Raw genomic sequence first — 144,179 nt, forward strand, 5'->3', positions numbered from 1 at the left:
CCCCACATTTCCCTCTTCGGTGATGCGAGGGTTGTGGATGGAAGCTCTACCGTGCAGATCACGCGCTCTCACGCGCTAAGTTCCGGGCTTTTATTGCTGGACAAGCCCTTCAAGTCCACATTAGCATGGAATGTGGGTCGACCGACGTCTTTTTCAACCGAGTTTTCCTTTTCCATAGCTCCTGGTAATTCCGACGGTTTAGCTTTTGTTCTCATCCCTAATGGTTTTCACACAAGATTTCAGGGACAAGGGATTTTTGGTCTTTCCGGTGAAAATACGTTTCTGGGTGTTGAATTTGACACGAAGAGAGATGATAAAGCTGGGAGCTTTAATGCTAACCATGTACGAATCGATATTCATGGTCTTGAATCCGTCAAGGTTAGCAATTTGTCATCACTGAATTTAGTGTTAAACAATGGGGATGTGTTGAAATCTTGGGTTGACTATGACTCAAGCTCAAAACTTTTACAAGTTAGATTGAGTAAGCGTGATGGAAATAGGCCTTTGAACCCAGTTCTAGCATACCAAATTGATTTGATAGAAATGTGGGGAAATGAGGATATTTTTGCTGCCATAATATCAACGGCCGATGGTGAATCTTCACAGACTAGTAGCAATGTTAATGTTTATTCATGGAGATTTAGGGTAAGGGCTGTTCCCAGTTCGATGCATTCGTTGCGTGCTGATCCGAGAGGTTATATGGATAAGGATAGTGAGGAAACTAGAGAAGAAAAGGGGAAGTCTTGTTCTTTGACAATTCTAGCTAGGTTGATTTTCGCTACTGGATGTGGAGCCTTGTTTGCGTTTGTGATGCTGTTTATGTGGGCGATTTTTGTTAGCAGGCACACAGTGTTCCCCGTCAAGTGTGAACCGGGCCACGAAGATTTCAGGTACGAGAAGGTCAATGTGATTGTGGAGAAGAAAGATCAATGTAATAAAGTTTAGCGGATGGAGTTTATGAAGGTTATGATTTGAACTTTGTGTTGTTGCTGTTCTTGTTGTTACGATTGTAGGTATTCGGCTAAGCTTCGTATACTGTTTTTGTGCGTTGCTGTATGTATCCTGTAATGCAATGCAGTATTGTTTTTTTTAGGTGTAAGCACATTCTGAACATTTCTGAAATGTTGTATTCTTTGAAATGCATGATCCGTTGCTTAGACCCCAAGTTGAATCTTTTATATGCTTACAGGTTTTGAAAACTTTGGTCATGGCAATGTTCTCTAGACTCACTAATAACACCGTGATCTTTGTTATTTGTACAAAGTTCAACGCTATATTTATGGTCTTGGGTTTTCTGCATACCCTGTCTCTCCGTCTTCTCCTCTCCGATATTTGAATTCCGGTAACGGTTAAATGGAGGATTGTTTCTCTTAATCCTACATTCAGACCTTCATCGACCGTATAACTCGAAATTGCTCTCTTCTTTCTCCTCTCTGATCTTGAAGTTGCCAGAAACAATCAAAAGGAGGATGGTTTATCTTTCTAATCCTCATACGAACCCTCGCCCACCGTGTAGATCCACTTTGTTATATGTCTGAATAATGATCAAATTAAATTGGAACTGATTCCTAGACTGCCAAATGATTAAAGAAATGTATATGCTTGTTGATCTTTTCCTTTTCCTTTTTTATATTTTATACATGCTTCTCATACACCCTTAGCATTTCTTTTTGTTTGCTCCATCAGATAACAAGAGAATCCATTTGTTCCCCTCAACTTTCACTTTCATGTATTCTTTGAATTTCTTTAGACAAGCAAGTAGTGTTGAGCAGAATGTCATTTGATTTGTGGGAACAAATATTGGATACAAGTTTCATTTGTATAATACAAAGAGTGCAACCCTTTCTTTAAAACAATGGTATTCCCCCTCCGCACACATGGAATTTTTCTTCTTTTCTTTTCTTCAAAGTGTTACATTTGACCTAAATGCTCAGCCCTTGTATTGATTGCTTCAAGCTCAAACCTACTTGGACTCAGCTTGAGGTTGGACAGAGAGAGAAAAAAATTTCTTTAGCACGAAAGGCTCAGACCTTCCATTGCTGGAAACGTGAGAGAAACCCTAATTTCCATTCTAGGAAACACACTATATCACTTCTCGCAGATGCACCCCGGATATGGATTCGCATAAAAGCTCTCCTCCTTTTTCGCTGCTTTTCCAGGCTTTCTTAAAACCGCTCCCCCTGTTCTATTTGCATGCAGGGTCTTCACCTTCATCGAAAACTCCTCTCACGTTACCATTCCCTTATCCATTCGATCGATCAATCTCACAAAGCTTTTCCTGCAACATTTCCCAAATCTAATTCGATAAAACCATGTTTTAATCACTTTTTAACTTATGATTAAACCATTGTTTAATGGTTATACGTACTTGTCTGGTATTATAGTTTTTCGGAAACTTCGTATTTACGGTGTCCCTGTACTGCTTTAGCCATTTTCTGTCGTAAGTGAAAACGAAAACGTCACTCTCCAGTGCGACGGTGTAGTCGACTGCTGCCAGCTTGTTTTGGCGATCATTGAAAGGAGACAATTCATCATTCGACGCTAAATTTGAAGGAGTGTATAGATTTGGGTACTTGGCTTGGAGTGCCTTAACACCATCCTGGCCATAGATATTCCCAGCCTATATGTAGATTTTGGTATCAGAAGGGAACCCGATTGCCTCGAGGAACACGGCTACCTCCCGTGGTGTCATCGGACATACGCCTTGTCACGTTCTTTCTTCACCATCGATGTGCTTTTCCTTCCAGTGTCGGATGCTACGTCGCAGTTGCAGTAGCTCGTCGTCTTCGGCTTTGCTTAGATTGTGACTGCAACCAGTGAAGGCAAGCATGTCCTTTTCATATCTGCACACAAGTTATCGGTTAACAAATTCAAGCCATCACTAAATGTTTGAAGTTGAGGGTTTAGGGGGTTTTATTTTACCTTAAATGAAGAGCAATGCAAGGCTTATTATCGGCCCTGAGCCTAGTAATCAACTTATAGGCAAGTCCTTCGATCTCGTCAGTGAATTTAAGCGCTTCGTACATCACACGGCAACGGAGACTCTGAATAGGGTTTGGAAGGCCATTGTTAGCCAATCGGCTGTTGGTTTGGGTGAAGTTAATCACCTTATGTTTCTTCAGCAAGGAAGACATTTGATCTCTGTAATAGTTTGCCTACGAAAATTTAATCATTTTAACACCAAATCTTAAATTCTAAACTGATATTTTTCCAAGAAAAAACTATACCTTAGAGTAAGAAACTGGGGCTCGTTCAAGAGCTTTGATCGATGCATAGGCTGGTGGGAGACGATCAACATTACTTATATCCTCTTGCAGATATTCAACGAAGCGTTTCCAATCAAATATGTCCTTAAAATCACTGCACAAATTACTTGAATGAGATATACTTTTTCATTGTTTCAAATAAATAAACCCATTTAATATTTTGAACCAAAAGTTTTGTAAAGATTGAAATTAACCTTGGGTCAGTCCAGAAAGAATTGTGGTCTAAAGATGGGAGAATCAAAGTGGCATTCATCACTTCTGCAATGGCAACCATGTCACTTATCTGCAGATAAATTTATATTAATTAATAAATTAAGATAAAATATATCCAAAAAAATAAAATAAAAAAAAACTTACCCCTGTTTTCATTTGATTCAATCCGCCGTTGGAATGAACAAGAAGATAACCATTTGTAGGGTATGCTGAAAATAAGTAAACTAGTAGTATTACAAAAACAGCCCAAGCAAAAGAAATTATTAAAATAAAGCAGAGATGAGAGTAATTAATTTAACCTACTTTTTTCATTAGCTGTTTTTTTATTTGAAAAATGCCTAAACATCATGGTTTTCAGAACCGGATCGGTTAGCGGATCGATTAGCGAACCGGTCATGCTATCGATTTACTGGTTCAATCGGTCGAATCAGTCCGACCGATTGGAAGAATCGGACGACATCATAATTATTTAAAAATTAAATAAAAATACCAAAAATATTTAATAAAAAATAATTTTTTATATCACAAGTTATATTCAAAGCAAGTCATAACATATATAAGTTAAAAACCATAAAATCAAGTGATATAAAAGTATTCAAATTAACTACAACATAATATTTAAGGTAAAACATATTAAATAATTAATATAATTATATAAGTATAATTAAAAAAATAAATTTGGGGCTAAAAAAATCATAACAAAATGATATTGTTTGGTTTAATTTTTTTTAAAAAAACAATCTCATATGGCTAAGAAACATAGAAAAACATTCCAAAAGTCTAAAGAGTAAAAATATGAGAACAAAACAATCTCACATGGCTAAGAAACATAGAAGAGCATCACAACTAACTTCTATAAATAATAGAGGTAATTTGGCATTCACTTCAATCGAGCTCAAATTTTAGGCTTCAATCGAGCTTCTAATTTTTTTTTGAGTTCAAGTCTTTTTTAGTTCAAATTTCAATATTATATTTCGAGTTTGAGTTGAACTTGATAATTTTTAGCTCGTGAGTTTGAGTTGAGTTGAGCTTACTTTTAAAGTTTTCAAGTTCGAGTCGAGCTCAGAAATACTCGAGTTCAACTTGGCTCGTTTAACAAACGACGTCGTTTGGTTTAATTTAAAAAAAAACAAAATTGGCGGTTTTTTTTCCAGTTTTTTTCGGTTTTCAGCCGGTCCGGTTCGAACGGTTCAACGGTTTTGACCGGTTCACTATAACGTTCAACCGGTATATATTGAACCGAACTAGATAACGATTTCCGATTGAACCGACCGATTCGATGGTTTTCAAAACACTGCTAAACACAGTAGGCTAGATAAGACAAGGGTCTTCTTGCATAGCAACACCTGCTTCCAGAGCTAAGAGGGCAGTGAGCTCATCAGGGGGTGAGTTGACACGGACCGGATCATGGCGAGGAGTCGGGGCGAGCTTAGCCGGTCTATCAGCGATCATATTCCCTGTTCTTGGAATCCATACAAAGGTAGTCTCCCAAGCGATCATTAGCTGATCTTTGAACACATTTATAGTACGAATCGGAAGACGGCTTGGTCCAAATATCAGGTATCTGACCATGCAAAAAAAAAAAATCGACATTAAATATAAGGTTATTAAAAATGAGATAATCAGTGGAAATGATTCGATTTCCAGCGCATAAGGTTAAACTACGCATCTTAGCCACTTATTTATTCTTATGATTATGTTTTAGTCACTCAACTATTCTATTTCAAAATCATATCTGATGTGACATTTTGGTCACATGTTACAAAATTAACGGTAAAATTGACATGTCACCATAAGGTAATGCGATATTATCATTGAAATCATATCAACAATTTTGTTTATTTTTTAATTGTGAATAGGTTGATGACTAAATACGTAGTTTACCATAAATAATATGCTAAATGTTTTGGTTAGTAAGATTTCTAACTGTGGGCAGGGATGGCTGATTCTGCTGGATTTCGGAAATAATAATATCATTGTCTCCGTCATTAATAATCTTATTGGTCCTAATAGAAATTTCGAACGACCTTTCTACAATGATTTTATCATGATTGATCTTCAAGTCACGAAGGGTGTTCAACAAAGCAAACTTAGCGACCACCGTCATGAAAGCTAGCGTCATCAACCCCCTAAACATGAATATAAACGAGTACCTCCTGGGGCTCGAAACCTCCGGCAAAAACCGAACTCTCCGGCGGAAAAACATCGAGCTTCTCATTGGACACGCATTGCCGTCGACCGACTCGAAGACTCGTCTCCTGGCCATGAACCTTAGGATCTCCGAAGACACGTAAGTAATGCTCGAGGAATCGTCTGCTATACTCGTTACCGAAATGGTTAACATATTTATAGGAACGCAGCCGTAAAAACAGAACATCAATGAACAAGAGATTCCCTGAACTAAATCCGTTTGAGAAACGAAATGGGTTTTATGGTTCGTTGTTTTTTTGTTGTCAAATGATTTGGCATTGTTGTCGAAATTTTGTTTTTCAGGAAGAAATGCGAAATGAGAGGCGAAGCCACCTCTTTGCTTCTTATGTATGATTATTTTTCGGCTGTTTTTAGACGTTAGTTTGTTTAGTGAAAAAAAAAATATATTGGTTTGTTAATTTTAATTTTTATAATTATATCTTAGGCTTTTGTTATTTTATTTCCAGGTAATCGAAGCTCTATTGTCGATTAAAAAAGTTAAAATAGATGAATTTTAACCTTCTTTTAAGTGTTGAGAGCAGTAGTTTCACGTTTTTAGTTGATTAACACGTTTAATCAGCCATGTTTTTCTCAATATATTTCCTATATTTGCTCTTGATTATTTTCTTTATTGCCTATTTGGGCTTTCATTATTTGGGTAAAACCAAATTAAATTGAATATATATATAGTTTTATTAATGGACTCATGATAAAAATAAGAGAAAATAACCTCAGTGACTGAAAATTCCTTATAATATACGATTTTAGCCAACTTTTTTACGATTTGCCAAAATGATCAACAAAATCGCAATGCGATCTCTAAATCGCAACGCGATCTCCATTATCGCAATTCAGTTTCCAGATTCGCAACGCGATTTTGACCATCGCATTGCGATTTTCGAAATCCGCATTACGATTTTAGATAATCGCAATTCGAATATGTAAATCGCAATGCGAATATGTAAATCGCAACGCGATAACACTTGATCGCAACGCGATAATACGTGATCGCAACGCGATTCTGACTATCGCAACGAGATTCTGACTATCGCGTTGCGATAATATAAAATCGCAATGCGATTTTCAAAGCGCCATTAGTATCGCAACGCTTATTTTATTTTCAAATTCCAAACACGAATATTTACCCGTAATCGCAACTCTTAACCTAAAACCTTAAATCACAACTCAGTCCCATCTCCATCTCTCACTCTCTACGACGATATCCGTCCCCATCTCCGACGAAATCTATCCCCATTTCTGACGAAATCCGTCCCCATCTCTAGCGAAATCCGTCTATCTCCATCTCTCAGAGCCACCCTCACAATTATTCACGATCAGAAATGGAAAATCAACCAAATCAACCACCGAGGGTTAGTTTTTTTAATTAATTTTATTTTGAAATTTTTGCATTATTATTAGGTTTTTCATATTGAAATTAATGATAAGTTTACTGGTAATTTCAATAATAGATTAACCATTTCACTTAGATTGCTTATTAAATTTATTCGATTGCTGCCAATACTGTTACTGTTTAGTCTTTAACCCTGTGAAGTTAGTATTTGTCTTTGTTTTGTCTTTTAGTTGAAGTAATGCAATTCATTCAAGTTTCAATTTTAGACAATGACCATTTGAAACCGAGAATCGCAACGCGAAATGAAAATCGCAACGATAAAATTCGCGTTGCGATTATCTCGTTGCGATAGCCATTTCGCGTTGCGATAGTCAAATTCGCGTTGCGATAATCATTTTTGCGTTGCGATAATCATTTTCGTGTTGCGATTTTCATTTTCGTGTTGCGATTTTAAGTTTCAGAAACTATTCTTCTTCTGCAAATTGAAACTTGAATGAATTGCATCACTTCAACCAAAAAACAAAGACACATACGAAATTCACAGTGTTGCAAAATTAAGTCTGAAGAATAAACTACTACGCTTTATGTTTATTATTGTTTTTGGTATATCTTCACAGTGTAGTTTTTGGTATATCTAACTTGGTATGTTTATTGTTTTTGTAGAACTTTTTTTTGGCTCAATTGACCTTAAGGAATAAAATAAGCCTAGTCACTACAATTGCGTCGAAGCTTTCACCTATACAAAGACAATTGTTTGAGGATACTTGCTTCGGGCCATGGCTGAAAGTACAACATCTTGGTGGAGATGCTATGTTGACCCATTTGTGGCTTCAGACCATGACACGCGATCTACGAGAGTATAGAAACGTGGTAATGAAGAGATATGGTTTCATTTTCCACCGGCGTATACGTGTTTTGGGCGGGAGGAGTTTTGCTTAATCACTGGTCTACGCTTTGGACACGATGATGTAGGTCGATACACTAGTCATATTACCCGCCCATCATGGTTATCCCGGGTTTTTCCTGAGCTGTCAATGGAGAAGCCGAATTTACACGTCGACGACTTGACGAAATTATTTAATAAGAAAGATGGTTTTACTCGGATGGATGACGTCGATGTTGTCCGAGTATGCCTTTTAGTACTTTTGCATACCGGCTTTTTAGGCAGAGAGGGCAGACAACCTATTCCTAAGGACCTAATATTATTGGTAGATGACCTAAATGCATGGAACCTATTTCTGTGGGGTTCGTATCTATGGAAAGCTACCTGGAATAAGTTGTCGCCTGCCTTTGATGACCGCAAAAGTTTGCGTGGCGATGGTTCCAAATACACTTTGTCAGGTTTTATTTGGGCCTTTAAGGTAAGAATTTCTATATAATGTTTCCAAAATTATAATTAATTATTTTAATAATTACTAATGTTTGTGTATTATATTGTTTGTAGATTTGGATATTTGAGGCTTTTCCCGACATGCAGACATATGCATTTAAAACTTCAAATGATATTCCTAGGGCTATTTCCTGGAAGAGGAAACGACGACTGTTGATTTGGGAAGAGTTACTACGGTATACGACAATAAATGATGTAAGTTAACACAAATACTACCATATATAAACAAGTTATTACTAGTATACATTTAACTTTATTTGAGCTTTTATATTGTTAGGAGGCCAACACTCTATTACAGAGGCTGACACCCACAGAGGCTGAGCTTCCCACTGATTGGTGGCAAGCTAGTAAGCGTTTTTTTGATGGCACGGATGATGAGCAGCCTCCACTTCGAGAGCCATCACCTCACCCAGAGCCATCACCTGATCGACCACACTATACACCTCTACAACGAGAGCCATCACCTATTCTGTCACATCATCGAGCCTCTTCTCCACCATCACCTCATTATAGGTGACCGGCAAAGATGCCACGACATTTATCTCCCTGTTCTCCACCTCCACCTCCACGGGATGAGTTAGAGGAGTTACATGATGAGGTCAATGCCTTGCGTGAGGAGGTCAATACTTTACGCGATGACAATAGTGAATGGCGTGAGGAGGTATCTACTTTACGTGGTGAGGTAGCGGCTCTACGTGAGATGGTAGCATCGTTGCAGAATGAGATTCATACTCTACGCAACGAGGTAAGTTTAAGATTTTTCATTTAACTTGATTTACTCGTAATTTCACTTAGATTAACCATTTCACTTGGATTGCTTAGTAAATTCATTCGGTTGCTGTCAATACTGCTAAACAGTTCTAAAATAACTTAGTATTTGTCTTTGTTTTGTCTTTTGGTTGAAGTTAGTAAATTCATATTTGTCTTTTGGATTGCTTAGTAAATTCATTCGGTAGTAGTTTATTCTTCACATTTAAATTTGCAACACTGTGAAGTTAGTATTTGTCTTTGTCTTTTGGTTGAAGTAATGCAATCCATTCAAGTTTCAATTTGCAGAAGAAGAATAGTCGCAACACAAAAATGATTATCGCAATGCAAATTTGACTATCGCAACGCGAATTTGACTATCGCAACGGGATAATCGCAATGCGAAAACGACTATCGCAACGCGAATTTGACTATCGCAACAGGATAATCGCAATACGAAAATGACTATCGCAACGCGAATTTAGTTTCGTGTTGCGATTTTGGTTTCGCGTTGCTATTTTCTCGTTGCGATAGTCATTTCGTGTTACGATTATCTCGTTGCGATAGTCAAATTCGCGTTGCGATAATCAAATTCGCGTTGCGATAATCATTTTCGTGTTGCAATTTTAAGTTTCAGAAACTATTATTCTTCTGCAAATTGAAACTTGAATGGATTGCATTACTTCAACCAAAAGACAAAGACAAATACTAACTTCACAGTGTTGCAAATTTAAGTTTGAAGAATAAACTACTACCCTTTATGTTGTCCTTGAACATGCACTAAACCTATATGTTGTCCTTTTAAATGTTTATATAAGTGCTTACTTCCGGAATGTTATATGATGCATTTTGTGAACTATGATAGAATAATGACTTTGGTGAATACCGTGCAAGTTTGAAACATATTTGTCTTTGTTTTCACTGTTTAATATCATGTCTGTTTATTTACTGATTTTATGTATTAATTTATTTTTAGCTGCCCGATAAGGTGGATACTTTACGTCGGGTTTTTCTTGCACGACGGGGTTCACGCATCAGACGGCGTGCACGTGCCATTAAGTCTCTGTTCACCCCAATAGTGCAAAGACTCCGTAAGAAGAAGCCCGACTCACCTGTCATCATTCAAGAGGCCCCTCCTATCGTTCAAGAGGCCCCTATCATCCCTCAAGAGTCCCCTCCCACCATTCAAGAGGCCCCTGTCATCGTTGAAGAGGTCCCTCCCAACATTCTAGAGTCCGATTCACACAGCATATTATATCGAATTATTGAGAAACCCCCTCCCATGCCAGACATGATGGATGACTATTGGCTTTCGTATAAGTTACTGGCTAGTACCATTCCGGCAGATGAAGTGGAGAGGAAAAAACTACCGGAAACAATTCTGGATAATACCCTTTGGGCTAAGACCGTAGTTGATTTTTATCTACATAAGCGGAACCATGGGTGTTACGCTGACATATACAAACTCAATGAAGATATGCATTTGTTGATTGATCGGTCTTGGTGGGGTGTGTTATTAGGGGTTGAAGACAAAGGCTATTTTGATGGGGGGTAAGTCTTATATTTTTCTTCTTATATTTCATTTTGATTAATTTTTTTTTAAATTTATGTAATTCACTAATATATGTCTTTTTTTTATAAACATCATATTGATGCATGGGTGTCACGTCTTCTAATAATAAGGAAAATCAAGAAAAATAAAAAAAATACGTGATATACAATTATGCCGACGTCTTTTCACGTAGTTCACATGAAGAATCAACGACAGGAATCATATGTATTGGCTAATGGACAAGCTAAACTTTATCCTGCATGGTGGGAGGTCGATAAGGTTAGTATTTATTTTTTAAATATTTTAAAGGTGTTATAAATAAGTGCGCAATTGAATTATTACTTATGATTGTATGTGTTTATCCCTGTTTTGGAACGTACTCATTGGCTTCCATCGAGCTTCAGCTTCCATCCCTGAAGACAATAGTATATGACAGCATGATAAATTACATATCATTGTCTGATTTGAGAGATATTATTAAGGGATGGAGCTCTCATTTGGCTAAATTCTTGGATGCGATTAATTATTGGACTTATTCTGGAAACAAAAAGCCAAAGAAGTTCAATATTACAGTTATCAGAGACGAGACCGCGCCACAAAAAACGCAAGAAGCCAGAGGGGATTGTGGTCCTCTCGTATGCATGTGCTTGGAGCGTTTGATGACAGGAAGTACACAGTTTCTACCTCCCACCTATAGAGATAGAGGTGCAGTAGGCTTGTGGTTTCGGTATTTTATGGCTAGAACGATATGTGCGAGACGCTGCCTACCTGCATCCGCATTATGAAAATGTCCATAAACAATTGGTAAGTCAATTGCAAGTATTGTTAAGTACCTAGAATTCAATATAATTTGTTGTTTGTTGGTTTTAGATGTGTAGAAAGTGTTGTTTGAGCAAATGTTTGGTTTCTGCAGGTTAATCCTGAAGTGAGCTGTGTGAAATTGATGTGCATAAACAACTGTCTGGGGTACACTTTTTTTTATTGTAATTGATTCTTAAAAGTCTGACTTGTTTAATTGATGAGAAAAAATAATATAATAAGAGTTGTTTTGTTTAATTGATGTGTAAATAATTCTTATTTGTTTAATTGATGTGTAAATAATTCTTATTTGTGCTTGTTTAATTGATTAAAAGTTGATTATTGATGTGTAAATAATTCTTATTTGTTCTTGTTTAATTAATTGAAATGTAAAAGTTGATTTGTTGATTTCAATCTGCATCATATTCGTGTTGCGATAGTCTAATACACTTTGCGATTTTCTCGTTGCGATAGTCAAATTCCCGTTGCGATTATCTCGTTGCGGTAGTCAAATTCGCGTTGCGATAGTTAAATTTGCGTTGTGATAGTCATATTCGCGTTGCGATAGTCATTTTCGCGTTGCGATAGTCATTTTTGCATTGCGATTATCCCGTTGCGATATTCAAATTCACGTTGCGATAGTCATATTCGCGTTGCGATAGTCAAATAAATGTGTAATAAGTGATAACAACTGAACAAATCATAGCAATGTTCAAACTCAAGTTACTAATATACATGGGCCTAACTGAAAATGTTAAAAGTTTACACATAAAATACACATAATACAACGTTTGCATTTAAAAATCACGTAAGTTAATAGTCCCAAAAGGTGAAGCCGGTTGTGATTGGGATTTTGATTTTGATTGCGATTTTGATTGCCTTTTGCTTGACACCATATGAGCTTTGGATTTTGATGATGAACCATATTTTGGTAGAGGAAAAGATGATTGTGATGGCACTGGTGATCCACATGTCAACCTTGTATGACCACTTTCCTTGCACCGACTACATGTCGATCTCTTCTTCTCTTCACCCTTAGACGGTATACGATCGTGACTTTTTGGTCGGCCAGGTAGCCTTCTGTCCATGGCTGGTGGCAAAACTGTTTGTAAGTCATCTGGTTTGTCCCACTCAGAAGGATGTGGAATAGGGTAGATAATCTCGGCATAAGTCTGTCGATATACTTCTGTAGTGTAGCAATCCATAGCATATGCGCTTGAATCATCTTGGTTTAGATGAAGAGAAACTTTTATAACATGGCCACATGGATAACCAGATGTTTGCCATTTCATACAACTACACGTCTTTTCATTTAGATCGACAAGCCTACTTAAGTTATTATCCAGTACTTCAAACAAAGTGTTTGAACATGGTTCAACTCTCCATGACGTTGACTTCACAACACGTTTCGTTATCTTTTTTTCAGTCCATGGTGTAACACGATGTTCCAATGTTCCTGTAAATTTAAATAAATAATACTTAGTAAATTATATGATAAGTTACGAATTTAAAGAAATAATACCTGCATGGTTTCTTTTCTTGTAGTACCACTGTTGAATAGAGGCTCGAAAAAACTCCATTAACATAGTAATGGGTAATTTCTGGGAATGACGACTTAGAGTGTTAATTGATTCTGCACTATTAGACGTCATGAAACCATATCTTGCTCCAAGTTGATGTACTCTTGACCATCTTTCAATCCCGACATCTTCTAGTGTTTGAGCACACTGAGGCAAAACACGTCTTAAACAATTTATATGCTTATTAAAATCCATTTCCCGATAAACTTTTACAGCCTTCCAGTATGTCTATTTGTGATTTTTTATACCAGCAGACCTTTATTTTAGATTTCTATACAAATGAACACCACAAAGTCCATGAAAAGCATCTGGGAAACACCTTCTAACAACGTTGTCAATTGAGTTTGCCCTATCGGATATGATTTTTAGATTGCTAATAGGACCTATGTAATCCCTAAGATGCCCCATAAACCATGTCCATGAATCAGAGGTTTCAGATTTGCCAACCCCGTAAGCTATTGGCAATATCTCATTGTTAGCATCCATGACTACTGCTAATAAGTTTACTCCAAGGTATCGACCTTTCAAATGTGCTCCGTCATCTATAATAACTGGGCGTATGCAAGTAATAAAAGAACGAATGTACAAAATAATATACACAAAAAATATAATCATCTAAATGTGAAATGCATGTAACTAACAAAAATGAGTCAACAAAATTATATTGATTTACTAACCGCAGCACTAATGGCGATAAACAACAACTCAAAGCGTCCATCTCTATATGTTTTGATATGAGTTACCGACTCAGGATTTTTCAGCTTTAAATTGTGACAATAAGCCGGCAGTTGGGCAAACGATGCTTCTGGACCCCCTCAACAATTCCAAGGCATAACATTTGGCTCTCCAAGCTTGAGAATATGAGATACTAATCTTGAACCGAGCATTCATGTCAGTCATAATTTCATGTCCCCGATATACCCTGCCATTCAAAAACATTAACTCAGCCAGAAAACCACCCAACACCTTTTTGTTTGTTTGTCTATGGTGAGGAAAAACTTGGATTCTTGAGCATGTATGTTTATCAATAAAAGTCCTAACTTGAAACATTTCGTAATCTTTTATCCTCTTTGCAATCATACGCAACGTACAGTTTTTGTCAATCATACACCTTGTTTCGAAATGATCTTTGCTTGATTTGTTAACTTTTAGTTGATAGCCATCTTCTACACATTTCGTATACAAAGCTATCTTCAAGTCTTCCTTTGTATCAAAACAATCATCTTTCTTGATACGAATAATTTTTGTGTAAGAATCAACTGCTATCTTTACCAACTCTTCTTCCTGTATCTGAAGTAATTCTGGCATATTCCAGTTATACTCCCATGGAATTTTTCTTCGGGGATTTCTTCTTCTTTTTTTTTCTTCTTCAGGGTTATATGAATTACAAAATGGATGTTCAACATGTTCATTCACAGTCGTAACTTCCTCCTCATTATCATCAACAACATCTTCCTCGGCAGCGACTGTTTCAACATCAAAATCCGAGTATTGACCAAGATCAAAGTCCGGGTATTGACCAAGATCAAATTTCGAATACCGACTAGTACTCATAATTTTTTCTGTTGGCTCATCATCGTCTAACTGGTTAATACGAAAATCGGAATTTGGTGCTGAAAGTTGATTGGGATTTGGATTAGGGAAAGGTTGTGGGTTTTGAGATTGTGTTTGGTATTGGAAATGTGGTGAAACAAAATTTTCTTGGTGATGAAATTGTGGTGGAACCATTAAATTTTTGAGCACCATAAACTGGGGTTGAAAAACTTAGATGATTACTACCCGCTACTGACCCAACTTCACTACTTCTAGGTTCAACAACATACAATGTAACATCATCTTGCGAAACACTAATGTAAGCAATGAATCGTTCAACATCTTCATTGTCGGTTAACAAATAAACTTTACCTTTTCTCTGATAAGATAGCCTAAATCCACTTAAGGGCTCTAAATTCAATTTATTTGCAACACGTAACATTAGAGTTTCATAAGTTAACTTTTTTAATGACAGTTTTAGTTGAAGATTCATGGGTAAAGGCATATATTGTAAAACACCATGAACATTCTCCCATGACCCTCCAAAACACAAATATATCCAAACATGATCAACATTAGATGATTTCATTATTGTAAATTAATTTACTAAACAAACAAGTTGCGAAACTAAAACCTGTTGCTGGATGGGGAAGGATGTCGTTGGATATAGGAACAGATGTCGCCGGAGAGAGTGATAGATGGAGATGAAATGAGTTGCGATTTAGGGATTTAGGTTATGAGTTGATATTGTTGCGTAGTAGTTATATACCCATTTGTGTTGCGAAACTAAAACCTGTTACAAATTTGAAATTTAGTGATGCGTTAGTCAGAATCGCGTTGCGATAGTCAGAATCGTGTTGCGATCACGTATTATCGCGTTGCGATAGTCAGAATCTCGTTACGATAGTTAGAATCGCGTTGCGATCACGTATTATCGTGTTGCGATCACGTGTTATCGCGTTGCGATTTACATATTCGCATTGCGATTTACATATTTGCATTGCGATTATCTAAAATTGCAACGCGGATTTCGAAAATCGCAATGCGATGGTCAAAATCGCGTTGCGAATCTGGAAACTGAATTGCGATAATGGAGATTGCGTTGCGATTTAGAGATCGCATTGCGATTTTGTTGGTCATTTTGGCAAATCGTAAAAAGTTTGTTAAAATCGTATATTATAAGGAATTTTCGGTCACTGAGGTTATTTTCTCTAAAAATAAAGGTAAACTACATGGGAGACCACTAAATTATGGTCAAAAATCAATTTGACCACCGAAATTTCAATTGAATCAATCAAACCACCCAACTATTTAAATGTTTCAATCAAACTATATGGTGACATGTCCATTAATAAAATTGACATAATTATATATTTGGTCCTACAAACCTAAATTAACAAGATTTTCTTTTTTCCAAACACAATCAGTTTTACATGATTCAGGAAGCCAACTTTATTTTTTCCCCACCTAACACTAAATATTCTCAGCAACCAAACAAAAAATTCTGACTCTTTCCCCCTCCTTCAACAAACATCACATGTCTCCAAAAAAGCAGACCCACAATTTACCCTTTTCTTTCCATTCAATTTTGCAACAACCAAACAGAGAATCAACAAGGAAAAGAAAAAAGAAAATTACCGGATACAACTTGCTTCCTCCATTAATCAATAGAAGAAACTCTTTAGTATAATCCAAAGCAACCTTAAGTAGCTCAAACCCTTTGATCTCTTCAATTTTCATCACCGACTCCTCATTTTCGTCTCGCAATTCTTAAAACAAATGCTCAACAACTTGATTCTACGAACCAAATTCCCATGCATTTTTTACACGAGCTTCTACACTATGGTAAACCATATATCTCCTTCACTAACTCAGCTACTTGACTCAGCAATTGCCCCTTGGAATCACCTGTTGTTGAAAACATTTTGATGTTTCGATATAACAAATTAAGTTTAAATGAATTTTAAGATTTTACAAATGATTTTCTAAGAATATTTGATTTAATTAATCGAATATCAAATTATTACTCCAAGTCTTTCAAGATCATTTTCAAACCTTACTAAAAGTGTAAAATTGTGTTTTATACTTAAACTATTTTTGAAACAATTTTCACAAAGTATTTTGAACCAAAATCAAGCCAAAAATCAAATTTTCAAAGTGATGCACCGATGCACCAATCCATGCATCGATGCACCATGAATTAAAATGAACATTGAATGTATTTTATGCATCGATGCACATACCATGCATCGATGCACTCAGTGATGCCCATACCACGCATCGATGCACTCAGTGCATTTGATGCATCGATGCACAAGCCATGCATCGATGCACTCTGGCTATTTTGAAACATCAAATGCATTTTATGATAGAGTTTAAATGCATTTTATGTCAAAATCGAATGGAATTATTTACCAAACGGTTCAGAAAAATGATGAGACCTTATCGATGAAGAAAATTCAAACGAAATGAAGGCCTCAAAAATGAACCAAAAGAGAAGGAACCTATCATTTGCTATGAATGCAAAAAGCCAGGGCATGTCAAATATGATTGCCCACAATTAAAGAAGAATGGTCAATCAAAGAGTAAGCACAAGGCTCACGTGGCTACATGGAGCGATGAAGAAGGTTCCGATGAAGAGGAACAAGAAGTAGCAAACTTGTGCTTAATGGCATTCGAGGAAGATTCTAAGGTAACCTCTAACTCATCTGAATTAGATGATTTATCTTATGATGAGTTATTAGAGGAATATAATGGGTTGGCTTCGGATTATGAGAAATTGTTTTTAAAATATAAAAATGATGTCTCAAAATTGAAAAATAAAAATAAGCTCATATCCAAGACCAACAATGATTTTGAAAGTAAAATTAAAGATTTGCAAATCAAACTAGAAGAGTTTGAAAAGAAAATTTTGGGTTTGCAAAATTTACTTTCAAAGGTCAATGATGATCATCAAAAGAAAATTGATGATCTTAAAGCTTCTTTTGATAAAGTTAGAACAAAACGTTTTGAAAAAGGAGAAAATTCAAAATCCAACTTTGTTAGAAAAAGTTTTAAAAACTACAATCATAGAGGTCCCCGAAGAATCTCTAATGGAAAAATCGTTAGAAGTATATGGGTTCCTAAAGGACTCATTACTACTAAAGATAAAGATATCCTACACAAATGGATACCTAAGGGGACTAGGATTTTGAAAACTAATGAATATGGACCTAAAAGAATTTGGGTACCAAAAATTAGAAATTAATCTATGTTTGTAGGAAAAGGAGCATTGCTACAAGGCACGGGAATCAAATTCAAACTCATGGTACCTTGATAGTGGATGCTCAAGACACATGACCGGGGACAAAAGCCGGTTCATAGAGCTTAACGCCAAAAATAGAGGAGAAGTGACTTTTGGTGATAATTCAAAAGGTCACATTGAAGGTATAGGTATAATAGGTAATACCTCTTCCATACAAATTAAGAATGTTTTATATATGAATGGATTAAAGCATAATCTCTTGAGTATTAGTCAATTATGTGATAAGGGATTCAATGTCATGTTTGAAAATAATGGTTGTAAAGTTATTGATATTGCATCTAATCAGATTTTACTTGTTAGTCATAGAATAAGAAACATTTACATGGTGCATTTAGACTCTATTGATATGACTAATTTATGCCTTGTTGCTAAGGATGAGCATGATAGTTGGTTATGGCATAGGAGACTATGACATGCTAGTATGAATGTTTTGCAACGACTAATTCAAGGAAATTTAGTTCGAGGCTTACCTAAGCTTAAATTTGATAATGATAAAATCTGTGATGCTTATGCTAAAGGAAAACAGAAGCGATTTTCTTTTAAATCCATATAGATCTTTTTGGGCCAACTAGGACTACTAGCTTGGGTGGAAAACAATATGCATTTGTCTTGGTAGATGACTATTCTAGATATACTTGGGTTCTATTCTTAAGTACTAAAGATGAAGCATTAGAAAAATTCATCACGTTTTCAAAAGTAATCTAAAATGAAAAAGGTTACTCTATAACTAGTATTAGGAGTGATCATGGAGCTGAATTTGAAAATCTTGGATTTACTGATTTTTGTAATTCTAATGGTATTAGCCATAATTTTTTAGCACCTAGAACCCCTCAACAAAATGGAGTTGTTGAGAGGAAAAATCGAACTTTAGAAGAAATGGCTAGAACCATGCTTTATGAAAACAATTTGTCAAAATATTTTGGGCGGAAGCCACAAATACCGCTTGTTATGTTATTAATCGAGTAATGATTAAGCCTATTTTAAAGAAAACTCCATATGAACTTTTCAAAAATAAAAAGCCTAACATTAGCTATTTTCATCCTTTTGGATGTAAGTGTTTTGTTTTAAACAACGGTAAAGACAATCTTGGCAAATTTGATGCTAAAAGTGATGAAGGAATTTTTCTGGGTTATTTCTTAAATTCTAAAGCTTATCGAGTATTTAATAAAAGGACTTTAGTTGTAGAAGAGTCTATACATGTTGTTTTCGATGATAATCTCCTTCCGAGGAAGGATTCTTGTGTTAATGATGATGTAGGCATTATAAATGACGTTAGACATGACGTTGGAGAACCATCATCAAAGGAAGAAACAAAAGATGAGGAAACTCATGATCCTCTTGAGAATCCAACCATTGAAGAAAGGGAAGTATCTTATCCAAGAGAGTACAACTATGTCAAGGATGGTGAGATTATAGGTGATCCATCCAAAGGGGTAACAACTCGATCTTCTCTTAGAAATATTTGTAATTATGTTGCATTTATGTCATGCATAGAGCCTAAGAATATTAAAGAATCATTAAATGATTAACATTGGATTATGGCTATGGAAGAAGAGTTAAATCAATTTGAGAGAAGTAAAGTATGGACATTAGTTGAAAGGCCTAGTGATAAATCTACTGTAAGTACTAGATGGGTATTTAGGAATAAGCTTGATGAAAATGGCAATATAGTGAGAAACAAGGCTAGACTTGTTGCTCAAGGGTATACTCATGAAGAAAGCATAGACTATGATGAAACATATGCTCCCTTAGCTAGGATGAAAGCAATTAGAATGTTATTAGCATTTGCATGTTTTCATGAATTTAAATTATATCAAATGGATGTTAAAAGTGCGTTTTTAAATGGTTTTATAAAGGAAGCAGTGTATGTGGAACAACCTCCTGGTTTTGAAGAATTAAAATTTCTAAATCATGTTCTTAAATTGACAAAAACGCTTTATGGTTTAAAACAAGCTCCTAGAGCTTGGTATGAAAGATTGTCAAACTTTTTAATTGAAAAATGTTTTTCAAAAGGGAAGGTTGACACTACATTTTTTTAAAACATAAAGGTAAAGATTTATTAGTAGTTCAAATTTATATTGATGATATAATATTTGGTTCTACTAATGATGTTCTTTGCCAAGAATTTTCTAAGCTAATGGAAAGTGAATTCGAGATGAGCATGATGGGGAAGCTCTCATTTTTCTTGGGACTCCAAATCAAGCAAAGAAAAGATGACATCTTCATCAATCAAGCTAAGTACATCAAAGATATGCTCAAGAAGTTTGGACTATAAAATGGGAAACCTCATGACACTCCAATGAGCTCATCAACAAAGCTTGACATAGATGAATGAGGTAAATGTGTGGATGTTAAATTATATAGGTCAATGATTGGTTCTTTACTTTATCTAACTGCAAGTAGATCAGACATTATGTTTAGTGTTTGCTTATGTGCTATATTTCAATCATGCCCTAAGGAATCACATATACTAGCTATTAAGAGAATCTTTAGATACCTTAAGGACACTCATCTTCATCAATCAAGCTAAGTACATCAAATATATGCTCAAGAAGTTTGGACTATAAAATGGGAAACCTCATGACACTCCAATGAGCTCATCAACAAAGCTTGACATAGATGAAGGAGGTAAATGTGTGGATGTTAAATTATATAGGTCAATGATTGGTTCTTTACTTTATCTAACTGCAAGTAGATCAGACATTATGTTTAGTGTTTGCTTATGTGCTATATTTCAATCATGCCCTAAGGAATCACATTTACTAGCTATTAAGAGAATCTTTAGATACCTTAAGGACACTCCTAGTTTAGGACTTTGGTATCCTAGAGACTCTACCTTTAGCTTGCATGCCTTTTCTGATGTGGATTATGGAGGATGCAAATTAGATAGGAAAAGCACCTCCGATACTTGCCAATTCCTTGGAAATATGTTGATTTCTTGGTTTTCAAAGAAACAAAATTGTGTAGCATTATCTACCACTGAAGCAGAATACATTTCAGCTGGTAGTTGTTGTGCACAAGTTTTATGGATGAAACAACAACTTTTTGACTATGGAATTGAAGTAGGTACCATTCCTATCAAGCGTGGCAATACTAGTTCTATTTGTCTCACTAAAAATCCCATCCAATACTCTAGAACTAAGCATATTGAAATTAAACATCACTTCATTAGAGACCATGTCGCTAAGGAAGATGTAGTTCTAGAATTTGCTGATACTTTGCACCAATTAGCGGATATCTTTATAAAACCTTTAGACAAGGAAAGGCTTTGGAAACTTAGGAGAGAATTAGGTTTAACTGACCTATCTTCACTTAGTGTTTAAAATAATTTTAGCACTTTTAAGAATAAATGAAAAATGCTTATAATGATAATTTTTTATTGCATTCTTTGCTAATAGTTAGGGGAGTTATGTTGGTTGATGAAAAAATTTTATGTTCAAAAGTAGTTTAAGGATTAATTTGATTGATTGAACATGATTAATTTTTAATATATGAGTTGCCAATACCACTAGAGCTAATTAATTTAGCATTTTGAGTGTTTAAAACAGATTTTTTGCTTCATGCATCGATACACCTAACAGTGCATCGATGCATCCTTGAATGTGCATCGATACACCATGAAGGTGCACCGATGCACGCCTTGAATATGCATCGATGCACAAGGCCATGCATCGATGCATCCGTCGGGTTTTTGGTTAAAAAACCTAATTTTTCTTCATTCTCTCAAAACCCTTCTCTCTCTTCATACAACCGCTCGTCCCCTTCTCTCTCTAAACTCTCCATTTGTCTCAAATCAACAAAAATTTATCGAAATCTTCAAGATTTTCAACTTTTTATCTTGCTACTATCATTAAAACATGCAAAACAACATCTCATTCTCATCAAATCCGAAATTTTCAAGGTAATATTTCAAAAACCTCTATTTTATTGATTTTTGATCTTAGAACTAGTTTTAATTAGTTCTAGGATGAACATTATATCGGGCATTGATTGTTTGATGATTAGAAACTAGATTTTACAACTAATTTCATCAAAAACTCACAAATTTTCAAAGAATTTTTGAATTTTCGAAATAAAAAAATTTGAAAATCTGAATTTAATTTTTAAATTTGTTGTTTTTGATTTAATTATGTTGTTTTCATGAAAACTATACATATTATAATTTTACAAAAATTATTTTCAAATAGTTTTTCAAAACTTTGCCCATTAGGATTCGGTTTAAAGAACTTTGAATTATTGCGGACTCAATTGAGTTTTGGGATTGATTAAGTTACATACATGTGTTTCAATTTGCAGGTTATTTCTTATCTGATTCCTAAACTATGTCTAATCCCAAACACCCTAGAACTTCATCGAGTCGTTCTCGTTCAAACCAACCTCCTAATCCCATTCCTCCTCCACCTTCATCTCTATTAGGATCTTGTTTTAACATGCCTGAGCGTTGTAGAGACGAATTGTACTCTAGGTACAGAAATTCTTTTCAAACTTATAGAATCCGGGAAGAGTGTATTCCTTCTCTTCAAGCTATGATAGATATTGACTTTGAATACCTTTCGATTCTTAAAGCTTGGAAGTTTGATAAAATGTTTTAGCTCAAACCTATCGTTTATCAACAGTTAGTCTGTATTTTCTATTCTAATGCAGTATGTATTCAAAACAAAACTCAATGTGGGACTATAGCCATTAGATCATATCTTTTAGGTCAATATATTAATATTGACCCCACGATTATAGTTAGATGATGATGGGTTATAATGAGAATGAAACTGTAGATTATCCCAATGTTCCAAACGCTAGTGTTAGTTCTCTACGATCTCATCACGATCGTTTTTAGACCATCCGGAGGTAGGTACTCCACTCTTCGTATTAGGGATTTATGGTGGATGCACTGTCTCAAGAATAAGATCAAAATCAATCTACCCCACATTATCTTCAGTCAACTAGTTGATGTCATAAACATTGTTCCTTCAAAACATGTCGAAACATTAGTTTATGAATGTTTTCTTAGTAACCTCTTTATCAAACTTGGTCTAGACGTCTCTCTCGACAATCCTATCCCACTCCAAAATCAAATCAATCTTACTTCCTTGAAGAAAGTGGATTGGAAACAAGACGAGGAAACCAGTCTTTGGGTCTATAGACTCGGTAAGCAAACTCCGGGAGCTAGTTCTTCACGAGCTGCTCCTAGCTCTTCTCGTGCTCCTCCTCCTCCTCCGGCATCGGCTGCTGACAATGATCCTGAGTTTCAACAGCTTATGCAAGATATCGACGATCACGTACCAGACGATGAGCTTGCTCCGGAACCAGCACGACAAGAAGATCAAAGTCAACATATTTTTGATCTTTCTTGGAGTCGTTTGATCTGAGGTTTGCTTCCATGGAGTCTCAGATTACTGAGTTTCAACGGGAGATGTGTGAACGTATGGACACGCTCACTCTTGAAGTTCGAGCTCATTATCCTCCTCCTCCCGACCCTCCGATGGATTAGACCTTTTTCTCCTTGCCTTCTTTGTTATTTCAAACTTAGATTGTTTTGATGTTTCTCGATTGTTTGTTTTGGATTGTTAGATGCTTGAATTTGTTATAATTTGGATGATTAAATTTTGAACTTTATATATATTTGGTTTGGGTAGAATTTTCATTATGAGCTTAATGTTTATTTTTTGCATCATTTACATATTAGACATATATGACCAATTGTGTCATTTCACATTTGATTATGAATATTGATTATGGAACTAATGGCTAATCTCTCTTTTGATTGTGATCTTAGCAGCTTAAGCTATATTTACTTATAGTCAATTAGCTGTTTTTCAAACCTTGTTTAAAAATGTTTTAAAGTCTTTTTGATTTAACAAAAAGGGGGAGAAATATTAAGTGTTAAAGGGGAGAAGTGTTATAGTACGGGGGAGTAATTTCTCAAAATTGATTTCAAAATTTTAGAAAATCTTAAAATAACACAAATGTTTTGTTATATCAAAAAGGGGGAGATTGTTCAAAACATTTTGATGTTTCGATATAACAAATTAAGTTTAAATGAATTTTAAGATTTTACAAATGATTTTCTAAGAATATTTGATTTAATTAATCGAATATCAAATTATTACTCCAAGTCTTTCAAGATCATTTTCAAACCTTACTAAAAGTGTAAAATTGTGTTTTATACTTAAACTATTTTTTGAAATAATTTTTACAAAGTATTTTGAACCAAAATCAAGCCAAAAATCAAATTTTCAAAGTGATGTATCGATGCACCAATCCATGCATCGATGCACCATGAATTAAAATGAACATCAAATGCATTTTATGCATCGATACACTCAGTGCATTTGATGCATCGATGCACTCTGGCTATTTTAAAACATCGAATGCATTTTATGCATCGATGCACTCTTAGTGCACCGATGCACTAAGGGTCCAACGGTCAAAATATTTGAATTTTACACTGATGCACTGATACACCATGGGTATGCATCGATGCACTGACGCTCCCAACTTCTATAATTAATTGTTTTCACACTTAAACGGCTCTATTGACTCCACTAAGCATCTCTAACGATCAGAATCATTTGAAGGAGTATTTAAACAAGTCTAAAAGCCATTGATCAACAATAAGAAAGAAGAAATCATAGAGAAACAAGAGAAAAAGCATCAAACATCAAGTTTGTGCAATTCAAGCCAAATTTCCTTTCAATATTCATTTTTCTTTCAAGAACACAATTTGTGCTCAATTGTATTTATCTTTGAGTGTTCTTATCTTGTTATATAATTGTGCAAACAATCTACCTTGTGCTCAATTTGTGTATTTCTCTTTGAAAAAGAGTGTGCTCAAGAATTGGGGTATAATTCTTGAGGGTGTTGTAAAGTTATCTCTTTGGCCTCAAAAGAAAGAACAAATTAGTGAATTTGTTGGAAAATCCTTAGTGTGGATAGCTAAGGTAGTGGACGTAGACTTTGATTGAGAAAGTCGAACCACTATAAATCGATGTGTAAATCTTTTCAATTTTCTGCAAAAGCTTCCACCAAAATTTTAATTGCCAATTCACCCCCCTCTTGGTCGATTCCATCGATCGATTAACTCAACACCTGTGAGTCTCATAATCATTCAAACACAACAACAACAACAACAAAAAGAATTCCAAAAAAATCTAAAATTAAAGGAAAGGTTTTGATTCTTTGTGGGAAATAACCCAAATTAGGGAATTCAGTTAAACGAAATGGGTAATTTTGGGTTTTTAAAAAGGGAAGCCATGGAAGCTGGGACATTTAGGTTGGTTGTTCTTGTTTAAAACAAAGGGAAATTTTGATTTTGAGAGTTTTGATAATGAGGGAGAAACTAGTGACTAAATTGATAGAATATGTAAATATTAAGAACCAAATATAGAATTATACTAATTTTATTAACGGATAAGTCACCACCTCCGTTAAAAATTAAAGGTCGGTGACTTGATTGAAACATTTAAATAGTTGGGTGGTCTTATTGATTCAATTGAAACTTCAGTGGTCAAATTGATTTTTGACCATAATTTAGTGGTCTCCCGTGTAGTTTACTCTAAAAATAAATTGGTTTAATACCAAAATAAGTGCCCAAACTATACCCAAAATCTCGAATAGGTGTCTAAACTATTGTTGAACCAATCCAAGTGTCTAACGTTACAAATGTTACCCATTTAGGTGCATGGGCTGTCAATGGCGTTAATTTATCCCTTAAGTGATACATGTCACAATCTAGTGGATTTGAAATGTATTTTTTTTTAAATTTATTATTATATTTATAAAAATTCTAATTTCTATTAAATTATAAAAAATCCCTCAAATACCTAAAATCTCCAATCCAATCCTTAACCCGTCGTCGCCGCCCTTTCTGGCCACGACCACCACCGTTGACATAGTCCCTGCCATCCTACTAGTCATACGACGTCATAGTTGTTGTCGATTGGTTGTCGAGATCGTGTGGGATCGTGATTTTTATCTAGGGTTCGCGAGGTATAAAACGTCGATTCATCTTCGATCGGTCACGATTTCATGGGAGTTTTGGTCGTCAGGGGAGATGAGGTTGGGTGGAGCTTCGTCGACGGTAAAGGGAAATGGTCGATGAGGGTTTAGGGGTTGAAATGAAGTTTTCAAAGTTTTTGGGGTTATTTCAAGATGTTTATGTTTTTCTTTATATAATTTTAATTTTTTTAATTTTAAATAAAATTTTTAAAATACCAAATTGTGACACGTGCCACTTAACGGGGGAATTAATGTCGTTGACGGCCAGAGCACCTAAGTGGGTAACGTTTGTAACATTAGGCACCTGGATGGGTCAAAAAATAGTTTAGGCACCTATTCGAGATTTTGGGTATAGTTTGGGCACTTATCTTGATATTAAACCAATAAATTTAACCAATTATTTCAAAAGAAAATTTAAGAGGTTTTTTATAGAAAAAATAATGAGTTCGATTAATTCAAATTTATAAGAATATTATTTGGTTTAAATATACATTTAATATTGTTTTTCATTCTTATATTGATATTTGAATTTGTTTTCTCTTTATTTTTGTACCTACTTTAAGTAGAAATTTTCTCCAACATGCTTCAATAAATGTACATATTTATCACTGAAAGAAGTATATCAATTAATGCGACATCGTTGATGATTTCACTTTATTATAATAATCTTCTATAAGAAATTTTCAATTTTCAACTAAAGTCTTATTTTTAATGTAAAAAGACTAGTTTTAATGAAAAAGAAAAATCCAAAATAACAATGATAATTTATAACTATAAGTATAAATTAAACACATAATTAGGATATTTTTTTATAAACATTAACATGAAATATAAGAAAACAATTTAAAAAGTCATCAAAAAAATTCGAACAAAATAAAGATGTTACTAGATCTTACTATATTGATAAACGAACCATAACAGGGAATCAAGTAATTGAAAGACCAACGACAATCGCAAATCAGGGACGATTGTCGTGAAAAAACTATCTTTGAACACAAACCGTATATTCAAATTCATCCGATGGTCTAAGTTAGGGTAGATCGGTAGGATATTAAATAAGCACCATACTGATCAGTCCAGTCGATACTAAATCCAACCTAAAAAAGAATAACCGAACTACCAACAGAGAAGATATAAAACATACCAAAAAGTAGAGGAAATCATACCATAAAGACAGAGAAAATCTTGCCATGAAAACAAAGTTATTAAAAATTTTAAAACAAAAGAAAAATAAATATGTGACATAAAAATAGATGAAAAACAAAGAATATCGACAGTGGACAATTAACACTAAAGTTAGTGCCGCTGCTAGCCAACAAAACCGAAAAAAATAAGAACTTACTCTAGTCCTATTTTAGATATTAAAGGTTGATATGAATATAATTTTAAGTGTTTTAAGCATTAATTTATGGGATTTGAGGGTTTTTAACTTATTTTTATTTAAAAATTGTATTTTTAATTCTCTTTTTTTGTTTTTAGTATGTTTTTTATATAAATTTTAAAGTTTTTTTTAAGAAAAAAACACATAACATCATCATTCATATGTAATAAAATCTTATATTATCACATCACTAAAAATTAACATCGTTAATAAAAATAGTAAAACGTGAATCAAATTATCTCAATGGTTAAAAGAATAGTTGTTTTTCCTAAAGATCTCATATTCGAGCACTAATTACTATAGCATGAGTGATTGAGCGTTCATTGTCAAATGATTCAAAGTATTTAAAACAAATATTATTTTATAATCATCTTAATTAATTAAAAAATGACAAACAATTAATGGAATTAAAGTTCGTGTATTAATATTAGAAAGAATTCTTAAAGTATCAATTTGAAATAAAATGTCTATTTTAATGTTGGTTTTTTAGAAGTCATAACAGTAGCATCTGAATAGTGTGTGTTACAAATGAATAAATAAAATTCTGAACATATATTACTATAAAATCACCTCATACGAATGCTCTTGACCTTTCACAATAGATGTTCATCTGACTGAGGTAAGAAGAATCCTAGATGTGCATCCAAGTATTAAAATTGCCTTTACTCGTAGAGAAGCGAGCATCATATTATGCCCGTGTTCATTGGGCTTTTCAATTGTACTTCTCTCATATGGTTTATTTATGATGTTTCCAGTTGTATCAAAAACCTTGTTACTTTGGATATACTAAATAATATGTGGTGTTTATTTTCAAAAAAATATACAACTTCATGATGCTTAAAAACTAAAAGACAAAATGCAATAAAATAACCATAATGTTTGACAGTAGTGTCAAATTTATCCGTATTATTTTTTTCGGAACATTTGTGCACTGAACGTTTAATTTTGAGTCAAAAATAACCCATGGTGGATGAAAACCGTCAGTCAACTGACGGTCAATGCCAGGTGCTGACGAAACGGGCACGCGTGAAGGGGAAAGTTGATGTGGACGTCCAGGTCACGTGGCACTGCCACGTCATTTTTTAAAAATTATTATTTATATTTTTATGTTATTAATTTGTATCAATCAAAGAGTTACATGTGTCACTTTGGTTTTGGGAAAACAATGAAAATGGTGAAATGCATGAAAGAGGACTCGAACCTAGGTCCAAGGGGTGAAATGCAAGTCATTTTACCACTAAACTAGGCTACTCGCTCGAGTAATGAATGAAACAAAGCATATTTAATAGATGCTTCATCTGAATTTCATAAAAAAAATTAAAACCCGTGTTACTATTCCCCTTATATTTGCTCACATTCTGATTTTCCCATACTCGATTCTTCCCAAAATATTAGGGTTTAGGGTTTCGTTTACCCTGCGAATTTTTTTCAAATTCATTGAAGCAACAACTTCAAGTTGATAACAAAGGTGAGTTTTCTTATTTTCCAATCTATTATTCTCACTACATCAATGATTTTGAATGTGAGTTTATTTTGTTGAACGAAATAATGTACTATTTCCTTATTTTTGAATGGGTTTTTAAATTAGTTTTTTATAATCTTTGGGGTTGATTTTCGAATGAGTTTTGAATGGGTTTTATAGATTTTTATTAATGGGTTGTTCATAACCCTTGAACATTGTTATATAGCTTAGTTCAAGTTGAATTCATTTGGGATATTCTATTAGAGTAATTTTTTTGTTTTTATTTAGGTTTCTAGTAAGAAACAGTGTTGACAATTTCTCTTTGAAGCCCATATTTGGATGTATGCAGGATAAGATACTCTCTAATGGATAGGTTCGATTCTCCAAGCATCTTTAGTTGTTCTCGACGAGATTTCGTGTAAGATGGAGAACCGATAAAATGTTATTGCAATAGATTGGCTCCTAGAGAAACTTCATGGAGTAATTTATACCCTGGAAGAATGTATTATGGTTGCTTAAATTTTCCAGTAATAAAATTTGATACTTTATTATGTTAGTTGGCTTCTAATAAGAAATGTGTATATGAATTGAAAATGGATTTTTTTTTTATTTCTCTTATTGCAGCATGATTGTAGGTATTTTGAATGGTATGATGGTAGAAAGCCTGAAAGAGAAAATCAATTAAAACGACAGTTACGTGACAGTGAATGAAATTTAACAAATGAAAATAAAAGACTTATAAGACAGATTAGAAGTTGTGGAAGTACTTCAATTAGTGACATGAATAGTATGCCATTGGATGAGAATGAAAGTGTGCAAAGTGAAGTGAACGAGAATAAATGTATGCAAAGTGAAGTCAATGCCAATGAAATAAAATGAATAAAGCATTAAAGAAAGAAAAAGAATTTTACAAGACCCTGTGCATTTGCTCTATATTGTGTGTCATATATATCTTTGTGATAATTGTACTTATAATAATAGTTTAGTGTTTACTGAAGAATTAATAGGTTGAATTGTGTTTATGTTTGTCTATTATTCACTATTCAGATTTTATTATTTAGTGTGTAAGTCAAACAAAATGTTTACCAGTATTTGTCATATCCAAAATGTTAAGTGTTGACGATTATATCAAATATTAAATGCAATCCACATAACATTAAAACACAAAATATTAACTACAATCCACATAAACAACTAGTTAAAAAATTATCTCATATCAAGTTATACAAATATTAGGGGGGAAATATTGGGGTTTAGGAACAAAAAGAAACAACACCCATATCCCCAAGAACTACTACAATCCACAATTCATACTTGATATTCTCTAATGGATAGGTTCGATTCTCCAAGCAGTGTTGACCTTATTTTTTTCTTCTCTATCCTTGATACTTGTGTAGAGTTTGTACTTGTCGATCTTGTTGAAGAATTACCATCCCTATTGCTTCCCTACAACAAAACCAGTGAAACAAATTAATGGAACATATAAATGGAACATGCAACACATAAATACAGCTTACCTGGTTTGTAGTTTTAGACTGAGTACATGATCTTTTATTATGTCCTTTTCCACCACAATTTCTACAAGTCATAATAAGACTCAGTCCTACTAATATGTCTCGGTTTGACTTTTTTTTGGTTCATCTTTTGACTTCCTTTGATTTTTCTTAGGCCTTCGAGGCATATCTCTATTAACCGGTGGAAGAACAGGCTCAAGTCCATATTTCTTCCAATCTTGAGGCCCGTTAATAGTTTGTATAACATAATTTTATTCTTTAATGTGATAACAAGAGTGCAAATTCTTATCTGGGTCCCCACCACTATGTCATATCGCACAACAAGCATGAGGACAAAGAATCCCACAAAGTTGCCACCTTTTACGAGTACATGTTCTTTCATTGAAGTCCACGATGAACTGGTTCTTCCCTTTCTTAACCTCACATTCATTTTCTCCATTCCAAATCATTCTCCATTCAATGTTGTCCTTCTTTATCTTGTCAACTTGATTATTGACCCATAATTGTACTTCCATGTAGCCAAGAATCTTCTCTTCTCAACTATTATTGTAATAATCTTCACTATAATCTCCTCAAGCATTGTAATAATGCTATTGTACCTTTACTCACAATGCTCGAATTAAATGCCTCGCACAAATTATTATCGACTATATTCGACTTGGCATGCAGATTTTGAAAAGCCTTGGTCCACATTTTCTTTTTTTTTTTACTGAACAATTCAGTAGCAACTGTTCCATCAATCTTGGATAGTGCATCTTTGTTTTTTCTGTCATTCTATCTCAGTGGTGGACTTAACAATTTGCCAAAAGGAAAATTAATATGCTTTTGTTCTCTTCCTTCCAGTCTAATTTACAAACACGTGTCTAGCACAATTTCTATATTCTACTTGTGGTAGGATATCATTTACAACAATCTCTATACCCTGTCAAAAAAAATATAAACAAACTGAGATTCAGTTCCAAAAACCAACAGTATGTATATTAACTACAAGGTCATAATTTACCTTTTGTTGGTCACTGATGATGGTGTAGCCAAATCCATCATCCAATCCTAAGTCTGTTGTGACTAGACTAAGAAACCAAGACTAAGAATATGTGTTTTCACCCTCTATAACAGCCCATGCGTTGGGATTTTTGAAGCTCAATTTGATCAACCAAAAAATGCACAAGGGGGTGAATTGGCAAAAATTTGTTTAGGGAGTAAGTAGAGTAAAAGATAGAAAATTTGGAACATCGATTTATAGTGGTTCGACTTCTCAACTAAGTCTACCTCCACTACCTTAGCTCCTCACTAAGGATTTTCCAACAAATTCACTAATTTGTTCTTTCTTTTTCAAGGAAAAAGAGATAACATTTACACAACTCCCTAGCTTTTAATAGGCTCAGTTAGAACCAAAACCCTTTATAAGGAAAACAAATGTAAACAAAGAAAACCTCTAAAAAAGAAGGTGTTTACAAAATTTAGCTCACAAGAACAAAATATTTACATGAGAAAGTAAAATAGGAATGAAAAACTCTTCTCTTGTGTTTGAATCCTTGGATAGGTGTTCTAACCCTTCTTCAAGTGTCTTGAACTTGTATTTATATGTTGGAATGAGTTTGTGGTCGTTTCTAGTCGTTGGAAGTAATTTAAAGCCATTGGGGATGTTTTTCTCTACAAAATAAAACTGCTCGGTACAAAGGGTATCGGTACTCCTACAGAGAGTATTGGTACTACCTTTGTTATTTTTAAATAAAACTAGTTGTTACTAGCCATTTGTCCTGAAAGTATCGATACTAAGACAATGGTTTCGATACTACTATGTAAAGTAGTATCGGTACCCCATTGGGTATCGATACCTTTTTTGCATTCTGGAATTTGAGCAATGCTGGTAGTATCGATACTTAGCTTACTTTTGGTATCGGTACCATATGAACAGTATTGGTATTGTTCATGAGGTATCGATACTGTAAGAACAGTATCGGTGCTACATACGTTGAAAAACAATTTTGTGCTTAAATTCACTTTTAATGGACTTTGAATAAATCCAATTCAAGTCCAAAAACATTTTTCCTTAATTTATTGTATCAAAATATAGTTCAACAATGCGATAAGGTACATCTGATCATTTCTATCTCTTCCAACAACAGACAAAAGTATACCTTTGAATGGGCCCTTAAGGAAACAACCATCTAGACCAAGTATGGGAATACACCCTTCTTTTCAACTGCTCTTCATAGCATTAAGCATACATAAAATCTATTGAAATGAGGTGGAGAATTATCTGGCACCTTATTCACTATCATCATTATTGTAGTCCCGGGATTTTTTGCCCTTAACTCGTCTGCATAGTCTCATAACTGAGTAAATTCTTCTTTGTAATTTCCAGCCAACCTTGATGTCACCAAATTCTTTGCCCTTCAACATTTACTCAGCTTAACATTAGCATGTATCTCAGACTAAACCCTTCTTTGCATCTTTTTATGCTTCATTTTTGGGTGGTCTCTAATAGTATCCTCAAAATGTTCTGCAATAACTTTAGCAGTAACCATCATGTTACTAAAACTAACAGGGCAGTTGTGTTCATCTATGAAAGTCTTCACATGTAGATTACCTATCTTCTTGTTTGTACTCACATAGATTCTCCATGGACCATTTTTAGATGCAATGCATTTGTAACTAATCTTATTCATTTCACAATGTATAATTCTCAACTCTCTTCTATTGCATCTCGAATATTTATGGATGGCATCTTTGAATTGTTTGTCATCTATAAATAACAACCTTAAATAGAATTCGAGACTCTCGGCATATGGGTTATAAATAATATATCTTCCTCTTCTCCTAGCAGCCTCTTCATATTCATCATCATTTGACCCAATCAAGCTCCAGTGGTCATCACTGTTATAGTAATCAGTGTCAGTCCCACCTACACCTTTTGTAACTCTAATATTTCCTCCCCCATCTACTACCTCCTCATGGATCTCAATTTCAGTTGCAGTTTCATTCTCAGAATCTATGTCAACCTCTACTTGTTCCTTATCTTTCATCTTTTCCCTGACAGATTATAGTTCATCATCATCCTGACCATCAAATAAATATGGAACATTTATGCAGTATGTATTGTCGTCCTCACTATCACTCTCTCCATGTTCACTTGCAGCGACAACATCCTTTCTTGCAATAACATCATCATCAGCACATTCTCCTACATCTTCAACAACCCTTTCAACAGCAAAATCAGCAACACCCTCACTCATATCATCAACCTCACCAAAAGCAGCATCAACACCCTCAACACCATCTGTATCAACCTCAACACCACCCTCTCCTTCAGCAACCATTTTAACAGTACAATCACCTTTATCATTACCCTCATCAGCATTTATGAGTAAGATGTAATCTATAATATCAGGGATGTCTATTTCATGCTCAACATATATGTCTATAAACTTATATTTCACCCAGTAGTTCAACATGGCAATTGTAATTGTATTATCAAAAAGCACCCTCAGATTATCTTGTAAACCACCAGTAAAGGGTTCATGAAAGTATATTATTTGTATAGTATTGAAACGTAAAGCATCCTGAATAAGTTTATGAACCTTAAAGTATAAAATTGTATATTGATCCTCTCTCAACCTAATCAACTTACCACCTTCATATCTCATATATGGATCTCGTACAAATTTTCCACCAACATGTAAGTTCATATAGTACTCCTTATCCTCGTTCATTTGAATTGGTAAGAACAATAAATAATTATTATGTTGGTTGCTAGCATGCACATGGAGGGACCAAAAGCAGAAAAGAACAAAGTGTTTTTCTACTGCAAATAGAGAGACTACTTTTCCAGTTAAAAAATAAACAATGCAATCCCTACCACTCATATAATAATCAAATAGTATACTAACATTTCAGGAAACTACAACAATCATACATGCATCGAAAAGTAGAAAATTGGTCTCAAACCCTAAACCCAAATCATAAACCTAACATAAACCCTAACAGAAAACCCAACATTTAAGCAGAAAATTCGTTTCTGGAAACCCAACATAAACCCTAACAGAAAACTCAAACAAAAACCCAATTCGAAATATATTACAAAACACAAAATCGCATAAAGTTGTAGGCTTATGAACAACCCAACCCTAAACCCATACATTTAACAAAGAATTCCAAAAAAACCCCACAAAACCCATTACAAAATCGACATTTATCCTAACTAAGTAAAATAATCAAAAAATTTAAAAAAATAAACTCACCTTCAACGAATGTCAACCGCGTAATCGATTCAAGATGAAATGATTCATTTGATTTTGATGGAGATAGAATTAAAGAGGAAACGATTTGTTAAATTAGGGATATAAATCCTAATATTTGGGGAATAATCAGGGTAAAAGGGAAACTAAGATTATGAGAAGGTTGGGGGAAAATCGTGTTTATTATTAGAAAAGGGAATAGAAACACGAATTTTAATTTTTTTTTATGAAATTCAGACAGAAGCGTCTACTAAATACGTTTTGTTTCATTCATTACTCATGCGAGTAGCCTAGTCTGGTGGCAAAATGACTTGCATTTCACCCCTTGGACCCAGGTTTGAGTCCCCTTTCATGCATTTCACAATTTTCATTGTTCCCCAAAACTAGAGTGACACGTATCATTCTCTGATTGATACGGATTAATAACATAAAAATATAAATAATAATTTTTTAAAAAATGATGTGGCAGTGCCACATCAGCGATCTCGATGACCTGGACGTCCACGTCAACTTTCTCCTCCACGCGTGCATGTTTCGTCAACACCCAACGTTGGCCGTCAGTTGACTGACGGTTTTCATCCATCGTGTGTTATTTTTGACCCAAAATTGAACGTTCAGTGCATAAATGTTCCAAAAAAAATAATACGGATAAATTTGACACTACTGTCAATCGTTAGGGTTATTTTTATTGGTCAAACTAAAAATAAAATAACACAGTTAAGTCTTACTTCTACTGAGATCTTTTTCTTTTACTGATTGCAAAAAAATGGAAGGAATGGGAGTAGGTTTATAGGGATGAGATCTGCTTGGTGGGAAAGTTTCTGGGTGAGCTTGTGGTTAACGTTGCGGCCATGGATATGGAGACAACGTTGCTTTCATTATGGAGGCTAATCAACGGTACTATCTATACGTTATTTTCAGGGTTTCCATCTCACACGAATAATACGTAACCAAAATATTAAAACTTTTTTCTTAAAAATTCACCTAAAATCACATCATATCATAAAAATTGAAAAATGCATAATAAAATGTTACGTCTTATAGGTTGATTTGTTAATCTCCAGATATTATTTTGACTTGTTCTGAATCTTTAAAGGTGGTGTATTTCTGAAAGATAACCATTTACAAGTATCCTCTACAAGACCAGCAACATCACGAGGGCATCGAGCTTTGAAGACTTCTTGGAACTGGGACGTGCAAAAAATTATTTTATTGCATTAATGGTCTTGTTTCTCAAAAATCATTGTGATGATTACTTTTAAACTACTGAAAACTCATACAATGTCATTATTTACTTTGTGTAATTGGAGGTGCAAATTATGAGCATTGAAAGGAAATATCGTTCCTTATTTATTTAAAGGGAAAAATTAGAGTAAAAATTCCTAATATCATTTTTATCTCGCTTTTGATTTTCAATTCGTTGTAATTTTCTTGAAAAATCTCCATAATTTTTTTTTATTCAATCTTTTTTTAGCATGACGTGGAAGGAGTCACGAAGAAAGTAAAGATTTGTTGATGGTAAAATGTGAGTTACGACAATCATTGATGGTTCATCCATTCTGATTTGGGAGGAGAATTGTGACCGGTGTTATTAATAAGCTGTAGAAGACGATCCACTTAGTCTCGAGAGAGATCCTAAAAGAGGAAGAAGTTCACCCCTCTTTAGTCCTTGGTGCATTTGTCAAACCAACGTCATAATGGCTATTCGTAAATTGATAAAACTTGTAGATATTGTTGACAGATAACATATTTAGTCCTAATAGATCACGTAATTCAGTCATCGATCATGTCAAAAAAATCGTAATTGTATGAAAGACATTGACGTTCAAAACCTTTTTGAAACTTTAAAAGCCTCGATGGACTAACAACAAAAATAATCTGAAAGATATTTAACTTTGAACTTTTTAGAATTTCAAAAAAGATATAACAAATGTTAAAATTCATTTAGACTTTAATCGATATTTGATTCATATGTAATCCCGTTATGAGATGTGACCAAATTTTAAATCTATTTTCGGATTTACGTTGAACCACAAAATCAATAAATTTGACAGGATAACGTGGTGAAAAAGAAATCGACTCATATGAAGTGTTGGGGAAAAAAACACCTTCGCTTGCTGAACCGTTGGCGTTGAAGACTGGTTTAATCTCTTGCTCATGTCGAATCACGTTCCCTGGTAGACTGATAGCTGAATGCGATAGCAAATGTGTGGTGGAGTGGATTTTCAACCCCGGAATCTGCCCCTCGATATACTCTCCTCTGGTCTAGGAAACTGTGACTGTGGTGTCATCTTATTATGTCGCTGTTCGACAAATTTCAAGAGGTAGCAACACTGCTGCGGATCTGCTTGCTAAAAGAGGTATTGGCTGTTTGTTTTATTCTATTTTGTTGCTATTATGTAATCGATTTTCTGTTTTGGGACTGTAGAGTTATGTTTCCTAATTCTGCGTGCTGCCCCAGTGTGGTTTGATTGTACTTGGTTTTGTGTAATTCTCAACTAATTATATTTGGCTGAATTTCTACAATAATGTAGTGGGAAAAAAATTGTTCGAATAATGCATTCTAAAGATTATTTGCTCAAATGGAGTGAATGCTACAGAATAGAACAGATCATGCGACTCCCCCTCCCCTGGATCCCCAATTTTGCTTTGCCCCTTTTTGAATGCTTTTTGATTTTTCACTACATTGCAAAATTAAAGGCTTTGTAATTAGCATTCAAAAGACTAATATATTAGGGGAAAGTCACAAGGTGATCCGAGGAGGGGGAGTCGCATGGTGATCTGGGGAAGGAGGAGTCACATGGTGTTCCATGCGACCTTGGGGAGACGCGAAGAGCCCAATGCGACTCCGTTCTATATTGTAGCATTCACCTCATTCGAGCAAATAATTTCTTGGGAACACTATTCGAACATTTTTTTTCCGACTTCATTATTGCAAAAAAATCGACCTATAATGGCTGATGATGGAGGTAGCCGGGGTGGTAATGATGGAGGTTGGGATAGTTGGGACAATGACGATTCCTTTAGATCTTCGAGTGAGATAAGGAGGAATCAATCGGCGAGTGATTTTAGAGCAGGGAATTATCTCAGTGGTGGAGTGGGTGGTGCACCAGTGTAGTCGAGGTCAAGTGATGATATGTATACGAGATCCCAATTGGAGGCTTCCGCGACGAATAAGGAGGGCTTTTTCGCGAGGAAAATGGCAGAGAATGAATCGAGGCCTGAAGGGTTGCCCCCTTCACAAGGAGGGAAGTATGTTGGTTTTGGATCGAGTCCTATGCCTACCCAGAGGAATAATAATTATTCTCAAGGGGATGTGCTCTCTGTTGTGTCTCAGGTTCAGAAAATCTTTCATTCCTCTTCTACCCCTAATGGGGAGTGAAGTCGTTATGGTGATAATTGTCAGTTATTGATTAATTTGTGTGTTTGGTCCAGGGGATTGGGAGGCTATCTTTGGTAGCTCAATCTGCCGCAAATGTTGTCCAAGCAGGATCGAAGGAGTTCACCTCGAAGGTATTATTCGGGGAATTTCTATTATGATTTCTTCTTTGGTTGTTTTGCAAGTTCATATCTTACAATGGTTAATATTAATTGCTCATGTTTGCATTTTGATCTTCATTTAGATGCATTGGCATTGTTTATCAGTATAAGATTTTATAGATGATAATGCATTGTATGAATTGCACTGTGGTGTGAGTCCTTGAACCTTTTTTACATTTTTTTTTGTATAAAGAAACTTTCACCTAATCAATTTTTTTTTGTATTGGTTGATAAATTGTTTATCTTTTATGACTTTCACAAAACTGCATGATAAACTGTCAAAATTCCACACTTAGCTATTTGGTGGTACTTGAATAATACTCTATTTAAAATATATATAAGGTAATGGTTTAGAGGTGAGCAGAACGAGGAATTATAGGACCATATGTCTCTTCTAGGATAAATTTATCGACTTTAAAATATGCATATCAATAAATGAGTTGAAGTTGTTCGACATATATTCTCACTTCTTTTTTCTCTTGATTTCTTTGCTAATGTCCAACCTGAAGGGAAATTAGCGTTCACTCCAGTTCACCAGCTATTCTGTGCGCTCTACTGCTCTTCTAAATATTGAATGCATTTAACTTGTTGGAGTCTATATAAGTTCTAGTGAACATATATGAAGTACTGATTGTCGTAACCAGTTTTTGTCCGGGTACGAATTTTTACTTGGCGGAAAAAGTAAAAAGAATAAATAAATGATTTTAATTTTAAAAATGTTTTGGGAGTCGTCATTGACCTTTTTGAGTTAGGTAGGTCAAATACCTAAAAACAATCTTTTAAAATAGTTTTTAAGAAAACATAATTTAAAAGATAAACTGATCTGCATATAACTAAAAAAATTTAGTGAAAAAGGGATTTGTGGTCGGTTACGTTTAGGGAAGGATTAGCGCCTCTATAACTCCCAAAATTGGTACTCATTAATTATAAATTGTCTCTATTATTGGAAATTTAAGAATTCAAAAATATATTTAATTCATAATCATGTTATTTCAAATTTATTACTATAATTTTAAGAAAACCTATTAAATTTTATATATGTATTTTATAAATAAATAAGATATTTAATTACTTAGAAATATCAGAAAATGATTTCTAGTTGCTTTAAGACATCCCCTTTCTTAATATTAAAAAATAAATAAATATTAATAAATAATTTGTCTAAAAATAATTAAAATAAATTAAATTAATATATATAATTTATAAAAGTAGGATACTTATTTATTTAAAAATATCAGAAAATGACATCTAGTTATTTTAAGACTGCCCTTTCTTAATATTAAATAAATATATTAAAAACATGATTAAAATAATTTATATAATTTTTTAAAAAAAAACATAATATTTATTATTTGAGAAAATCGCCTCAGTGACCAAAAAAAAGTTATAATATACGATTTTAACCAACTTTTTTTGGATTTGCCAAAATGACCAACAAAATCGCAACGCGATCCCCAGAATCGCAAATCAGTTTCCAGAATCGCAACGCGATTCTTGAAAATCGCGATGCGATAGTACAAATTCGCATTGCGATTTTCCATAATCGCAACGCGAATATGAAAATCGCAACGCGAACACATAAATCGCAACGCGTATCCGTAAATCGCAACGTGTATCCGTAAATCGCAACGCGTATGGGTAAATCGCAATGCGTATCCGTATATCGCAACGCGTATCCGTAAATCGCAACGCGTATCCGTAAACCGCAACGTGTATCCGTAAATCGCAACGCGTATCCGTAAATCGCAATGCGTATCCGTAAATCGCAACGCGTATCCGTAAATCGCAACGATAATCCGTAAATCGCAACGCGTATCCGTAAATCGCAACGATAATCCGTAAATCGCAACGAGAATCTGTAAATCGCAACGATAATCCGTAAATCACAACGAGAATCTGTAAATCACAACACTGAAATTTTGGGTATATAACACTGAAATCATAAACTAAATCCCTAAATCGCAACTCATTCCATCTCCATCTATCACTCTCTCCGGCGACATCCGTTCCTATATCCAACGACATCCTTCCCCATCCGGCAACAGGTCTTAGTTTCGCATCTCGTTTGTTTAGTTACAACCATGAAATCATCTAATGTTGATCATGTTTGGATAGATTTGTGTTTTGGAGGGTCATGGGATAATGTTAATGGTGTTTTACAATATATGCCTTTACCCATAAATCTTCAACTAAAATTGTCTTTACAAAAGTTAACTTATGAAACTCTAATGCTACGTGTTTCAAATAAATTGAATTTAGAGCCCCTAAGTGGATTTAGGCTATCTTATCAGAGAAATGGTAAAGTTTATTTGTTAACCGACAATGAAGATGTTGAACGATTCATTGCTTACATTAGTGTTTCACAAGATGATGTTACATTGTATGTTGTTGAACCTAGAAGTAGTATTGTTGGGTCAGTAGCGGGTAGTAATCAACTAAGTTTTTCTCAAAACCCACAACCTTTCTCTAATCCAAATCCCAATCAACTTTCAGCACCAAATTCCGGTTTTCGTATTGACCAGTTAGACGATGATGAGCCAACAGAAAAAATTGTGAGTACTAGTCAGTATTCGAAATTTGGTCTTGGTCAATATCCGGACTTTGATATTGGTCAATACACGGATTTTGATGATGTTTCAGAAGAAGAAACAGACCATGCGTGTAATGATATTGATATTGGTCAATACCCGAATTTTGATGATGAAACAGCCGTTGCCGAAGAATGTAATGTTGATGATAATGAGGAGGAAGTTACGACTGTGAATGAACATGTTGAACATCCATTCTGTAATTCATATAATCCTGAAGAAGAAAAAGAAGAAGAAAAAGTCCCCGAAGAAAAGAAAATGCCACGGGCGTATAACTGGAATATGCCAGAATTACTTCAGATACCGGAAGAAGAGTTGATAAAGAAAGCAGTTGATTGTTACACAAAAGTTATTCGTATCAAGAAAGATGATTGTTTTGATACAAAGGAAGACTTGAAGATAGCTTTATATACGAAATGTGTGGAAGATGGCTATCAACTAAAAGTTAACAAATCAAGCAAAGATCGTTTCGAAACAAGGTGTATGATTGACAAAAACTGTACGTGGCGTATGATTGCAAAGAGAATAAAAGATTGCAAAATGTTTCAAGTTAGGACTTTTATTGATAAACATACATGTTCAAGAACCCAAGTTTTTCCTCACCATAGACAGGCAAACAAAAAGGTGTTGGGTGGTTTTCTGGCTGAGTTAATGTTTTGAATGGCAGGGTATATCGGGGACATGAAATTATGACTGACATGAATGCTCGGTTCAAGATTAGTATATCATATTCTCAAGCTTGGAGAGCCAAATGTTATGCCTTGGAATTGTTGAGGGGGTCGCCAGAAGCATCGTTTGCCCAACTGCCGGCTTATTGTCACAATTTAAAGCTGAAAAATCCTGGGTCGGTAACTCATATCAAAACAGATAGAGATGGACGCTTTGAGTTGCTGTTTATCGCCATTGGTGCTACGGTTAGTAAATCAATATAATTTTGTTGACTCATTTTTGTTAGTTACATGCATTTCACATTTAAATGATTATATTTCTTGTGTATATTATTTGTAGATTCGTTCGTTTATTACTTGCATGCGCCCAGTTATTATAGTTGACGGAGCACATTTGAAAGGTCGATACCTTGGAGTAAACTTATTAGCAGTAGCCATGGATGCTAACAATGGGATATTGCCAATAGCTTACGGGGTTGGCAAATCTGAAACCTCTGATTCATGGACATGGTTTATGGGGCATCTTAGGGATTGCATAGGTCCTATTAGCAATCTGACAATCATATCCGATAGGGCAAACTCAATTGACAACGCTGTTAGAAGGTGTTTCCCAGATGCTTTTCATGGACTTTGTGGTGTTCATTTGTATAGAAATCTAAAATCAAGGTCTGCTGGTATAAAAAAGCACAAATGGACATACTGGAAGGCTGTAAAAGCTTATCGGGAAGTGGATTTCAATAAGCATATAAATTGTTTAAGACGTGTTTTGCCTCAGTGTGCTCAAACACTAGAAGATGTCGGGTTTGAAAGATGGTCAAGAGTACATCAACTTGGAGCAAGATATGGTTTCATGACGTCTAATAGTGCAGAATCAATCAACGCTCTAAGTCGTCATTCCCGGAAATTACCCATTACTATGTTAATGGAGTTTTTTCGAGCCTCTATTCAACAGTGGTACTACAAGAAAAGAAACCATGCAGGTATTATTTCTTTGAATTCGTAACTTATCATATTTATATATTTTACTAAGTATTGTTTATTTAAATTTACAGGAACATTGGAACATCGTGTTACACCATGGACTGAAAAAAAGATAACGAAACGTGTTGTGAAGTCAACGTCATGGAGAGTTGAACCATGTTCAAACACTTTGTTTCAAGTACTGGATAATAACTTAAATGGGCTAGTCGATCTAAATGCAAAGACGTGTAGTTGTATGAAATGGCAAACATCTGGTTATCCGTGTGGCCATGTTATAAAAGTTGCTCTTCATTTAAACCAAGATGATTCAAGCGCATACGCTATGGATTGCTACACTACAGAAGTTTATCGACAGACTTATGCCGAGATTGTCTACCCTATTCCACATCCTTCTGAGTGGGACATACCAGATGACTTACAAACAGTTTTGCCACCAGCCATGGACAGAAGGCTACCTGGCCGACCAAAAAGTCACGATCGTATACCGTCTAAGGGTGAAGAGAAGAAGAGATCGACATGTAGTCGGTGCAAGGAAAGTGGTCATACAAGGTTGACATGTGGATCACCAGTGCCATCAAAATCATCTTTTCCTCTACCAAAATATGGATCCTCATCAAAATCCAAAGCTCATATGGTGTGAACTTTGTATTATGTAAACGTTGTTATTCAGTTGTATTATGTAAACGTTTTAACATTTAACATTTTATGTGTATTATGTAAACGTTGCCATCAAAAGCTCATATGCAAACGTTGTATTATGTGGATTTTATGTGTGAACTTTTAACATTTTCAGTTGAATTAATGACTCAGGCCAACCATTTTGACTTAACCAACTCTTGTTATTCAGTTGTTATCACTATTAGGCATGCATTTGACTATCGCAACACGGAAAATACAATCGCAACGCGAAATGAAAATCCCAACATGAAATCGCAATGCGGAAATGAAAATCGCAACGAGAGAATCGCAATGCGAAATGAAAATCGCAATGCGAAATGAAAATCGCAACGAGAGAATCGCAATGCGAAATGAAATCGCAATGCGAAATGAAAATCGAACAGACATAATCGCAATGCGAAATTAAAATCGCAATACGAAATGAAAATCGCAATGCGAAATGAAAATCGCAACGAAAGAATCGCAATGCGAAATGAAAATCGCAATGCGAAATGAAAATCGCAACGAGATAATCGCAATGCGAAATTATAAACGCATTGCGATTTTCATTTCCGCATTGCGATTTTCATTTCGCATTGCGATTCTCTCGTTGCGATTTTCATTTCGCATTGCGATTTTCATTTCGCATTGCGATAGTCATTTTTGCCTTCAACATAATGCAGATTGAAATCAACAAAATCAACCATTACATTTCAATCAATTAAACAAGCACAAATAAGAATAAGAATTATGTTCGCATCAATTACACAAATCAACTTTTACAAATCATCTTTTACAAATCAATTAAACAATCAAAAATTGAATCAACTTTTACAAATCAATTAAACAATCAAAAAACAATCAATTAAACTATTGAATCAACTTTTGCAGCTCGACATCATTTTCACGCAGTTCACTTCTGAGATTAACCTGCAGAAACCAAACATTTGTTCAAACAACACTTTCTACGCAAATTATTGAATTCTAATTACTTAACCAAACATTTTCATTTATAAGTATATAAACTTACCAATTGTTTATGGACATTTTTATAACGCGGATGCAGGTAGGCAGCGTCTCGTATATATCGATTTAGCCATATAATGCCGAAACCACAAGCCTACTGCAGCTTTATCTCTATCGGTGGGAGGTAGATACTTGATGCTTCCCGTCGTCAAACGCTCCAACGCCAAGCATACGAGAGGACCACAATCTCCTCTGGCTCCGCTCGTTTGTTGTGGCGCGGTCTCGTCTCTAATAACTGTAATATTGAGCTTCTTTGGCTTCTTGTTTCCAGAACGAGTCCAATAATTGATCGCATCCAAGAATTTAGCCAAATGAGAGCTCCATCCCTTAATAACATCTCTTAAATCAGCCAATGATATGTAATTTATCATGCTGTCATACACTATTGTCTTAAGGGATGGGAGCTGAAGCTCGACGAGAATCCAATGTTTACGTTCCAAAACAGGGATAAACACCTGCAATCATAAGTAATAATTCATTCATTTGCGCACTTATTTCATAAAACCTTTAAACTCAATCTAAAATAAATACTAACCTTATCGACCTCCCACCATGCAGGATAAAGTTTAGCTTGTCCATTGCCCAAATCAAATGATTCATCTCGTGCATTCTTCAAGTGAACGGCGTGAAAAGACGTCGGCATTATTGTATATCGTATATTTTTATTTTTCTTAAGTTTTCTTATTATTAGAAGACGTGTCACCCACGCATCGATATGCTGTTTTACAAAAAAAGACATATATTAGTGACTTACATAAATTTAAAAAAAAAATTAATCAAATTGAAATATAAGAAAAATATAAGACTTACCCCCCCATCGAAATAGCCATTGTCTTCGACCCCTAATAATACGCCCCACCAAGGCCGTTCAAGCAACAAAAAGATATCATCGGTGAGCTTGCATATGTCAGTGAAACACCCCTTGCTCCGCTCATGTAGATAAAAATCAACTGCGGTCTTAGCCCAAAGGGTGTTATCCAAAATTGTGTCCGGTAGTTGTTCCCTCTCCTCTTCAGATACCGGTATGGTACTGGCCGGTAACTCATACGAGAGCCAACTCTCATCCATCATGTCCGGAACCGGTGGGGGTTTCTCAATACTTCGATATATTACCCCATGTGAATCGGGCTCTGGAATGGTGGGAGGGACCTCTTCAACGATGACAGTTGCCTCTTGAACGGTGGGAGGGGACTCTCGAGGAATGATATGGGGGGCCTCTTCAACGATAGGAGTGGACTCTTGAGGGATGACAGGCGAGTCGGGCTTCTTCTTGCGGTGTCTTCGCACTATTGGGGTGTACGGAGACTTAATAGCACGTGCACGCTGTCTGATGCGTGAACTCCGTCGTGCAAGCATAACCCGACGTAAAGCATCCACTCTATCGGGCCGCTAAATAATTAAATACAAAAATCAGTAAATAAACAGACATGATATTTAAACAGTGAAAACAAAGACAAATATGTTTCAAACTTGCATTGTATTCACCCAAGTCATTATTCTATCATAGTTCACAAAATGCATCAGATAACAAAGAAAAATATGTTTCAAACTAATACCCTGAAGTTAGTATTTGTCTTTGATTTGTCTATTGGTTGAAGTAATGCAATCCATTCAAGTTTCAATTTGCAGAAGAAGAAATAGTTTACTTTCGCAACACGAAACTTAAAATCGCAACGCGAAACCAAAATCGCAACGCGAAATGAAAATCGCAACGACAGAATCGCAATACGAAATGAAAATCGCAACGAAAGAATCGCAACGCGAAATGAAAATCGCAATGCGATTTTGGTTTCGCGTTGCGATCTTGTCGTTGCGATTTTCATTTCGCATTGCGATTCTGTCGTTGCGATTTTCATTTCGCGTTGCGATTTTGGTTTCGCGTTGCGATTTTAAGTTTCGTGTTGCGAAAGTAAACTATTTCTTCTTCTGCAAATTGAAACTTGAATGGATAAATTTACTTTCAACCAAAAGACAAAACAAAGACAAATACTATTTCACAGTGTTAAAGAATACACAGTTTAGCAGAATTGGCAGCAACCGAACAAATTTACTTTCAACCAAAAGACAAAACAAAGACAAATACTATTTCACAGTGTTAAAGAATACACAGTTTAGCAGAATTGGCAGCAACCGAACAAATTTACTTTCAACCAAAAGACAAAACAAAGACAAATACTATTTCACAGTGTTAAAGAATACACAGTTTAGCAGAATTGGCAGCAACCGAACAAATTTACTTTCAACCAAAAGACAAAACAAAGACAAATATATTTCACAGTGTTAAAGAATACACAGTTTAGCAGAATTGGCAGCAACCGAACAAATTTACTTTCAACCAAAAGACAAAACAAAGACAAATACTATTTCACAGTGTTAAAAATACACAGTTTAGCAGAATTGGCAGCAACCGAACAAATTTACTAAGCAATCTAAGTGAAATGGCTAATCTAAGTGAAATTACGAGTAAATTTATCATTAAGTTAAATATGGAAAATCTTAAACTTACCTCGTTGCGTAGAGTATGAACCTCATTCTGCAACGATACTATCATCTCACGTAGAGCGGCAACCTCACCACGTAAAGTTGACACCTCCACACGCCATGCACCATCGTTATCGCGTAGAGTACCGATCTCCTCACGCAAGGCATTGACCTCATCACGTAACTCCCTTGACTCATCCCGTTGAGGTGGAGGTGGAGAACAGGGAGATAGGAGTCGTGGCATCTTTGCCGGTCGCCTATCATGAGGTGATGGTGGAGAAGAGGCTCGATGATGTGACGGGATAGGTGATGGCTCTCGTTCTAGAGATGTATAGTCGGGTCGATCGGGTGATGGCTCTAGGTGAGGTGATGGCTCTCGAATTGGAGGAAGTGGATGCTGCTCATCATCCGTGCCATCAAAAAAATTCTGACTAGCTTGCCACCAATCAGTGGCAAGCTCTTCCTCCGTGGGTGTCAGTCTTTGTAATGGAATGTTGGCCTCCTAAAATATAAAAACTCAAACAAAGTTAAACGTCTACTATTAATAACTTGTTTATATTATATGAAAGTATTTGTGTTAACTTACATTATTTATTGTGGCATATGGTATTAAGTCTTCCCAATCCAACAGAGTTTTCCTCTTCCAGGAAATAGCCCTGGGAATATCATTTGACGTTTTTATTGCATATGTACGCATGCTGGGGAAAGCCTCGAATATCCAAATCTACAAACAATATAATAACAAAATTAGTAATTGTTAAATAATTAATTATAATTTTAGAAACATTATATAGAAATTCTTACCTTAAAGGCCCAAACAAAGCCTGACAAAGTGTATTTGGACCCATCGCCCCGCAAACTTTTGCGGTCATCAAAGGCAGACGACAACTTAGTCCAGGTAGCTTTCCATATATATGAACCCCACGGAAACAGATTCCATGCATTCAGGTCCTCTACCAATATTATTAGCTCCCGATGAATAGGTTGTCTGGCCTCTCTGCCTAAAAAGCCGGCATACACAAGTAGTAGAAGGCATACTCGGACAACATCGACGTCTTCCATCCGAGTGAAACCAGCTTTCTTATTAAATAATTTCTTCAGGTCGTCGACATGTAGGTTCGGCTTCTCCATTGACTCATCCGGAAAAACCCGGGATAACCATGATGGGCGGGCGATATGACGAGTGTACCGGCCTACATCATCGTGTCCGAATCGTAGACCAGTGATTAAGCAGAACTCCTTCCGCCCAAAGCAAGTATACGCTGGTGGAAAATGAAACCATATCTCTTCCTCACCACGTTGTATACTGTCGGGTAGATTTGATGTCATGGTCTGAAGCCACAAATGGGTCAAATTAGCATCTCCACCCGGATGCTGTACTCTCAGCCATGGCCCGAAGCAGGTTTCCTCAAACAATTGTCTTTGAGCAGGTGAAAGCTTCTTTGCAATTGTAGTGGCCAGGCTGACTTTATTTCTCAAGGTCAATTGAGCCGAAAAAAATTTCTACAAAAACAATAAACATACCAAGTTAGATATACCAAAACTACACTGTGAAGATATACCAAAAACAATAAACATAAAAAGTAGTAGTTTATTCTTTAAACTAAAATTTGCAACACTGTTTTGTCTTTTGGTTGAAATGAAAATCGCAACGAGAGAATCGCAACGCGAGATGACAATCGCAACGAGAGAATCGCAACGCGAAATGAAAATCGCAACGAGAGAATCGCAACGCGAAATGAAAATCGCAATGCGATTTTGGTTTCGCGTTGCGATTCTCTCGTTGCGATTTCCATTTCGCGTTGCGATTCTCTCGTTGCGACAGTCATTCTCTCGTTGCGATTTTCATTTATCTCGTTGCGACTCTTCTGCAAATTGAAACTTGAATGGATTGCATTACTTCAACCAAAAGACAGAACAAAGACAAAGACAAATACTAACTTGAAAATCGCAACGAGAGAATAGCAACGCGAAATGAAAATCGCAACGACAGAATCGTAACGCGAAATGAAATCTAAGTGAAATGGTTAATCTATTATTGAAATGACCAGTAAACTTATCATCAGTTTCAATATGAAAAACCTACAATAATGCAAACATTTCAAAATAAAAATAATTAAAAAAACTAACCCTCGGAGGTTGATTTTCCATTTCTGAATATTGTGAGGGATTTCTGACCGTGAATGGTTGTGAGGGATTTCGCCGGAGATGGGGACGGAAATCTTCGGAGATGGGGACGGATTTCTTCGCCGTAGAGAGTGAGAGATGGAGATGGGACTGAGTTGTGATTTTAGGTTTTAGGTTATGAGTTGCGATTACGGGATTTTGTCTTAATATTCTTTTTGTAATTTGAAAATAAAATACGCGTAGCGATTATAATGGCGCTTTAAATATCGCGTTGCGATTTACGGATACGCGTTGCGATTTTATGTATTATCGTTGCGATTTACGGATACGCGTTGCGATATACGGATACGCATTGCGATTTACCCATACGCGTTGCGATTTACGGATACACGTTGCGATTTACGGATACGCGTTGCGATTTATGTGTTCGCGTTGCGATTTTCATATTCGCGTTGCGATTTTGGAAAATCGCAATGCGAATTTGTACTATCGCATCGCGATTTTCAAGAATCGCGTTGCGATTTTGGAAACTGATTTGCGATTCTGGAAACTGATTTGCGATTCTGGGGATCGCGTTGCGATTTTTATTTCGCGTTGCGATTTTGTTGGTCATTTTGGCAAATCCAAAAAAAGTTGGTTAAAATCGTATATTATAACTTTTTTTTGGTCACTGAGGCGATTTTCTCTTATTATTTTTAAAATACCAGAATAGGACATCTAGTTATTTTAAGACTGCTCTTTCTTAATATTTTAAAAATAAATATTATTAACTTATAAAATTAATTAAATAATACATAATAATAATAATTAAACATATTAAATTAAACATATTGAAATTTAAAGAATAAAATTACATTAAAATATAACTAAGTAATAAATAAAATTAAAACTATAGTATTAAAATATAAAACTATAGAACTTGTAGTTAAAAATAAATGAAAGTATTAAAATTAGTGATTAAATTATAACATATTAAAATTAAATGCCCTAATTTGTAATTAATTATTTAAAAATATAAGGGCTAAACATGCTATTTTACCTTATTATTAATTTAGTGACTAAAATAAACATTTATCAAATTTGAACATTAAATTAAAATAAATTAAAATATACATTTTGGTATTAAAATATTAATTAATAAAATTGTAATGGCTAAATCGGTTATTTTACCTAAAATATATATAATTATGTTAAGGATTAAATTATAAAGAAATAAAATTAAGAGACCGAATTAAAATGATCATAAATTTGATTTAGTGACTAAAATATAAAGTTACAGAATTGTGGGTACTACGGAAAGGATTTATCCATGTGTGAAATTACATAGAGGTCCCTCCCTTAAACGACGTCGTTCAAGGGAGGGTATTTATACCCTAAACTAAATGGCCTTAAGGCCATTTTTTATTTCTCTTCTTCCTCGTTCTCTATCTAAAACCGAGAGAAGCATTTCTCTCTCGCTTCTCTCTAGATCTAAACCCGATTTCGACCTCCTTTTATCCTAAAAAGCCACAAATTTTCCTAGATCTAAAGAAATACCTTTGGTATTTCGACTGCTATTGTGGCATGTAGAGACGCGTGGTGACTCCGGTGATGGCGTGGCTTCCTTGGTAAGTATCTCTCTTAATTTTTGTTTCAATATTTGGGTGGTATTTGGTTGATGGGTTGCTCGTTGCTCCTCTTTTTTCTTTCTGTTTGCAGGTAGTTGATGGCTTCTTATAGCTATCGACAGTGTTCTCCTCGTACCGGTTATAAGAATGGCCCTCGGTGAGTCACCAAACCTCTAGTGGTGACTCATAATAGGGTCTCAACGTGGGTGGTGACACGGCACTTCTGGAGGCTTCATCGAGGTGGCGACGTCGTGGCTGCAGTGGGTTCGAGCATCTAGCAGCAAAGGCGTCAACAGTGTGATTGTTCTGGAGGCGACGACGACTGTAGTCCAGGGTTTCCTGCTGGGACCTATGTGGCCGTTGGATCAAGGCCAGATCCAATGGCTGTAAGTTGAGGCGGCTAGAGCTGGAAAAGATGAAAACCCTAGAAGCATTGGGCCTTCTCGAGTTTGGGCCTATATCAAGTCTAGACCGGTTCTGGGTTGTAATCGGGCCTCTGGGCTTATTGGGCTCCAAGATTTGTAAAATTGATCTGTTTGTAATAATAATAATATTAATAATAAATAATAATAATAAATAATAATAATACAAATAAACAAATAAATAATAAAAAAATAAAAAACAAAATGAAATGAAAAAACTAGTGTCTTCAACTGACCCTCTTTGCTCATTCTTGTGTTAACGAGAATAAGGGAAAGACGAAAAGACAATAAGTTTTTTTTTATTTGACTTCACTTGATTAGGATGGAAATGTTGAACAAGTTCTTCTCTTTTGGGATTAGTTCTTCTTATTATGAACTTTTCCACTATGGATGACAATTTATCTCCTTTTGTGATGTAATCTAGCAAAAAGTTGAACAAAATTTTCTCATTATGAACTTCTTCTTCTTTTTCAGATGAGTTCTTCTCATTATGAACTCCTTCTGGAAATGTTGATCTTCGAAAGAGGTGTTGTTGATTCAACTTCATATATGATGAATTAAGGCAAGGTTGAACAAGTTCTTCTCATTATGAACTTCTTCTTCCTCTTCAGATGAGTTCTTCTCATTATGAACTCCTTCTGGAAATGTTGATGTTGATCTATCTCCTTCTGTGATAGAGTCGAGCAAAATGTTGAACAAGTTCTTCTCAATATGAACTTCTTCTTCCTCTTCAAATGAGTTCTTCTCATTATGAACTTCCTCTGGAAACGTTGATGTTGATCTATCTCCTTCTGTGATAAAGTCGAGCAAAAGGTTGAACAAGTTCTTCTCATTATGAACTTCTTTTTCCTCTTCAGATGAGTTCTTTTAATTATGAACTTCCTCTGGAAACGTTGATGTTGATGTATCTCCTTCTATGATAGAGTCACGCAAAAGGTTGAACAAGTTCTTCTCATTATGAACTTGTTCTTTCTCTTCAGATGAGTTCTTCTCATTATGAACTTCCTCTGGAAACGTTGATGTTGATCTATCTCCTTCTGTGATAGAGTCGAGCAAAAGGTTGAACAAGTTCTTCTCATTATGAACTTCTTCTTCCTCTTCAGATGAGTTCTTCTCATTATGAACTCTACCTGGAAACGTTGATCCATCGAGTGATGGAAACTTATGTTTCTAGTGAAATTGTCTCAAGCGAGACGAATCTTGTTTTAAGAAAAACAATCTCAAGTGAGATAAATTATTGTTTCGAGTGAAATTGTATCAAACGAGACAAATTTTGTTTAAAGAAAAACAATCTCAAGTGAGATAAATTGATGTTTCGAGTGAAACTGTCTCAAGCGAGACGCAGATTGTTTTAAGAAAAACAATCTCAAGTAAGATAAATTACTATTTGAAAACATCCTGCACTGAAGGTCTTATGGATGACCCGTAGGACTTATAAATTTGGGAAATAGTTTACTAAATAAGAAACTTTGGAAATCATTTTCTTACTATTCAACAATTTCATTTTCAGAAAAGATTGAATGAGAAACTTTGGAAATTGTTTTCTCATTTTTCAAAATAACTTGTTAATTGGGTAACATTCCCCATTTCAAAATAATGCTTCTTCTCTGAATTGCGTCCATCTATTCTTCATATGTTTGTGTGATTCTTGCATTTGAGGTTTTGAATTCTACATTCTTCTTGTAAGGTATTTTCCATCATGAATCTTCTTTTTCATACGAATATCTGGAAAAAAACTTATGCTTGAATGCAATCAAATGTATCAATGTAATGCATTTTCTTTTATGCAAATGATGTTCTTATGAATGCATAAATGTTAATACAATCTTTATGTGACTTCAAAGTGGAGAACTCGGTCTTCCTTCACTTAATCAATCCTTTACAAGGTTTTCTGTATATATCAGTGTAGCAACTTATGCTATCAAGCTTGCGTTTCTGAAGAACCATCTGATCAACTTGTATATTTGTGTCTTCTTCGTTTGCATTAAAGTCCCAGAAGAAATGTTTCATTTATGGAACTCTTGCCGTAATCAGAATTATGACCTTGATGTCCCCATTTTTGTCTTGATAATGTCGGTTTTCTTAGTATGGACTTGTGTAGAACTCCAATAAAGTTTTGATCTTTGAAAAGAGAATCTATCATCTTTGAAGAGAGAATCTATCATCTTTGAAGAATGTAGATGTAGATATGATAAACTCAGCATAGATTAATTAGGAGAGTAGAGTCTGTTCTGATTTGACTCTTGAAATACATCATAAGGAGGATTTATCCTAATTCCTTTCATGTCTCCACATCTAATCGAATCTCGAACTAGGCAACTTGAACCATGTCATGTTGAAATGTTTAACAACAACCTATTGTTCAATCTTAGTTGGCTCCACTAGTTTCTTGTTGTTAAAATTCTAATGCTTCTTTTGTGGAAAGAAATCTTCATCATATATCACTTCTAACCTTGGGGTCGAAGAAGACAGACTTTATCTTGCATCAATAAATGGAAACCATATGATCACAACATTGGTTCAGCACCATAATCACTGGTTCATAAAACATTTGACAACACATTCATCCTTTCATGTGGCTTCTGCACATATTTTTCGTCAGTGAAGCTCTTTGCATATTGTTCAGAATTTTTGTATGATGTTACAAAAACACCAAGAGCAAAAGTCAATGGGAATACAAGTTAGATACTGGTATGACCAAAAGGTTGGTCAAATTCACGAAATATGCTAGTGACTAATTGAATAAGAGATACCAACTGATCTTGTTATCATCTCGGGCAAGGGCCAGTGTGATATCGATCACGTTTTCTTCCATAATGAGTGTTGTAGGAAGTAAAAACACATCCACTATAGGAGCCATGTATAGAAAGAGGTCCATGGAATTCTTGTTGTAATAGATGAAACGCACATGATAAACCAAATAGATGAAAACTCAGTTTAGCCTGGCTGGAAATGATAACCCCAATAACAATGGGAATAAGGTAATATACGTAAGTTGAGCCTCTTTATTCAATGTCATCAAGTAAACAAAAACTGGTGTGAAAAACAACTTCGTAACCTCAACAGTATGGTTGAAACTAACTGCTAGAAACCTCAAAGAAATATGTCCAATCATTAATATCACACAAAAGACCAAATTCAAAGCTGAGATCTTGAGGAACTGAACCCTGGATCGAATGGTCTTCCTGGGGACCATCCAACCATGATGTAGCTTAACAAAGAACATGTTGTCATGTGACACGTGGTTAAGAAGACTGGGTATTTGAAACCATACTTGCTGAGTAGATATTTGTTTAACAACAGGACCCTAATGTAACTGTCTGATGAACGAAGCAATTATGTATAGTCAGCTCGACTGCCACTGTTTCACCATTTTCATTCTTCATACCTTTCTGTCTTATTGGAAATATTTACTCAAAGCAATGATCTTGACACAGGATGATATGGGTCTTCAGCATGCCCCAACATTTGCTGATACAAGCGTTCAAAATGCGCCAATATTCCTGATTATAATTGAAATGGGCTTTCAGCATGCCCCATCATTTGCTTCTTGTTGATGTGAGCTTTCAAAATTTCTCAACATTTTGTTTCATATTGATGTGAGTCTCCAGAATGCCCCACATGGATTTGTCTGAAGTGGCCTTAAAAATGCCCCAACATTTACTGATACAGATGTTAAAAATGCGTTCAACATTACTTCTTGTTGAGATGAGCTTCCAAGAATGCCCAAATATTCATATTGCTATGAGCCTTCAAAATGCCCCATTATTCTATTTCTGGTTGAAATGGGCTTTCAAGATGTCCCACATAGATCTGTCTGAATTGGGCCTTCAAAATGCTCCCAATATTCTAAACTGTAAGGCTTACTCTCAATGTTTGTTTGATTTGAATCTCATGATCCCCACGAGGTCCAATTTTACCAATGCATTGTTATGGGTACTTGTGGCTTTATTCGTGCCCCAATATGTTAATCTTGAATGCTCTCATTCTGGTGTCACAAAATAACAATGTTGTCAAGTAATTTTGAGGAATTCTCTTCATGTTGTCACAAACTTAAGAAGTATTCAATCATTCTGACGGAAATATCTAAGATATGTGCATCTTCTGAATGAGGTGATCATCTTCTGGATCTGGAGGGATCTAATCGGACAGATTGGTATAAATCGCTTGGTAATTCATTCCAAGCTGACATAGTGGCTTATTATCTTTCGGTAATAAGAGACATGTTCCCCAGGTATATCAATGTCCTGTCTCTTTTCTCTGGGATCGGTGGTGCAGAGGTTGCCCTATACCGGCTTGGCATACCTTTAAAAGCAAATGTGCAAGAATTTAATGATGATAGGTTGGAGTAATTGATAAGTAGATTTGGCATATTCGACCTTGTTGTCAGTGGCATCCAGTGTAACAACCTTACTGGAAGAAATAAACATCATCGGGATGAACTAGAAGATTTTTGTTGGTGTCTTTTCTTACAATGACTGCTACATCGACTGTCTTTTCTGCTGCTCCAAGATATATCACTCTTCTCGAACCATGAAAAGGTTTAGTTGACGATAAAACTGGTTATCTCTACTTTTGGAATCCTGTAACCAATGTTACCCAATATGAAAGGTATATAAGTGTTATAATCTGTTCCAACGTCAAATTTAAGTTCAGCAATCTTCTGAAGGACATAATGGATATAATCTTATCAAGGAAAATGATCAGCATGGAAAAAGTAGCAATGATGTATCAATACTTGAGCCAACATCACGGTATAACAAGAGTGCAGGTGGTAGACTGGTTCATTCCCATAATACACCTAATGAGACTTATGGCTATGTGATTAGAGGATCTGCTAGAGGACATGGATTGGCGGATGAGGGAAAGTAATTTGTCTAGTGATACTTATCATCATCATTATGAGATAAGTATCTCTTTTAAATAGGGTAATCATTCTTGATGAGTTGCTAATAATGTCACAGGAGATCGTTACAAGTTCAATTCTCCAGACTTTCTGGCTTCTTGGACCACTTACTTTCAAGAATGCTTCCTCATTTTGGCCTAGCTCATTCTTTTTCTTCAATAGAGGTAGAATAGGCAATAATTTGCTTTAAAGACCTTCCTCATTTGAGACTGTCCTGTTTGAAAATGTTTTCTTCCTTTCCTTATCGAAGAATGAAAGAATTTTGTAAAGTAATGCTTCTTATAGGTTCACAATAGAATCAAATCATAAACAATGAGTTTAATGAATATCAAATAAAAAAACTACACTTTTAAATAAAAAAATCATAATCCTATGGCAAGTGTCAAAATTATTGACTGATTTAAGGTGTTGGTTGATTCTGGTAAAGTAAGGTCTCTTCAGGTTGATCCAGCATATATGCCACTTTAAGCGTCCATTAACTTGAAGAAATGGTTGCTATTTCATCTCATAGAGATACGTCTTGGTCCCAGACTCTCAGGAACGTCTTTGGGATGTGTGGTGCTTCATCAAGAGCTTAAGATCGTCTCTTATGTCATTGTTGCACCATTCGATATTTGAGCCACCTTTTTAGGTTTTTAACTCTAATCCTTCTTTGGTTCCAAGATGTTATTTAAAAATTTACATTTTGAACCCCCTTTTTTCATTTTTCATATCATGCATTAAATATTTTAAAAACCAATTTTTTCAAATAAAAATCAATCCTGAGAAGCCAAATGAAATATGAAGATAGTCACTTTCACGTAGAAATACATGTATGATGATTATAATGGACTTTTTAGGTACGTAACATAGGCCATGGTTTATGGTTATGAAAGAAAGGGATAAAAAGGCCCAAACAAGTGTTTAAGGGTAATTAAACCAAGGATCAATTCATTCCGACGCCTTCAATCTTGCATTGCTTGACTTGGATTTGCTTTACTATTTGTCATTCTTCTTTTGGATCCTTCTAGATTGTCAATTTTTTAGTTCATTTCCATTTTCTCATATCTTCATCATTTGTTTCTCTTCTTGTTGAATATGAATCTTTTAACTAATTGCACTTGATCAACCTTGTAGCTTGAGCCTCAATGAGTCACCCATCTTGATTCAAATTTTTTTCTTTTTTTCTGATGAATGAGTATAGGACTTCAATTGCTTTGAGAACCTCATTTTCCTCTTGTATTTCAGAAATTCTTTCATCTTGTCTGGATTTGATCTTCAAGCACTTTGTATTTGACCTTGTAGTTCAAAACTCTATTTATTTCATGAAGATTTGCCTTCGTAATAAAACTAGATTGACAATCTTTATTCCTGTGAGCAGATATCTTTCACCTTGCCCCCCAATGTGAAGGGTGATCCTTGGTTAGGGTTGAATTAGAAAACATATTTCAGGCTCAAATGGGGACAACAAATGATATATATACATATATTTAAAAAGATAAATGAAACAATGTCGTTCATCATCTCATACACAGAATTTTTAAAAAAAAAAGGTATCCTCAGGGGGATGAATATTCAAGATTAATCTTTATTTACATGAAAACAATGTAATTAATACATGATATATTTATCTAAATCAATCTTTTTTCTTCTTCTTTGATTATGCCCCAATCACTCGAAATTATCTTCGATAAGTTGATCCATGATACCTCATCTCGTCTTTTCTTACAGGAAGATTCACGGATAATTTGAAAGTTTGGTTCTTTTGATGTCTTTTGGTTTATGATGGTTTTGTATTTGGAAGGACAAATGTGTGACTTTTGAAGTCGTATATATGGTGGAATGTTATAAACCAATCAACTCTACCCAAAAAGGTAAACATCTGGATTCGGTGTCTCAAAAACAAGTAGAGACATTACTTCAGAATCTCAGATAATTGTAGTGTCAGGATTTGGTTTTGGTAACCGCCAAGTAATTGGCATTGGCATTGGATGGGATATGGAATGTATAATTTTACCACTTGCCAAAGATCTATAATTCTTGAAAAAGAATATTTAATTTACTTGATACTCAAAAACTTCAAGATTAAAATTTGATTCCTTGCTCATAACCATAAAAGCAACACAAATTTATTTATTGCACAAAAGGACGAAGAAGGGAACAAAAAACATGTTCAAACAAGATGCTAAAAATAGAAAGTATTACAGTGGTATATAACAAATTCCACTTGTTTATTTAGCTTGCTCTATCATTCCTCGAATGTTGGACGTGTACTTGGCCCAGGATTTTCATCCTTATTTACCCCCCTTTTCTTGATCATTTCTTGTGTCAAGACTCCCTTGTCAACGAGCGTCTCTATTTCTTTTAACAGTGACCAACAATTCCCTGTTGAATGCCCAGATACTCCCAAGTGAAAATTACAAAAGATATTTTAATCATAGCAATGGGCATAAGGCTTTGGTGACATTTTCACCAATCTTGGTGTAATATATTGACCTTTAACCAAATGAGGGTACATATTTGAGATAGATTCTTGAAACACCTTTAGAGTTTTTCTCGCTCGAGAGATTTTCACTTTCCTTGATCGTTCTGAACGACTAAATGCTCTCATGTGATCGTGGGGGTTCTGGATGCTCGTTTCAGCTATAATTGGGGTAGTATTCACCAGACTCCTTAAATTACCCCTTAGGACCAAATCTTGAAGTTGTCTTGAATTACCATGCTCCCTAATAGGTTCTTGATCATCAGACAATATCACTTCGAACTCATCATTATCGTTCAGAACCTCATTTACAACCTTCACAGCGGGCTCTCCAAGGATCATATCATTCATCATGTCCATTAACGTGGTCATTTGTTCTTTTAAATCAGCCTGAAACTTTTTTGCATGATCAGTCATTTCTTGTTGAGTCTTGATAAGTTGCTCTTGCAGTTTCTCGATTCTACTAACCCTTGCTAAAATTTCATTCATGGCTTTTATCATTCTTTAGGAAGATCAAGTTAGCTCCAATTTGATTTCAGAAATTCTTTCATGGAATCCTCCACGAATTATTCTCATGTTTTTATGATTAAATGCATGTAAAATAGTTTAAAACAAAATGCAATTATGCAAAGATGCAAAGATGCAAATGCAAAAATGAAAATATAAATACAAACGTAAAAATGCAAAGATGCAAAATGCAAATTAACATGCAAAGATGTAAAATGTAAATGCATGTATGAAAAAGGTGTTACTCAAGAGTGATCATCTTAAAAAAAATTTCATTGAACACAAAAGTTTCGGTGCATCAAACAAAACTTTTACATGTAGGGGACAGCTTTCAGTCCTAACTTCAATAAAACTTTACATATAGGGTATAACTTTCCCTCCTAACTTCTCTAAAGCCAAGTTAGTTTCCATTCATGCTCAAAAGTTGAGTTATCAATCTTCTTCAATTCCTTGTAAAGTCAGCTAAGTCTATCAGCTTATGGGTCATATTGCTTATCTGGACTGCAGCTTCTTCCATGACATTCTCTCTTTCCTTCATCTTTTGTGTCAACTCTCGGAGTTGTTGGCAATGTTGCTCATTCTCCCTTGTGATGGAATCTTTATGGTTATGGAGTTCTTTGACAAGATCGTCATGTATGTTGCAGCTCTTTTTCAGTTTGATGACCCCTGTTATCCACTCTTCTGGGGTGTTTCCTATGCCAGTATTTCGAAAAGCTTGACTGATCTTTTGGAAATCTTCATACATGGTGCTCATCTTTCTGCTCAATTTCTTGTTTTGATCATTCAAATAACATGCTTGAGCTTCATAAAAATCTTCTTTATTCTGAATGCCCTGACTGATACTCTTACCATAGAATGCTTTTGGTATCAATCTAACATGATCTTTGTGGAGTACTTTTGGTATTAATATAATAGGATCTTTGTGTGCATAGCTCTCCTCCATCCTTGGAGTTCCTTCAGGATGTCATTCCTTGGCTGCGTCATAGTTTGCTTGATCATAAAACTTTTTGTCTATTTATGAATTCTTTCCAATTTGATGCCACTCTCAAGAGTCAACACCTTCTAGTTATGTCATGATCATGCAATGCAAATGCAAAAGAAATTAATATAAACAAGTTAGATCAAAATAAAATGAATAAAAATAAAAATAAGAGAAAAAAATAAAAGGGTTAGTACCAATTAATGGAAAAGAAAGATCTTATCTATCATGGTGTAAAAATTCTAATCTCATGCTTTCTAGTTCCATGTTTTGTTGGGAAAAATTAACCTAACTGCATGATTACTAGTTCGCATGCATTTATTTAGAGAAAAAAATAAATTAAAAGCTAGAGTTTATTTCTCCTTTGTGTACATCTACGGATAGAGTTTCAGCATTGCTTTAGATCAGTTGAATTTCTAGGGTTTATTATATGCAAGGTTTTAGTTCTAGGAGTAATGGTACTCGAACTGTCCTTGTTGGTACCCCATTGGGCTGCCAAACCCTCAATCCTAGTCCATTACAGACTTAAACGGATCGAGTTCAATTTGAGGGGATACATTTCCCTATGCCTGACACGGAGAATAAATTCTCACGAAGACATAGAATATATGAACCCCGAAAGTTACTAGCTAGGTCTGACACGGAGAATAAATTATCACGAATACATCGCTTTCACTTCCACTTAAAAGGGAAAAAGAGCTCAAGTATAGAGCTTATGTTTATGTAATGCACGTGCTATGTGTGAGTAGAAATTCTCAAACCTTTGACAATCAAAATGAAATCAAATATCTAAAAAGAAAATAAAATAAAAATATTTAGTATATAAGGATATATAAAAATAATAAATAATAAAGATTTGAAAGAAAAGAAATACAAATTAAGTAAATATGAATTCTCAATTTCTAATTAATATAGGTAATTTATAATTGATTTTAAAGCTTGACCAACTCCCCAGCGGAGTCGCCAAGCTGTCGTAACCGGATTTTACCCGGGTACGAATTTTTACTTTGCGGAAAAAGTAAAATGAATAAATAAATGATTTTAATTTTAAAAATGTTTTGGGAGTCGCAAATGACCTTTTTTGAGTTAGGTAGTTCAAATACCTAAAAATAATCTTTTAAAATAGTTTTTAAGAAAACATAATTTAAAAGATAAACTAATCTCCATATAACCAAAAAAATTTAGTGAAAAAGGGATTCGTGATCAGTTACGTTTATGAAAGGATTAGCACCCCTATAACGCCCAAAATTGGTATCTATTAATTATAAATTGTCTCTATTATTGGAAATTTAAGAATTCAAAAATATATTTAATTCATAATCCTGTTATTTCAAATTTATTATTATAATTTTAAGAAAAACTATTAAATTTTATATATTTATTTTATAAATAAATAAGATATTTAATTACTTAGAAATATTAGAAAATGACTTCTAGTTGCTTTAAGACAGCCCATTTCTTAATATTAAAAAATAAATAAATATTAATAAAAAAATTCTCTAAAAATAACTAAAATAAATTAAATTAATATATATAATTTATAAAAGTAGGATACTTATTTATTTAAAAATATCAGAAAATGACATCTAGTTATTTAGAGACTGCTCTTTCTTAATATTAAATAAATATATTAAAAACATGATTAAAATCATTTATATAAAATTTTTAAAAAATAATATTTATTAATTTTAAAATACCAGAATAAGACATCTAGTTATTTTAAGACTGTCTTTTCTTAATATTTTAAAAATAAATATTATTAACTTATAAAATTAATTAAATAATACATAATAATAATAATAATTAAAATATCAAATTAAACATATTTAAATTTAAAGAATAAAATTAAATTAAAATATAACTAAGTAATAAATAAAATTAAAACTATAGTATTAAAATATAAAACTATAGAACTTGTAGTTAAAAATAAATGAAAGTATTAAAATTAGTGATTAAATTATAACATATTAAAATTAAATGCCCTAATTTATAATTAATTATTTAAAAATATAAGGGCTAAACATGCTATTTTACCTTATTATTAATTTAGTGACTAAAATAAACATTTATCAAATTCGAACATTAAATTAAAATAAATTAAAACATACATTTTGGTATTAAAATATTAATTAATAAAATTGTAATGGCTAAATCGATTATTTTACCTAAAATATATATAATTATTTTAAGGATTAAATTATAAAGAAATAAAATTAAGAGATCGAATTAAAATGATCATAAATTTGATTTAGTGACTAAAATATAAAGTTACAGAATTGTGGGTACTATGGAAAGGGTTTGCCCATTTGTGAAATTACACAGAGGTCCCTCCCTTAAACGACTTTGTTCAAGGGAGGGTATGTATACCCTAAACTAAACGGCCTTAAGGCCATTTTTTTATTTCTCTTCTTCCTCGTTCTCTCTCTAAAACCGAGAGAAGCATTTCTCTCTCGCTTCTCTCTAGGATTCCCTCACCGGAGGGAATCCGGTCACCGGTCGGTAGCTGTCTGTCGCCGCCAACTCCGCCGTCGGTGGCCGAAAAATGCCAAAGTTCCCCAAATAATATATTCGAGTGATCTAAACCCGATTCCGACCTCTTTTTATCCTAAAAAGCCACAAATTTTCCTAGATCTAAAGAAATACCTTCAGTATTTCGACTGCTATGGTAGCGCGTAGAGGCGCGTGGTGACTCCGGTGATGGCGTGGCTTCCTCGGTAAGTATCTCTTAATTTTTGTTTTAATATTTTGGTGGTATTTGGTTGCTGGCTTGCTCGTTGCTCCTCTTTTTTCTTTCTGTTTGCAGGTGGTCGATGGCTTCTTATAGCCATCGACAGTGTTCTCCTCGTGCCGGTCATAAGAATGGCCCTCGGTGAGTCACCAAACCTCTAGTGGTGACTCATAATAGGGTCTCAACGTAGGTGGTGACACGATGCTTCTGGAGGCTTCATCGAGGCGGCAACGGCGTGGCTGCAGCGGGTTCGAGCATCTGGCAGCAAAGGCGTCGACAGTGTGACTGTTCTGGAGGAGGCGGCGGCTATAGTCCCTAGGGTATCATAACCCTAGGGTTTCCTGCTGGGACCTCTGTGGCAGTTGGATCAAGGCCAGATCCAATGGCTGTGAGTTGAGGCGATTGGAGCTGGAAAAGATGGAAACCCTAGAAGCATTGGGCCTTCTCGGGTTTGGGCCTACATCAAGTCAAGACCGGGTCTGGGTTGTAATCGGGCCTCTGGGCTTATTGGGCTCCGAGATTTGTAAAATGGACCTGTTTGTAATAATAATAATATAATAAAAAATAAATAATAATAATGTAAAACAAATAAAATACAAAATGAAAAAAAAAACTAGTGTCTTCACTGATTTTGGGGTAATTTTGCTTTAGAAATAAAGCTGAGAAAATTTAATTCTTTGAATCATTAATCCTCCTGTTTTCTATTGTGCTAAACCCTAGTAATCAGCAACCATTTAATTATTGTTCTGCAAAGGAAACCGGTTTTCGACTTGAGGGTTCTTTTTTGTGGCCTTTAGATTCTACATTACATTCAAATCAAATTCACATGCCTGGGTTGATTCCTTGGGTGAAAGACATGCTGCTTTAGTTTTGGCATTTCGTTTTGGCTACAATTTTGACACTATAATTATAACTCGATGGGTTTCTTTTTACCTTGCATTGTGACTTTTAAGGATATGGGGGATTTGGAATTACATACACAAGGTCATGATTGTTTTCCTCTTCCGTTCTTGGCAGGTGGAGGAGGGTGGCTATGATGCCAGGGTTAATGAAACTGTCCCTGTTGTCACCGCAAACACAAGTGAGATTGGCCATGGGGCATCATGAAAGGGGTCATGGCAATGGCTTCACAGAAGGTTGAAGAGTACACTAAAGATGGCATGAACTGGAAAACAGATAACTGGCCACAAAACGATGGTGCAAAGAATGGATATTATAACGAGTTTAAACGAGAGAGTAATGGATGGAATTCTACTTCTGGAGGACAATCCTCTTCTGCTGGCAATAATACTTCTTATAACTCGAGTTCTTGGGATGACTGGGGCAAGAAAGACAACAGGAAGGGAGACAATACAAAAGTCACTGCCTCTTATAGCAATGATGGTTGGGCTGGCTGGGATGATGCCAAGTATGATGGATATGATCATTTCTATAACGGACGGTTCATCTGATAAAAAAAAGCTGTCAGTTACAACGGAAAATCAGATTCCACATGGACCGGTGGCGGCTTCCTTTAAGGTTAATTACATATATATCCTTAATTTTATATTATTCTAGGTTTTGTGATCATGTTTTTGCAATTACAATATTTTAAATGAACACTGCCTGATGTATGGCCCAATGTCCAGGTTGAACTTCAGAGATCAGAATTCTTATTTCTTACTTATCCGGAAATGTAACTAGAACACAATTAATTCCAGCTGGGGACAGCGGATGCGGGGGGTATATGGGATTTTATTCTATGGTACTAGAGCTGCTAAGAATCATTGTTTGCGAGTCAGATCACCGAGTGGAAGGTGGGATGCATTTGATGGAGTTGATAATTTCTTGTGTAAGTTCCGTGTTTGATGTAAGTTTGAATTTATAAAAGATGTGGACAGAAAAGGGTAATTTGTCCTATTTCAAAGAGAATCGCTTGTGGCCGTGACATTAAAAATCAAGATTGTCTTGGATCTATATGCCCAACTGTTGTTACTTTTGTGTTACCTGGTTTAATCCAATCCTATTCTTATGTGCTCTATAATTTATATCTGAGATTCATTTCTTCGTTCAGTTGAACTGTTTAATGTTGACCAAAATTCTAATAACAAAGGATGTGATATTATATTGTGTAAATTTCTTTTTGTTAGTTTTATCATATTACGGGATGACCTTTTTAAATATGATTAAAGACGACTTAATTAATTTACCAAAATTGAACTCAAAGTCTGAATTGAGTAAAGACTCTTGGACCGATTTGAGTGGACCGGATTGAACCGGTTGGCCAGTAGTAGCTCGAATTGGTTGGTTGGGAAAGCACTCACATGCCTTCCTAACAAACTTTTTTAAAAATGAAGGGTTGGGCACGCGCTTTTGACACCTTAGGGATAAGAACACCTTAGGAAGAAAAAGATTGAATAAGAAATAGAAGAAGAAAGGCAGAAGAACGACACAAGATTCTCTCCTTTTTAAAATCCCTTAACCTCAACAAATATTAACCCTAACACATATTCTATTAATCAACCCAAATTAATTGTTTAACTCTAATATTTTTTATTTATAACAAGCCCATTAGAGCTTTTTTTTTAACTCTTTACTTACTTTTAATCAAAAGTAAAATATATTTTTTTAATATTTTTATGTTTTTCTTAATTGTTTTATGTAATAATATATTTAATTAATTTTAAAATAATAAAGTACTAATTTAAATGATATTTACTAATAAAATTTATTAAATATAAAAGTTATTTTTTTCATAATAATTTAGAGTTATATAATATTTTAAATTGATAATAAAATTAATTTGTAATATTTAAAATAAATAAAATAATTAACTATAAATTATTGTTCCATGATGATCATATAATTTTCCTATACACATGTTTTCTTATCAAAACTTTAAGATAACTCTATGTTGAAATACTTTAGAAACTAGGGTAAATAACTTGACTCTTTGTGAGTTGGAAAGCAATGATGAAAGGAAAAAATAATGCAGAGAGGAGATTAAGGTGGCGTTTGGTTCGCATGAATCCCTTGGATTAGGGGAAATTGGAATTCAATTCCACCACTTTTCAATGTTTGGTTCAAGTTTTCCAAGGGAATTGGAATCTCTCATGGCTTCAACTTTCTATCAAATGAGGGAATTCAATTCCCTTGTTGGAGGGAATTGAAATTTGATCATACTACCCTCATCAATCTTTTGGTAACTTATTTATATATTGAATAAAAATATTTTTTTATTATTTCGGGTCGGGTCGGGTTTCTAATTCATATATTCGGGTGGGGTCGAGTGAAACTTTATTTTGGTCGGGTCAGGTCGGTTTTTTTAAGTGTGGTATTCGGGTCGGATCGAGTTCGGATTTAGGGTGAAAACTACCCGACCCGAAAATATATATAATTTTACGTTATATATTTAGGAATAATTACTATAATACCCCTCTATATATAATTTTTTTCAATTAAGTCACTATTTTTATTGAATAAAAATATTTTTATTTTGGGTCGGGTCGGTTCGGATTTCTAATTCATATATTCGGGTCGGGTCGGTGAAACTTTATTTTGGTCGGGTCGGGTCGGGTTTTTTTAAATGTGATATTCGGGTCGGATTTTGGTTTAGGGTGAAAAATACCTGACCCGACCCAAAAAATATATAATTTTACCTTATATATTTAGGAATAATTACAATAATACCCCTCCATATTTTTTTAAATTAAGTCATTTTTTTATTGAATAAAAATATTTTATTATTATTTAGGGTCAGGTCGGGTTTCTAATTCATATATTCGGGTCGGGTCAGGTGAAACTTTATTTTGGTCGGGTCGGGTCTCGGATGGATGTTCCCTTGTTCTCGGGTCGGGTCGGGTAGACCAAAAACCCAACCTAACCCGACCCATGGCCATCCCTAATTAGGATAATTTTAACTTATGATGTTTATTATCATGATTTTTATAAATTATTGAAATGAATAATCAATCAATAAAATTAAAATTTAATTTTTTTAAATTTTTATAATATATTGCTACATTTAATTTATTAAACAAACTAAAATTAAGCAAAAAAAAACAAGAAGGAAAATCCTATCATTTTACATTACTGAAATTAAATTCATCTGACATGTCTGCGAACCAAACAGAATATGGAATTGGATTCCAATTCCTGACAGATTCTAATTCCTTCACATATTCCAATTCCCTCAAAACATTTCAATAACAAACGTCATCTAAGTGTTTTAGGAGTGAAATAGTGGATAAAGGGTGTGAATATATTCTAAAATAAATTATTTTAACTTTTTAATAGGAGTGCACTTTCGCCTTGCGTTTAGGCCCCAAGGACTTTTCGTGTCTCGATGCGTATACGTCTTTAAAAACGAAGCTGAAGACCCCACTGTAAACGTCTAAAAACTAGTGTCTCAGACGTCAACATCGGCAAAATCATCGGTACGTACAAATCCATCTGTCGGAAAACGACTGACAAATCCAACAAAACTAATTTCGATTCAATAGACAATGGATTACTAATCACAATTCTTGTAACTGGGTCGATAAAACCCTCAACTGGAAAAACATTATCGGAACATACAGAAATGGTGATAGATACCACGCCTTTCACCGGTGCCAACAACCCATGAATCGGACCAACAGAAGCTTCGGTTATACTTGCTTCCAGAAGCAGTGACGGCGCAGGAAGTTTCGCCACTGATCGTTGAATCAATGATGGATACAAAACCTCCTCAACACCGTCTAAAAAAGTCCTATTTACACCCAACGAAGCCGTTATCACCTCTATAGTTTCCTTACGCATGTCATCTGCAATGACAGTCATTGATGCACAGATATCCTTGACATCGTTTCTAAGGTCGATTTTGAATCTGTCAAAAAATGGCGTCCATTTTGGACTCCAACAGTGTAAATCTCTCCCGAAAATAAGCAACCTTCTCCTCTAAGAGCATCGATCAACAATCCATTACAGTCATATCACACATTGGTGAGATTCGGTAGCAAATCAAGAGAGAGAAAATAGGAAAAACAAAAAACAAGAACAATGGTGTATTACAAACAAAATGACATCAAAATTCTAAAAATAATACCAAGAACAATGGCTTTGATACCTTTGTAATGGTTTAAACATAAAAGGAAGAAATATTATAGACGAAAATATTGCGGAAGACGGCTATCGGATAGAGAAAAATCGTAACTAATAATTTGAGAAAATAAAAATGAAGATAAAAGAGACACAAAATTTACGTGGAAAACCCCTAAATAATATAGGTTAAAAACCATGGGCAACGGTAGAAGAATTTCACTATGAGAAAATAGGAATTATAACTTCTCTCGATCTACCAAGGAGAAAACAATGATAATTCTCTCTTGATAAAAAGGAGAAAACAACTCTCAAGAAACTCTCTAAATTCTCTCTAGTATTAGAAGAAAGCTAGAATGCTTTGGGATGGTTTTGAAGCTAAATGAGTTAGGGTATTTATAGTTGAAGCTTAAGGACTAATCTTGTAAATACCCTAAAGTATAATGACTAATTTTAGCAATTTTACCATACAAAAAATCAACAAAAATGTGCTGCCACCGAATTCACGCACATTGGAGCTCCCAAATTTGAAAATCAAATTTGCAGCAAAGTATGACTTTTATTTTTTCAACAATCTCCCACTTGAAGATATGATTGAGATTTGATTTGAACAATCATATCTTCACACTATTTTTTCTACCTTGTACCTTCATGTTGCTTACGTCTCTGATAGACCACAAGAGGATCTACACCAGGTAAATTTATCAGCATTGATTGCCTTCGTCATGAAATCTGCTATGTTGTCTTTGGTATGGATCTTCTGCATATCTACAGTTTCTTCTTCCACCTTTTCACGAATGAAATGGTACTGAACTCGTATGTGCTTTGTCCTTGAATGCAATGCTGGATTCATTGCTAAATGCAATGCGCTTTGACTGTCACAAAACAGAGAGACATACTCTTGATTGTGCTCAAGCTCCTCCAATAGCATCTGCAACCAAATTGCTTCTTTACTGGCTTGTGTAGCTGCTACATATTCTGACTCTGTTGTGGATGTAGCCACAACTAACTGTAATTTTGAAACCCAACTTACAACTCCACCAGCAACTTTGAACACATACCCTGTAGTAGATTTACTTTTATCCAAATCCCCTGCATAGTCAGAATCTACATACCCATTGATTAGTAAATTTGATCCTCCATAACATAATGCAATATTTGAGGTCCATTTGATGTATCTCAGGATCCTCTTTACTGTATTCCAATGCTCTTTTCCTAGATTCGCCATGTACCGACTAACCACTCACACTGCTTGTGCAATGTCTGGTCTTGTGCATATCATAGCGAACATTAAACTTCCCATTGCTGATGCATACGGTACTCGAGACATCTCCATCCTCTCTTCTTCACTGCTAGGACTCATACTGGAGGATAATTTGAAGTTAATAGGAATAGGGTAGAAATTGACTTACAATCTTGCATGTTGAATCGTGACAAGATCTTCTTCAAGTAATTCTTTTGTGAAAGCCAAATCTTCCTATTAATTCTGTCTCGATGAATTTGCATCCCTAGAATCTTGTTTGCTGATCCCAAGTCCTTCATTTCAAATTCCCTAGCCAGTTGTGCCTTCAATTCTTCAATATGATCTTTGTTGGGTCCTGCAACCAACTTGTCATCCACATACAACAATAATATAACAAAATCATTATCACCAGACCTCTTGAAATAAGCACAAGGGTCTGCATTAAGTCTGTTGTATCCAAGGCACATAATGAAGGAATCAAATCTCTTATACCAACACCTTGGCACCTGCTTTAGATCGTACAGAGATTTGTTCAACCTGCAAACCAAGTTCTTCTTTTCTTTTCTTCAAAACCTTCAGGCTGGAGCATGTAAATCTCTTCTTCAAGATTTCAATGAAGAAAAGTTGTTTTAACATCTAGCTGCTCTAGATGTAAGTTCAATATAGCACACATTGCCCAAACTACTCGAACTGTTGTTAGTCAAACCACATGAGAAAATATTTCATTGAAATCAATACCTTCTTTTTGAGCATATCCTTTGACCACCAGTCTTGCACGATACATTTCCAGTTGATCGTCACCATTTCTCTTGATTTTGAAAACCCATTTGTTACCAATTAGCTTCCTTCCTTGTGGTAGTGGCGCAAGGTCTCATATATTATTTTTATGAAGTGCTTCAATTTCTTCTTACATCGCCATCATCCACAGTGAAACATCTGAGTTGTTTATTGCCTCATCATATGTTGATGGCTCACCATCTTCTGTTAAAAGGCAGTATGTAATATTTCCTTCTATAACATAATCTGAGTGCCAATTGTGACGTCTTTTCATACAATCTGATTGGCGAGTTGTTGGAGCTTCAGACTCTCTAGTTCTTGTTCATCATGTCGGTTCTGCTTCAGAAGAATCTCCTTGTTCAACCTCCTTTTCCACATGTATATTGTAGTCTCTGACTTTTCAGCGCTATCATCGTCTTCTTTTCTTTGTAGTTATCCTCTGCAAAGATAACATCCCTGCAAATGATCACTTTGCGGGCAGTGGGATCCCACAAGCGATACCCCTTTACACCATCAATACCCCAAGAATTTGTATTTCCTGAAATTTGGATCTAGCTTTGAAATTTCTTGGGAGTTGTACATCATGTACACAATACTTCCAAATACATGGAGGTTTGAATAATCATCTGGTTTACCAGTCCACATCTCCATTGGTGTCTTCAGTTCTATTGTAGTTGATGGAGCTCGATTCACCAAATAACAGGCGGTATTGACTACTTCTGCCCAAATGATTTTTCTAAGCCTGCATCCCTCAACATTGCTCTTGTTCTTTCTAACAAGGTTATGTTCATCCGCTCTGCCACTCTATTTTGTTGAGGAGTGTTCACCACTGTGAACTGTATTTTTAATGCCTTCTTTCCTACAAAAGTCATCAAATTCTTCGTTTGTGTATTCTCCTCCATTATCTGTTCTGAAACACTTGATCTTATTTCCAGAATCAAGTTCCACCCGCGCTTTGAAGTTTTTTAAAGTTGAAAACATATCTGACTTCTTCTTAATAGGGTACACCCAATATTTCCTGGAGTAAATCATCAATAAATGAGAAAAAGTATTTTGCTCCGCCTAGGGATGTAACTGGTTCTTGCCATACGTCAGAATGAACCAATTCTAGAACACTTTTGCCTCTAGAATTTGATGTGTTGAATTTCAACCGGTGCTGCTTACTTGTTATGCAATGCTCACACAAAGTAAGTGATACATTTGTTAAGCCTGGAAGTAGCTTTTGCTCCACAAGGACTTTCATTCCTTGTTCTGACATGTGTCCAAGTTTTTGATGCCATAGTATTGTAGAATCTGAACTACATGAAGCAACAGAGGCTTATGCTTCTAGCAAAGTTTCTCCCTTCAGCATGTACAAGTTTGCAGCTATCTTTTCGCCTTTCAGCACCACAAGCGCTCCACGGAACACCTTCATGATTCCTTTCTGTGTTTCAGTCTTGCTTGCATTATTATCCAACAATCCGTAGGATAATAAATTTTCTTCAGGCCTTTCACGTGCCGTATATCTCGAACAACTTTAATTGTTCCATCATACATCTTCAATTTGATGGTTCCCACGCCAATGATCTCTAAGGCATGATCATTGCAACTATACTTAGATCCTCCTAAGACAGGTTCATAATGATGGAACCATTCTCTTCTTGAGGTCATGTGATATGTTGCTCCCGAATCAATGAGCCATATATTTGTATATCTCTTTCTGCCTTCCACGGTAGTTGACGCTTCACAGCATAGAGCATCTTCATCATCTAAAGTGTTTGTGGTATTGCCTTGTAGATTGGAGTTTTATTTAGACTCCAACAATCCTTCTTCAAGTGACCCTTCTTTCCACAGTTGTAGCATTTTAAATTCTTCTTGCTTCTCGACTTCGATCTACTATGTTTGTGACTGCTACTTTGGCCACGTTCTGTTGATCTCCCTCTCATCGTTGTCAACGCTTCTGCTTGTTGCAGATTTACTTGTCAGTCTTCCTTATTCTTACGCCAATTTTTTTCTTGGAGAACAGCAGCTGCAACGTCATCGAAGACTAGATTGGTGACATTACTGTTTGTCAAGTTGATCATACGAATCAGGTAGACTTTGAAGTAGAAGTTCAGCACGTTCTTGTTCTCCTATTATACATCTTAAGGATGTAAGATGAGAAAACAACGTGTTCAGTGTGTTTAAGTGCTCCGTCACTGAAGTAAATTCTGACATACGGAGAGTGTACAATTTTCTCTTAAGAAAAATTTTATTGTGCAGCGATGTAGCCTTGTACAATTTGGTGAGATGATCTCATATCTCATTAGCTGTCTTCTTCTCCTCGATGCTTGACAATACTTCATCTGCTAATGCTAGATGAAAGTTTGTTATAGCATTCCTGTCCATTTCGATCCATTTGTTGTCATCTGTGAAATCCACCAGCCTTTCACTGATAGCTGCTAGACAACCGTCTTTCCTCAGGATGGCCTTCATCTTCAATTTCCACAATGAAAAATTTCTCTCATTGAATTTTTCAATATCAAATTTTGTTACCATAGCTTCTATTACGGATAGCTCCTACTATTTCACTATCGTGAATAGTTCTCTGGAACCTTCAAAGAATGGGTAATAACTTCTTACTTTCTTATGTTGGAGGATCCACCTTTTGGTGGCAACCACAAAGACAATAAGCAGATATTACACACTCAGATCTGGCTCTAATACCAATTGTTGCGGAAGACGGCTATCGGATAGAGCAAAATCGCAACTAATAATTTGAGAAAATAAAAAATGAAGATAAAAGAAACACAAAATTTACGTGGAAACTCTCTAAAATATAGGTAAAAACCACGGGCAACGGTAGAAGAATTTCACTATGAGAAAATAGGAATTACAACTTCTCTCGATCTACCAAGGATTCTCTCTTGATAAAAAGGAGAAAACAACTCTCAAGAAACTCTCTAAATTCTCTCTAGTATTGGAAGAAAGCTAGAATGTTTTAGGATGGTTTTGAAGCTAAATGAGCTAGGGTATTTATAGTTGAAGCTTAAGGACTAATCTTATAAATACCCTAAAGCACAATGACTAATTTTAGCAATTTTACCATACAAAAAATCAACAAAAATGTGATGCCACCGAATTCACTCACATTGGAGCTGCCAAATTTGAAAATCAAATTTGCAGCAAAGTATGACTTTTATTTTTTTTTCAACAGAAAACATATTCAAGTAGAGAAGAGACTAAACACAATAGAGAGCAGAAGAGAAATAGAAGGCAGCAAGAAAAGAAAACCAAACAATTTCATTCATAATATATATCTTATCCTTAAACCCTAAAACATACTACTAGAATTTATAACCTAAAGAGCAACCCAATACATAGCCCACTAACATTTTTATTTATTTACAAAAGGCTTGTTACAATTTTAAATAAAATATTAATTTAATCTTTCTTTTGAAAGTTTTAACTCTAAAACTCTCTCCAACTCTTTTTCAACTTACATTGTTGTTTGTCGAAACGATTTGTCACCAAAAAAAACAAATTTAAGACAAAATATTCGAGCGAAAACGAATGTCTACATTGTTATTTATTATGGATGTTGATCATATTGTAGGAGAGTCGGGTGACCTTCTCCGCCTCTCTCTCTCTACGTAAGTGTGATTGTATAAAATGTCCTTAACATGGAATCTAAAAGTTTCACTAATTTGATCGGTCTTGATCATCTTCATCTCTCTCTCTCTCGTTACCCTCAATGTGGTTGTACAAATCCTCTTGACATTGGATCTAAAAATTTCACTCAGTCTTGGAGAGGTATGGACAGGTCATGGCAAAACTTTGTTCTTATCAATAGAAGGTTAGAAGTAAGCAAAATTCGATTCAACCTAAAAAAAATTATTCGAATTGACTCTACTTAAAAAAATTCAAATTTGAGTCGAGTTATAAATATAGCTCGAATGACTCGAAATTATAATAATTACAAGATTGATTTTCACTTTGAGTCGAGTACTTCAACTATGTATGATATATGCATATCACATATGAAAAATGAAGAAATATATATGTATTTAAATAATATCGTTAAAATAGTACCATAATATTATAAATATTTATAATTAAATTTAAACAGAAACTTAAACAATTCTACTCGATTAAAAGAATTTTCAAATAAAGTTTAAATTATAAAACGGAACTCATCAACTCAAATTATTCAAATTTTTTTACTCAACTCGACTCGATGGAACGATGGCCCTAAATCAGGTCATGCTCATAGCTGAGGTAAGTTCATATTTGAATAATAATTCACAAATGACAGAGAGCCATAGCAATTGATAGGATGATGGGGCTATCGTCTTACATCGAATTTGGCCATTCTGAGATGGGTCTTCCCCCCCCCCCCCCGCCAAAAAAAAACATGGAGCAGTTTCATATACCTGCATGGAGGTATATCAACAAATTCAGCTCAATTTAGAGGGTGCTGAGTCAAAGCTTACTCTAGTGGAAGGTGAACCTGTTGTTGGTGAAAACCCTGGCAAGTTAAAAGCGTTTAAAATCTGTGGCTGAAATTACGGGTGTGCAAATCCGGGTACCCGGATTTTTGGATACCCGATTTTTGGGTACCCGGAACTTCCGGGTCGACGATTTCTCGGCTCGTGTCTCGACCTAGATGTTACAGGTACCCGGTAATCGGGTATCCGGATTTTGCTGGTACCCGGTAATCGGGTACCCGATACCCGGTAATCGGGTACCCGATACCCGGTTTTAAATTTTTTATTTTTCAAATTATTAATTTAAAAATATATATATACAAATTTAAATGTTCGAAACTTCGAATTACATACTCTAATATCCGAACATAAAATTTAAAAGTTCAAAATATAATAATCCATAATATAAATAATTTATTATATTTTATATAATTATTTATAAAAAAATAAAAAAAAATAAAACTAACCGAGTACCCGAAAAAACTAGATTTTGTGACCCGGGCCCGACCCGAGAAATGTCGGGCCGGGTACCCGACCCGGCCGGGTAATTTTTTTTAGAGAATTACCTGGGTTTTTTAGATCTAAGTCGACGGGTCGGATCAACCGGGTCGGGTAATTTTGCAAAATAGCTAAGAGAAGAATCCATGCATGACTCTTTGCAGGCCAAAGAGGCTCTTCTTGGTGGAGCACTAGATTTGTTGTCCAATAGCTTTGCAAATTTGTGGTTGATCTTATATGGTTTTAATTACTTTTATATTAGTCTTAAGCACTCAAAACGCCAATATTTGCTTGTTTGAATGTGTTTTTTCTTAAAAAGAAGAGAGAGAGAGAGAGAGAGAGAACGTGTTTTATATTCTTCATTTCCCCGCAACATGTTCTTAAAGGACACTGCCGCTCGGTCTTTCTTGGTCTGTAACTAAGTTGAAATTATCTTATTAACACGATTTATCTCCCAATCGATAAAATTTGAAGATCAAATTGATAAAATTTATAAAATTAAAGGTTTAATTTATTAAATTACTTAAAATTAAAATCAAACTGACGAAAATACATAAATATTAAAAACAAAATATGTTATTATACCAATTATAAAATGCTCACGCCATCTGTTATGTTAATGATTTAACAAAATGATTAAAATAGAATTAAATCTCAACATTATTGATGATTTTTTATAATTTAATGATCTAAAAAAATTATTCCCTCCGTCTCACTAAATGTGTCCATTATTAACTTTTAAAAAGTCAAAAAATTTAAATTTTAATCATGATTATTTTAAATATTTTAAACAATTAAATTTTATAAAATATATATTTGAAAACTAATTGATTTAATTTTTAAAATATATATTATTATATTTTTATCAATAATAAATTTTAAATAGTCATGAATCAAAGTTAAAAAAATTGATTAAGAAATCAACAGTAAATAAATTTAATGAGACAAGAAGAATAATAAACTTTTTCATTATTTAATCTCCATTAATTAATCTAATTTTTATTATTTGAGTTAAAATTGAAAAATAACCCAATTAAAATATAAAGTCTATACACAGAGACGGATACATAATTTTATGTTGGAATCAAACTTAAACTTAGATGTTGTCTGTTTACTTCAGAATGATTAAACGCTGAATGATTCAGAGACTCTGTATGAATTAGCTTTGAATGTGACATGATGTTTGATAATGGCTCTGAATCATTCATAATGTACTTCTGTGCTGAATCATTCAACATTGTTTTGCTGAATCAGCCAGCACTGAATCATTCAGAGGTGCAAAACAAACGCGCTGAATGATGAACGGTTCAACATTCACTGCTGACTGATTCTATTAAGAGGTAAATAAACAACTCCTCTAAAGGAACGAACTAAAATTCTAAAGGAACGAACTAAATTCTAAAAGAGACGAAACATATTTTCAATCAAATATAAAAAATAATATTATATAATAATTTTAAATTTTCAAGAAAAGATCGTTACCCGTCTCTCTATCCCTGTATATACATAATTTAGGGGAAATGATGCGAGGTTGGGAGACTGAATTTGTGAACTGATGTAGCTAAAAAGGACTGGCATTTTTGTCAAATACAATATCTTTTTGGTGTTTTGTTTGGGTGAGTTGGCCAAATGATTGGACGCCAAGTTGGAGTTTATAATGATGCATATCACGTTCTCAACAATTATTGATGTTTTATTTTTGGGTTTTAATATGATAAATTTATCCCCAAATTTTGAGATTACTAATATATAGTAAAGTAAAACGTAAACTACATAAATGATCGCGTAACTATAAATTAAGTCGTGAAATGACTAACGTTGTTAATATTTAACGGAGGCGTTTATGTGAGAGTTAAAAAAATTGATATAATTAGGGCGTGAATCAGTGTAAAGTTACGTATTTGAGGTGTTGGCACCATGCTTTGTTTTCTTCCATTTTGGTCACTACTTGTATATGATTTGTTTCTTTGGATTTTCATTTAATCCAATTTGATCCTGATTTTGTTTTTAATTAAATTTTGCCTTAATTTGAGCATTAACTTTATGTGTTAAATTTGTAGAATAAATCCCCTATATTTTAGAATTAATCAATTTGATCACCAATATTAACTTTAATTCTTAATTTTTAATTAGGTCCTAATTTCAATTTAATTTAATATATTTAATTCTCCAATCAAATTATGACACATATCACAATCTTATGACTAGAATTTGAACATTAACTATATATATATATATTTGAATATCACAATCTTATTAAATTAATGATATATATATATATCATTAATTATAATATATATATAATTTGAATATTAAATTATTTCATATATATAATCATTAAAAAATATCAAAACAATAAATTTAGTTTAAAAATATTAAAATCTTAAATCATTATAAATAAACTATTAGATTTATTTGATGATTTAAGTCTTGTCATATTCTCAATTGGTCACCTAAATTCATTTCAATTCTCACTTTTATTTTATTTAAGTGTTGTAACAAAAAACTTACATCTAGACCAATTGAGAATATGAAAACACATAAATTGAGATATGAAAACATAAAATAAAAGTGAGAACTTACATATAGATTAATGTTTTTAACTGCTACGTAAACACCTCTGTTAAATGCTAACGGCGTGTGACTATTTTAAACCTATTTAAATAGTTCAGTGGTATTATTGCCAAAAATTTAAAAATAGTGTTCATTTAACCCATAGTTACAAATCTAAAAGTTTTTGCAAAATTAAAAAATGGATCTATAGCTCAGTGATTGTATTTTTTTATATTAATTTTATCGTTTAATAAACCTTATGAGCCAGCCGATAGGACTGCTTAATTGTTTTCCACGTACAATCTGAACCTCCAACGTTGTGAGCTACCAACCTTATAACTAAAGCATTACTGCTACTCTTTTCTGATCAGATTATTTGACAAACCTATGTTTACTTGAGCATAGGAGAAAGATTATGCGTTATTTATACGTTAAAGACTAAGACTTTACTGAAATAAAAATTTTAAAGGATAATACGAAATATGTATAGCAATTTTGTTTTAATACTGATTATGTTTGATTTTATTTGTATAAAAGAATTTCAATTTTAGCTTAATTATATATACATTTAATTCAATAGTTTATTAATTTATTTTTATATTAGATAAATATAATTAAACTTGTATGTAAATGTCTAAATAAGATTGGATCAACATTAAATTATATTATTTTGACAATAATACTAGTAAATTTATGAAAATTGAATCAAATTAAAGCCTTTTATATAAGGGTGTATCCTATGTTATTTAGATGAAATGAAGTGATATGGTGATGTTTTAATGTATGGTTAAGGTTGTAAATGAGTATCGGTATATTTGATCGAAGTGCAAGCAAGTTTGATATGTAAAATGAATCATTTGGTGTATGTAGTATCAGTATCGTAAAGAAAGTATCGATACCATATTATAATTCTAATATATCATTCTAGGATCAATATCGAACATGATTATTAGTATTGCACCATATTATAATTCTAATACATCATTATTCACTGAACTTTATTCTCTTATATTCTATTCACTGTACTTTTAATTTTTTTTAATTTATTCATTAAACTTTTAAATTACTCTTATTTTAATTAATCTGAATTATTTTATCATTACTTTCATATGATGTGATATTTTTTATAATTATTTTATATAAAAATAATTTAAAATATAAAATTAAAATAGAATGTGATCGGACGCTAGTGTTTGTCATTGTCGACTACTATAGATGGTGGTTGTTCGATCCTAAATTACATAGGTTGGTTCCTGTAGACCCTTGAGTTTAAATCTGGCGGTTGTTTCACCGAAAAATATCTTAAATTTGTGAATCTCGATTGAAATATTTTGACTTCCTCGCTTTTGATCTCCAATTCATCTACTTCGGAGTAAGTTCTAACGAAATGGAGGTTGAATTCAGACTCAAAGTATCGAGATGAAGCGACCCATGAAACTTGGGACTGAACGCCCGTCATCTACGACTGTCAACGACAGTCGATGGTGGCGTTCGACCACCTTATATTTTTATTTTATATTTTAAATTATTTTTATTTCAAATAATAATAAAAATATCACGTCATATGAAAATAATAATAAAATAATTCAAAATGAACAATTTAAAAGTTTAATTAGTAAATTAGAAAATTTAAAAATATAATGAGTAAAATAGGAGATATAATAAAGTTGAGATTGTATAATTTACACTTATTAAAATACGGAAACTGAAAATTATACTTAAAATTATTTAAAAAGAAAAGAGAAAATCAAATGCCCAGAAACTAGTATTTCAAAGCCACCACACCATGATTTCCCCTGAGCTATGATGTTTTCTCGCCATCGCTGACCTTCGACGATGCTAAAATTTAGCCTTCCATTTATTTTTAATTAATTTTAGATCGTTCTTTACAGGTCAATTTCCTTCTTTACAGAATTCGGTTCAGAACTTATTCAAAGATGGCGGCTACGAGGCGACTACGGGATCTCCAATCACAGCCGGGAAACAAAACTTGCGTCGACTGTAACCAAAAGAATCCTCAGTGGGCTTCGGTTTCCTACGGCGTTTTCATGTGCTTAGAATGCTCCGGCAAACACCGCGGCTTAGGTGTCCACATCTCGTTCGTCCGATCCGTTACCATGGATTCGTGGTCCGACATCCAGGTCAAGAAAATAGAATCCGGTGGTAACGAGAAGCTCAACGCCTTTTTGGCACAATACGGTGTTCCTAAAGAAACCGATATCGTTACCAAGTATAACACTAATGCCGCGAGTATCTACCGCGATCGTATCCAAGCCCTAGCCGAGGGTCGTGCCTGGAGGGATCCGCCTGTTGCGAAGGAGACTTTCAACGGTGGTGCTGGTGGTAATCGGAAGCCGCCGTTGAGCGGTGGAGGTAGCCGGGGCGGTAATGATGGAGGGTGGGATAGTTGGGATAATGAATATTCCTTTAGATCTTCGAGCGACATGAGGAGGAACCAATCGGCGAGTGATTTTAGATCAGGGAATTATCACGGTGGTGGAATGGGAGGTGCTCCGGTGAAGTCGAGGTCGAGTGAGGATATGTATACGAGATCCCAATTGGAGGCTTCGGCGGCCAATAAGGAGACCTTTTTTGCGAAAAATGGCGGAGAATGAATCTAGACCTGAAGGATTTCCTCCTTCGCAAGGAGGGAAATATGTTGGTTTGGATCGAGTCCTATACCTACCCAGAGGAATATTAATAATTCTCAAGGGGATGTGCTCTTGTGTCTCAGGTTAAGAGATATTTCTTTCCTTCTCTTAATTGGGTGAAGTTTTTGTGCTGATAATTATCAGTTATTGGCTGATTTGTGTTTGGTGCAGGGGATTGGGAAGCTATCTTTAGTAGCTGCATCAGCAGCTCAATCTGCCGCAGATGTTGTCCAAGCCGGAACCAAGGAGTTCACCACAAAGGTATTTTCCGGGAATTTCGATTATGGTTTCTTTGATCGTTTTTCTACTATCGATGTCTGTATTCGGATTTCATTTGGATGCATTCACATTGTTTATCATTATATGATTTTATAGATGATAATGCAATATATGAATTGCATTGTTGTGGGAGTCAGTGAACCTTCTTTACATAAATTATTTGTGTATAAAGAAACTTTCTGCTAATCATGTTTATTTTTGGTATTGCTTGATAAATTGTTTATCATTTATACAAAAATGCATGATAAACTATCAAAATTCCACCCTTAGCTATTCTATCGTACTTTAAAAATATTTGAAGTATATATAACCAATGGTTTTGAGGAGAGCAGAAAGATTAGATTATAGGAGTATATTTCTTTTCTAAGATTAATTCATCTACTTTAAAATATGCCTCTCAATCAATGACTTAAATTTGATTAACCTATAATTTCACTTCATTTTTCTCTTCATTTCTTTGCTAATGCCCAAACTGAAGAGAAATGATTCCTCCATTTTGCTAGCTTTTTCATTTTTACAATTTTTTTACTCTCTCTGTGCCCTCTACTGCTCTTTTAAAGTTTTGAATGCATTGTTAAGGTTTAGATGCACCTTTAACTTGTTGAAGTCTAGCATTCTTTATTCATTTTTAATTGCGAGACTGCTGTGTTATATATATATATATATATAGCAGTTCTAGTGAGAACATATATGAGGTACTGATTTTAGGGTAATGCTGCTTTGGAAATAAAGCAGAGAAACTTGAATTCTTTGAATCATTAATTCTCTTGTTTTATATTGTTCTAAACCCTAGAAAAATGCAACCATTTAATTCTTATTCGGCAAAAGATACTGATTTTTTTTTTTTTTGGGATTTTTTGTGGCCTTTTAGAGTCTTACGTTCAAATCAAACTCACATGCCTGGGTTGCTACCTTGGGGTGAAAAACATGCTGCTTCAGTTTTGGCATCTTATTTTTCCTACAACGTTGATGCTATAGTTATGACTTTTCTACCCTTACATTGCGACTTTTAAGGATATTGGGGAATTTGGAATTACATACACGAGCATTATTGTTTTCCTTCCTTTTTTGCAGGTTAAGGAGGGTGGCTATGATACCAGGGTTAATGAAACTGTAAATGTTGTCACTGCAAGGACAAGTGAGATTGGCCAGAGGACATGGGGCATCATGAAAGGGGTCATGGCAATGGCTTCGCAGAAGGTTGAGGAGTACACTAAAGATGGCATGAACTGGAAAACCGATAACTGGCAACAAAATGATGGTGTGAATAATGGATATCATAATGAATTTAAACACGAGAATAGAGAATGGAATTCTACTTCTGGAGGACAATCTTCTGTTGGCAATAATAATTCTTATAACACATGTTCTTGGGATGACTGGGACATGAAAGACAACAGGAAGGTAGATAATAATACAAAAGTGACTGCCTCTCGTAGCAACGATGGTTGGGCTGGCTGGGATGATGCCAAGGATGATGGATATGATCACTTATATAATGGCGGTTCATCTGATAGAAAGGCTGTTGGTCACAACGGAAAATCAGATTCTGCATGGACTGGTGGAGGATTCCTTTAAGGTTAATTACTTATACAAGCATACATATATACCCTGTCGTACTTTTCATATTAGTGTAGATTTTGCGGTCATGTTGTGCAGAACTTCCAATATTTAAAATGTACACGGTCTGATGCATTCTAGATTTAAACAATAATACATTCTAATTGAAGACACTGATATTAGAACATCATCACACTACTTGCCAAACAAAAGCCATAAAACAACAATCCAGTGCAAAGGATTTACAGAGCAGGTAACTAATTACAGCCTAATATCAACTTAACCACCGAAACCGTAAAGAGTCCTTCCCTGCCGCTTGAGGGCGTAGACGACATCCATGGCGGTGACCGTCTTACGCCTGGCGTGCTCAGTATAGGTGACGGCGTCACGGATGACGTTCTCCAGGAAGATTTTGAGGACGCCACGTGTTTCCTCGTAAATCAAACCGCTGATCCTCTTCACGCCGCCTCTGCGAGCCAATCTTCGAATCGCCGGCTTGGTTATGCCTTGGATGTTATCCCGGAGAACCTTCCGGTGCCGCTTAGCTCCGCCCTTGCCCAACCCTTTGCCTCCTTTGCCACGGCCAGACATCCTGTTAATTCGAAGAGAATTCCAAAGAAGAAGAAAACAAAAGCAGATCTACAGACGAAAAGGCGTGAATGGAGTTTAAATAGGGAGGTCTAAGGGTGTCGTTCTCTCAGTGTTTGCAAAGGGATGAGCAGGTAAAGTAAGGTAAGCCGTCAGATAAGTATGTTATCTACGGCTGATCCGTGGATTTTGATTTTATTGGTTGGAGACCGGGATTGAAGTGAGTGAAATAGGGGCCCCGTTGGATAAAGGTATTTTGCATCGATCCGTGTCACGTGTTTGTGCAGTTTTTGGCCGTCGATTAAGAGATCATCTACGGCTTCAAAGCGTTTTGTTTGGTGAACTGTTAAAAGGTAGAAATTTTCAATTAAAGCAAATCCGGCCCCGGATCTCTAACGAGAAAAGGACTCCATCAATATGTTTAAGAATAAATAGAGAAGACTTTATCATCATTTTAATTTTGCTCATGGAAAAAAATATTTGTTCTTATATAATCTATCAAGATAGAAACAAACCAAAAATTACTTGACACAAGAAATTGGCTAGACACCATGTTTAACAAGTTTTATGAACCTGAAAATCCAACAGTGTTTTATATTTCATCAGACAAATTTTAATTTATTCTTATAAAATTAAAAAAATAGATTTTATGAATAAAATATTAAGACACTTCATATTTAAAATGTGTTGGTTTTAAGATGAGAATAGAACCATCTTAAACTTGACTTGCTCCTCCATGTTTCTGAATTGGTTTTTCAACACTAGGTTGGGGCGATTGAAGAAGTTACAAGTGTAAGCAAACTTTATTTTGGACCGTTAAGAATGGCCTCGTGTCAATATGGGCTAGTTTTGAACTTGACTACTAATGCTAGCTTTAAATTTCCTTCGCTCTTTATTGGTATCGCTCTATTGTATTATCACTACAACAAAATAGGTTTGAAGCGGTATTAGTGGCGTTTTAAGAGAAAACACCATTAATTTTATACATATAACAGCGTTTAAATCCCAAACGTCACAAAATGGTAGCATTAACGGTGTTTTTTCTAGAAATGCTGCTATAGCATCGTCTTTTGTGGCATTTTTTAAATAAACGCCGTAATAGATTAGTGCATAAGTGGCATTTTAAAATACAAACACCACAACATGGTAACATTAGCGGCGTTTTTCTAGAAACGCCGCTATAGCACATCTTTTGTGGAATTTTTAAACAAAAGCCACAATAGGTCAGTGCATTATTGGCTTTTTAAATACAAACGTCGCAATAGGTCTAACATTAGTGGCTTTTTTAAATATAAACGATGCAAATTTCGATCTTTTGTCATCCCAAAACCTTTAACCCCTTTTCTTTTTTCTTTGCATTTCTCAAAGGTTTTTGTCGTTTACCCAAACCCACGAAGTTGTTGTCGCTGTTCGAAGCTGTCGTGGCCTTCACTGTCACGCCCATCAAGATCTTCTCACTATTTCGAGTCAGCCCAGCCACCCTTGCCTCCAACACCATTGATTTCTTTTTGCTCATTATTCTCTCTTGGGTACTTCTCTGGAACCGTTTGGACCATTGTTCATCTCTCCATTTCTTTGTAAGCCATTTTCTTTTGATTACGATTCTTAAAACTTATTTTTTTCATTTTTGATTATTTCGTATATGGGTTTAATCTACTTTATTTATAATGTTTCTTAACGGGGTTTTGGAATGAATTAAGGGTTGGTTGTTGCTTCTAACTTTAAAATTTAAGGTTTTTTTGAACTAGGTTTAAGAGATTTTGTAGAGAGTTTTAATTTTGAATATGTGATTGGTTTTCTTGGTGGGAAGTTATTTTTTGTGATTCAATTTCAATTCTCTCTTAAATTTCAAATAATAATAATTTGTGAACAAATTTAAAGTTGATTCTTCATGTTTCTCCTATTTTAGGATGTATAATTTACTCATCCCTTTAAGTCATTTAAAGTCGTTCTTTCATGTTTCGGATTAATTTAAAATTTTAAGTCATTAAAGTCGTTTGAATTTTGAATATGTGCTTGCTTTTTCTTGGTGGGAAGTTACACCAATTTACTCCTATCTTCTTTTATTTTTAGAACAAATCTGTGGATAATACATTTTTCAATTTTTGGACAGTTTTTAGACTTAAATTCCACTTTTAAAACAATTTTCTATTAAATTCAAATCTCTTATGCATTTGGAGATGTCATTTGATGATTTGATTTCCCTGCTTGTTATGTTTAAGCTAAACTCTTTGATTTGCAATAATATTCTTATTAGTCTTACAAAAAATGAAAGAAAAAAACATGGTATTACACACAAGAAACTTCATTTTACCTTTGAATGACACAGGAACATGAATGAATCAATGGTTAACACATCCTATTGGAGCTTGTTATCGAGATTTGGATAGGGTCGAATGAATGCAGAGGTCATGTTCCAAATCCTAAATGAAGCACTAACACCCACCTAGGTCGCATTGTTGAATAGGAACAGTTTAGCAACTCATAGATTGCTTTTGTCGGATAAACCCTAGATGTTATCATTGTCCTTCCACCTTGAACAAAGCTTTCGACAATTGAATGGTCCACCTGCAAAAAGAAAAAAAAACAATACCATTTTCATGTTCATTGCTCTCCAAACAACTAGGACCATGAAATAAGTAACTTTACTCACCAATCCCCTAAGAGATAAGTTTTTGCCTTCTAGTATTGGAACCACGCTCTCAAAGATTTGTTTATTAACATCATATGCCTCAAATGATCTGAAATAACACGATTTGGTAATTGCCAAGTCCATGAATCACATTACGTGAAGAACAACTTCAGGTTTTAAATACATACCGAGATTGGTCCCATCATCTCTAAACATACACTTCAATTATTATTATTTGTGGATAATACATTTTCAAATATTGTGTATGTAGGTATTGGTTTGGTAGACAATTGTATACAACAACTGGTTCAAATGGATGGCAATTTTGCTCAAATGAAAGCTGAAACTGAAGCGAGGGAAGTAGAGAGAGAAGCATCATATCAGAAAAATATGAAGACTTTCAAAATCAACTTCAAACTATGATACAGATGATACGAAAAAATCAACCCCAAAGTCCACCATCTTAGGTGTTATTTTGGATATATGTTTTGTTTATTCTAGTTAACAATGTTGAACTACATTATATTTCACTTTAATATAAACTTTGATTTATTATTGGATTTCAAGTTTGTTGTTATGGATTTCAAGTTTATTGGATAGTGCTACAGGTTAAAATTTTAAATTTGGGTTATAAAATAGTAGAAAATAGCATTTGAAAAATTAGTTTAATTAGAGGCATTTGTATAATAAAATGCCACTAAATACATAGTCAATACCGACGTTTGTAAAACAAAATACTACTAAAGTTCGAGATCTTTTACGGCGCTTATATAGAAAATGCCACTATATATACAGTCAATAGCGACGTTTTACATTCAGAAACGCCACTATATGTCAGAACATTTAGTTATATTTTTAGGAACAAACACCACTAAAAAGCGACATTTAAAGAAATGACGCTAAAGATCATAAATTTTAGCCGCATTTGTTCAAAAAACGCCGCTAAAATACATGACCTTTAGCAGTATTTGTGAACGTCAAACTTTTGCGGTGTTTGTTTTAGCAACACTTTTTTTGTGCCAAAAGGGTTTTTAGCGGCGCTTAAAAACGCCGCTAAAAACCTATTTTTGGTGTATACTTATTCTTTTTCTAATTTATCATAATTTGGTCCCTATAACTTCATAATACATAATAAATCTAAATCAATAACACTGCTAAGCTTCCATAAAAGGATGAAGTGAAACATAACAATTGTAAATTGAACTTTCACATGACCGTGATTGTATGGAAGCTATTACCCTCAAATTTTTTAGTATAATACTATTTTAGGTTCTTATTAGTTTAAATATTAGTCAAATAAAATATTTATTCCTCTCAGTTTTGAAATTTAGATATTTAATAAATCTTTCCTCACGTACCTGCTTAATTGCGTAATGCAATAATTAGAATAAATTCCACATCATTATTTAATGATTCAGTTCACAACGTTATTAATAGGAACACGACTAACTAATAACATTATGAAAATATAAAGACCAAATTATATCAGACCAAAATAGAAGGATTTAATCTTATATTCCATTTGCACGAATTAACTTACTCAATGATTAAAAGAATTGTTGTTTTTTAAAGGTCATGGGTTTGAGCACCAGCGACTGCAACAGAGGGATTGAATGTTCATTGTCAAATGATTAAGATTATTTAGAATATATATACTACTTTGTAATCACCCTAGCTTAATAATAATAAAAAAATCTTATACTCCATTTAGATAGTAGAGGGACCAAATAAAAATAAGGGTAAATTTGCGTTTAGTGTCTATGTATCATTTTGGTCCGTTTAGCACTTAAACTTTCATATTTTTTCAAAAATTAAAGTTAAGTTTTTAACAAGTTACTAAAATGAAATAAAAATTAAACGTTAGGTATTATTTTGAAAAAAATGAAATTTAGCACTAAAAGGTACCAACATGAATTATGTTAATCTCTTTTAAAGTATGGGATGATTACAACAAGATATTATTGTTCATAATTTTTCTTTACCATTGATAACACACACTACAAACGCAATTACTTAAACCTATAACTTCTAAATAAAACAAATCCTTCTTATTTATGAGATCGCTTGGGTTTATAGTCGAGTTAATTTAAAGTTCAGTTAGCTATATATCCAAAGACATAAATGCAAAGATAGATTATCGTCTGAAATTCTTGCAATTTAGAACAAAATCTGCCACTAGAAAATCTAGTTAAATCTTGGTAATCAATAAAATCAGATAAGTTGGTTTAGCCATGCTCTCTCCTTGCATGCAATTGCAAAAGGAGATCCACTAATCTCTTCTTTTTCTAAGTAGAAAGGAATCACTACGTGATCAGCTTAAGAAACATAAAATAAAACAAAAGCAAAGCAAAAAGCTTAAAGGTTAAGAAACATGGCCTTTTTGTAACCCTAAAAATCAATAAACAAAAGGAGTCGAGTGGGAGGAGGCAATAACTTATTTATTATACAAATATATATAAAGTAGCTAAGTCTCCTTTTGATTTTTGTTTCTTTTTTCCTCATTCCACATCTCATCTTCTTTGCTGTGCTTTCTGATCTCTTTGTTTGATGGATTCATTTCTCACCCATTATTATTTGCCTTTACATAAGTGAAGAAATCAATCAAGGAAACCATGGTTTTAATTCCATCCCAGCTTTCTTGATCCACCCAACTGGCAACAAGTCAGGTTTCTTTTATTTTTGTTCTTTAAATTTGTTCATTTTTTAAGTCAAAAAAATTCAAAGATAAATATTCCTATTGTTATCTTTTGTTAAATCTTGTTGAATATACCAAGTATTTGATTTCCTTTTTTGCTTGCTTTTCTTATATTTTTTACAGCATCCAGATCATCAAGCTGGGTCTGGTAGCAGTGCAATCGCCCAACACCCTCCTCCTCCTCCACCGCCGCCACCTTCACAACCACGTGGAGTAGATGGAGGAGCGGGCTCGATCCGGCCGGGTTCTATGGCCGATCGAGCTCGTTTGGCCAACATACCGATGCCGGAGGCAGCATTAAAGTGCCCAAGATGTGAATCAACCAACACAAAGTTTTGCTACTTCAACAACTACAGCCTTACACAGCCTCGTCACTTTTGCAGAACTTGCAGAAGGTATTGGACTAGAGGGGGTGCCCTAAGGAATGTCCCTGTGGGAGGCGGGTGCCGTGGGAACAAGAGAAACAAAGGAAGCCGATCGAAATCTCCGTTGAGTGGCGACCGGCAAATGGCATCCGGTTCCTCGAATACTATTATTTCTTCAAACAGTTGTGGAAGAGCTGATATTTTGGAACTTGGAGTTGGACCTCAGGCTCCTACACGTAGGTTCATGGCTCCCTTGCTTCACCTTAATGAATATGGTGGCAGTGCTGCTGATATTGGGTTGAATTACGGTTTGATTTCGGCTCCACAAGGAGGAACAAATGATCACTTAAGTTTTCAAATAGGAAGTGAGGCTGGCGGCAGTGGCCGCGGTGCCGCCGGAACTTCACTTTTGACTATGAGTGGTTTGGACGGCCAGTGGCGGCTACAACAACCGCCGCCACAATTTCTCTTCCTTGGAGGCTTGGAACCCCCGTACCAATTTGAAAGCGGAGGTATTGGTCATCAGGTTCAGCCTAGGACACCGATCTCATCAATGGCAAGTCAAATTGCTTCAGTGAAAATGGAAGATAGTAATAATAATAATAATAATCGTACATTTTTGGGGTTTCAAGGAAATGATCGAATCTGGGGTGGAACTCCATGGACGGATCTTTCGAGTTTCAGTTCATCATCAACAAACAACAATTTATAGATTTGGGTTTTCTCTTTTACACTCTATCTCTTATCTTGTTTAAAGAACTGGGTGTTGGAGCTTCTTTTTCTTTTGCTACCCTTAGCTTCCATTAAAGAAAAAAAAAATATAACTGTGATGAAACTAGAAAGACAAAGTACTTATTTACATTCCAACTCCATATGGACTAAAACCCTAGAATTGGTTATTAGGCTTTTTCTTTCTTCATTAATTATTAGGGTTTGTAGATTCCAACGTACGAATAGTATGTTTTCCGAAGTGAGTGTATCAGTCTTAAACCTTTCATTTTATTATCCTCGAGTTAAAGGGTTGGTGTAAGGAATTACGAAACCTTTCTTTTTCAAGCATGTTTACCATGTGTTTGATGTTATGTCACCCAAATGATATCAAAACCCATCTATATGCAGTGCATAAATGGTGGACAATCGACATCAGATTTCTCAACTCTTATGAGATAAAATATTGGAGATTGCTGCCATTATTGCATGGTGAGGCACAAAAGAAAGATAAATATTGTATAAATTTAGTTTGGTAATGACAATTAGGTGAGACATAAGACAGCTGCCAATGATGTTGTTCATGATTTGAGACTCTACTTGTTTCTTTTTAGATGTTAGGAACGAGGAGGTGTTTGTTATACCTCTCGATGGACTCTCTTGCATAAAAGTTTTCCGGTTGACGATTTTTTTGACAATACCTCCATAAATATCAATGTCAAATCTATTGACTTAGGATCGCATTTATACACTTCTTTTAGATTTTGTATTTTTTTTATCTCCTCTTATTATTAACGCTACGTATCAATCATCGTATAATCATCAACTATGTCTCTCCACGTAAATAAAAAGGACAAACTATCAATGATCTTTATACGTCATTTGTTCTCAACAACTACAGTCATAAGAAAATCAGCATCCACTCATTACAGATATAAAGTAATTGGAGTAAGGATATATAAAAGATTTCAAAATCCCATTCAAATCTATATAACTAAAATTTATCGTAGTGTTGTGTAATATATGAATATATCATGTGTTTTCCTTATGTACTGCATTCATCATAGTGATGGTATCAATGCTATACACATACCTCAAAAAGCAAGAGGGCCTTACTTTATTATTGAATCAGGGAAAATGGAAATTAAGCAAACCCTAATAATAATAACAATAACGTAAAATGACTGCCAAAGGGCAACAACAGGTTCGAAGTGTCAAAGGGTGATTTGGTAAGGCATGGCTGTTGGGTACTGGCTCTAGGACAAGCGAATAGAGTGTCGGACCCATGTCCTAAGTACGACGCTCGTAAGCGCGTGTTCAGTCACGACTCACTAGGAGACGAAGTACTGGTTTGTCAGCATGTGGACCTGGCTGTTGAATCTTGTCTCCGTGATTGGAGCTTATTGCACGCGCTTCATTGCTGTAGTTTTCTTTTTTTGGTTGCCCTCCCTTTGGCTGTAGTTTTCTTTTTTATTCTTCCTTTCTTTCTTATATTTTATTTTTTGTTAAAAAAAAGGTAAATTGAATTTCTTTATTTGGTAATAATATAATTTTCCCATTACTGATAAATCAAATGCTTGTGTCATGCGTTGCTCTCTTCATTGACACAACACTCTACTCGCAGCTTTTGTCCAACCATATGGCATTTTGAATTTAATATTATTTATAATAAAATATATTTTTATGAATGGATATCTAAACTACAAGATTTAAAGGTGTGTTTTTCCTTTTTGAATTTTCAAAATATTAATTATTTTTTATTTTTTTTATTTAATTAGATTTTTGCACTTTAAAAGTTTATTAATTTATCCCTTTAGTTAACATGTAAGTTCTTAAAATCAACTAGTGCGATATATCATATAATAATATTATCAAGTAGTATTTTATAAATTTATTATATTTCCAAAAAATAATTAATATACATATACACCTGTGATACTAATATCTTTAAATTCTATCACTTGTAATCATCATAAAGTAATAAAAATTACTTTTTGAACTATAATTACAAAGATTACAATTGTGAACCAAAATTCAAAACCACTTTTTACTATTAAATCAAGGTCTTAAATTATATTTATCTTTCTAAATTTTTGTTTGGACTGGCCGGTAAATTTGGATTATTGTTGGCAGAAAGCTGGACAGAAAATTGGGAAATGTGGGGCTAAATGATATAAAAGCCACCAAAATTATCTTGAAAACTAATCTCATGATTTACAAGGTGCAATCTCATGATTTTGCCATTAAATCATGGGTTTTGGTCCAACTCCTAAATAAACCAATATGTATTTAAAAGAAAATATTAAACATAATTTCTTAATGATTTAAAATATTAAAAACACTGAAAATATGAATATACATGAACTGAATCTGGGTTTTGAAACCATTGGTATATTAGTAGTTGAAAGAAAGGAACGTGGGTTTGCTTTTGCAAGAACCAACAAGGAATAAAGCACATTCAACGCCGTCAAAGCTAAAGCCTTTCTCTTCTTCACGCACAAAAGAAATACTAACAGTGTTGTACTCATATTAGCATTCAAAAGGTAATTAGAAATGGAGATGACAACGTAATAAAATGGAAGAAGAAGAAGAATAGTGGCAAAACCCAAGAGAAAGCTCGGAAAACCAAGCCAAATCTCTGCATATAATGACGGGAGCACATGGAATTGTGTGCAACACTACTACATTTTTGCATCTTTCACTTATTTTTTTTAAATTTTTCTGACGTCTTCATAATCTCTCCTTCCCTAACTATATATATATAAACAGACTTAGTCTATAACGGCATTTTAAAGCGCCGCTAAAACAGCTCCCGACACAAAAAAAGCACTGCAGAAATCGCCAGTAATGCTGGTGCCACAACTATTAGTGACGTTTTGAAAACAAAACGCGCAAAAGGTTAAGATACTTAGTGGCGTTTTTGAAATAAACGTCACAAAAAATTAGGTCATTTAGCGGCATTTTTTAAATAAACGCCGCAAAAAGTTAGGTCATTTAACAACATTTTTGGAACAAAACGCCACAAATGTTAAGTCATTTAGTGGCGTTTGTTGCACAAATGCCACACTTGTGTAGTCCATTAGTGGCGTTTTTTACCTTAAAATACCGCAAATGACACCTCATTTGCAAATGTTATTTTTTGCTATTTATTACTCAAATTTAATATCATGTAACAATAACCAATAACAACCTTAAAATTTAATTACAACTCTAATTAAGTAAAAATAGTTGACATAAATAAATAAAAGTTTACAAACATTCAAGTGAAATGTAATGTACTTCAACATCATTAACTAGAATAAACAAAGACAAGAACACTTTGAGCAATGCAAATTCTAGCCATAGTCTTAGTTAGACTGTCTTTTCTCATTAACAAAGTCATCATGTCATCAGCAAGATACTCCATGATAGATACTTAGCATCTTGAAAACAATAATAGATTGTCTTCTCTCAAACTGGCAACTTCTGCAACCAAATTCCTCTCAGCTCTTACATGTTCAACCTCTTTATCCATTTCACCAAATAAATCTCCTAGCTTCGGATCACCAAGGAGACTCATTGCACGCTTCAATGCTTCACTTGAAATAGATAACGATGCGCCATAAAAAAAAGAGCTCGGTTAATCACAATCCTAAAAAAAGTTGTCTATTGTTTTAAACAGAAAATATGTGTGAATTGAATCTGAAAACATATTTTCAAAGAGGGAAAACATGGGAATATGGTGATAAAACCCCCCATTTAAAATGAAGGCCAACTATTTTACAAGGCATAAGTTAGAAAGTTCCATAGAATATTATTTTACAATAATTGCAATATTACCGCTATACTAGCTAATTTGATTCTAAAGAGGTCAGAAGTTAGAAAGTTCCATATAATATTCTATTAAAATTTCAAGGAATGTTATTTTACAATCAGCTATTGACTATTTATCAACCAATATGTTCAAGGAATTGGTAAATGACAAAACGCATGTATATGTTTACATTAACGGAATGCTTATTTTAGTATAAGTGTAGAATAAGCCAACTGTAAATTCTTGTTTGGAGATGCAAGACAACTTGACAATGCATCAAGAATCTGCAAGAATATCCAAAAAAAAAAAAAACCCTCTAAAAATCAATACCAAAATCGTAGAAGATAGTCCCTTCGGGGACATCCGATAAAATTGGAACGATACAGAGAAGATTAGCATGGCCCCTGCGCAAGGATGACACGCACAAATCGAGAAAATCGTAGAAGATAAAACATCCATCAAGGCACACAAGGCCATATTTTCACATCAATGACAAGCTAGGTCCATTTCAAGGCTGCGAAAAGAGACATGAGTGCCGAGGAGTTCAACATCCCAGTTTGTACTCAGCTGAAGGACAAAGTCAAAAAAAATTGAAAGGTTAATAGAGGGAAACTTACATCACATTGATGCTTTGGCAGCCATCCATGGTAGCTTGAATTCTTGAAAAAAAAATCAGATACAGCACGGATCCTGGTTAAAAGATTTGCTGGAACTGCAGGTTCGGTTGAGACTTTCATAATCATTTCCATTACCACATCTAGTTCAGGACATAAATTTGAAGTTAGAACTTAATATAGGATATAACAAAGAGGAACAGTTGCACACAACATTATCTACTATCTGATGTATAGATTTTAAATGACATGTTTATGCCAGAGCAATTAGAGGTCCAATCCAACTCAGGCCATCTAGTTTATAAGGCAGTCCATAGAGGTTTCATCAATAAAATAGGAGCTAACAAGTTCATTTGAGTACTGTCAAATAAAATTAGGATAGATTCATATATAGTTCTTTGGCTAAAATAAAACGTTTAGAGGGACTTTTCCAGTTGCAACAATTACCTTTCAAAAATAACGGTAGATTAAATAGTGGACAATTTTTAAGCTACGTACCATTGACTTCAACATGCCTGAGAAGTGCTGTTGCCTCATCAGGGTGCAGGACAATCATCCTCAGAATGTCAATAACCTGTTCCTTCTATTGTGCTGAAGATTGGCACCTTTTTGTTGGACTTTATCAGAATGGATGCAAAGCGTCGCCTTTCTGTAAGCCTTTTTAACTGCCGCAGCTGTTATCAAATCCGTCAAAGAAACAGGTTGCCATCCACATTCAGGCCAAAGAACCAGATCATCAAAAAGCAAGTTCAAGAGACAAATAACACTAGTTGTCATGAAATTTGTGCTATTCAAATAAACAAATGGTGAAGAGAATCAACTAAAAATAAAATAAAATCTGTCATCGAATTTGATCAAAATAACAACAGTACTAGTTACAAAAAAATGAAACAATTTCATTGGTGGGGAGCAAAAGTTAAAACTTTCTGATGAATTGTGTCATACATTAAGTACTTGCAAGCATAACAACGCTTATTCACAAGCATCAAGTGTTAGAAACACAATTAGTATCCTCAAATAGAAAGCATGCTCTAGAATTTGTGAATGATAAATTTTGAACCAAGTTCTAGCAGAACATAGTAGAAAATAAAAGTTAAAGACGGAATACTGGGATCTGGATTTCTTTTTTAAATACTATTACTGCTATAGACTATATAATCAATACTATTAGCTAGAAAAGGCCATACAATGCACGATCAAAGGTTTAACAAGATGTTTATCCAATTTCTAGGATACAGAAATTTAACTAAAACGTCAGCAGCACAAAATATAATTTTGCAGAGGATGGAACAATTTTGAGTTCTACTTAAAATCGGCACCACATGTACAGGAATCCATTTGGACATATCAGCACTGCATTGTGCATAAGGGACCAAAAGAGAAAGAGAGAATGAATACTTTCTTGCATGCGAGGGGAGAGGCTAAGAAATAAATGCAATCAGAGTTGCGTTTCAACAATTCTTCCTCCATTTCTTCTTTATATTCTATGCTTTTCATGAAAATGGAAAATGTAAAAGAATAAAGGGCTCGAAGACACAACACTACTTGGCTTTACAATTTCACATGGTGGAAAACCGAAGAACATAAACCAAAATCAAAACAAACAGTGGTGAGGGAAGTGCCTGTGAGGGAGACTCAGAGAGCTGTGAGATCAGCGAAGAAGCTGCATGTAGGTTTGGCTAAACGGCGGAAATGAAAAGGTAAAAGAAAAAAATATGAAAAAGTGCTAAAGGGGTGTAGCGGCGTTTGTAACTCAAAACGCCACTATGTGTTGACAAACAACGGCATTTATTAAAACTTCACTAAAGTAATAGGCTGTAGCATCGTTTGTCTAAAAACGCCACTATATATATCCTACTACGACGTTTGTTTAAAAACGCCACTAAAGTACAATTATGTTCAGCGTTTTTTAATAAATGCCACTAAATTACTTGTCTGTTACGGCATTTGTGAAATAAACGCCACTATAGTACGGGTTTTAGCGACGTTTATAAAAAAACTCTGCTAAGGTTAACATTTTGTGGTGTTTTCGCTATAAAGGCCGCTATATACCTGTTTTGCTGTAGTGTATGACCCAAACTTCCTACCACCTCTGTTGTTTTCAACTAAAATGAAAATAACATATGCTAAAGTCTTCCTATTATAGCATGAACCAACTTATTTAAGTGGTTAAAGGAATTGTTATTATTTTTAGAGGTCACAGATTCGAGCACTAGCGATTGTAACATGGTGATTGAGCGTTTATTGTCAAATGATTAAGAGTATTAGAATATATAGTACTTTGTAATCACCTTATCAGTCTTTCTATTATATTTTAAAAATATTTTAGTATAATATTAAAAATATTTTAATTTATATATATTAAAAAAATAAATATTTTCATTTAAAATTTATCGTTGTTTAAATCAAAATATTAAATTTAAATATCTCTTAGGTGCATATCAATTTATACATTAACTGAATTATTATTTTTTTAAAAATAATTTAATTTAGATATATTTTAAGAATATCTCATTAAAATAATTTTTTTAGCATGTGTCTAACTGTAATATTTGAATCATTTGAGATTAATTTACAAGATTGAAAGTTTTTTTAGTACTTGGATTAATGATTTCTTTGCCTGGAAGGAACTTCATGTGATCCCAATATATATATATTACTTATTGACTTTTCAAAAAATATTTTTTTTAAATTATGTATTTTAAAGTTACTTGATTGAGGATTTCTAAATTATATTTTTTTTATATCTTTATTAAATAAAAAAATTAAATTTTAAAAAATTGACAAATAAGTAAATAATAAATATTTTATGTGAGAAGAGATACTAATAGATTTGATTTTAGGTTAAATAGCATCCTGAGATGTCACTTTTTAGCTGTCCAAAGACCACCAGCACCATGCAAGAATTGACCCCAACATGCACCATTGTCGTGTGTTTGATTGGATGCCAAATCTAGGTGGCATGATTATATTCCAACTATATTGGTTTTTTTATTAAATATACAAGATGAATTATTAGGGCTTTAATTACTTCTTAAGAAAGCATGTACATGACATGATATTTTATTTATTTGGGGTTTATCTTCAAATTTGTCACTCACTAATGCACGTGTATTATATTTACGAATATTAAAATTATCTTATGGGATTATTTAACATTAATTATCAATGGAGGTACATACATGTTCCTTGTGATTAGACTTTTATCAGAAATCAAGTTTAACAATATTCAATTTTCCACGTTGCATTAAGTATAAAATTTTCCTATAAATTTCTGGGACTTGTTCTGCCTTTTAGAAAAAAGAATATAAAATATATAATTGGCTTGATTTTTATTATACATAAGTGAATAAAAGATTATCCAATAAATATTCTTAAAACATACTGCATATTATGCTCACAGTATGAAAAATAATTTAGATTGCTTTGATCAACAGGCTGTAGTTGATTTAGTTTATATTTCTTTCATTGTATTTTTTTTAAAAATAGTTTAGATTAAATAAATTTTCATATAATGTGTAAGTTTATTTTTACAATATGGCTAGTTCTATTTTAAGAAATTATAGATGGAAATCGAATTTGTACGGATATGTGATGATAAAATAGTTTGTGAATTCAAATTTATTCGAACATCAGCGATTATAACAGGGTGATTGCACGTGTACTCCTTTGTCAGTCAATAAATAGCCGGTTTCATTTTTTAAAAAAATATTCGAGCATCAGCGACTATAGCAGGGTGATTGCACGTGTACTTCTTTGTTAGTCAATAAATAGCCAGTTTCATTTTAAAAAAAAATATTCGAGCATCAGCGACTATAGCAGGGTGATTGCACGTGTACTCCTTTGTTAGCCAATAAATAGCCGGTTTCATTTTCAAAAAAAAATATTCAAGCATTAGCGACTACAACAAGGTGATTGAGCGGTCATTATCAAATGGTTTAGCCAAAAACTACTTTATAATCACCTTATCTTAATAAAAAAAATTATTTGAACATATTTTTTTATGATTTAGGGGTTTGAAATAATTATGAGTAATTTAAATATTGTAAAAAATAATTTAGTTTTAAGTAAGTTACATAAAAATCCCTGAATGCATTTCACTTTATTTTTAGTTTGGTTTGATTTGTTGATAATTTTTCAACTAATTAGATACTCGGTAAAACTATGACACCAATTTAATATATGGATTTAATGAGTAGTATAAACTTAAAAATGGAAAAAACTCAAAGGGTGAATTACCATAATTGTAGTTGAACTTTAGCGTTTATATTGATTTCATCACTGAATTTTAAATTGATTTAATTTTAGCATTGAATTTTAATTTTGGTTTCAATTAAAGCATTGGGTCGTTAAACTCTTAATAGTTGAATAATATGGTAGTTTGGTGTTGGTATGGAAGATGAAAAAATATTTTTTTAATTGTACCTCAGCATCTTCTTCATCAAAGTTAGAATTTTATTTAATTCATTTTTACTTCTTGTTTAAAACTACCATTCTAACATCTTTTATAACCAACCTAGACGTCAATGAGCTCATATCATTGTCATCTATCACTTAATCATTTTATATTTTCCTAAAATTTTTATAAATTTTTATAAAATTAAATACAAAATATACTATTTTTGGTGGTTTGAGGGTTTTTTTAGTTTTTGATGATTTAGATGTTTGTTTCAAAAATTCAAATAATGAAAAATGTTCTTTTGAGAAGGCAAACAACATACATCGAAACTAGTATCATTGAAAGATTGACAGAAGAGTTCAAAACATTAGAACGAACCTTTGGATAATTTTTTGTTGATTTTGAGTTAGTTTTGTGGAAAATCAATCTTAGGAGAGGAAAAATGAGTGAAATACAAACATTTTTATACGGATCTTGCTACGAATGATGATCGATGATGGACGATAATTGACCGACAATGACAATTGGAGGAGTTGGATTTTTTATAGGGATCAAATTGTTGCACAAACTAAAGTTTATTTCTTGAAATTGAAATGTTTTTAAAAGTTTATTGAAAAAAAATCAGTACATAAATGAAAGTTTACAGGGAGAAACCATCATGCCATCACCATTAATTATTAAATCTGAATTTAAAATCCAATAATAAAATTAAAATAATTTAAAATTTTAATAATAAAAATAATATACAACTTAAAATTTAATAAAATTCAATATAATTTACTCAAAATTAAAATACACTATACATAAAAACTATGCTTATTTAAAAAGAGAACTCCACTTTATCAGAAATGATAATTATTCCCTATATTTATTTCGGTTATTTAAAAATTGATAACTTAAAAGCAAATGGTAATTTTGAAATGAAAAGTGAAAGAAAAAAAACATGTATTTTTAATAACAACAGTACAATATATGTACAAAATTTATATATGTTTAATGGCGAAGCGGGCTGCCCTGTTGTTCATGCAATGCATATCTTTTTGTTGATCGTAAAAGGTATTTTAATACAGTGGCAGATCTACTAAAGATGGAGAGTAGTCTTATAAACGAATCGAACGAACACAAACGAGGATATGTTCATGTTCTTTCGTGTAACTTTAACCGAACGAACACGAAAAACTAAACGAATGAAATCTCTTTTTCTTGTTCGTTTATTTAAAAATTTAGATTGTTTGTGTTCATTCATGTTCATTTATTAAAATGATAAAGGAACACAAATGACCGAATGTAAATGAACGCAAACGAACAAACCTAAACGAACAAACATAAAATGAATATAAACGAACAAACATAAAATTAATTGGGTTTATATTTCAGAAGAGTTTTTTTTTCCGAATAATTTTAGTATTTATATTTTCTTTAATTGGTTTGAGTATTTTTATTTGAGTTTAAAATAAATTGGTTTTAAAATATTAATTAGTTTAAGGTTAAATTTATTAGCTCTTAATATTTCAAACGAGTTTGGAGATTGGGCTGAATATAAATAAACAAACATAAACGGACAGATAATCGAATTTTCACAAACGTAAATGAGCAAAAGAGCCATTTGTTCATGTTTGTTCATTTAATTTAGCGAACATAAAATATTATTCGTGTTTGTTCATTTAATAAATAAACGAACATAAATGAACTTCATGTTAGAAGTATAACAATCCAAGAAGATAGAATACAAAAATATTTAAATTACCGAAAGGAATAGTATAGAGATAAATGTAACACCCATAACCCGTATAATTATACTTATACAGATTATGGATGTCACCCGTATTTTCTAAAACCATTTTACGATTCGAAAACGATTTAAAATTTATTTTCTTAAAATAGTAAATGATATTATAAAATTATCATATCATAAAAATTACGTTTCGTTGTAACCAATTTAATTCAAAATATTTTTAATTATGAATAGTGAATAGTACCCGAATAGTGAACAGTGAACAGTGGGGGAATCGATTCCCTGTAGCAGGGGAATCGGTACCCCAAATGTATTCTGGAAAAATTTGCTTAAAACGTGGTTACTGTTCATGCTATAGTAACTTCCGAAAATTTACATATAAATTCATAAAAATTAACCTTTCATCACTATAAAAATTTCCAAAATTAATTCAACAAATATATTGATCATTTTCAAATTACATGCCACTATCTAAAATCAAATTTCACAATAGGATGTCTTACTGATATTGAAATATACCTCTCGATGCTTGATGTCGTTCTGAACTCTTTATTCTTATTCTTTGCTTTTTACCTACGCGTGAAAATCATCACACGCTAAGTATAAACTTAGTGAGGCAATTAAAACAATATATAGTGCAATACAATTCATGCATGAATTTATATTTCAAATCCAATGCCATAAAACCATGCTAATAGCATCTTCAATATTTTACCATGATCAAATAATATAAATTTCTTACCTTTCATCCATAAGCTCATAAGCTTATTTTTACCAAAATACTTACCATTTAAATTCCATAAGCTCATAAGCTTATTATTATTTTTTTCAATATACTTGCCATTATTCCGTAAGCTCATAAGCTTATTTGCATGGTTACCATTATTAACCAATAAAACATAATCCATAGTCAATAAACCGTAGACAATAGCCCAATATAACACCCTGAGGACCCTGGGTATACGAGTAAAATACCTGCACCGTAGTGCTAAACCTGCACTAAGCTTACGCCATAGTGCTAATCCGGACAATACACATAAGGTCGTGCCCACCACCTACACTAAGCTTACGCTATAGTGCTAATCCGGATATAAACCTGCACTTAGTGTCCTTACACACTATAGTGCTAATATAAACCTGCAGCTGCTATACTCTATGGCATCTCAACTATACCCTGTCCCTCAATGACTTACTTTGGGCATATAGTCTATTTTATTCGATCAATCCATGGCAAAGTATATTATCAAATTTAACATTGGGCAGTTCATACCCGAAAACATTCATGGTAAAATATCACATTTTGTTTTCATGATCAATGCATTTTAATTTCATACTCTGACATCTCAATGTCAATTAAAAAAATGATATAAAATCATGTCGATATAAACAAGGTCGACTTATCGCAAGTCTTCCTTATGATGTATAAAACATCCATGTATAATTTCATGCATGTATTGCACTCACCTTGACACTTTATGTCTTTCAAAATATATAAGCCTCACTATTGTCAACCATAAGCCCTTTTATATTTGATTTGCTTCGATTACAAATCAATCACAATCTGTATAAATCATCAATTCATAATAATCCATATGTTAGTATTTTTCTAACATAAATACATTCCACCATATCTCCATACTATATTTGAAATTCATCATCTATCAAAATATTTACTCTTAATAATTCCTTATAACATTGGAACCAACTTTTCCCATTTACTCAAAATGGTCTTCACCATTTTACCACTTAAATTCTTAATACCAATAATTCCAACATTGAAATTATTTCCATTCAAATGCTTTTACAAAAGCATAAATACATTTAAGTACCCCAACTATGCAATTGTTGTACTTAAATCACCAATCATTTCAATCTTCCCAAAATAATCAATTTCCAGAATTCAGACAACTCGTACTACCTTTAAAGAATCATTAAACTGTATTGATACACACACTGGAATTTAATTCCGCTTTTTCCATTGAAAACTAGAATCGAATATGAATTTATCCATATAAAGAAATCATTCTAATTCATTCTGTACAATTTATGGTGAATTTTCAAAGTTCACCAACAGAATCTGTTTTGTTACAGAATTCTGTTGTCCGACTTTTCTGACCTTTCCTCAGTTAACAATTCATATCTATTTGTATACAACTTGAAATTGATCCCTGTTTGTTTTAAACGAAACTAGATCCATATATGAACACAATATATAAAAATAATAACCTCCAAATTATTTTTATATATTTTCTGGTGAATTTTCGAACCTACTGTAATTCCCAAAATCTACACTATTTTTCTTTAACCTCATCCTTATGTTCTTCATCAATTCTTACAACATCAAAATCATCAATAATCATCATCAAGTTAACAACCATAGTATAAACCCAAATTTCCAGGTTTGGGGATATTTGAATTAAGCAAGATTATCATGCAATATTGATATCAAATGATAGCATTTTTCACAAATAACCATTTTCTATTTTCATCATACTCATAATCCTAAAGAAATTGCTTGAAAAATGAGTTGAAGATTTCTCACCCTTTGAAGAAACCCACGTCTGGTTTGAAGAAGAAGAAAGCAAATTTAGATGACATTTTGAGTGCATTTCATCTTAATTAACATAATATCTCACTTTAAATGAATATAAAATTTATTTAATTGGGATAAGACCAAATCACCCTTAATGAATCTCCAAAATCACCATAAAACCATGCCATCTGATATTACAAAGTCAAATATAATTTAATTTGACTTTGACCTACGAAAATGCCCTAAAATTTTCAAAACTTGCGTTTTAGTCACTAAATTCCACTGTTTCGGTTAAATCTGAAAATTTGCACATTTCCAGACCAACTTTCTCTGATCTATAAAATATTACAATAATATTTCTAACCATTTTATAACATCCTTCAAATTTTTGTTACATTCCAATTCGATTCGAATTTTCGATTCCTTATCGGCTTTAACCCTTTCTAATTTTTCTTTACTAAAATTCCAAATCCATAAATGTGATTTCCATAAAACTCTAATCTCAAGAGTAAACCATATATTTATGGAATAAAAGTCTTTTTAGGAAATTTATCACTTAATTCCCTAAACTTTTCCCAAGTTTTAACTTTGACCATCAAACTTTCAAAATTTGTATTTTGGTCATTATCTAAAATTTTGGGGTATTACAATAAATACACGAATGGAAACAAAACAACCGATTGAAATGGATTGAGGCTTGCAGCTACACAATTTCCTTAAGACAGATTTTCGGGGGCCCTAGTGCCTGAGATCATTGGTCGTCTATCTCCTAGGATACAATAACTACATGATCATCTACAGTTGCACTACTGTAGAGATCACAAACTATTTCTTACCTTCATCTATCACAAAAAAAAATATTTTTGAATTGTTTTTGAGTTGCTTTGTATTGTGTTTAACCTAGTAGGTTTACACGGTATTTATAACGATTTCACATTGAAAACAATTGGAAATTTTTGACCTAATGAAGCATTAATGAGAATTAAGCAATCAAACAATTTCCAAAATTACTTTTATGATTAAATGAACCTTTTAATATGTATTTGTTTAATTCCAAGACAAATTTTGAAATGATATGCTCTATTTGAGGAAAAATATTTCACGTTTGGGTTAAAATATCTATAAGCCCACAAAGAGACTGATCGGTTCGAACATTCACATTACCCACATCGTGCACATCTTCCCATGTACGAACCAACAATTGGTTTCACATTTTCCGCAACAACGTTTGGATCAATTTCTCATTCAAAACTCCAAAATTATCAAAATTTTCCAACAATCCCCCACATGAATGAAATTGATCATTTTACCAAAATTATTTTGAATCAATGTGGTGATAGAATCTACGATCGATAGTTGTATACGATAGATAATTGTCCTCCTTTGATCATTCCCTTATGGAAACATATTTACTTGACCGACTAACCAGTAGACGTGATGTCCTTTAATTATTCTTCCATTTATGTAAATGATGATATACTTCACACAACTACCCTTTGAACAAGAATTTTAGTTCTCATGGGTATGTCCTTAAAGCCATGAGCATCATCTGCTTCTACAAAAGTTTGAAAGAACTATGCCCAATAGTCTCTTTGAAGGAACCCCACTTCACTCTCACATAGGTGACGTATGTTGCTCGGCTCACCAAAGCACACAATGGTCATTAAAAGTTTTGTTTAGCCTATACCAATTTGATCACTGTTTACATCATAGAAACATACATGGAATAAAAAACCCTCACAGTGACTGTACACGATTTATGCAATTAGGTTGTCCCTTTGAACCTAGATCTTGGGATCTCTTGTCAATCAGGTATGGTTTTCCTTCACATAACACCTTTAATTTTCCATGGGCTTTTGTTTCATTCCTAGAGGTGAAGAACGTTTCATTCGGATCGGGTTTGGGTGGGGTCATTTTGGGTATAGATTATATTAGGTTTAATTTTATTAGAGTCGGATCAGATTTGGTTTGAATTTAGTTCGTTGTATGATAAATCAGGTAGGTCAGATCGAGTTAATTTTTGAGTTGTGTGATTATCGAATCAATTTTTTTATTCAGATCAATATCAGACTGTTAATTTTTTAATATGGTCAATATTAGACTGTTAATTTTTTAATCTGATCAATATCAAATCGGTTGATTTTCGAATCGAGTCAATATCATATATGTTGATTTTTGAATCGGGTCAACCTTTGGATCAAGTCAATTCGGGTTGAATTTGTTATGAGTATAATCAAGCATATATAGAATTATTGATATATTCTTGTAAAAATTATGTCTTCTTGTTTGTTAATCTTATCATTTAATCTTAATTCGGTTATAAGTCTAATCAACTATATATAGATTTTCAGTTCGAACTGCTTTCAGTTCGGATTAATTTTAGTTTGGGTTAAATTGATTTGGTTGCTTTCGATTTGGGTTATTTTCGATTTGAATTATTATCAATTCGAGTTAATTTTGGTTTAGGTTGCTTTCAGTTCGGGTTAATTTTTGTTCGGGTCAAATTGAATATGAATCCATATTAGGTTAGCTAAATTTTCGATAAGGTATGGTTTGGGTTTCGGGTCAAATTTGATCATCATGTTCGGGTTAATATCGAATACTGGGTCAGGTAAATCAATTCGGGTAATCAGGTTCGGGTAAGGTTTGTTAGGTCTACTAATTCCTTTAGATGTTTTCTCAACTTGATCTCAATTTAACTCTTTGGTTAGTGGATCTGCTATATCTTACAAAATCAATAGAGATAACTTCCTTTGATATAAATTCTCTAATGATATCGTGTCGATGATGCATATAACTCGACTTACCATTATACATAAAGTTACATGTTCTATCAATTTTGTTTGTTTTCAATATAACCTCCCATAAGTTATAAAGCTATTCAGTTTATTCTCTAGACTTGTCTAGAGCTAGAAACTTAGATTTCATTGTGGATCTAATTATAACCATTTTCTTGAGGATTTTCATGACACGACTCATCTTCCCAATGTGAAACATATTCACATGTACCTTTGATATCTTGAATATAAAGTATTTAACTGACTTAGGAATAATGCAATTCATGATCTTGAGCATATCGAAAATATCTCAGTTCTCTCACAATCGCTTTTCGAAAGTTTAACCCTGAATAGCATGTGAATATGCTTAAATTGCAATGAAAGTAATATCTAGTATAATACAATTCATTTAGACATTTTATTACCATTGCATATTCCATTTGGAATGTTTTCAACCTTTATTTTTGGACAAATGTTGACCCGTATTCATTGGAGTTTTAGCTATACCAAAAGCATCCTTGTCAAACTTTTCTTATCCATGTAGTGTGAATTCATAAATATGATACCCTCATAAAGATAACACATTTTGTATGTCAAAAGTCATATAAATCAACCTCATATTTTTTCATGTCAAATCTTGAATTTAACATATCTTTGGCAAGTTTTACCATTTTTTGTTATTTATAACAATAAGTATGTTAACAACATATGACGTCTATAATTTTGGCACACACACAATTTTCACACTCCTTTTTCATCATGACAATATCTCTGGTTCAACTCTTGTTGAATGTCTAAATTCTATCTTTATTGATAGTTTTCGATCAAATATCTTCAAATAACAACACATTCTTTGATTCTAATATCGCGTTCTTGTGAATCTCATGGTTCTTTGATTCATATACAAGATATCGTTATGTCTTTCTATAATCTATATAGCCAATGAAAATACAATCCATTATTTTGGCGTGTTTTTTCGTTTCATTCAATAATGAAATCATTATCTTTACATGACGCCTCCACATTTTTAAGTAGTTGTAGAAAAGTTTTTTACATTTCATAACTTATACTTGTCATTTTCCTTTCCGGAGAACCTTATTAAGAAGGTAATTCGCTAAAAAATAGCTTCCCCACATGTTCTGGGATAACCCAGAACTTCTTAGCATTGCGTTCTTCATTTCCTTTAAGATTTAATTTTTCCGCTTTCTTCTCCATGATGGTGTCATTTTATGAATAATATCTTGTTGTGCACACTATTGACCAATTAATGATTCAATTTATTCACCACCATAATCACTTCTTACCATCTTAATGATTTAATTAAGTTGGTTTTCAACTTCGAATTTATAGAGAATATATTTCTCTATAGCTAATTCACTTTTGTTCTTTAGCAAATATATAACAATATTTTTTGCTATGACCAATGGAGGTAATAAAATATTTATTCCTTTTTGTTTGTAAAAGTAGATCAAATAAACTCACTAAAACAATAGGAATTAAATTTCCAAAATTAAATTTGTTTTTAAGATCTCACTTTACAAACATATCAAAATTTTCAAGAAATTTCTTTCTTTCTTACAAAATATAATCATACTTGATTCTCAAGAAAATAAATTAAATAATTTATTTCTTTTGTTTAAGTATAATCACACTTAATTTAAAAAAATAAATCCAATGAATTATTTCCTTTTACAGAAAATGTAAATAAATTCAATGATTTATTTCCTTTCATAAACCAGAAAAATAAATTCAACGATTTATTTTCTTTTAAAAAAATAGAATCATATAATATACTTAGGAAAATAAATCCAACGATTTACTTTATTTTATATGATAGAATCATTAAAGATTCATAAGAAAATAAATTCAACAATTTATTTTTTTATTCACGATTCCTGAGAAAATAAATTTAACAATTTATTTTCTTTAACAAAATAGAATCATTTAAGATTCTCAATAAAATAAATTTAACAACTTATTTCTTTATAAAAGATAAAATCATCTACGATTCTCAAGAAAATAAATTGGACAATTTATCTTCCTTACAAAGTTAGAATCATTCAAGATTCTCTAGAAAATAAATTCATCCATTTATTCCGTTACAAAGTTAGAATCATTTAAGATTCTCAAAGAAATAAATTCAACTATTTATTTTCCTTACAAATTTAGAATCATTCAAGATTCTCAACGAAATAAATTCAACAATTTATTTTTTCTAACAATGTTATAATCATTTAAGATTCTCGAGGAAATAAATTCAACGATTTATTTTTCTTGCAAAGTTAAAATCATTTAAAATTCTTAAGAAAATAAATTCAACAATTTATTTCCCTTACAAAGTTAAAATTAAAGCAAGATTCTAATGATAAAATAAATCCAGTGATTTATTTCCCCTTTTTTGTCTCATCTGTTAAATGACGAGATTAGTAGTACTAAAACCCGAAACAGATATATTACATCAACTTGATTCTGTTTAACAAAAAGAAATCAAAATGAATTAGTTCTTTAAATTTAGCAACCCAATAATCAAAAGGAACTAATCCTTTGATTTTAATTTCCACAACCCAATAATCGTAAGGAACTAATCATATGATTTTACTTTTGACAGCCCAATAATCAAAAGTCTTAGGCTAAACTTTGAATCTGTTTGTCTACAAAATTTCTCAAAATAAATCATTAGTACAATAATAACATTTATAGTGTTTCCAAAACACAATCAATAATTATTATAATATTTAATAATAATTATAAATATAAAATGTATTCTTTATTCATGTCATATTTAATATTTCATATTAAAAGGTCAAAATTATATGGTAATAATATCATAGCAATAATATCATGAATAATATTATGATTAACGCCTACATACACTTTTATGAATGAAATCTTATCATAATGATATTCCCCAATAATATCATAACATAATAAAAATCACATTAATTCTTTATTTGTAAAATGTAAATCACCGTGCATTTGTGTATTTACAAAAACTCGTTCCTACATGAGCTTGCGAAACAATTTGAAAAAACTCATGTACCATTTCACAATTCAAATCAATCTCGCTTATTTTCGATTTTATTATCAAACAAAATCAACGTTTCAAAATCACTAACCAACGTTACGTTAACGATAATTTCTATTAAATAGATTTGTCCATTTTAAAATTAAGCTAACCCGTTAAAATGACAGGATAAATCCCAAAAACAAATTTATTTACTTTTTACGATTTCCAAGATTTTCGAATCGACTCGGATTTTTTATAAAGGTAGAAGATAAAATATGTCTTAAGATTGTTAGAAGTATAACAACTTGAGACAATAAAATAAAAAAATATTTAAATAATCGAGAGAAATAGTATAGAGATAAATACACGACTGGAAACGAAACAAATGTTTGAAACGAGTTGAGGCCTGCAACTACACAATTTCCTTAAGACAAATGTTCGGCCATTCTATGGTGCTTGAGATCATTGATCGTGTATCTCCCATGATACAACAACTAGATGATCAGTTACAGTTGCATTGCTGTAGAGATCACGAACTATTCATTGTCTTCATCTATCACAAAAAAATTATTTTTGAATTATTGGAACTGAGAAGACCAACCCAAGATGACATATTGGAACTTGTCTTCCAAAGAGTTGACTTTGCTGCGAAGTAAGCCCTTCAAACATGGTATGGGTAAGCATTAAGGAATGTAAACCCAACACGAAAGGAAGTTCTATAAAAGTTTGATTTTCACCAAATTAGTCCACGTTGGAATTTTCAGGCATCATTTTCACCCACAACTTTCTTCAAAAACATACACACAAGGTTGACGCTGATTTGCACCACTCTGTAATATAATTGAACCAATTGTTTTATTACCAGTAATTTTGCTTTTTATTTTTTTCATTTATGTCTCTGTGTTGTCTGATGGGGTAATGCTTAATTGGTGTTTTTTATTCTTCTGATTTTTGTTGCCGAAATAAGCTTTGAATATCCTAAAAGGTTGTGTATGCTCTCTCTTCTTATCCATTAACAAGACAACATAAGATAGAGGTACGTTTAACTTAATTTTTTATTATTATAATGAGGTGATTATAAGATAATATTTATTCTAAAATTTTTAAATTATTTGATAATAACAGCACAAGCACCTCTACAAAGATTGATGCTCGAACATGAAACCTCTAGTTCCCTTTAACTTAATTAAACGTATAATGTTAAACTTTTTTTTAGGTGTCTACCATTGAAAAAATAAATAAGCTTTTTTTAGGTGTCTACCATTGAAAAAATAAATAAGCGACACATGTCACGTTTATATATATATATATATATATATATATTTTAAAATAAAAATTAATTTTTTAAATATGAACGTGACATGTATCGCTTAACTGGTTTTGAATGGTAGACACCTAAAAGTGTAATGAAAAAAAACATTAGATACCTATTTTTAACGCAAAATTCTTTAGACACCAAAATTTAATTTTGAGTATAGTTTAGACACTTATTTTTTTAAGCCTAATTTATAATATTTATAATATCATTTTTTTAAATATATGTTAATATCGGTACACCCTAAATTCAATTTCGTCCTACGCCTTCTTTTTTTTATAAAAAAAAGAAAGTCCGTTTGAACCTAATTAGGGGTGTAAATGAGCATAGATTTCGATGAACTGTTCATGAACCATTTGGTTAACGTTCGTTTATTAAGCAAAATGAACGAGTATGAACAAAAATTTTATGTTCATTTAATAAACGAACGAACATGAACAGAGGTGTGTTCGATTTGTTTATGTTCACGAATAAACTCTTTTATTAACTCGTTCGTTTATGTTCATAAACAAACTCGTTTAATTTTCTTACATTTTAAATATTAGTGAAGGTATATACTAAATTGAATAGATGATAAAACTTAGATTTTAAACTATGAGCCCTAAAACGTTTAAGCACCAATTCTACATTTTTACCATTTACTCCTAACTATAAATTCAACATTCTTTTCTCCTCTCTTTTCCCTTCAACCTGCCGCTCCTCTCTAAAAGTTTCTTTTCTGTTTTCTCTATTTTTTTCACGAAATTTATTAAACCTAGATCTTTCTGCGAGGTCGTGTTTTACACCGTCGATATTTTACTCGTTTCTCTCAACTCGATCGCCGACGACTCTACGAATTTGAGCTGCTGCAACGATACACTCCTTCAACAGAAACAGATTTAGGTATGTATAATAAAAATCGAAAAGCCGGAGCTCATTTGTTTTTAGATTTTTTATCCATTCATTCTTGGAGCACTAGTTTTGGCCTTAATGCCTTGACCAGAAACTGATATTGGGGCAAGTAAATAGTCAAAGGGTTGAACAAAATCTTTTTTGAGCTCGTTTGTTTTTAGATTTCTGATCCATTCATGACGCCGGACAGAATAATGATTATCCTGCAGGCGCTCCAACAGATGATTCACAAGAGAAAATTCGCCCAAAAAAATTAGAGAAAAAAAGTCTCTAGGGTTTAATAAAATATTATAAAATCAAATAATCCCCAAAATCAGTCCACAAGCCGGACTATTATAGCCAAAAATCGTCTTTATTCGAATTTTGCCAAAAATAGCAAAATCCCGAAAATCACTCTAAATTGAAATTCGAAATAAAATAAGCAATCTCCAAAAAATCCGGCCTAAATCGGATTTAAATTGACTTCCTAATTGATAATCGAAATATTACCATAAATAGTAAAAAATATCTAAATCTAGTGATTCGGAGGGGAAAATGGCAGAATTTGAGGTTGAAAAAAGGCCACATGGAGCAGGGCTCATGTGTAGAGCGTGCGCGTCGAAAAGAGCTTTCCGGATTGGAGTCTTATGAGCGATTCTGACACCTGTAGCCAAAGATATGAGCAAAAGACTGAAACATACTCAAAATGACCCCAATGAGGAATATGACACAATCAATTCCCGCCTTTGCGCTGATCTGCCAATTCATGGTATCTCAGCGCCATCAAGGTGCAATCTGACAGCTCAGCATCATCTGTCTCGGATCCCCCTGCATCAGTCACCCCGGGTTGGAAAGAACTCGTCCTCGAGTTCAGAGTAGTGTCATCAGAATCCACAAAACAATGACTCAGGTGCTTCACATTAAAGACATCAGAAGTCTTCAAGTGGCTGGGAAGGCGCAACCTGTAAGCATTATCATTGATCTTATGCACGACCTCACAAGGTCCAATCTTCCGATCCTTAAGCTTATTATACTCACCAACAGGAAAACAATCACGAGTTAATACAACCCAAACAAAATCACCAACATCAAAAAGTACCTGACGACGATAATTGTCGACCCAAGTCTTGTACTTGGTATTGCTCTCATGAATGGTTTGTTTCACCTGCTCATGGATAACCCGAAGATACTTTGCCATCTCATCTGCTTTAGGACTAAAACGACCTATACGTGGAATAGGGGCTAAGTCCAGCACCCCGGATGGGTTCTGACCATAGACAATCTCAAATGGGCTTAAACCTGTGGTTCTGTTTTTTGATCTGTTGTAGGCAAATTCTGCCTGAGGCAATGCCAAATCCCACTGCTTCGGCTTCGTTCCTGCCAAACACCTCAAAAGGTTTCCCAAACTTCGGTTCACCACCTCGATCTGGCCATCCGTCTGGGGGTGGTAGGCGCTACTGAAATTCAACTGCGTTCCCAGTTTCCCCCACAGGCTCTTCCAGAAATGGCTGATGAACTTAGTATCACGATCTGAAGTGATGGATCGAGGAACACCATGTAAACGCACAATCTCCTTGAAATAGAGATGGGCAATCCGGTCAGCATCCATAGTCTTTCTACAAGCTACAAAATGAGCCATCTTGGAAAACCTGTCAACCACAACAAAGATAGAATCCGAGGCCCTTTGGGTGCGGGGTAAGCTTAGTACAAAATCCATGCTGACATCGAACCAAGGAGCTTTAGGAACAGGTAAGGGAGTATACAAGCTCGCATTGGTGAGAACTCCTTTAGACCGCTGGCACACATAACAACGGTCCACATAATGGGCCACATCACTAGTCAACTTGGGCCAATAAAAGTCAGAAGAAATAAGAGCCAAGGTATTATCTCGGCCAAAGTGTCCCTCATTATGGAGTTTACTTATAATTTGCTTCCTCAATGAACAATCTGGAATGCACAACTGTAATCCACGAAACAGATACCCATTATGCAAAACAAAATCATGACGGTGACCCTCAGTTACCTCCTGAAATATCCTTCCAAATGAAGGATCAGCTGCATACATATCTGTGAACGTCTCAAAGCCTGCAACTTTAGTACTCATGGTGGTGAGAAGTAAGGTACGACGGCTCAGGGCATCTGCGACGCGGTTCAAACTCCCTGCTTGGTGCCTCAGCGTAAAAGTGAATTCTTGCAAGTATGTCACCCACTTGGCATGACGTCTACTCAACTTGTGTTGGCCATTGATGTACTTCAAGGCCTCATGATCGGTAAACAGAATAAACTCCTTCTGTACTAGGTAGTGACGCCAATGCTTCAGGGACTGAACTATGGCATAGAACTCCAGATCATAAGTGGAATAATTTTTCTTTGATTCCGATAGTTTTTCACTGAAAAAAGCAACCGGATGAACTGCCTGACTCAGAACACCACCAATGCCAATGCCAGATGCATCACAATTTACGTCGAACACTTTTTCAAAATCTAGAAGTGCCAAAACTGGAGCCTCAGTCATCTTCTGTTTGACCAGTTGAAAACTGGCCTCTGCCTCCTCAGACCACTGGAAATCACGCCCCTTGAGGTACTCTGTGATAGGGGTGATCAGAGTACTGAAATTTCTAATGAATCGGCGGTAAAAAGACGCCAAGCCATGGAAACTTCGGATGTCATGTAAGGTCCTTGGTCTGGGCCACTCCAAGACTGCATCTACCTTTGACTGATCTGCATGAACACCATCAGTAGACACAACAAAACCAAGAAAAGTCACAGAAGTAGTGAAGAAAGAACACTTCTTTTGATTGACAAACAAGCACTCCGTTTTCAGCATCTCAAAAATAACACGGAGGTGATGGAAGTGTGAAGTCCATGTCGGACTATAAACGAGGATATCATTGAAGTAAACTACAACAAATTTCCCTATAAAAGGCCACAAGACCTGATGCATAAATCTCATGAACGTACTGGGCGCATTGGATAGCCCGAAAGGCATGACCATCCACTCATACAACCCTTGTGGCATTTTAAACGCCGTCTTCCACTCATCTCCAGGTCTTATTCTGATTTGGTGGTAACCGCTCTTAAGGTTAATTTTTGAGAAGACCTTAGAACCAGATAGCTGATCCAACATATCATCTAGACGGGGAATTGGAAACCGGTACTTCACTGTAATTATGTTGATCGCTCGGCTGTCAACACACATATGCCAAGAACCATCTTTCTTTGGCACTAGCAGAGCAGGGACTGCACATGGGCTCATACTCTCTCGGATATAGCCCCTCTCCAACAACTCTTCCACCTATCGCTGCAACTCTTCAGCCTCCTTGGGATTGAGGCGATATGCTGGTCGATTTGGCAAACTTGCCCCAGGAACAAGGTCAATTTGATGCTGAATATCCCTCATAGGTAGTAGCCCAGGAGGAAGATCCTCTGGCATCAAGTTAGAGAATTCTGCTAGCAGCCGTTGCACCTCTACTGGTAAATCTGCATCCACGTCTACTGCATTGTTCTCGCAAGGTAGTAAGGCATAGACCACGTCGCCATGCTCAATCTCATCTAAAAACTTGGACATAGAAAGCAGAGTAGTATTATGGGTTACTGGGGTAGGAGTGAATCCTTCCTGCCGGGGTGCCAACACAATCTTTTTTCCCTTAATGCTAAGGGAATATGTATTCTTCCGTCCATCATGAATGACACTGCGATCATACTGCCAGGGTCGATCCAACAATATATGACACGCATCCATAGACACAACATCACACCAGGCATTACCAAAATATTTTCTACCAATTGAAAAAGACACGAGGCATCGCCTATCAACTGTTACCTCACTGCCTTTATTTAGCCATGACAGCTTGTATGGCTTAGGATGACGGTCCGTCTTCAACTGCAATTTCTGGACAACCTCCTCGGACACTACATTCTCACAACTGCCGCTGTCAATGATAATTTTGCAGACTTTATCTGCAACTGTGCAGGTCGTGTGGAAAATATTGGTTCTCAATCAATCGTCCTCTGAATCGCCCTTGGGAGTAAGTAGACTCTTGCAAACGACCAGAGTCTCATGACCATCTCCATACAGCACATCATCAGTCTCATCATCGTCATACACGGGTTCGCCAATCTCCTCAGTCTCGTCTTTCGCGTTTTCCTCAATCAACAAATTTTTGCCCTTTTGAGTAGCAGGCTTCCTACAATTAGTCGCTCTATGCCCTTGTTCACCACAACGAAAACATCTAATAGTAGGGTTAGAATTACCCTGCGGTGGTTGTTGAGTAGGACGGGAATCCTGAGGACGAACCGGTCGACTGTTGTGATCGTTCCTGATCACTGGTCTCTTGTTTTGCTGTTTTTCAACAGCAAGTGCACGCTGATAAGCTTCTGAAACACTCCACAATGAATGAAGGCTGAGGACATCTTGTAAGGGCTGGCGTAAACCCCCCAAATACCGCGCCACCATTTGCTCCTCCGTCTCAGATAAATCGTTCTGGGCGACCAATTGGTAAAACTCCTCCGTGTAATCATCGACTAATCGTGCGCCCTGCCTCAATGCATGAAGTCGCTGAAACAAGGTTTACGTATAGCTGAAGGGAAGGAAGTGACCCTTCATTTTCATCTTCATCTTCTCCTAATCAGTGATCTTGGCCTTGCCCTGTCTTTCTCGTGAACGTCGCAACTGTTCCCACCACGCAGATGCTCTGCCCTTGAGTTTGACGGCGATCAGTTTCACTTTCACACGATCGGGGACTTCCTTATATTCAAAAATACGCTCCACTTCATTAATCCAATCCACGAATCCCTCGGCCTGTAACGTAACAGAAAACTCAGGGAGATCGACCTGAAAATTGAGGTCTCCATGATGCTCCTCCCTACCACGGTGCTCCCGGAATAGAGCACGATTGTGATATGGGTTTTCGAAAGTGGAATTGGTATCGTGATCAGAGGCCTCACGATTCTCGAAGTCCTGCGCCGCCAGGCGCTAGGTTAATTCTGCGACTTGCCTCTGCAAATCCGCAATCATCATATCCTGAACGCTGCGATCACGGCATTGGGCTTCCTCATTCGGAACCTGCTCACGACGACCACGACCACAACCTCCAGCCATTGAAACTGCTGAAATTTCCCAGGAAGATGTTGAAGCTCTGACACCAACTGACGCTGGACAGAATAATGATTATCCTGCAGACGCTCCAACAGATGATTCACAAGAGAAAATTCGCCCAAAAAATCAGAGAAAAAAAGTCTCTAGGGTTTAATAAAATATTATAAAATCAAACAATCCCCAAAATCAGTCCACAAGCTAGACTATTATAGCAAAAAATCGTCTTTATTAGAATTTTGCCAAAAATAGCAAAATCTCGAAAATCACTCTAAATTGAAATTCGAAATAAAATAAGCAATCTCCAAAAAATCCGGCCTAAATCGGATTTAAATTGACTTCCTAACTGACAATCGAAATATTACCATAAATAGTAAAAAATATCTAAATCTAGTGATTCGGAGGGAAAAACGGCAGAATTTGAGGTTGAAAAAAGGCCATATGGAGTGTGGCTCTATGTGTAGAGCGTGCGCGTTGAAAAGAGCTTTCCGGATTGGGGTCTTATGCGCGATTCTGACACCTGTAGCCAAAGTTATGGCCAAAAGACTGAAACATACTCAAAACGACCCCAATGAGAAACATGGCACAATCAATTCTCGCCTTTGCGCTGATCTGCCAATTCATGGTATCTCAGCGCCATCAAGGTGCAATCTGACATCTCAGCATCATCTGTCTCGGATCCCCTGCATCAATTCATATTTGAAATAACAATTAATCTTTCAATTGGGGAGTTGATTAGTTTTTGAATTAGTTCAGTTCGAGTCGTTGTTCTGTTTTCAAAATTTTCAGTTTTTAATCCTGTTGAGTTCGAATTATTTTAGGTTCTAATAAAATAATAATCTAACTGCTTACACGTATTTTTTTAGTTTGCTCAGTGATGTAAAATTTCTCATTGAATGATTAGTGTCTAAGAATTTCACGTATTTTTTAGTTCGAATTATTAGTGTCTAAAATTTATTTTAGGTTTTTAGAGCTTTTTAGTTTTGGATTTCTTCACGTATTTTTTTATGTTCTGAATTCTGATTATTGTCTAACGCCAGTGATGCTTTTCTGGTGATAAAATTTCTTATTGAATGATTAAGTACAGATTTAATTATTATTATTATACTAACTCATGTATGATTGTTTATAACTCTCTTATTTGCTCTAACTTTAAATGTTTATGTTACTGCTAATTTAGTTTTACTATTCTTGATGTTTGTTACTGCTATTTCGTTTTACTATTCTTTACTTTAAATGTTTATGTTACTGCTAATTGTTTATGCTCTAACTTAAATGTCTATGTTTATAATTGTCTATGTTGCTGCTAATTTCGTTTGACCATTCTTGATGTTTGTTTTTATTTCTTAGGTTCTGCAGGTGTATTGATTAACGTTCTAGGAGGGATATTTTGGTTGTGCCTGCCATTTTATTTTGTTGTTTTGACTGTGTTGTTCTATATGTGACAGATGACGTTTTGCTAAGCTGTTACTCGTATGATTTGGTTGTTCCATTTTATTTTCAAGTATGTTTTAAGAAGGAAATGTTCATGGATGTTTTAAATATTGCTAGTACGTTTTAAGGTTGTAATTTGTTATTTTGGATTGGTATATAAGTTTTATTAGTTGATTCTGTTAAATTTTTTTTTTTTTAGTAAAAAATTTGAACATATATAAACGAGTATGTTCGTAAATGCCAAACGAACATGTTCGCGAACGTTTAAACGAGTATGTTCGCAAACGTTAAACAAATATGTTCATGAATGATAAACGAACATGTTCACGTACATTTTCGTGAACGTTAAATGAACGAACCGAACATCTTCGAAAATAAATGAACGAACACAAACATGATATGAAAAATTAAACGAACACAAACCGAACATGAACACCTTCAAGTATAAACAAACGAACACGAACATAGTTTTATTCGTTCAAGTTCGGCTCATTTACACCCCAAAACTTGATTTGACATTTTGGCCTTTACCTCTGTATGTATCCTCAGCCCAAATGAAAAAGGTTAAGACTTCGGCTCAAACCAACCCAAGCATTGCTTGATGACACGATACTCCTGATTTCAATCAAATAATTATATTTTTATCAACAAATCTGATCACAATTTAACATTTTTTATTTGTAAATATTCCCAATATAAAATAATTTGAGAGACACACAATTTTGGATGATGCTACTAACATTTAAATCATTATAATTATATACTACTATTTCATTTATGATTTATTATATCATTTTGTTGCATGACCTCTTTAACCTTCCCTTAAAAACAAAATTAAATTTTTATGCTAAAAGTGGTAATATTATTTAAATAACTATAATTATGAACTCAATTATTCCACTTAGAATAGCTATATATGATATTTTAAAAAAAAGTTGGCGATTATTATAGGCAAGGATGGGCGGGATCGGGTGGGAGCAATCGTTTCCCTAAAAATTTAAAATTATCATATATTTTAAATTTTTTTATTGAAAATTCGTTTAAATTCGTCTAAAATTTTATAAGTTCAATTTTATCTCTCCAAATATAAAATCTTACCTCTGTTCCTAAATATAAGTTATTAATGATACTATGTATATTGTTATGATGCTTTTAATTCACATAAACACTTTAACACTATGATATAAAATATAAATAAATCATTATTTTAAATTTAGAAAAACAAACATTTTATTTTATATATTTTTAAGGAACAGTGCTGTAGCTTGCCTCTTTATTTCTCTGTTTGATTTATAGATTCAGTTTAAACTATTTTGATTTTATATAAAAAATGAAGTCCTTATAGTCATCCAAGCTTGTCTAACTCAGTTGGTAGAGCGTAAGACTCTTAATCTTGTGGTTGTGGATTCGTGCCCTACAGTGGGCGCACTGAAAATTTTCTCTTGCATACGTTTTTTTTTTACCAACGTTTGAGACTAGGTTCTGTGTTTTCTTCAAAAAAAAATACGGTGGGTTCTGTTTTTTTACCAAATTGTAATTCAAGCAATGAGATAATAGTAATAGATTTTGGTTTCCCCATCAAAGCTGCTTCTTTGATTCACAATAGCTATGATATGGGATACCGGAGGTTAAGCTCATCCCACTATACCCATCACTGATGATTTCTCCAGCATCGGACCCTACTTTGCTGTCTTCTTGCTCCTCTTCGTTGCTTTGCTAAGCCACTACTAGATCATGTGCTTAATTATTTCAATGCCTACCAATTTTTTTAATAGAAGTCGCTAGTATTATTAAAAAAAAATAAAAATATCCGAAAATACTATAAAAGTTTACAACTATCATCCTAAACTAAATACATAATTTAGATTTTTCCTATAACATTGAAATTAGTCACTTTAGATTATATAAAGACCATACATGAAAAAGGTTAAAAACCCAACCAATAGACTAAAATAGATACGAATAAATCTAATTGCATCGGCAAACGAATCACAAAAAGGAATTAAGCTATTGAAATACCACCGAGAACTGCATATCAGAACCAAGCGTCGTAAGAAACTATCCACAAACGCAAAATCACACATCCAAATTCAATCCAAAGATCTGTAGCAAGAATGATAAAAAATGTAACCCCCTAGACCCGGTCTATGTGTTTCGACTAAGTCTAGTGAATCACATTCATGATTCTTAAAGATATTGTTCTGAAACCATTATTCAATCATGGTAAAATCACATTATAAATGACGTTTATGAAACTATAATAATTTATACTATAAAAATACATCTCATAAATACAAATTTACGATAACCAAATATAAATAGCAAAGAGAAATCATTTAAAATCCAATACTTTAAAATAAGGGCCCATGTTACCAAAATAGTGTCAACTTAAAAGATAAAACATACAATATGATATACTTCAAGAGATATGTTGATCCTCCAAGTGCTCAATCAGGTGTATCATTTTCGAAAAGTGAGCTAGGCTCAGTGTGTCCCATAGTACATAAATCATAGTAGATACAATAAATGAGTAATAGTTCAGAATTTCATCATCAAATCATAAGGAAGTTTAACCTTTGAAACTCGTAATTTAAAACCCTTCTCCTGTACACCATCCGCAATTCCCCAAAACTGCGTCCATAGGGCTTATCTTAAGCACTCAGGCTTATCTTAAGCACTCAGCAAAAAGGTAGCCAACCTAAAATAGGCTTTCGGGCCTGTATCCTTAAGTCCGTAAGTCCATAGGGCTTACCCTAAGCACACAGCAAAGGAAGCCAACCTAATGAAGCATCTTGAGGCCCGTGGGCCTACCAAGAGTCACATTAGGTCCATAAAGTTTACCAGCTTGATAAAAGTTGTACCTTCGTAATGCAATCCAACCCAAAATCAGTATTTCAAAAATACTATTTATGCAGTAAGTATAATTTCCATAATTCCATATTCAATATTATCATATACTAATGAAAACCAATAATTATATATCAGTCATATTCCATAAACCATCACCAGTAAATAGGTGGATTAATAAAGCATTAACCATAGCTTTCAATTTACCATATTTCAAAAATATAAAACAATCAAGTAGTACACAGGGAACACACCTCGACAATAGGTTCAAATAGTAGATCTAGTGATTGCTGGTCTCACCACGCTCTGCTACTGTTTTCGAACCTAATTCATAATAACACTATATTACTAATGGGTAACAAAATTAATTTCTGAAATCATAAATTTACGGTCTTACGGTGAATATTGGCACACGTGGTTTAACTGATCTAGAAGAGCTGGTCGAGCTGTCGAACGATCCGGAGAGTCTCTTGTACCTTCAACAATAATAATTATAACTCCAAGACTTACTTAATTGATCAAGCTAAAATTCTTAAGTATATAAGCATTTTCTGGGTTTGACTATCAATTTGGAGGATTTCGAGTCTGAATTTGACCATACGAATTGCGGAATCGAAATCAGGATGTCGAAAAACATAAAGTATGACTTTTCGAAAATTCAAATTCTTGGTCAAAATCAAAGTCAACAGATTTGACTGATGATTTTGGAGGCCTTCGGGTTCGAATTTAGCGAAACGGACTTCGGAAACGGATTCGTCACGTCGAAAAATATCAGAATAGGTATCCTCGAACAAAATCAAATGTCGTTTAATGGCCGGTTAAAGCCAGTCAAAGTTTTGGTCAAAGGATTCTCAAAAGTCCACAGTTAACTATTACGAAAATAACACCTTTTTTAAAATAATTTCTAAAATAACATTTTTTTCGAAATAATTCCCAAAATATCACTTTTCGAAATAATTCTCAAAATATCACCTTTTTCGAAATAATTCCCAAAATATCACCTTTTCAAAATAATTCTCAAAATATCACCGTCTTCGAAATAATTCCCAAAATATCACCGGGTCGGGTCGGGTTAACGGGCCGGGTCGGGTCAAACAGTTCAAATACGTAGTTAATAATAAACCATTTTTTTTTCATAAAAATAAATATCATTAAAAAGTATTAAAATCATAAAATTCTTAGTAAAACATTTAATTAACCAAGCATATCCGTATAACTCTAATAGAAATTTAGTAAGCATTTTTGTCCATACATATTAATTAAATATAGTATATCAACCCAAGAAGCCAACACCATCACATGGCCTCGTCAGTTTAATTTCTTGTCTCCATAAACAAATTACTTCGAATGGGGTACCGCCAATTCTTTTATATGACACTGGATTTTAACAATTAACACACGGTCTTGCACTTTTATGACATTAATTTCATAACAATGTTTGCTAGAATTAACGTATGAAATATAGACCATGGATAGAGCTTATTAATATCTAAAATTATTTAATGGGATTTTGAGATACTTACCAAGCTCGGTTCAAAATTTTGAACGGTGGAGAGTTCGATTCCGAAACGTCGGAAACTTTAAATCGAAATTCACGGCGTTCGACAGCGTTTCACTATAATTGATTTATTGGGTTTTGTTCACGGGTCGAAGATGAACACGATGGTGGTTTCAATTTGACGGAGGAGGTATTTTAGCAAATGGGTTTCTTGTTTTGAAATCAGAAAAGCAATGCAATTATTTAAGAACATGTTCTGTCGACACTCCTTGGAGGAATTCAGGGCTTAGTTCCTGAATTTCCTTCAACTTCTGAAATGGCTTACAAGTTTTTAAAACTTTTAATTTAATCACCAAATTACACCAATACACCTATATAATATTATTATTTTTTCTTCTTCTCATTTTTTTTCCGGGTTGTTACAATTCTTCCCCTCTACAAGAAATTTCGTCCTCGAAATTTACCTTATGAGAATAGTTGAGGAAACTGAGCCTCCATTGACTCCAATGTCTCCCAAGTAGCTTCAGAGAGGCTTCAGTTACTCCATTGAACTTTTACCATCGGGATATGTCTATTCCGAAGAACTCGCTCATCACTTTCCAAGATCTGAATGGGCTCCTCCTCATATGACAAATCAGGTCTCAACTCTACCTCTTCAACATGAATGATGTGACCTGGATCTGGACGATATCGCCTCAACATTGATACATGAAAGACATCATGAATACGACTGAGCTGGGGAGGCAACTCAAGCTGATATGAGACAGGTCCTATCCTCTTCAATATACAAAAAGGTCCAATAAATCTTGGACTTAATTTACCCTTACACCCAAATCTCAATACTTTCTTCCAGGGTGATACTTTTAAAAAGACCTGATCTCCAACTTCAAACTGAATATCTTTCCTCCTTTGATATGCATAAGACTTTTGTCTATCAAATGCCTCTTTCAGACGGTCACGAATCAATTTGATTGTGTTCTCCGTCTCGTGTACTAACTCAGGTCCCAAAGTCTTCCTTTCACGCAACTCAGTCCAACAAATCGGGGTGCGACATCTTCGCCTATAGAGTGCTTCATAGGGTGCCATACGAATGCTGGTCTGATAACTGTTATTGTAAGCAAATTTAGCCAACGGCAAAAAGTTCTCCCAGCTACCATGAAAATCAATTACGCAACCCCGCAACATATCCTCTAGAATCTGAATCACTCTCTCAGATTGACCATCAGTTTGTGGGTGAAAGGATGTACTATAATCCAATCTTGTTCCCAAAGCCATATGTAGCGCCTTCCAAAATCTCGAAGTAAATCTCGGATCTCGATCAGAAATAATAGACAATGGAATACCATGCAATCTGACAATCTCCGAAATATACAATCTCGCCAGCTTGTCCAAAGTATAATTTACCCGTACAGGAATTAAGTGAGCTGACTTTGTAAGTCTGTCAACAATCACCCAAATTGAATCCTTTTTCGAAGGAGTCATAGGTAAGCCAGTAACAAAATCCATAGTAATACGCTCCCATTTCCATTCAGGAATCTTGATAGGCTATAACAAACCTGATGGATGTTGATGCTCTGCTTTAACTTGTTGACAAGTCAAACACCTAGCCACAAAGTCTGAGATATCTTTCTTCATGCCAACCCAATGATACATCTCTTTCAAATTCCGGTACATCTTATCTCCACTAGGGTGCATAGTATATGGACTACTATGAGCCTCATTAAGAATAATCTGTCTCAACTCAGAATCATCAGGCACACAATATCGACCCTTAAAGCACAAAACTTTATCCTTATTAAGGGCGTAATCTGAGCTTGTCCCCTGCTCTATTTTCTCAAAGATGGATAGAAATGAGCTATCAAGGGGCTGCTTAACTTTAATTTCATCAACCAAAGTCGGCTTAATTTGTAATTCTGCTAACAAAGTGCCATCGTCATATAAATTCATCCTGGCCATTAAAGACCTCAACTCCGCTACCGCCTTTCAACTCAAAGCATCCGCCACAATGTTAGCTTTACCAGGGTGATAATCAATCACACAATCATAATCTTTTAGAAGCTCTAGCAAGCGTCATTGTCTCAAATTAAGCTCCTTTTGGGTCAGAAGATACTTTAAGCTCTTATGATCAGTGAAAATATAACACTTCTCTCCGTAAAGATAGTGTCTCCAAATCTTCAATGAAAAAATAACTGCTGCTAACTCCAAATCATGAGTTGGATAATTACACTCATGTGGTCGCAGTTGACGTGACGCATAAGCCACTACCTTTCCTTCCTGCATTAGAACACAACCAAGTCTTGAATGTGAAGCATCACTATACACTGTAAAATCCTTCCCTGACTCTGGTTGAATCAACACTGGTGCTTGAGTCAACATCGCCTTTAATTTCTCAAAGCTCTCCTGTTGTGCCTCGCCCCAATCAAACGACACGTTCTTCCTTAACAGCTTTATCAAAGGAGCAGCAATGATCGAGAAGCCTTCGACAAAACGTCGATAATATCCAGCCAAGCCCAAGAAACTGCGGATCTCAGAGACATTCTTGGGTCGTTTCCAATTCACAATAGGCTCGATCTTGATTGGATCGAACTGAATACCTCAAGCAGAAATAATGTGCCCCAAAAACGACACTTCTTGAAGCCAAAACTCACACTTGCTTAGTTTGGCATATAGTCGATGCTCTCTCAATGTCCGCAAAACAATCTTCAAATGCTTGTCATGCTCTGTTTCCGTCCGAGAATAAACTAGAATATCATCAATAAAGACAACCACAAATTGATCCAAATATGGCCGGAACACACGATTCATCAAATCCATGAAAGCTGCGGGAGCGTTCGTCAAACCAAAAGGCATTACTAAGAATTCATAATGACCATATCTAGTGCGAATGGCTGTTTTTGCAACATATGACCCCTTAATTTTCAATTGATAATACCCCGAACGAAGATCAATCTTAGAGAATACAGTAGCTCCTCGCAACTGATCAAATAAGTCGTCAATCCTGGGTAATGGGTACTTATTCTTGACCGTCATCTTGTTCAACTTCCAATAGTCAATACATAGCCTTAGTGACCCATCATTCTTTTTCACAACAAAACTGGAGCTCCCCATGGTGAGGTACTATGCTGAATAAATCCTCGATCGAATAATTCTTGCAATTGGACCTTCAACTCCTTAAGTTCCTTTGGAGCCATGCGATAAGGTGCCATAGAAATAGGTGAAGATCTCGGATAAGTCTCATTCTCGAACTCTACCTCTCTATCAGGAGGTAACCCAGGCAACTCCTCCGGAAAAACATCAGGAAACTCGCTAACTGTACGAATTTCCTCAATCGTGGACAAGAAACCTTTAGTGTTCAAAATACAGGCAATAAAAGTCTCATACCCCTTCCTGATCATACGATCAATTTCCATAGCTGAAACAATATTGGAGAGATAACCACACCGTTCACCAATTAACACAATAGTCCGACCATCTGAAGTCTTCAGAGTAGCTCGCTTGTATTCGCAATCCAGATTTACCTTGTGTTTATTCAACCAATCCATCCCAAGAATTAGATCGAACTCCTCTAAAGGAAGCTCCATAAGATCAACGAGAAAAATTTCTCCCTGAACCTCCAGAGGACAACGCCGAAATACTTTATTCACTAATACTTCATGTCCTACTGGACTCGTAATCGTAACAGTATTATTAGTGTTCTCGATTAGAATCTGAAGGTTTCGAGATACTGAGCTTGATACATAGGAGTGGGTGGAATCATTGTCCAGTAATTAAAAGTATGGAATAGAATAAATAGTAAATGTACCTGCAATAACCTCAGGCTCATCTCTGTCATCCTGACGTCTAGTGGCATAAACCAAAGCTGGCTGTCTAGCCTCAGAAACTGTTGGCTCTCTATTCTGCTGAGGTCGGGCTCTACTATTTGTTCTGGATGCTGATCCAGAAGGTCTTCCCTGACTACGACCTCTGGCTGGAGTTTGAACTGATGCCTAGGAACGCGCAGGAGTCTGGTTAGTTACCCTCTCAGATGAAACTAACTGTGGGCAATCCCTCCGAAAATGACCACTGGATCCACACTGGTAACAAAGTCCCATCTTCCCAGACCGCTCTCGATCAACACGATATCTTGCTGGAGCTAAGGTCTCTACCTCCTCAGCATCCTTCGCTCTGCCCACCAGCACATCAAAAATCTCGTCTTGATGGGTAACAACCTGCCTACGTAGCTCATATCTGAGTCCGAGAGTAAATTTACGGCATCGATCTCTCTCAGTAGGTATCATACTGAATCCATACTTTAGCAGCTTCAAGAACTTGATCTCATACTCAGAAACGGTCATGTCTCCCTGTACTAGGTCCTGGAACTGCTGTCGTCTCTGAGCTAAGTAACGCTCTCCCAGAAAATGACTCCTGAAGCGTTCCTTAAAGAAATCCCAAGTCAGACGATCAACCGAAATACTACTGACTACTGACTCCCACCAGGTGTGGGCATTGCCATCTAACATCGCTACTGCACCCAGATATCTCTTAGTTGGATCCAAACCCAACTGATTCATGCGTCTTTCTGTATCCTGGAGCCAATCTTCCGCTTCAGTAGGAGGTCCACCAATCTGTCCTCCAAAAGTTCTGACCCATTAGCAATCAGAGTCTGAGAAATAGGCACAATGATCCAACACCAGCAGCTCTGACCGCTCCCTGAATCAACTGTAGAAATTATCTACCAAAATTCTCATCAGGTGCAACTCTGGTAGAATCAGACTCAATATCAGTCGCTTCTATGATTGGTGTAGTCATGCCAATACTAGCGGTAGGAGGCAAATTCGTCGGGGTCGCAGGAGCAGGATCACCTGTCGGAGGTGGGGTATCTACTCGAATCTCATCGATTGGGTCCGCAAATCTAGCCATTCGACCTCGTCCACGGCTAGTTCGACGTCCATGTCTAGCACTCATTTTGGTAGATCTCTAGTTTACTACAGAAGATAAAACTTAGGGTTAGGTAAGCACTTGGAGTCTCAAACACTATTAAAATCGTAAAAACTTTGAGACATGGCCTTAGCAACAGGTTTTGTAAAATATTTCAAAACCGTATTTTCAATATGGACTCATACACAGTCCGAGGTTTAACAACCAAAAGCTATGATACCAATTATATGTAACCCCCTAGACCCGGTCTATGCGTTTCGACTAAGTCTAGTGAATCACATTCATGATTCTTAAAGATATTGTTCTGAAACCATTATTCATGGTAAATCACATTATAAATGCGTTTATAAAACTATATAATTTATACTATAAAAATACATCTCATAAATATAATGAAGAAAAACAAATTAATTTAAACATGTCTTAAAAAATCCAAATTTACGATAACCCAAATATAAATAGCAAATGAGAAACCATTATAAAATCCAATACTTTAAAATAAGGGCCATGTTACCAAAATAGTGTCAACTTAAAAGATAAAACATTACAATATGATATACTTCAAGAGATATGTTGATCCTCCAAGTGCTCAATCAGGTGTATCTAACCAACATTATCTGAAAGGGGAAAACATTTTCGAAAAGTGAGCTAGGCTCAGTGTGTCTCAATAGTACAATAAAATCATAATAGATACAGTAAATGAGTAATAGTTCAGAATTTCATCATCAAATCATAAGGAAGTTTAACCTTTGAAACTCGTAATTTAAAACCCTTCTCCTGTACACCATCCATAATTCCCCAGAACTGCATCCATAGGGCTTACCTTAAGAACTCAGCAAAAAGGTAGCTAACCTAAGAATAGGCTTTCGGGCCTGTATCCTTAAGTCCGTAAGTCCGTAGGGCTTACCCTAAGCACACAGCAAAAGAAGCCAACCTAATGAAGCATCTTGAGGCCCATGGGCCTACCAAGAGTCACATTAGGTCCATAACGTTTACCAGCTTGATCAAAGCTGTACCTCCGTAATGCAATCCAACCCAAATCAGTATTTCAAAATACTATTTTGCAGTAAGCATAATTTCCATAATTCCATATCAATATTATCATATACCAATGAAAACCAATAATCATATCAGTCATATTCCATAAACTATCACCAGTAAATAGGTGGATTAATAAAGCATTAAACTATAGCTTTCAATTTACCATATTTCAAAACATATAAAACAATCAAGTAGTACACAGGGAACACACCTCGACAATAGGTTCAAATAGTAGATCTAGTGATTGCTGGTTTCGCCACGCTCTGCTACTGTTTTCGAACCTAATCCATAATAACACTATATTACTAATGGGTAACAAAATTAATTTCTGAAATCATAAAATTTACGGGTCTTACGGGTGAATATTGGCACACGTGGTTTAACTGATCTAGAAGAGCTGGGTCGAGCTGTCGAACGATCAGGAGAGTCTCTTGTACCTTCAAACAATAATAATTTATTAACTCCAAGACTTACTTAATTGATCAAAGCTAAAATTCTTAAGTATATAAGCATTTTCCGGGTTTGACTATCAATTTGGAGGATTTTGAGTCTGAATTTGACCATACGGATTGCGGAATCGGAATCAGGACGTTGAAAAACATAAAGTATGACTTTTCGAAAATTCAAATTCTTGGTCAAAATCAAAGTCAATGGGTTTGACTGATGATTGGAGGCCTTCGGATTCGAATTTAGCAAAACGGACTTCGGAAACGGATTCGTCACGTCCAAAAACATCAGAATATGTATCCTCGAATAAAATCAAATGTCGTTTAATGGCCGGTTAAAGCCAGCCAAAGTTTTGGTCAAATGATTCTCAAAAGTCCACAGTCAATTATTACGAAAATAACACTTTTTTTTAAAATAATTCCTAAAATAACATTTTTTTCAAAATAATTCACAAAATATCACTTTTTGAAATAATTCCCAAAATATCACCTTTTTCGAAATAATTCCCAAAATATCACCGTCTTTGAAATAATTCCTAAAATATCACCGGGTCGGGTCAGGTTAACGGGTCGGGTCGGGTCAAACCAGTTCAAATACGTAGTTAATAATAAACCATTTTTTTTCATAAAAATAAATATCATTAAAAAGTATTAAAATCATAAAATTCTTAGTAAAACATTTAATTAACCAAGTATATCCGTATAACTCTAATAGAAATTTAGTAAGCATTTTTGTCCATACATATTAATTAAATATAGTATATCAACCCAAGAAGCCAACACCATCACATGGCCTCGTCAGTTTAATTTCTTGTCTACATAAACAAATTACTTCGAATGGGGTACCGCCAATTCGTTTATATGACACTGGATTTTAACAATTAACACACGGTCTTGCACTTTTATGACATTAATTTCATAACAATGTTTGCTAGAATTAACGTATGAAATATAGACCATGGATAGAGCTTATTAATATCTAAAATTATTTAATGGGATTTTGAGATACTTACCAAGCTCGTTTCAAAATTTTGAACGGCGGAGAGTTCGATTCCGAAACGTCGGAAACTTTAAATCGAAATTCACGGCGTTCGACAGCGTTTCACTATAATTGATTTATTGGGTTTTGTTCACGGGTCGAAGATGAACACGATGGTGGTTTCAATTTGACGATCGAAGATCAGACGGCGTTGTAATCGAGCTTGAAAGTAGGGGTGCAGGAGGAGGTATATTTTAGCAAATGGGTTTCTTGTTTTGAAATCAGAAAAGCAATGCAATTATTTAAGAACATGTTTTGTTGACACTCCTTGGAAGAATTCAGAGCTTACTTCTTGAATTTCCTTCAACTTCTGAAATGGTTTACAAGTTTTTAAAACTTTTAATTTAGTCACCAAATTACACCAATACACCTATATAATATTATTATTTTTTTCTTCTCATTTTTTTCCGTGTTGTTACAAAAAAGATTTCGAATAAGCGCCATCTTGATCAGTCGTGGCGACGTCAAATCTAACCATGAGAAAATATAAATAAAAGAACAGACAAACGATTGAGAAAAAAAATAAAAAAATAGCCACAAAGTCAAAGATAAACGAGCAACACAGATATAATTATTCTTATTAAAAAAACAAAAGAAATAACAAAGAGAAAAGAAAACCGACGATCGACAATCAACATCAAAATCGATATTACCACCAACTAAAAAAAATCAAAAGAAAAAAAGTTGATTTGATTTAGAAAAAATTATACAAACTCAAAGAAAAAAAATGAATACAAATGAGGGAGAAAGCGACTAAGGAAATGATGAGCATGCCTACCAAATTTTTTAGAATAAAATAAGATGTAGCTTGGAAATTATGGATTACATTAGTAAAATATTAAAATATTGAGAGTATTTTTTTTTCTTTCGAATTAGGGATACATTAAAATCAAGTATAAATTTTGATAGTTAAATTTATTATTATATTAATTCTGTTAAATGTCATATTATTTGTATTTAAAAAAAATATTTTTGGAAGATTTAACAGAAAATATCCTATAATCATGAAATTATTTGTGTATTTTATCTAATTTAAAAATATTATGATATTTGATTAGAATATTGAAATTTTTAAAATTTTAAAGGATTAAAAAATGAAAGGGAAACAAAAAATATAAATATTTAATTATTTTTTTAGTAATTTGAGATAATTATAAGTAATATTTATTTATAATTATTTTTAATAATTGATAACGTAAATATCTTGCATATACAATTTTTTTGAATTAATCACTGATATCTGATATATTAACCGTCTAATTCAGATTGAGTACCGTGGAGACGAGGGGACCCTTCCAATCCAATTTTTTCTATTTGCAAATGCCATAGATAAATAACAACATTGATTAAAAAAATTAGCGATTGCTAATGTTTGTTTGCAATGCAAAATTGAAAGCGAAACGAAGAAATCTTGAAAAAAGAGAAGGCATAATATTTGTGTTGGGGGGGGGGGGGAGCATGGGGAAGAAGAAAGCACGTGCATGCCTGAATGAATGTAGCATACATGCGCTGATGAAATTAAAGAGATTTTGTTGTCCCCAAAAGATTTATTCCCACCTCTAACTCTCATCGATCTCCGTTCATTTTGGACCCACAGAAAGAGCAGTACCAAACTGCTGCAACATGGTGCTCATTTTGTACTAGATTTGTTCAAATCTTCACTTCCCTCGCCTGTTTGAACTTGAAAGTATTGATATATCAGAGATTCTTTTTATAGATGTAATTAGTTTTATTAAAAAATATTTCTAAAATTATACTAAACATTTGCAATTATAATCATAAACTAAACATATAATTAGAATATTTTTTTTGTCCTCCCGGTTTCAAAGTTTTATCTTGACTTAAACAGACTGACCCGCGTCGTACACCTAACTTTGGTAGGTGAGTCTCCCAATAGGAATTTTATGCATACACAGAGACTCGAACTCAAGGTCTTGCTTAAGTAATATTAAGTTATTTACTACTTGAACCAACCCATGTTAGTTATGTTTTTCTATGACTATTGATACAATAAATTAGTCATTTAAGATCACACAAAAATCATATAAGAAAAATAAATAAAATCTAACAAAAAAACTCCAACAAAAGATAAATACAAATAGGTTTAACCATATCGACTGTTGGTAATGCTTCAAGGAGATAAGGGCATTGTATCCACATTAAGAGGGAACATCCCTTGGGAAGGGTATATAAAGAGTCTTCATATCTATATCTTGTTCAATATGGTGAGACAACTCCTTCGCATGCGCGTTTCATTGCGGTCGCCCAATCGGCTTGGCTCAAGTCGGTTCGATTTTCGGGTGTACGATTATTTTTAGCTATTGTGTTAACCTATAGGGACGTACATCTACTGTAGTGATTAAACTTATCAAAACGAAATTGTTTCTAAGGTAATGGTTTCATATCATGCCATAATTATTTCGTTGTTGTTTATTTTTAATTATTATTATCTAGTCAGTGCTAACGATTTGATTTTATAGTTTCTTACCAATAATTTAGAGATGATTTATATACTGTAAAATATCGAACCCCATGTCAAAGCTTGTTCCTAACCACTCAAAGCTTTACGCACTCGATGGGACCAATTATCGGAGGTGGTCCCAATGGATAATTATATTCTTCAAGCAACATGACTTTGATTACGTGTTGCTCAAATCGCCACTCCAACCCATGTCATCGTCCTTAGATGTTGATTTTAATGTTGTTGGAGGTGTTGCTACTCCCACTCCTACCAGTGAAGTCCTTCAACTCGTAGTTGCAGTCGCTCCTACTAAAACATTCTTAAAGAAGTACGAGAAGGATAATAAGATGGTTCGTGACTTCCTCCTTAGTCACATGTCGAACAAACTTTTTGACATATTTCTAAAGAAGGGAAGTGCAAAGGCTATGTGAGATACACTAGAGAAGAAATATTGAGTCGATGATGTTGGTATAAAGAAGTATGTGATCGGAGAGAGGCTCAAATTCCAGATGTCTGACAACAAGCCTATCATGGATCAAGTCTATGATTACGAAAAGTTGCTTTCTAATATCCTGACCTAGGGCATGAAGATGTGCGAAGTCCTACAAGGTAATATCATCATTGAAAAACTGCCCAAGTCTTGGTTTGACTATCATAACTCTCTGAAACACAAGAAAATGGTGTTCAAAATCGAGGAGCTAGTAAGCCACACGATGATAGAATAAGCTAATCGACTTAAGGATAAGTTGACTCATTCTAATAATATTTCTTTTAAGGCTAATCTGGTTGAATCTGGGTCTGCCTCAGGGTCTAAATATATTAAATACAAAAGACGAAGTGGGTAGAAGTAGAAAGTTAAAACTCATAAGTATGTTAGCTTCAAGAAGCTTGCGAAGGAGAAGGCTTCTCCAAAGCCCTTCAATTGTTAAGTGTGCGGACGGGTCAAGTAAAATACCTATCAGTGCCAACAACAGTCAGACATATAGAATGAGAACAAACCACAATTGAACGTTACAGAGAATGATGATGATTATGTTATAGAAATAGTGGTTTCTAAAGTTAACTTTGTACAGAATAATGTTGAATGAATTGTAGACACTGGCGCTTCTAGATATTTATGCGCCGAACGAGAGCTATTCACCGAGTTCGAAGTTATGAAGAATGATGAACAAGTGTACATGGGGAACTCTAGCAGCTTTGAAGTGCTAGGTAAAATGAATGTTTTACTAAAACTCACCTCCGGTAAAACTTTAGCTTTGAATAATGTTATGTATGTACCTACCATGCGTAGAAATCTGAATAGTGGTGAACTATTGAATAAGGCAGACATTAAGCTAGTTTTTGAAGAAGATAAACTCATAAGAAATTAGACTTTACCCCATACAAATTGTGGAAATGTTATACACCTAATTTGCAATACCTGAAAGTGTGGGAGTGTTTGGAAAAAAATGGTTTATCTGACTTTAAGAAGTCCACCACTAATCCCAAAATCGTTGATGTAGTGTTTATCGGGTATGCTTCAAACAATATCACATATATATTTTTTGTTTAAGTATAACTTTCCTATTTATGAATCTAAGGATGTGTTCTTTGAAGATAACTTTCCTTTAAATAAACCTAGATTGAGTGTTAAAACACAAGTAAAAAAATCCTGTCTCAACTTCTTTTGTTCATGTCGAGGATACTTTAGAGATAAAATTAGAGCCCATAAGAAGTAAAAGTCTATAATGTCTAATCACACATGGGAGTTTGTTGATTTGTCTAGAGGATTTAGACCGATCAACTCTAAGTAGGTTTTTGAAAAGAAACTTAGACTAGATGGGTCAATCTAGAGATATAAGACAAGACTAGTAATCAAAGGATTTACTTAGAAGTTTGGTATAAACTTTTTTGATACATACTCTCCTGTCACGAAAATTTCAACAATCCATGCCTTGTTTGTGGTAACGTCCATTCACAAGTTACACGTATATAGATGGGTGTAAAGATTGCATTCTTAAATAGAGATCTAGGCGATAAGATCTATATGGATTAACCACTAGGTTTTGAAGCACCTGACATGGAAGACAAAGTGTGTGGAGTTAAAAAGTCATGATATGGCCTTAAACAAGCTCCAAAACAGTTGTACAAGAAATTTTACAAAATCATTCTGAGTTTCAGTTTTATTATAAATAGAGAAGATGCATTCATGTATTAAAAATGTTTTGGTTTGGTTGCATCATCATAAACTTGTATATTGATGATATATTGATTTTCAGTACTAATATTGAATCCATTAACAAACTAAAAATTTCTTGTCCACTAAATTTGAGATGACAGACCTAAGAGAGGTTGATGTAATCTTAAGAGTTAATGTTACCAAAATTGAAAAAGATTTTTTTAAAACTAAATTTGAGATGACAAACCTAAGAGAGGTTGATGTAATCTTAAGAGTTAACGTTACCAAAATTGAAAAAGATTTTTTTTGAATCAAACACACTATATTGAGAATGTGTTAAAGGAATTTGATAGTTTTGATGTCATCCCTGTTAAAAATCCTTATGACTCTAGTATACGACTCTTTAAATATAAAGAAAGTATTGTTTCTAAACAAGAGTATGCTAAAATCATCAGGAGTCATATATTATTAATGAAATATATTCGACATGATATTACATATGATGTGAGTAGGTTGAGTAGGTATACTAATAATCCTAGTGGTGAACATTGGATTGCTCTGAGAGATTACTTAAGTATCTTAAAGGTATTATGAATTAGAAACTTATGTTTGTTGGATATACTTTGGTCTTAGAAGGATATTGTGAAGCCAATTAGGTTACCAATAATGATGAAGTAAGCTCTACAAGTATGTATATCTTTACCTTAGATGGTGTAGCGATCTTGTGAAAGTCTACTAAACAGACTTATATCGCTCGTTCTACGATGAAGTTAGAGTTTATTACTCTTAACCTAGGTGGGCAAGAAGTTAAGTGGCTCAAAAATTTGTTAGGAAACGTTCCTTAGTGGGGGAAAACCAACTTCTTCGCTTTCCTTATTGTGTGATTCACAAGCAGCGATATATGTGGCTCAAAACCAAGCTTATAATGGTAAGAATATACATATTCTTGTAGGGCATGAATCAAGGAGACATTTAATAAGGAACGAAGTACACTCCTTAAAGTATGTGAAGTCGAAGAAGAACCTAGTTGATCCACTTACCAAAGGGTTAAGTTAGAAATTGGTTTTATTGTCTATAGTGATAGGTCTAAAGGCCATTGGATGAGAAATTCATGGTGGATACCCAGCTTACTTATCTAAGTTAAATGTGGTCAAATGAAGCCATGGAAAGACTCATAGTGTACATTTTTATTACCTATCCCTATGACGAACAACATACATGTACAAGTGAGCTTAATTGCTCTTAATAAATTCATTGCCTAGGTTTTAGGTGGTATTAGTGAGAAAGACTTGATGAATTTACTGATTTTGGTTGAATATCTATTTTTAATAAGCTCATAACCAGTGTTGAGTGGGTAGTCCTCATTGCATAAGACTATGTAAACTTAACGTAGAAAGGATGAATATCTTATAACTCTTAATGAATTCAAACCCAAGAGTTTGGGTGATCCTTGTGAGAAGAACATATTGAATTCACCGATTAATGAGGTTGAATATTTATTCTTAATAATTTCTTATCCCAAAGTTTGGGTTGTTCATTTAATATGAATTTAAAGAAATTCACCTTACTCATTGTGAGGATGAGTTATTGTAAAAGCTCTTAATTATTTTATAGCCTAATTTTGGTGGTTTATATTGAGATAAACTGATGAGATAACCTACGTAAGTGAGAAAAACTAGTCACCTTCTGTGGAAAACGTTAAGCCATTTTTCTAATACACTTACTAGAATATTGAGAAAATATGTATACATACACATGCACACACTTGTATATACTCTTTGCAAACACATTGAAGACTTCGGTGGATAAAGAGGTTAGTTGTGGGTTATGATTTCACCCTAATCTTAGAAAGTTCAAGTTTCACTCATTTATCTAAGAGAATGACAACTCACCCTCAATATGTACTAGTTCCAGATATGCTGACTAGTGCTTAAGGAGCTAATCTTGCTATTGCTCTTCTCATGTTTTAAAACTCCAAAATTATTTTTTTCAAAGGATTTTTTTTTCAAATTTGTAGGGGAATGTTGGTAATGCTTCAAGGATATAAAGGCATTGTGTCCCACATTAAGAGGGAATATCCTTTAGGAAGGGTATATAAAGAGTCTTCACATCTCTCATGTCGTAACTTAATATTGTTCGGGTAGCCAAAAATGATTTTTGAGGCGATCAAAAGTGGTGGTTTGGTTTGGATGGAAATGATTCACTAAACTTTTCATTTGATCAACAAGAGTATTGAAAATTTTTGGTGGCATGGGCAACAATTTTGAGGGTTTGCAAATACTTGGATTTTACCTTGCTAGTTTTGGGTTTCATTTTGGGTTATAAGAGTTCAATTTCATTAAACCTTTACAAATTCAAATCATTTAAATCCAAACAGTTCATCATCCTTTTCAATCCATTACATTTCATTAAATACCTAAGAACCCATTAACCATTACACATTTCATTAAATACCTCAAACTTGGTATTTTGATAAAAATAAAATTGTTTTATTAAAATTACCCAGTTTTTAGAGTGTTCCAATTGCACTTTAAAATGATTGGTTCTACTCCCAATATTTCTCAAAATTATTTCAAAACCATTTCAAAAAACCCCATCGTTGCAACTCGTCAGCCTTCTCCTTGAAGGGTCGGTTGCGGCAGTTTGGCGACTCTGCTGGAGATATTTTGGTTTTTAAAACAAATTGAAAGTCGAGCCACAAGTTGATTACCCTATATTTGGAAATTGGAAATTTTATGTTTGAATTTATTTAATTTACATTTCATTATGTTCTTTTAAAACTTGGAAAATATTTTCTCTCTGGTTAATGCTTACACTTCTATAAATATATTTAGAACTGTTGCATGTCATAGCTCTATACCCGAGCTTTTTCCCGTTTTACCTAAGTAAGGGGAAACGCCGCACCTCACAGGAGCATTGGGCTTCCTCATGTGGATCTAACTAATTACCTCTCGAAAGCATCCTATGTTGTCTGCCCGGATATTAGTTCCGAGATACGCAGTTAGCGGTGTGATCCCCTAAATTGAATCCGATTTGCAAGTCTATAATGGGTCATAATTAGAGTCTTTATTAACCTTAGCAGGTTGTAAGGACAGTTTGGGAACCTTTGCTAGAATTGAACTTCATATAGAGAATCTAGTAAGCCTACCCCTCTAGAGTCTTGTGGATAACCTAAGAGAATTACAACGCATGCGGTTAGGACTTTGAATTTTTTTGCCTGTTTTGCGTGTTTCACTTACCTTATTTATAGAAAATTTGAATTTTTTTTGCGTGTTTTGTGTGTTTCACTTACCGTATTTATTGATTAAATTTTCTTTTGATTATTTTTTATACTAATTTGATTTATTGTTTGCCTGTTTGCTTTACATGCTTCATTATCATTGCGTAAACATGACATATCATTTAAAAGTTCTTGAAATAACTGTTCATTTAGAAGGTTCTTGAAAAACAACGCCTACAATAATGCCTTTCGTTGAGTTAGATAGAATTTTAAAGATTCCTCGTAGATCGAGTAGCATCAAGAGATAGTTTACCTATTGAGAAGATAAGCTGGACTCAAGAAGATTCAACATTGAAGATAGTAGCCAGAGGTCACAAATCGCCTTGACAAAACGTTGCTATAGTAGAAGAAGTAGAGGCTTTAAAGACTCATGAAGTGCCAGAATTTGACAAAAGACGATGCAATATTCAAGCACTCGTAGGAGTTGGACAATTAGAAGATGGAACACATTTTATCTTTTCTATATTACTGAGCCATTGTCAGTTCTTCAAGAATTGTTCTAGGTACACTTATTTATAGGATCAATCCATTTGTTGCATTTGCATATTGCATTTTTGCACTCTCATTTTTGCATTAGTATTAACATTCGCATTTATGTATTTATATCTCTACACAATACATTTCATGATATTTAAGCATCTGAACATGCATTAATCCTGGAGCATAAAATTACCTTATGGAGATTCTTATTTTGAAGATAAATTGAAGTCATCACATTCGTACCTAAAGAAGAATTGAAAGCCATGGGTGTGATGTTAACACCATAAATGAAGTTTAGGGCACACCACTAAGGATTGTAGGGGCATTGAAGCGTAAAGATAATAATCTAATTGACTTAGGGGTATGGTCATTTAATGAGTGAGGGGGCATCCTGATTGGCACCGAGAAGAAGCCTTTGCATATACCATGAACATTTGTTGCACTTGTAAGCATATTGTCTTGTTTAAACTTGTTTTTCTTCCTTTTTATTTTACAATGTAAGTCACTTGACATTTTTAATTTTAAATAAGATGTTACCTTATGAGGATATGAGCAATGAGTAAATTTCAATCTTGAAATTCTTTAAATATCAATTGAATTAAATGCTCTTTTGAGAATTAAAGTTGTGGCCTCTTTGGCAAGTTACAAGATTGAACCCTAGTAAAACAAAGACCCTTGTCCTACTCCATCTAATATACCCATACATCATACCCTTCTCTTGAAGGGACCAAGATAGCCTTCTCCTCCAATGAAGAGACAATCAAAGGGCTTGGAATTCAAGTTTGTATAGGAATGGGCAAGATGTGGCATCTACTGAATAAAATGTTGCAAAGCTGATTGGATTATGCTTCTATTGAGGATGTTCATTGATGATCTTAATCTTCACAGATGGAATAATGGAGTAAACAAATTTAGTTTAGGTCAGTTGTTTGGGAATTGAACACTAAGGATAAAAATTTTCTGACTATCAATGACACCTAGACTATAACAGGTTATTGTTGACGATCTTAAGAAATTGAATCCATATACCTAAAAGTTAATTAAAGGTTATCATAAGGTAAATGCAATAAAGCTGAGCTATTCCTGTAAAGCAATCGATTATAGAGGAAACTCGAAAGCCCTAACTTTATGAATATATTATATTCAAAACATGACATTGATCGAATAGCTAGCAATTCAGTGTTTGCTCCATTGTGATTGTCAAGTCGAAGACTTTGTGATGAGATGAATCCTTTAACTATGCCAAATAAAGGCAAACGAATTTAAAGTTGACAAGTTTCAAGGTATAAATGTGGTAATACCTAAAGTCTGAATCAATAAGGAGTATCGGTGAAAATGGACTAAGAGAATTGAGAAACACTTGTTATAGTCAACTTCACACAAGCACTCAGGAATTTTGTTTTTAGACCGGTATTTATGCACTACCTATGCTGAAGGAGTTTATGAAGCTTGAACAAATGGAAAATTTTAGATAACCAAAATAGAAGTGTTCTAAAAGGTTTATCAATTGAATATGCTAGTTGTTTCATTTTGTCCGCATCTGTTTAAAATGCCAAGCCGAGAAAGAGGGGCATGTCATAATGTTCACACAAACAGAGAAAAGAATGAGGACTTGGTGATTGAAACCTTAGAAAATATGAAGCTAACCTGAAACCAACCCATCAATCCTGACACTTGCCAAAGGGTTATAACTTTGAAAATTCAAAGAGTAGTTGATTGTTTTGATATTGAATGAACTCTTATTTTGTAATTTGCTTCAATTATGAACCTAAAAGGGGGCATCTTTTTGTTTCTCTAACAAACCTTTGAAAAGAAAAAAAATTCAAGTAAGATAATTTCCTTAGAATGGTGTAAAGGAAAGGCCTCTTAGACATAAAAGCCAAGATTTCGATTAAGAATACATTGAGAAGGAGCCTCACAACTTCGAGTGTGATGGGAAGAATGTGAAGGAATATTTAGCCTTGAAAAATAAGCAATTTTAATAGAGCCACTGATATCAGGGACAAGAACATAGGCATGACTGCAAAAGATTTAAAAAAAACATTTCTTCGAAGACTTCAATGAAGAAACCAAAAGATAAAAGACAAGAAAGACATGATTGCACAAGATGATCATATCATTCCTCAGAAGATGCAAGCTTGAGCTGACAAGTTGCCACGTTGATATTGGAGCATGATCTATTCAAGAGTGATCAAGTGAAGGAAGACTGAGGTCTCCACTTTGATGCCAGAAGAAGAATTGATGTTCAACATTTCTGCACACAAGAACCTTATGCATTACATTTAGATAAATATCCATTGCATTCACATTTCATGTATTAATGCATTTTTTACATATCTTTCAAAGAAAGGAAGAGAGAGCAAAATTCAAGCCTCGAATGGAAGAAATTTTGTTCAGAGTGAGTAAACCTCAAGAATTGAGGACCCAATCCACAGAAGAATCATTACTTTGATGTTCGGTATGTTACCCAAATAATACGATATATTCGAATGAATTTTTAAAAAAGCTAAGTCTGATTTTTAGAGGTTTCTTGATGATTACTTAGTTGATACGATGTTTTCAAATGAATTTTTAAAGAAGCTAAGTCTGATTTTCAGATGCTTCTTGATGATTACTTGATTGATATGATGTTTTCAAATGAATTTTTGAAGAAGCCAAGTTTGATTTCAAAGGTTTCTCGATAATAAGTCCTCTGGGCCATCAGTAAGTCTTTCGAGCATGATGATTAAATCCTTTGGGTCCTCTATAAGTCTTTTGAGTAGAGTAATAAGTCCTTCAGGCCATCTGTAAGACCTTCGAGCATGATGTTTTTATATGATTTTTGAAAAATGAGAAAGCGATTCTCAAAGTTTCTCATTTAATGCTTGAGATTGTTTTTCTTAAAACAACATTTCGCTAGATTCCATCACATAAGGAGTTGGATCAACATCAACATTTCGCTCGATTCCATCACATAAAGAGTTGGATCAACACTATCTCACTGGAGATTGTTTCCCTTGAAGCATATCATCATTTCGCTTGATTCCATTGCATAGGGAGTTGGATTAGCATTATCTCACTGGAGATTATTTCCCTTGAAACAAAATTTCATTTCGCTTGATTCCATCGCATAAGGAGTTGGATCAACATTGATTTTCTTAAAACATATTTTATCTCACTTCAGATTTTTTTCCTTAAAAAATTCCCACTTAAAAATGATTTTCTTTTTCCTTACTCAGAACAATTTTTTAAATTTTCATGAAGTTATTTTATTTTAAAATCGAATTTCATCTTCCTTAAAAAAAGAAAAAAAATTCAGTCTCACACGAGACAACATCATTTCTAAAAGTAACAAATAATAATATGATAGAAATAAATTCTTAGACGTACTAACATCAATTTTGCGTTTTGCAGGTCCACCAGTTATGAGATTGGGGCAAATCAAGTGAGAGGACTTTCGGATACAGAGGAGCAGATCAATTGATTAAAAGGACCAATACATGCAGATTTAGGTAGATCAATTGAGGAAGTTTTCAGTTTTGTAGGTGCATATCATTCGGTTAAAAGATGAAGGGACATATCAATAAAAGACTAAAGATGAAGGGACAAAATTAGGTCATTTTTTTCTTTGATTTGTTCTTGTTTCCACAATAATGTACAAAAAGGGGCGACTGTCATAACCTAAATTTGTCCGGGTAGCCAAAAATGATTTTCGAGGGGATAAAAAATGGTGGTTTGGTTTGGGTGGAAATGATTCATTGAACTTTGCATTTGATCAACAAGAGTATTGAAAAATTTTGGTGGCATGGGCTGAAATTTCGAGGGCTTGCAAATACTTGGATTTGAGCTTGCTTATTTTGGGTTATAAGAGTTCAATTTCATTAAACCTTTTCAAATTCAAAACATTTAAATCCAAACAGTCGATCATCCTTTTCAATCCATTAAATTTCATTAAATATCCAAGAACCCATTAACCATTACACATTTAGCAACCATAAAACCAAATACAACTCATTAGCCTAATAAACCCAAATGATTAGGGTCACTAGAAACCCTAACTAGAAGATTCTCTAATCTAGCGCCGCCAGCAGCTTCCTTATTTGAAAAGCTTTCCTTTCCATGAGTGTAGCCCAGTTGTGGTTCCCCTTTGCATCACCAACGATCGTCACACGTAGTAGCCTAGCAACAAACTCGGTGGTCCGCTCATTTATACATCAACATCACAAATGGTCCCCAATACCAAAAGCTCATCCACATTGCCTCCAGCAAGCTACCAACCTGCAAGCCAAATGAACACCTCATTTGCCAAAATTTATAATGACAGAATCCTAACGGCCTCGTAGGAGTGATCGCATGCAAACAAAACAAAATTGTAATTTCATTATTGATTTCTTTTCAATCTGTAAAACATGTTCTATATAAATCCACAATATTTCTTGTAAAAGGGGCTCTCCCTATTCGAAAAGAAAAACAGATTGTAAGAGGTTCTTGCATCCCATTTTCTCTCTCGAGAAACATTGTAACGGGGGATCTTCTCCTCCGTTTTCAAAGCAATAGAAACCGAGAAAATTCATAAAAAATTTCAAAAGGCTTTCTCTTGCATTCTCTTTTCTTCTTCTTCTATTTGAAACAAAGTAGAAATGAAAGAGCCCAAACGTATTTGATACAAAGTGAAAAAAATGAAAAAGGGATAAGGAGAGGGAAACTTACCTCTCGGCCAAGGTCTCGCCGGCTTTCGGGGTCTCCATCGCCAAATTAGAACGGTGAGGAGAAGCACACAAAGGAGGAGAATGACATATCTTGGAGCCGAGATGATCTAACGGTGGATGGCAGAGATCGGAGCATTAAAGAACTGAAAGGTATCGAACTCTTTTCGTGGAGTTAGGGGTCAATTCTCATAAAACCAAGGGTAGATCCGTGACCACCGCGTCGAATATAGTTGATCTAGAGATTCTGGGCCAGAATGGCCACCGTAGACGGTGACGGCGCGGCCAGTGATGTCCAGCGTGGTGGCAGACTGCGGTGGCTCCGCTGGTTTCAAAGCTTGAAGATAGAGGGAAGAGGATTTCAGCAATGGGAGAGAGAGACGAGAAACGTAAATTGAGAATAAAAAAAGAGGTGGAGGGTTTTATACTCGGATCGAAATGACGTCGTTTTGGGCTCCCATACGCGCGTTTAAGACCCGAAGGGTCTAACTCTCTCCGCATTCATCCTAATTTCCCTTCGTGTTCGATTTGGTCACTAAGTCATGATTAATTTCTTATTTATTTAACATGCGTGTCCGAAATCCATTGTTTTTCATTTTATGTTTTAACACTAATATTTTGTTTATTTCCTTTCCGGCCCTTCAACTTAATTCGTGGTTTTAGATCTTGGTCACTGCCCTAATTATTCAAATTCTTACTTAATTTTCATTTATTTTAATTTAGTCATTTTTAATTGATATATAATTAATATTTAGCCCTTGGAAATTATATAAATTTTGATTTAATCCTTAATATGAAATTGATTTATTTAATTGCAATTTTCCCTGATTTTTTATTCGGCTTCAATTTAGTCATGTGTCTTTTATTTTACTAACCTCTCAATTTTATTTTATTTTCAGATGTTCGAATCAAAACTTTTGATGTTATTTATTTACTTTAATTTGCTTTATTTATTTAATTCTCTAGGCTTGTTTATTTTATTTTTAATTTATTTATTTTTTCCCTTTAAATTATTGATTTTAATTGTTTTAATAAACATTCTAATTTACCTTTTATTTTTATTTTTTTCAGGTACGGTCGTATATTCTTTAAAATTCAATTTATTTTATTTTAGCATGTTAAAAATTAGATTTTATGTTTAATCGTTTAGGTTCATATTCTTCACATTTTGGTCCTTTAAAATAGGAAAATTTTCAATTTGGTCCTTACCTTCATGCCCAAGGATTCAAATTGATTTTTCGATTAAATAATTAATCTAACTAATAATTAGAGCCTTAGTTTAGATTTAGTCTCTTGACTTTAGGTTCTCAATTTTGAGCCCTTAAACTTTAATTAGAACTTCCAAATTGACATAATTGATTAGATTAACAACTAGAACCTCCACCTTAGGTTTAATTTTATCTTAGTTCTTTAATTAGGGGTGATTCGATTTGGGTATTTGCATGAAAATGCCCGATTTCTCAAATCAATTATCCGTTCCATAATTGTTAATAAAAATAATAGGGTTAATATTAGAGACTTCATTAGTCTATTAGGTTCTTTAATTTCATAATTTGACACTCTAAGTTAGGAGAGCCTTAAATAAACTCACCTAGTATAATTAGGTTCTTAAACCTGTTGATTGATTGCATTTCTTTTTCAAACAGAAGGCTTTGTTGACTTATCAAGGAATTAATGCTATAGTTCCCGCAATCATGTTATGGGGGCGACTATTGCTAATTCCCGAAGTATGTCAACATCCTTTTAAAAACCCCTTCATTTTTGAAATCTCGAGGCAATGTCTGGTTATTAGGCACAATAATTGATATCCCACATTCATGCTAGGGGGTGAATATTATTAGCTTTAATAAACGAACAACATCTTCAAATTTGCATCCATAATGATTTCTAAATTAAATTAAACTTTGAATTCCAAATTTCTAAATTCTTAAATATATGGTAATCAACTAGGTACCAATTTCTGGGCGTTGTAGGGGTGCAAACCCTTCCCCACGCGTAACTGATTCTCGAACCTTTTTTTTTATTTTCATAGACCTCAAACTTGGTATTTTGATAAAAATAAAATCATTTTATTAAAATTACCAGTTTTTATAGTGTTTCAATTGCACTTTAAAATGATTGGTGACGATTCCCAACAATTCACAAAATCATTTCAAAACCATTTCAAAAACCACTATCATTGCAACTTATCGGCCTTCCCCCTGAAGGGCCAGCTGCGACACCTTCCTTTTGATGTGGTGAGACTACTGCCTTTCTTGCACATGCACACCACCGCCATCCGACCGACTCGGCTTGGCTCGGTTCAGTTGGTGATCATGTTAACACGTGTTTTCAACACATCCTCGCATTCATTCTTTTTGGAGAAAATTCGGAAAAAAATTATTGAGAAATTTTTTCAATAAAACTAAAATGAAATGTTTTTTGTTTGTATTTATAGGCGAACTTAATTTTTTTCAAATGAAATGTTAGCTTTTACGAACAACTGAAATGTGCTAAGAGGGGGTGAATTGGTCTTTTAAAAAGTTTGGTGGAAGCAATCGAAAAATAGAACTTTTTTCACAACAAATTAGAGCGGTCCGACTTCTAAACCAAGTCTACATCCACTACCTTATGATCCATACTAAGGATTTCTCAAATCCACTAGATTTGCTTACCTTTAAGGACAAGGTATAACCTTACAAACACTTCAAGGTTTATGTCCCAAAACCTTGACTACACACTCTCCCAAAGAGTAAATACAAATTTAGCAAACTAAAGAAAAAGCTCACAAAGGTAAATAAGTTTGCACAATTTTAGTACTCACCCAAAGCACACTTGAACAAAATAAACAATTTATCTTACAAGTGTGTTTACAACAAAGAATTTGACAAATTAAGCACAAAACAAAACTTTGATGTTGGTAGGTTGGTTCAATATGATTCTTGTTGACCTTGGGAAGCTTTGACCTTTAATTTATACCTTCTCCATTAATTCTAGTCGTTGGGAGCCGTTGGGGATCATTATAATCGTTACCTATAGCCAAAAACAACATTTAATGCATAAGGGATCAATTTTTTGGTGAAAGGGATTGATCATTTTACAAATAATTCGACCATTATAAGAAAGTGAGCTATCCTTTAAGGGAATTGATTAATCCTTTTCATCGAGGGATCGATCCTTTTGGTGAAGGGACCGATCCTTTTCCTCTAGGTATTGATCCATTTTTGTAAAGGGATTGATCCTTTGGTCAAAGGGATTTATCCTTTGCTAGGGGATCGATCCTTCGAACCAAAAATCCTTGGAAAAATATCTTTAAAGCATAAAAACAATCGAGTATGTTTTTGAAAAGGTTCGACTCAGTCGAAAAACATTTAAAACATATTTTTCGAGTTAATTTGGACTTTGAATTATTTTTGATAAATTAGATTAAGTCCAAAATTAATTTTTCAATTTATTGTTATACCAAAATCTTAATTCAACAATCTCCATTTTTTATATAACAAACCACTTTGAAAAATTATTTTTGAAA

General features: G+C 34.2%; 3 protein-coding genes, 1 non-coding gene and 3 pseudogenes across 4 annotated transcripts in view; 5 read left to right on the forward strand and 2 right to left on the reverse strand.

Annotated features, from left to right (window-relative positions):
• The window catches only part of LOC120185474 (L-type lectin-domain containing receptor kinase VIII.1-like), a 1,435-nt gene extending 270 nt beyond the window's left edge, over window positions 1–1,165 (forward strand). Inside the window, exon 1 of the mRNA XM_039189679.1 lies at window positions 1–1,165. This exon is cut by the window's left edge and continues 270 nt beyond it. Within this exon, the coding sequence (XP_039045610.1) occupies window positions 1–945 (945 nt within the window). The 3' untranslated portion in view covers window positions 946–1,165.
• Window positions 1,166–2,088: 923 nt separating this feature from the next.
• LOC120185512 lies at window positions 2,089–5,834 on the reverse strand (annotated as a pseudogene).
• Window positions 5,835–37,470: 31,636 nt separating this feature from the next.
• On the forward strand, window positions 37,471–63,712 carry LOC120185513 (annotated as a pseudogene).
• Window positions 63,713–78,573: 14,861 nt separating this feature from the next.
• LOC120185490 lies at window positions 78,574–81,342 on the forward strand (annotated as a pseudogene).
• Window positions 81,343–81,399: 57 nt separating this feature from the next.
• LOC120185489 (histone H4) lies at window positions 81,400–81,911 on the reverse strand. The gene has a single exon (XM_039189690.1). The coding sequence runs from the start codon at window positions 81,848–81,850 to the stop codon at window positions 81,539–81,541; it is 312 nt and encodes a 103-aa protein (XP_039045621.1). The 5' UTR covers window positions 81,851–81,911; the 3' UTR covers window positions 81,400–81,538.
• A 4,939-nt stretch (window positions 81,912–86,850) lies between these two features.
• Window positions 86,851–88,358, forward strand: LOC120185514 (dof zinc finger protein DOF5.1-like). Its single transcript, XM_039189711.1, has 3 exons — window positions 86,851–86,861; window positions 87,113–87,140; window positions 87,298–88,358. Exons 1-3 carry the CDS (start codon window positions 86,851–86,853, stop codon window positions 88,249–88,251), a joined length of 993 nt encoding a protein of 330 aa, XP_039045642.1. The 3' UTR covers window positions 88,252–88,358.
• Window positions 88,359–92,387: 4,029 nt separating this feature from the next.
• LOC120185523 lies at window positions 92,388–92,490 on the forward strand. The gene has a single exon (XR_005522129.1). It is a non-coding gene; the product is annotated as a U6 spliceosomal RNA (small nuclear RNA).
• The last annotated feature ends 51,689 nt before the right edge of the window (window positions 92,491–144,179 follow it).

The sequence above is a fragment of the Hibiscus syriacus genome, unplaced genomic scaffold (genome assembly GCF_006381635.1).
Source record: "Hibiscus syriacus cultivar Baekdansim isolate YM2019G1 unplaced genomic scaffold, ASM638163v2 tig00113123_pilon, whole genome shotgun sequence".
Lineage (NCBI taxonomy): Eukaryota > Viridiplantae > Streptophyta > Magnoliopsida > Malvales > Malvaceae > Hibiscus > Hibiscus syriacus.

Excerpts from the sequence above, each read along its gene's own strand:
- LOC120185489 (XM_039189690.1), bottom strand. The coding sequence starts at position 81,850 with ATGTCTGGCCGTGGCAAAGGAGGCAAAGGGTTGGGCAAGGGCGGAGCT.
- LOC120185514 (XM_039189711.1), top strand. Across the intron at positions 87,141-87,297 it reads ATCCACCCAACTGGCAACAA|CATCCAGATCATCAAGCTGG; the intron begins GTCAGGTTTCTT and ends TATTTTTTACAG.